The sequence below is a fragment of the Ascaphus truei genome, chromosome 11 (genome assembly GCF_040206685.1).
Source record: "Ascaphus truei isolate aAscTru1 chromosome 11, aAscTru1.hap1, whole genome shotgun sequence".
In the NCBI taxonomy this organism is placed as follows: Eukaryota; Metazoa; Chordata; class Amphibia; order Anura; family Ascaphidae; genus Ascaphus; species Ascaphus truei.
In genome coordinates, this window is record NC_134493.1 from 21,632,559 (window position 1) to 21,776,737 (window position 144,179).

A 144,179-nucleotide genomic window follows, 5' to 3' on the forward strand; every position below is an offset into this window, starting at 1 on the left:
TTCTGGTATTGTCGGCCGCCTGTCTATCTCTAATAAAGCCAACCTGGTCCGGGTGGATCAGCCTAGGCAGGATAAAACTTAAACAATTGGCCAGTAATTTAGAGTAAATTATAACATCCGAATTTATCAACGATATCGGCCTGTAACTTTGGCAATTTGTGGGATCTTTGTCCTTCTTATGAATCAAGGAGATTGACGCCTGGAGCATCTGGGCCGGGAAAGGCTCTCTCGCCAGGACCCCGTTAAATAACCTGAGCATGTGTGGGGCTAGTATTCCAATTAATTTTTTATAATATAAAATAGAAAACCCGTCTGGGCCCGGGGCCTTGGAAGACTTCAAGCTTTTGACTACTGCTGTCAGTTCTTCCCACGTGAAATCACTCTGTATCGCCTCTCGCTCCAACCTGCCCAACTGCGTCAGAGTAGCCTCTGCGAGGAATTCCTGCAGTCTGCGCCTTGTATTTACATTGTGGACCACTTTCTCCTCATTATACAACTGTGCATAGTATTGTTTAAACGCTTCCACTATAACTTTAGGGTTAGAGGATGTCTCCCCTGATTTTGTTCGAATTGTTTGTATATTGTAATTTGGCTGCCTATTATGGAGTCGGTTGGCTAACATTGTGTCCGGCTTGTTGGCTTTCTCATAAAATTTTCTATGTGTCCAACTCAAGTCTTTCTCGTCCCTGGAGGTGAGGAGGAGGTTAAGCTCAGTCCTTACATCCTTAAACTCCTTTAGGGTATCTCCTCTGCCCGATCGGCTATGTAGTGCACAGAGCTCATGTAACCTCTTATATAGCTGTGTCAATTTGGCATCCCTCAGTTTTTTATTTCTTGCTGCTATGCTACTGCACCGACACACTTTATTCGAGCAAATACCCGGTATGTACCTGGCAGATACCTGGAATGCGCCACTCCTAACCTCTGACAAGCCCCGTTGCATTTGCCTTCCCAGCCTGGGTTCATGCCTGGCTGATGGGCGGCTGATCTGTTAAATGATAATGATTAGGATTTAATAGGCTGCAATGCTTCGCGTGTCTACCAGATGGCATAAATTCATGAATTGTAATGCAGTTTATATATATATACTGTGCAGTATTGCAGCCAGCGGGAATAAAATGCTTCAATCCCTGCTTGGAAAATAACTCAATGTACTCGGGCAGAAAACAGTCACAAACCTCAATACACCCGGGTATACCCGAATTCGTGGGACTAGCCAAGCTCGAATAAAGTGTGTCGCCAGTGTAATTAGCACTCCCCTCATTGTGGCTTTGTGAGCCTCCCACAGGGTTGTGTGGGAATCCACACTGCCTAGATTAGTCTGGAAAAACTGCCTGATCTCCTTTTTCTCTAATTCTGGTATCTTAATCAGTGACTCATTTAGTTTCCAGTTTGCTCCCGGGCTAATAGGCCTAATCTGTGTGCATCTCAGCTCTATTGATGCATGGTCTGACCACGTAATGTCGTGTATTTTGGAATCGGATATCTGTGGGACCATTCCACTAGACACAAAAAAGTGGTCAATCCTGCTGTAACTGTCATGAGGGTGTGAGTAGAACGTATAACTCCGCTCCCCGGGGTGCTGTTCCCTCCATATATCTACCAGGCTCCCCTGCTTGAGGCCCTCCAGCAGTGACCCATTCCCTTTGTGTCTTGGCTTTTGCTGCTGCGGTGATCTAACTATCCTGGGGTCTATTGTTTTGTTGAAATCCCCTGCTAGGATTATATTTCCCACGGCACATCTTTGCAATACCTGGAAAAACTCCTCAAAGAACTTCGGATCGTTCTCACAGGGTGCGTATATGCAAGCTAGGGTTACTATGCATTGTTGTAGGAGTCCTACTAAGATAAGATATCTCCCTTTGCTGTCCCTTTTTGTTTTCTCTAGTTGGAAGGGGGATTTATTATTGAATACTATGGCTACTCCTTTCTTTTTTTCTTTAGCGGAGGCCAGAAAAAACTGCCTATAACTTTTATCTAAGAACCTAGGGCTGCTGTGAGTACTGAAGTGGGTCTCCTGGAGAAAGATCACGTCCGCCCCTCTGCGTCTGAATTCAGAGAAGGCTACCTTACGCTTCTTTGGGCTATTGAACCATTTAACATTCTGGGAGATAAGTGTTACTGCCACTTTTGTATGTAGTGTGGGTAGCTTTGTCGAATGTGGTGCAGGTGCTTACCTGGGGGGAGCATCCCTCGCGGGTGGCGTCGTCCATGATGGCGTCTTGTACTGGGGATTGTCTCCTCTCTTCGGGGGTCTGGAACATGGACAGAGAAAGACATGAGGGAAAGGCAAGGGAAACAACATACAAATAAACACACAAACAGTACCCTGGTGGTCCCAGAGGGCCCCAGGGTAAATGGCTGGAAATAAATCCTTTCCTCTGGACCCTCCTCCCTTCCTGTCCAGCACCATAGTCCCTAATGCGGACCATGGGATTCCGGGACTTTAACAGGGGCGCGGGCTGGGCCCAACTCCCTGTCGTGGAAGCACATGCCTGCAGGCAGGGTTGGTGACAGACTCCTGACCACCTGCCGGCTACTGCTAAACATCCTCGCGCAGCCACCTCCTCCCCCAACTGGGTCTAACATCAGGCGACCCTTAAATCCCTTAACCTACATGTCTCGGTGTGTTTATTAGTATTCGAACCGAACTGCCGCGTTCTGGCCTGTTTGTAATGCCTAACTGGGGATGCATGGAGCCGAACCCCCCCTGCACCCATGGACCTCCTTCTATTCTGCTTGTGACCCCCCTGCTTCCTCCACTAGCCTGCCCTCTCCCTTGCTTGCATCTGCCCTTGCCGCTGGTTTCCCTCTTCCTGCCTTGTGTGCTAGGCCTCCATCTCCTTCAACCCTCCTCCCCCTTGCCTCCTGGATATCTCTCCCTCCTGTCGCGCCCTTCCCCCACTGCTCTGGGGCTGCACCGGTGTGACGGCCTTCTCTGCCCGGCTCTCCTTCACACGCGCTGTCTAGCCGTCTTCCCTCAGTGTCTGCTGGGCGTCTGTACCCCTCCCCGGCAGTGGAGCTCGTGTGCCTCCGCCGGGGGGAGCTGGGACCCGACTCGTGATGCACTTCCGGTGGGATAGTCTCTCCGCCGGATATCCGGAACTCCGCGGTGCCGCCGGAACCCGTCAGGTGACGCGGCAGTGGGTTGGCAGATGGGGGCTAGACGAGGGCAGAGACGGTCGCAGCCGGGGGCGGGCGCACTCCTCTTACCAGTCTGTCCCACCAAAACAGCCGCCGCCATGATACTTGCCGCGCTTTCTCCCCTTCTTTGCCAGGTAAGACTAGTAACACCATTTTGGGGGGTTTTCTTCGCCATTGCAGGGTTTGGTGCAGGTGGGCATATTCACTCCCTCTGGTCACCTTGGGCACCTTCTGAGGTCGAGGTGGGCCGTAGAACAACTTTCATCAATGGGGGTACGAGTAGCAACTTAACATGGAACTTATGCAACTTTAACTGTGATTTTCGGCGTCTTGTATGATGTTACTAAGCGTCTGTGTCCGCTCTGTCTTTGCGCCGCTCTGCTGTTTTGGGCACTTTTTCCCATTCAGCCGGGCGGGGGGGATGCGCCTCCGGGGTCCCCAGGCCTGCGGTTGCAGCTGTTATGCCCAGCTTTTTGAGGAAAGCGGCCCCCTCTGAATGGTGTTTAATGGTGTGGGAGCGGCCATTTCTTATCACCACCAGGGCGAAAGGGAAAGCCCAGCGATAGCGGACGTCTGCGTCTCGTAGGGCTCTTGTGATGGGGAACAGCGCCCTCTGCCTCGCCAGGGTAAGAGGGGAGAGATCCTGGAAAATCGCCATTGTGATTCCCTCATAGGTTACCGCCGGCGTAGCCCGTGTAATCTTACAGATCTCCTCCTTTGTTCTGTAATGGTGCAGGCGGAGGATCACGTCCCGGGGAGGGTTGTTGGGCATTGGGTGCGAACGCAGGGTGCGATGGCAGCGATCCATTGTTAGCTCAGCCTCCGTTTTGCCTGGCAATATGCTGCTCATCCACCTATTGAGCAGGGCGTGGGGATCTAGGATCTCCTCGGGTATCCCCCGTATGCACAGGTTATTGCGCCTGTCGCAATTCTCGCTGTCCTCTTGCCTGTCCTCGAGCTCCGCTACTCTGCGCTCCAGGTCCCCCATCTGTGTATTTGTTTCCCGATGGCACCGGGAGCTTTCCTCCATTTTTTCTTCAAGCTCGTTCGTGCGGGTGCCAATCTGTAGTATATCGTTGCGGAGACTCTCCACTTCCCCCCTGAAGAACGACTTTAAATCTGTTAGCAACCGAGCAATTTCTTTCTTTATTATCCCCATCTGTTCTGTCCCCTCCATCTCTGGTGCCGAGTCTGAGTCTATGCCTGCAGGGTTCTCCTCTGGCCTTGCTTTGCTTCCCCCTGTGAAGTATGATCACACGTCTGTTTTTCGTTTATTTTTCTGCCTTCTTGTGGCCATAATTCCTCAAAAGTGGTGACTGATCAGCAGCGGTTCACACCCGTGGTGCTATGCTTGGATCTAGGGTAACTGCGCTGAGAATGTCTTTTATTAGCTGATTTGTACCGGTGGGTATTGGAGCTGCTGCACTACACTCCCATCCACATACCCGCCGCGCATGCGCCTCTCGAACACAGTGAAATTTGATGTTTTTTTGAGAACTTTTTTTTCCGAATGTATTAGTGGAAATTTGATTGAGCCATTTTCTGTGAATTTACTTGGACACTGTAACGGATCGGGGGACTCGCGCTTCTCTGCGTGTCCCCGTCACCTCAGGTCCCACTGCGGCTAGCTGCCCCGGTTCCCCACTATCTCTCCTCCTCCTCTCCCAGCCAGTCCTCCGCGGCACAGTCCGCCCGCCCAGGCACACGCTCGGGGCACGCGCGCGGCTGCCTCACTGGACACGCATGCTCCCGATCGCTTGTGACGTATCGAGGGACACGTGCCCCTCGGTGTGCCTCCGTCACCCCAGCCCTTACTGTACCTGGCTCCACCGCTCCTCTTCCCTTCTGCCTCTCATGTCGAGCCCTTCTTCCGCGAAGCACGCCACACGCCCAGGCACACGGTCGGTGCGCGCGCATAACAACCTTACACAAGGCGTGCGCACCCGATCTAGTTATCAGCCTTCCTCATGCACTGGCTCCTCCCCACATCGGTTGCAGGCAATTGCCCTGGATTACCTCCCTGTCTCCTCCCCTGCTCTCACTGACCTATCCCTGCAAATACCCAGACAAACCTCTGCTCCACCCCTCACTCCTATTGGCCCTCCTTCCTTTATAACCCCACTCTGTCCTCTCAGTCCTTGCTCTGCATAGCTTTCCTGTAGCTCCTGTGTGTGCAGTGTCTATGCCTTGCTCCCTTGTCTGTTTCAGCTCTGGTTCCTGTCCCTGCCCCTGTTTGGATTCCTTTGGTGTGAACTTGGACTTTGCTTTGGACTTGACAACGCTGCCTTCTCCTGCCCCTGAACCCTGGCTTTCGGACATCACTACACTGCTCTCTCCTGCCCCTGAACTCTGGCTCTTGCACATTAACCCCCCGACCTCTGGCACCCCGGACTCAGCAAGTATAACGTTAACTCTTACTCACTAGGCCCGACAACGCAATTTACGACACTCCGGCCATGCCCTAACTGCTGTGGGTGCGTGTTAAACCCTTACCCACCTCAGTAGTGGGCACTGGCCAGGTCTGCAGGCATACAGGTGTTACAGACACATTTTGCAAAATTCTGCTTAATTTTTTTTTCACACTAAATGCTGTATATTCCAAACCAACACATTAATAGTTCAACCATCTCCATTTAAAAATACAGTTTTCTGTTTGAAGAAAACCGAATACGTAACGCATTATCTTTAGCCATAAGGTCACCATTTTTAAAACCCTTCACTAAGTACTGCACTGTATCATCATGTCATACTGTATGTGAATAGGATATAGGGCTATATCACCTTCTGCTTCTACTGATGTGGCTTAGGCATTGTTTATTTTATATTACCTATAATGTTTATGCAAACATGCTTGCACGTGTCATGGACTGAAAAGAAATGTATTGGTTGAAAAAAAGTAATTACAATGGGAGAGCATAGCGTTATTTTAATAATTTAAACCACAATGTCAAACTTCATACTCTGAAGAAAACAGAACATGTGTCCAGTACAGATGCAGCGGCCAATTTCCGACCATTTCTCAAATTGGTTCTTGAGATCTCCCCAAAATCCTCTCCAAATGTGCCATGGCAGATTAATGGACCACCAGATTAACGCAGCAGGGACCCCTACCGGGGTTTGCCTGTCTGTTAGAGATGCACAGTAAGAGATAGGCTGAATCAGTCACTATAACTGCACGCCTCTAACAAGCGATCGCAGGGGTCTCCGGAGCTGAACCGCATTGATTTCAGGTCCGGGGACCTCCTAGTTCCCGAGATACAGGCCCCGTTATGGGGTGCCGGTATCAGCATGTTAAAATCATGTGGGTCACGTGACCGTGGGATGTAAACAAAGCAGAGGGATAACGGCACCCCATAACAGGGCCTGTATCTCGTGAAGGGGGGGGGTCCCCAAAGCTGAGCTCAGAATACCCCCTGCTCCTGCACACTAGAATCAAACACCCCCCACCCCTAAAGAAAAATCATTACCCTAGCGGATAGCTGCTAAGGTAATGAAGCAGCTTACATTTTATTTTTATTCATAGTGTGCCTCCTGAGCTGGACAAAGTTGATTTCAGCCTCGGGGACACCCTACTTCCTGGGATACAGGCCCCGGTATGGGGTGCCGGTATTCCTCTGCTTTGTTTAGATCCCACATGGAATTTAACATGGCGGGGATACCGGCACCCCATAATGGGGCCTGTAACTCAGGAAGTAGGGGATCCCCGAGGCTGAAATAAACTTTGTTCAGCTCAGGAGACCCCCTGCACACGCACATTATAAATAAAAATAAAATGTACTGTAAGCAGCTTCATTACCTTAACGGCTAGCTGTTAAGGCAATGAAAGGGTTAAGGCACAATAGCAGGTTTATTGGGGGCAGAGGGGGCAAGTGAAGGGGGTATTTGGCCCTTCACTCACCCCCTCTGCCCAAATAAACATAACAATATGTACTACTTACCAATACACAACCCACAAACACTTTGTGCCCACACAAAAAAAACAATTCTGCACAGGATATATACCACAGGCCGGCAGGGTCCTCGGTTGGTGTCTGGGGGCCCTTCAGGGTCTGGGGGTCCTCGGGTGGTTCCCGCGGGTGTCCAGGGACCTCCAGGTTGTCCCCATGGGTGTCCATGGGCCCTCAGGTGGTCCCCATGGGTGTCTGGGGGTCCTTTGTTGGTTCCCTCTGGTATCTGGGGGCCTCCAGGTGGTCCCCAAAGTTGTACAGGGGGTCCTCGGGTGGTCCCCACGAGTGTCCGGGGGTCAGAGTCCCAGCTTACCTGTGGTATTAATCCTGCAGGAAAACAGAGACATATCTGGATAATAGTAATTTTGCCCATTACTGTATGTATTGCCCATACAGTAGTATGTATTGGAGGGGGGGTGTATTTATTTCAATGTATGGCATTATTTTTTTATGCACAGGATTAATACCTCAGGGCAGCGAGGAAACACGGACACCCACGGTGACCAACCGAGTACCCCTATGGGGCCCCCAGTCACCTGTGGGGACCACCTGGAGGCCCCAAGACACCCGCGTTAACCACCTGAGGACTACCAGACACCCGGGGGACAACCCGAGCACGCCCATGGGGCCCCAAGATACCCACAGGGACTACCCAAGGATCCCCAGATAACTGTGGGGACCACCTGAGGGCCCCCGGACACCCATGGGGACCAAATAGAGGCACCCAGAGACCTACAGAAACAACCTGAGGATCCCCAGACACAAGCGGGGACCACCCAAGGAGCCCATTTGTCCCCCGGACTCCCACAGTGACCACTTAGAGGCCCACAGACACCCATGGGAACAACCTGAGGACCCACGGACACCCACAGGAACAACCCGAGGATCCCCTGGACACCCATAGGGACCACCTGGAGGCCCTTGGAGGACTGCGGTGACCACCCGAGGACCCCCTCCAGCCTCTGGTATCAATCCTGTGCAGAAAAAATAATGTTTTTACAGTATGTGAGGGCACAGAGGGTGGGTAGTACATATTGTAATGTTTATTGGGACAGAGGGGGTTAGTGAAGGGCCAAGTACCCCCTTCATTCACCTCTCTGCCCCCAATAAACCTGCAATTGTGCCTTAACCAATTTATTTCCTTAACGGCTAGCCGCTAAGCTAATGAAGCTGCTTACATTTTATTTTTATTTATATTGTGCATGAGCAGGGTGTCTCCTGAGCTGAACAAAGTTTATTTCAGCCACGGGGACCCCCTACTTCCCGAGTTACAGGCCCCGTTATGGGGTGCCGGTATCCCCACCATGTTAAATTCCATGTGAGATCTTAACAAAGCAGAGGGATACCGGCACCCCATACCGGGCCCTGTATCTCGGGAAGTAGGAGGGTCACTGAGACTGAAATCAACTTTGTTCAGCTTAGGAGACCCCCTGGTTCAGCAGACTATGAATAAAAATAAAATGTAAGCAGATTCATAACCTTTGCAGATTTTTTCTTTTTAGTGGGGTGTGTGGGGGGGGGAGTGTTTGATACTAGTTTGCAGGAGCAGGGTGTCTTCTGAGCTGAACAACATTGATTTCAGCTTCGGGGACCCCCTACTTCCCGAGATAAAGGCCGCATTATGGGGTGCCGGTATCCCCTCTGCTTTCATTAGATCCCATGGTCACGTGACCCACAGGATTTTAACATGCTGATACTGGCACCCCATAACGGGGCCTTTGTCTCAGGAAGTAGGGGGTCCCCGAACCTGAAATCAATGTGGTTCAGCTCCAGAGACCCCCTGATACTGTACATTACTTTAATGTTAAAATGAAATAAAACCCCTGTGATAGCCTGTTAGAGATGTGCAGGTAGAGTGACTGATTCAGCCTATCTCTTACTGCGCATCTCTTACAGACAAATAGACCCTGTAAGATTCACACAGCTGTGTAAATCCAATGGGCCATTAAGTATGCAGCGGACCTTCTCGGACCACCACGCACTATAGTGCGTGATTCAACCCAGTAAATGGTCGGATAACGGCCGCAGCATCTGTATATCACAATAAAAACTCGTAGCTCGATATTGAAAGGTTGCTACGGTATATCTGTTGTTTCTTAAGATCATTATTGGGTCTGTATTTTTGCTAAATTGTACAACACTTGAAGAAGAAACCTTTGAGGCTTTTCCAAAAGCTCTGTAAACTATAATTTCATCTTTTAGGAACTCCATTGGTCTGCTAAAAGGAGTGAAAGGAACCATAAACAACAGCAAAACTGTAAAGTTGTAGAAAGAGATACATTGATAAAAGGTTAAAAAGAACACATACTGTATTTACAAATTTGGAATCAGAATGGTTTTTTTTGATGACCACCATAAGTCCAGACAATCGCTGATTTTTTCCATTTCAAAATGTATTTGCAATATCTTATGTCAACACATTTTCCCTAGCAGAAACCACACTTAATCCCAGATCCACAGAGGTCTGTTATTGATTCAACAAGGCATTGACCTAAGTTAACGCCTCCCTAAGTGCTACATGTATCTTCAAACTGATCCACTAATGCAGTGTTAGGCCGGGGCCATACAGGGTTCAGCAGAGCGGAGGCACGCTGACGCTGAGGCTCGCCTGCTGAAGTCAGCGCGATTCCATGGACTTGCAGGCGAGCCAGCGTGCGCGAAGGGAGCTGGAGGGAGGTGGTTGGAGGCGGGGCAGTGACGTCGCTGGGCCAATCGCCTGTGACACACTGACGTCAACGTCACGGCGCCGTGACGTTGACGCTGCTTCAGGCTGATTGGATGTTTTCAGCCGACAGCGCGCTGAAAAACAGCTTGGCTGTCGGCTGAAAATTCCAAAGCCTCAGCACGCCTGCGGACGCTCGCATGAGCCCCCTCTCAAGGCATCCTCATTGAGGATGCCGGGGCTCAGCGCGGAGCGTCCGCACGGCTCAGCGCTGCTTGTCCTTCTATGGACGCAGCCTTACAGTAAGTGCTGTTATCAGCTTATTCCGGTGTTGTGTAAACTATAATGGCCGTAAGTGCCAATGATGTGCACTGGTGTCTCTCCATGTTTTTTATAAAGGTCTGTTTGGTGTGGTATATAAGTAACTTGGCAAAAAAAAGATATAAAATATTATTTATTTTAAAACAAATTTAGATTTTTTTTTAGCATTTTATAAAGGTAAATGCCATGCTGTCGCTCGTGTAGTGGAAGGGTTAAGAAGAGAGATGAGTGGAAGTATGGGTTTAAAAGTAGACTGTGAGAAAAGAGGTTAAGTGATCAGGGTGAGAAGGGTCTTAAGAGGTGAGGGGTTAAGGGGTGAGGTGAGATTTGGGAATGGGTTAAGGAGAGAAGTGGATGAAGGAAGAAAGGAGCATAGCTATCCGCATCCAAAGTGCATGGAATGAGAAATAGGGCAACTCCAAGTACAATAAAAACAAATTGTTTATTAATTAATCAGCTTACAATGGGGTAGGACAACGCACCAACGCGTTTCGTCCAAAAGAACTTTCTCAAGGTGTGGGGGAACATACAATGGCCTAATATTTAACAGAAAATATTTCGCGCCAAAAAACGATCCGCGATGACGTCATCACTATGCGTCCCGAGATCGGGTCGCGTCATCACTGAGCATAACAACAATGAGTCGCACCAGTGATGTGTGAGTCAAAAAGGGCCGTATGATTGGGTGCCAATACATTGAATGAGAACTTTAATCAGACAACATAAACAAACAAGAAAATAAAGAATTAGAAGCTAAAAACTAACCGAAAAAGGTATATACTGTCAATATAGATCCTATGGAACTAGAAATATGATTAGAAGAACAAATACTAATACATATACCACATAAAAAACAAAACATAAACACCCATGACAAGAAAATAATAGGAAATAATACTATATCTCTTAATTAGAAAAGGTGCATGTTAATGCTGGTATACAATGTATAAACATACTTCTATCTAATTCCACAAAAGTAAAGATAAACCCTCTATCCTACATATATAAGGTAGCCATATAAATGTCTAAACACTAAAGAAAAAATCTAAACTGAACTAAGCAAATCATAATTCGCTATACAGTAATTAAACAAATACATGTCTATCCCTACTGAAACTCCACAAATTTTTTTAGCATAAAAATAATAATAATAAAAAGAAACAAAAAGAGAGAAATGAACCAAAACTTCTTCATAATCTGAATCATGTATCATAAATAAAACAAAATATTAATCATTAATAATAAAATCCAAATTAGTATGGAACAAATTCCTTCTTATTGTATACACAAAGAGCCTATGAAGTTTGATAAAAGCGGATATATTTAATAGTAAAACCAAAAAAATTAATTAAATTAATAATATATGTATCTATACATCAATTAATGTACCAAATGCACAGATACATATCAACCCATTATCAATTGAAAAAAATCACAAAAAATGGGTGAGGTCCCAATCAACATTCATCCCGTGAGGCACCCTGGTCCTCAAGGTGAAGATCCAGAATGCCTCAAGTCGATCCAATTGAAGGGTCCTATTCCCACCCCTAGGGAGTGGTGCAATAATCTCAATACCCTGGAATGAAAAATTATTAGGACTCCCTTTTAAACAATTAGAAAAATGTTTCGAGACCGGATGATTGAGATCTCCATTTGATATGAGTCTAAAATGCTCCATCATTCTTATCTTTAAACATCTGGTGGTTCAACCAACGTATTGACATCCACAACCACATGTAACCAGGTAAATAACAAATGATGAATTACAGTTAAAAAATGTCAATACTCTCTGTGTCTATTTGGTATAGTTTTAAAAATCAATTTATCAAAATAAAAACTAATGAGATAGGACAGCAAAGCCACATAACCAACTATTTAAAGCAACCCATTAACACTGCACCTAAAAAAACATTTGGTTTTGTATTGTCTCCGTTTGCAAACCCGTGATGAGTCTAATTATGACACTCTAGGTAGTAGAAAGGTTAAAATTCTATCCTCACACTTTATTTCACAATAAGGCTACACAGGTTTGAAAGAAACTATTTAAATCAATTTCTGTAAAACTGTGATCAAGTTAATGTTTTGAAAAATTGTAAAGGTTGGTTAAGGTGCTGTTCCTTAAATGCCACACTTAACTTTATTTATAGTTGCCTATTTTTATGTTTTTCTCCACATGTTCTACTTTATTAACTGTATTGTATTTGTTAAGTGCCTATCCAAACTTTCTTCAAACCTTGTTGGTTTACAAAATGCCTGTACTCGACCCATCTGGTCTTGACTTCATAATATATCTCTCTACTTGAGAACAGCTGCAGCAGCTGTTTCCTGACGATATATTTTGGAAAGTCCGCATCAACAAGACAAACTTGAAGAATTAAAGAATGCGAATATAAAATAAAACAGGGTTGAATATTTTCAAGGAAACTTTTTTCTTCTGTGTCTCTCAAACTGTTTTCCTCCAGATTGCACTAAAATAAGCTCCTCTCTAACATAGATTCCCCTTGTCCTTCAAGTGCTCTGCATTACACTCATTATTTATTACCTCCAACTACACAGTCTACAAAATGTTCTCTATCATATGCTACCTGTATGCCTTAGTAAGAAGGGCCAGACATTTCAGATCTAGTTTATAATGAAAATAAAATAAATCTTTAAGCCCTTCAGATAAATGTTTTATAGTGGAGAATCTAATCTGGACACTACAAATGTGCATATGTTTTTAAATTCGCTTTTCAAATGTAGAGTTTTTGCAGGGGTTCTTTATTTTTATTTTTTTACAAAAGTACACACTTGCTCAAAATGCAGTATAAAGGGTCATGTGATAACAGGGTCACAGGTCCCCTGTTATGTGAATTTCTAAGTTCTCCCCCTCACAATCTGAGCTGCACAGAGAGAGCCGCCTCTCCCTGCACAGCTCTTACAGGCGATCTCCCTACACAGGGCCCCTGTTATGTGAATTTCTACAAAAGTGCTTTGCAAAATGTTATAAAAAAAAACAAAATGTTAGAGATTATTTTCCACATTGCTACTGACCACTCTTTTCCAGCAGTGAGATCAAGAAGCCATGCCGCTTAGCCGGACAAAAAACAACCTTTTGTATAGAATGGAACCTAATCTAAATGACTTTTCTAAATAAAACAACCGTGCTAATATCAAAAATATATAACTGCCTTGTTTTCTTGGAAATTAATTACATTAATAGCATTTGCAAAGGGCTTCTGAATAAGGAAGCCAATCAAGGGCTAGATCTACAGAAGTGCATTACTGTACATTTTTAGTGTTACATTATCGCCATTTTATGTACCACTATCTGTAACGCATATCCCCAAATGTACTCACATTTACCTTTAAAGTACTGGATCAATACATTTTAACGGACGTTTGGCTTAATCCTATGAAAATCATTTGGTAATGTTTACCTAACAATGGAGATCCTGAGTCCTCCATTCAGGTTAGCTCCTGATAAAAATGCTAAGATATTTAAAACATTCCTAAATCTGGCATTGTCATCATCCATATTATTATGGTGTTATTTCTACAACTAGCCTACACTGGAAAAGGGCAGGTCGTAAGTGGTACCCACATGAATGCGCTGTGTGTAGTTCTTAACCCTTTTCGTACATGTGCAATACTAACATACATATCTTGGATCTTTTAATGGCTGAAATACATCAACAGATGAATCTGAGGTTTTTTTCCCCATGGAATAAACTATACTATGCATTTTAACAAGTAAAGGGAATGTAGGATACAGTATGTATATTAAACACGAGCGGACAATAATTACCTATTCAGGTAGTATCGATGACCTTGCTGCTATCTCGAATGGTTTGGCATGACCCCATCGAACGGTTTGTCATTTGTGTTATCACGGTATTCAGAAATAATCTGAAAACATCTCAAACCGTGAGGTAGGAAAATGCCAATCCCGCTCAGCATACAGTGGCAGCAAAGTGATTTCAGCTTTTCTAAGTCCTCCCCATGCAATCATCTCGCAATCTGAGCTGCACAGGGAGAGCCGCCTCTCCCTGCACAGGTCTCACAGGTGGTCGCACAGTTTTTATTTAAATTTTAATACTAGTGTACGTGAGCAGGGGTTCTCCAGAGCTGAACCGCATTCATTTCATGTCCGGGGACCCCTTGCTTCTCGAGATGCAGGCCCTGGTATGGGGTATCGGTATCTTATGAATTTAAATGTCCGGGTCACATGACGGGGGAGATTTAAGCATTGCATGGGGATACGGGCACCCCATAATGGGGCCTTTAACTTGGGTAGCAGGGGGTCCCCGGACCTGAAATTAATGTGGTTCAGCTCTGGAGACCCCCCTGCTCCCACACACTATTTTAAAAAAAAACTGGCTTAATTTCCTTAGCGGCTAGCCATTAAACTAGTGGTTAAACATGAGTACCCGATTTGTTGGGGGTAAAGGGGGTGGATGAAGGGGGTATTTGCCACAGGGTGGGTGGTTAGGCCTGCTGGGAATGTTGTGGGTGGAATTAATCCCATCACTAGCGATGGGCCTGCTATGGTAATGAAGGGGTTAACCACTCCCACTACCCATACAAGAAGCCTAACCACCCACCCTTGGGTCAACCACCCTCTTCACCCAATCCCTCTACACTACCGACACACTTAATCCGAGAAGGGCTAGTTCCGCAAGCCGGGGGATGCCCCGGCTTGCAAGCCCCACTCCCTCGGCGTGCCGCGCGTCACCGATGCGCGGTCACGCGTCATCGGGTGCCAGCGCCCCCTGCACGCGCGTCCAGGGCTCCCCGAGGGAGCCCTGGTGTCCCACGATGTGGGGGACGGCGGCAGGGGGTTCCGGGGGACCCGGCGGACCCAGCAGTGGGAGGGAGAGCGCCCCGATCGGAGGGCGCTCTTCCGCTGCTTCGGCGCGCGCCCGGCACCCTCCGGCGCGCGCCAGGTTACTGCTGCGGCCGAGAACGGGCAAATGCTCGAATAAACTCGGCCGCAGCAGTATAACCAAGAAACATTAAAAAAACAAAAAAACAAGCCTACTACCCACCTCCTCTACCCCCAACAACCCCCCATCCCCCTTCAACACATACAGTACAGTAATGGGCAAAATTACTATTATCCAGATATGGATAATAGCTAATTTGCCCATTCCAAATAAAACATTATCCAGCCTGCATAAAGTAAATCAAACTTTTACTTACCCCTGCCAGGACGAAGGCCATCCCCATCACCACCCTCCACGTCCATGTCCTCCGTGGGCAGCAACAGTACATTAAAATACAAACTAATAGCCCCTAACCCCTTAGTCACCATAGTGGTTAGTAACCGCTATTGTAATTAGGAGTTAACCCCCCTCCCCTGCTACCCACCCGGGAGGCCTTACCACCCTCCCTGGGGCAACTATGAGAATGAGGGCCTGAGTCAGAGTTTTAGTAGTCGAGTAACAGAGGAAAGTGTGTATCTTTGTGATATTGCGGAGGAAAAAGCGACACATTTTAGAAACATTTGAATGTGAGAGGAGAATGTGAGAAAGGAATCGATTGTGACCGCTAGGCAGCGTGCTTGGGCTACTGGGTGAATGATCGTATTTCCAACAGTACTGTGGAAGGAGGTAGTAGGGTCAGGTTTGGGAGGAAGTATAAGGAGCTCTGTTTTTGCCATGTTAAGTTTCAGTCGGCGGAGGGCCATCCAGGATGATATTCCAGAGAGACATTCAGAAACTTTGGTCTGTATAGCAGGTGTAAGGTCAGGGGTTGAAAGGTAAATTTGTGTGTCATCAGCATAGAGGTGATATTTAAACCCAAAAGCTGTGATTAGGTCACCTAGAGAGAGTGTGTAAAGAGAAAAGAGAAGGGGTCCCAGGACAGAGCACTGGGGTACCCCCAAAGAGAGATCAATAGAGGAGGAGGTGTTAGCAAAAGAGACACTAAAAGTATGACGGGAGAGGTAAGAGGAGATCCAGGATAGAGCTAATAAAGATATTGCGGTGTGGGGGGAGGGCACAGTGACAGAAAACAATATGGAGTAGCCAGGAGAAATCAAAAACGCCTACCAAGTCTTTGCTCAATATGTTTACAAGCTAACTTTAAACAATTGATTTTTAAAATAGTTAGTTGTATCTCATTTGAGTAAAAGAGGTATAAATCATCCAGATGTAATGCTTTAAAAATATCACTGGCATTGGATCACTTTGGTCTTTGGAGGGAAATCTAGTGGAGACTGTCAAGATAGGGGAGATTTGACAAAATGTTATAGGATTGCAAAATACCAAGTAAAACGAGAAAGTTAGAAAAGAACAAAAGAGCAGTGCACAGTCAAAAAAGGGAGTCTGGGGCCATGTACAAGAAAAAAATCTTTATTGGGAAGACATGCTGAAGGAGGCAAAAGCAATCCTGCGCGTTTCAAATAAAATAAAGTACATTTTGTATGAAACACGTGGGAGGGCTTTTGCCTCCTTCAGCATGTCTTCCCAATAATATGTATAGGTTTCTGTAGGAGCTCAAATGCTTGGTCCCTTTATATAAGTTCATATATGCAGTGGTGACCATATAGGGGAAATATAAATGACTGAAGTGCAGTTCTCAAATTCCAATTTCACATGTATTGACACAATAATCCTGGTGATGTCTAGTGAGGGTGTCGTCACTTCTCCTCTCTTTAGGGTGGCCCATAAAAAATGGGAGTACTCTCTGTTGTTCCCCTGCAGGTCCTCAGGCGTGCAACCGCGTCTGAAGTCCAAGAGTATCCAAAATGTAGTATGTGGTGCACAGCAACAAAGAGCAGGTCATGTGGCAATAAAAATATGATTTAATCAAGCTGCATTACAAAACGGTAGAGAGTACAATACTCCTACGTGTTTCGTGCTGTAAGGCACTTTATCAAGGAGTTACCTGATACTAAGGACATACAAAAGTCTTCCCAATAAAGGATTTTTTTCAAGTACATGGACCCAGACTCCCCTTGTTGTACTGTGTGCTGCTCTTTTGTTCTTTACTACTTGGATATTGTTCTAAGCAGCTGTCATGCCCCCATACAGCCACAGGAAGTGGGAGAGTGACAAGGTCATTTATGTGAGTACAATTTTGCTATTCGATGAAGTAAGAGACTCCTAATGAAGCTGTCACGCTGTGCAGCCTGCAGACCGGACCAGTCCCCTCTACTGAGGTGGGATGTAGAGTATAAACACTGACAGCAGAGGGGGCGTGTCTGGGATGTGGCGTAGTAGCGTGGCCAGGCCTGGATGTAGATAAAGAATGGTCAAGTACTTGCCGAGTCCGAGGATATAGAAAGTTCAGTAGTCAAAATCCGTAGTAGAGTCCGAGGGTCTTAGAGGTTAGAGTAGTCAGTAGGAAAGCCGAGTTCAGGAGCCAGAGGGGGTATTCAGATGAGCCAGGTCAATAGCTGTAGGGAATAAACACAAGAGAGCACGACACAAGTTCCAGACAACACAGGTAGCAAGGAGCTATGCAGAGCAAGGAAGTGAAGGCAAAGCTGGATATTTAAAGCGACAGTGACCAATCCGGTCGAGGGGCATGGTGGAGGCATGTCGAGGAGATGCTCGTGAGTGGCTGAGAGACCAGGAAGTAGTTGAGCACAGCTGAGAGTCTGTAACACCAGTGCCAGAATCCAAGATGGCGACGACAGAGTTCAAGGTAAGCACTGGGCTGCGGCATGGGTAGCGACGGGGGGCAGGGGCAGCAGCCGCTGCAGTACTGGTTGTGGGTAAGGAGGGGTCACGCCGCAAGGGACGTGGCCCCCCATTCCTTACAGTACCCCCCTTCAGGATCGATTTCAGGATGATCCATCCAAGGCTTCTGTGGAAACTTCTTGTGGAAGCGATTGAGTAGAGCTGGAGCATGAATGTCTACCCTTGATATCCAGGAACGCACTTGTGGACCATAGCCCTTCCAATGTACAAGGAACTGTACTTTTCCCCTGGATATATGGGAATCCACAATGGACTGTACCTTGAATTCAGAGTGTCCTTGGACCATAACAGGATTGGGTCTACGGGCTTTTGCAGGGAAGTGATTGCTCTGAACGAAAGGCTTGAGCAGGGATACATGGAACGCATTGGGAATGTTCATGGATGAAGGCAACTGTAAGCGTAACGTGGCAGGATTGATTTGTTCCTCAATCAAGAAAGGCCCCAAAAACCTAGGCGCCAACTTCGGGGTAGGATTCTTCAGTCTTATATTCTTTGCTGAAAGCCAGACACGGTCCCCTAGCTTGTAATTGGGAGCCTGATGACGACGATGATCTGCTTGAGAATTGAACCTCTGAGCTGCCCTGAGTGCGGATTGGATCTTGATCCAAGAGTTCTGTAGCGTGGTTACCCATTCATCGGCTGCTGTCACTCCTGAGGGAGTGTTGGAGATTGGAAGCCGACTTTGGATGAAAGCCGTAATTCACGAAAAATGGAGATTCTTACATAGATTCATTACGGAGAGAATTGGAAGCAAATTCAGCCCATGGTAACAGATCAACCCAATTATCTTGAATATCAGAAATAAAGCATCGTAGATACTGTTCAAGGCTTTGATTAAGTCTCTCAGTTTGCCCATTAGTTTGGGGATGATAGCCTGAAGAGAAGGATAAGGCCATACCAAGCCTCTTAGAGAAAGCACGCCAAAACCTTGATATGAATTGCGATCCTCGGTCAGAAACTATGGACGTAGGGATCCCGTGGATACGAAACACTTCTTTGGTAAAAATATCTGCCAGGTTGGAGAGGAGGGAAGACCCTTGAGGGGAACAAAATGGGCCTGTTTAGAAAATCGGTCTACTATGACCAAAATGGTAGTCATACCTCTGGAGATCAGAAGATCCACAATAAAATCCATTGAAATATGTGACCATGGACGATCAGTTCCTGGGAGAGGCATGAGTAACCCGGAAGGCTTTTGATGAAGAGTCTTGTTCTGTGCAGAAACTGGACAAGCGCGTGTAAATTCGTGAATGAGTTTTGTCATATTAGGCCACCAAAAGTTGCGCTTAATGAGATCCAAAGTTCTCTTGAAGCCGGGATGGCCCCATTCCAAGATCTTCTGACGAAACTTGGGGGCGGCATAAAGAGTTCCTTCCGGTACCTTTAGACCACTCGGAATCTGTGACTGGGCTTCTACGATCTTTTTAAGAATTTCAAAAGAGTTGGCGGAGACTATGCATTTCGAAGGTACAATTGTTTCTGTGATTTCTTCGGATTTTTCCTCAGGAGAAAATTGTCTGGACAAGGCATCAGATTTTATGTTCTTCGTGCAGGGGATGTACGATAGAGTATAATTAAATCTTGAAAAAAAGTCATGCCCAGCGGGCTTGACGAGATCCTAGACGACGTGCACTTTTGATATAGAGAAGATTCTTATGATCTGTCAAAATAGCAATTGGTTAGCGGGAGCCTTCCAGGAGGTGTCACCACTCCTGTAAAGCCATCTTGATGGCCAGGAGTTCTCTATTGCCGACATCATAGTTCTTTTCAGCAGGGGAGAACTTTTTCGAAAAAAATCCACATGGGTGCAATTTATCTTGAGGGGAGAGTCTCTGGGAGAGAATGGCACCCGCACCACAATCAGAAGCGTCCACTTCTAACGTAAACGGAAGATTGGTAACAGGATGACGAAGGATGGGTGCCGAAACAAAAGCTTGCTACAAGGTTTCAAAGGCGGAGACGGCCTCCGGAGGCCACACAGATTGGTCGACTCCCTTCTTAGTAAGCGCAGTAAAAACAAAACAAATAAAGTGCGCAAAATTACTATTTCTATTGTTTATACCCTTCACCACCTTTGTGTTAAATATAAAGAATAATACAACCTCTAAATCGATTGGTGATCTGCTGCTATGTGATTAGGGTTATAAACCCCTAGACAACTGAAACACAAAAAAAGACAACAGCGCAAACGCCCATAGTGAAGTTTGTAAAAATATATGAATATATATTGTTAGGGTATTATATCTGCGTACATCAGATAAGTGAGTTTACAGCATTTCATGTGCAATACATGAGTTACCAATCGTCGCACTGCCACCACCAGACCTCAGGAGTTCTCCTTCCCAGCCTCCAAGTCAAGCCGCCACGATCGTGATGTGGAGCCTCCGCTGTGGTGCTGTGTCCTGATCGATATCCTTGCCTGATCACTGCCGTCACTTTCGCTCGGTCCTCAGGTCTGCCGCCGTCTGCAACTGCTTCCCGCACCTCAGATCACTGAGTTGGTAAGTCACGTGTCCCGCGGGGTTTTGCGACCGGCCGTAAAGGGAGATGCGTGACGTAAAGCGTGATGGTATCTTTACTGCAGCATACCGAATACAGATTTTTACATGAAATAAGTCCAATGAGGATATACCACGCAGATTGTGGAAATACAGTTCTAGGACTATTAAAATTCTTTATCCAACGCGTTTCGAAGCGTGAGCTTCTTCTTCAGGGATAAATTTGAACTAGATTAAGAGCATATTTATACCCTTGAACCACCGCTGATTGGTCAAATTCAGAGGTTTCTAAACCAATCTGATTAGCACTATACAGCATCCTGTAGAAGCACACTAAGAAGTAATGATTCCATCATACCCACACATGTGGGATGCTGTATAGTGCTAATCAGATTGGTTTAGAAACCTCTGAATTTGACCAATCAGCGGTGGTTCAAGGGTATAAATATGCTCTTAATCTAGTTCAAATTTATCCCTGAAGAAGAAGCTCACGCTTCGAAACGCGTTGGATAAAGAATTTTAATAGTCCTAGAACTGTATTTCCACAATCTGCGTGGTATATCCTCATTGGACTTATTTCATGTAAAAAGCTGTATTCGGTATGCTGCAGTAAAGATACCATCACGCTTTACGTCACGCGTCTCCCTTTACGGCCGGTCGCAAAACCCCGCGGGACACGTGACTTACCAACTCAGTGATCTGAGGTGCGGGAAGCAGTTGCAGACGGCGGCACACCTGAGGACCGAGCGAAAGTGACGGCAGTGATCAGGCAAGGATATCGATCAGGACACAGCACCACAGTGCAGGCTCCACATCACGATCGTGGCGGCTTGACTTGGAGGCTGGGAAGGAGAACTCCTGAGGTCTGGTGGTGGCAGTGCGACGATTGGTAACTCATGTATTGCACATGAAATGCTGTAAACTCACTTATCTGATGTACGCAGATATAATACCCTAACCATATATATTCATATATTTTTACAAACTTCACTATGGGCGTTTGCGCTGTTGTCATTTTTTGTGTTTTAGTAAGCGCAGTGATGGGAGCCACAGTGGTAGAAAAATTTCGGATGAATTTCCTAAAGTAATTGGAAAAGCCCAAAAAAACTTTGAATGGCCTTAAAAGAATTGGGCAGGGGCCAATCCAAAACAGCCTTAAGTTTTTCTGGGTCCATCGAAAAATCCTTTATCCGAAATGATATAGCCTAAGAAGGCGGTAGAAGATTGAGGAAAAAGACATTTCTCGAGCTTTGCGTGGAGATTATTTACACGGAGACGAGAGAGGACGAGTCTAGTATGCTGGACATGATCTTGAAGATTCCCCAAAAAAATTAGAATATCGTCAAGGTAAATAATTACGAAGGAATTGAGGACATCGCGGAAGACATCATTCATAAAATCCTGAAAGACTGCAGGAGCATTGCATAAACCAAATGGCATCACGAGATACTCGTAGTGTCCGCTTCTTGTATTGAAGGCGGTTTTCCATACATTGCCTTCTCGAATACGTATGAGGTTGTAGGCTCCTCAGAGGTCTAGCTTGGAAAAAATCTAGGCCCCTTGAAGCCTATCAAACAGTTCCGAAATCAGAGCCAGGGGATACCGGTTTTTGACAGTAATGAGATTGAGGCCCCGGTAGTCAATGCATGGTCTCAGGGATCCATCCTTTATCTTCACAAAAAAGAAACCGGCACCAGCAGGAGACGAAGAGTTGCAAATTAATCCCTTCTCAAGATTCTCTTTGATGTAGGTTGCCATGGCTTCAGTCTCTGGGAGAGACAAGGGGTAGGACTTAAACTTTGGCAGGACGGCACCAGGGACCAGATCAATGGAACAATCATAGGGTCTATGAGGAGGCAGGACCTCTTACTGACACTTACTGAAAACATCGATGAAATCAGCATATACTTCGGGAAGAGTGGAGTTGCTATCAGAAGGCATTTCCATTCCCGCGATAACTGTGGCAGGAGCTTTGACCGTCGAGGATGAGGCGTCTAACTCTGGCTCCCATTTAATCGATTTGCAGTCCCTCCAAACTATGCGTGGGTTGTGATGCTGTAACCACGGTAACCCTAGGATAACTGAAACATCAGGAGAGTGTATTACGTCAAAGGAAATAATCTCGGTGTGAGAACCGGCAGATAAAGTGAGAGGAAGGGTCTCTAGCGTGATAAAAGCAGGTTGCAAAGGACGTCCATCAATAGCCTCGAGTCCAATTGGTGCTTTCTTGGAGATAAGAGAAATCTTGTTACAGGTGGCAAACTCTTGGTCCACAAAATTACCACCGGAGCCTGAATCGAGAAAAGCAGCCGTAGTTACACGAAAATTTGGGCCTTCAAGCGAAACTGGGAGCATAATCCTCTTAGGGAGTTCTTCTATAGATGGGGAGCGAGAAGAAATTGATCCGAGGGTAAGTCCCTCTTGCGTGGCTGGTCCCGTTTGTTCCCTGGGCCTCAAAAGACAAAAACGTACCACATGATCTGGTGATCCACAATAATAGCATAGGCCCTCATTCTGGCGGCGAACCCTCTCGGCCGTCCTGTCAGGAGTATGGATCCGCTGACTGCCAATCTGCATGGGTTCTATAGCATCAGGAAGAGGGCGAAAAGTCGGAGGAGGCCTAGGATAAGGAGAGTCAGTAGGCACAAACCTGGGACATTGGCGTTCGTGACGTCTCTCCTGGTAGTGCAGATCCACGTGTATGCACAGTGCGATCAAATCCTCCAATGCTTGGAGTCGGGGCTGGACTGCAAGTTCATCCTTTACAGATTTGGACAAACCTTGGCAAAATACAGCAATAAGTGCTTCTTCGTTCCAACTAGTCTCTGCTACAACGGTCCGGAATTCCAGTGCATATTTGGCTATGGACCTACGACCCTGAGACAAATGAACTAAAGAAGAGGCAGCAGTATCTTTGCGAACAGGAATATCAAATACCTGCTGGAATTCTTGGCGGAAAAGCTTGTAATTCCACGTGGTCTCTGGACGCAGCTCCCAGATGGGAGAAGCCCAGGCCAAAGCATATCCTGTTAAGAGAGAGTAAACATAAGCTACCTTGGTGCGTCCGTTAGGAAAGAGGCTTGGAGATATTTCAAATTTTAATTTCACACTGGTTCAAAAACCCTCGACAATCCATATGCTTTAGGCGTAGGGATTTTTAAAGGTGCGGCTGATGCTGGTGGCGGAGTGGGCTGTAGTGAGAGAGTGGATAGTTGTTGAATCAAATTGGTAATCTGCGTTCCAAAAGAGAGGATGCATTGTTTAAGGGACGTAATAAGCTCTCCCACCTCAGCCAGGTCTGCATTTGGGCTCTGCATAATGTCACGCTGTGCTGCCCGCAGACCAGTCCAGTCCCCTTTACTGAGGTGGGATGTAGAGTATACACACCGACAGCAGAGGGGGCATGTTCGGGATGTGGCATAGTAGCGTGGCCAGGCCTGGATGTAGATAAAGAATGGTCAAGTACTTGCCGAGTCCGAGGATATAGAAAGTTCAGTAGTCAAAATCCTAGAAAGCCGAGTTCAGGAGCCAGAGGGGGTATTCAGATGAGCTGGGTCAATAGCGGTAGGGAATAAACACAAGAGAGCACGACACAGGTTCCAGACAACACAGGTAGCAAGGAGCTATGCAGAGCAAGGAAGTGAAGGCAAAGCAGAATATTTAAAGCGACAGTGACCAATCCGGTCGAGGGGCATGGCGGAGGCATGTCGAGGAGCTGCTCGTGAGTGGCTGAGAGACCAGGAAGTAGTGGAGCACAGCTGAGAGTCTGTAACACCAGTGCCAGAATCCAAGATGGCGATGACAGAGTTCAAGGTAAGCACTGGACTGCGGCATGGGTAGCGACGGGGGGCAGGGGCAGCAGCTGCTGCAGTACTGGTAGTGGGTAAGGAGTGGTCACGCCGCAAGGGACGTGGCCCTCGATTCCTTACAGAAGCGTAAGGGTGGTGTGCAATTACTATCCTCCCCAACTTTCAAGGAACATTTGTTATATCATTTATTTCTATCTTCAACTATATTTACAAGCATATCTCACTTATTATCACCCCCTTTCTGCTGTAATCCTTCTTATATTACCAATTGCTCATCAACATTGGTCCAATACTTAAGCATCCTTACCCACTGTGCACCCTACCAATCCAATAGAACAAGAGAGTTAAATAAACAGGTTTATTCTGGCCGGAGAAAACACAGAACAACACAGTTTAGATAACATGGCAATAACTCCCCAGAGAAAGGGGTTATGGGAGATTGTTAGCCCGCTGGGTGCAGGGCACTGCCATAGCGAGAAAACCCTGGATGCAGCCTCGATCTGTCCATCCCAAACTAAACCATTACAAGGGATCACAGCCTCTCAGTCCATATTTCACTTTCCAGTTGGTCCCTAGTCACCAATACCAACCATGAACAACTGTGAAGCACTGATCGGCTTAAGCTTCTATAGTTTCCCAGCCTCCACTAAGAAACATTGAGAACCGGGTCCAGATAAATCAGCAGAAACCATTCCTCTGCTGAGCCAATCAGGAGTTGGGGGCTCATCAGGATTGACCAATCAAGGCCATAAGTGGTGCCAGTACCTAAGGACAGCCACTTGGGGAGGAGCTTGGAGGAGTGGAAATTGGAAATGGCCAATGGGAGCTTAGCCAATGGGCTACTACCGAGTGGTGGTTCCCAATTTATCTCCATACCTCCTACAGGACTATATACCTGGCTGTCGGGAAGAGAACAATGCTACACGTTGAAGTGTGGATTCTCCCAGCATGTGGGCTTGCCTTTCCCCAGCTCAGTATTGTCAATAGACACTGCACCTGTATCCACACAAAGGCTTGCCCTCTGACTCACTGTATTCTAGTCACTTGACCATTGCTATGGGTCCCAGCATATAATGAGTTACAGAGAAATGTACAGAAGCTACACAATAACATATTAAATGGAATTTCACAGATAGCTAGCATAACTTAATTTAAGACTAGAGCTAGCAGACATTGTGCAGCCCTCAGAAAGGGCCTATAAGCTGGGTCGCCATATTGACTGCTATGGGCAACAAGCTCTCTTAACCTTTAATATACCAAACCACACTGCCCCTACTGCCACATAAATCAATTAGAGAGAAAAAGTGACAGTGGGGAGGATACAGTAGCTCAAATAATCTAGGTCATAAATCAGGTACATTCAAAGAAGTATATAAATACATTTCTTTAGTATTTAATGGGTACCATGAATAGAAAAGGTGCATTCCAGTTTTTCTATGTGTATATCCAATTAATTGTTCACATTGTTCATTGTCATTTGTTTAGTGATCTTGATTTTTGGTCATAGGATATACATTAAATCAGAATTCAGTAACCATCTGTCACGTTACTCAGACATGCACTAAGGAAATTGAACACTTAGAGAAAATAAAACATGTCATAAATAACATTCCCTGATGGGCTTTCAGGTTTCCGGTAAATATAAGTAATTGCTTTAGCTTTCTTTGGTTATATACACCCTTTAACCTTTCACTTGTACACATAGAACCAAAAAACCATAAGGGCTTTAATAACTAAATAGCGCTTCTCCATTTGACAGCTACTGGTAATAATAATAATAGCATGTTCTTGTATAGCACTGCTAGGTTTACGTAGCGCTTTACAGCGACACTTTGCAGGCAAAGGTTCCTACCCTGTAGAGCTTGCAATCTATGTTTTATTTTGGTGCCTGAGGCACAGGGAGATAAAGTGACTTGCCCAAGGTCGCAAGGAGCCAACACCAGGAATTGAACCAGGTTCCACTGCTCCAAATTCAGTGCCAGTCAGTGTCTTTACACACTGAGCCGCTCCTTCTCTGGTACTGGTACTGGTACTGGTACTGGTACTGGTACTGGTACTGGTACTTTTACTGGTACTGGTACTGCTTGGTAAATATGATCCCTTATGAGCCATTCATGTGAATGGACTGTAATGTATCTTATAGTACTGTAGTGTGTATTATGCAGTTATGCTGTTTAGTAAATATGGCTCTGTATTTCCCATTTACTTGAAAGGGCCATAGGTGTCTTCCACCTGTGAAGTCTCTTGTGACATAGCACTGCTTAGTGAATGTGGGTCTTATATGCTGCGAAAGCTGCAGTCTATTGCACAATAATATCTTACGTCTCTCAATTTCAAAAGAGGTAAAATAATGCACGTTTACTACACCTCTGACATCCACCATCGGTGCTCCAAAGAAAAGTATTTAAAGCACCTTTCCTGGCTGCTCATTTCTTTTGAAATGTTGTAATCGTGTTATTTGTAGCTCCCTTGTTCCCAGGATACTTACGGTGTAGTTACCAGCGTTATCTCCCATTTGGGGAATTCACACAGCTGTTATGTTACTCTGTTCTTCAATAAGTGACCGCACTTTTTAACTTAGGTTAATACATCACGGGGACATTGTATTACTTTAATATATCCTCTAATTTGCAGCTCTTTGGAAGTCCTTTCTCATTGTTTTTAATTGTATATGTTTTAAAAGTGACTTTATACAGTACATTATACAGTACATCTCTAAGGGCTATTTCACCCCCTTGGAGTATTTAGGAGTGCGCCTCATCTAAAGGATTGCCTTTTCTCTCTCATCATATTCTAGTAGAGATAAAATAAAACATGTTTTCTCATACGCACTACTAAAAAAGGTCACCCACAGCTGTGACGGTGGTGCTGTCTGTCAGCACTGTGAGAGTCATTCTCATTGAAATCCGAGGATCAGACGGTCCAGTGACAACACAAAAAGAGAAAACACCTGACCCTTATATTAAATAATATGCAGTGTAGAAAATGTATATAGATATAGTGGTGCCTAAAGAAAACATGAAATGTATACACAATTTGATCTCGGTCCAGTGACAACCACAGCAGGCAGCAATCACCACTCACATCCCTTCAGGGAAATGCTATTCTTGCCCATATGCGTGAGTCTAATGTTGCTTTGCATTTTAACATGATGTGTATGGGTGTATGTACTGTATGAGTATGTTTCTTATATATTGTATGTGTAAGTTTACATTCTTATGAGCCATCAATACTTCCATTGATGGATTCAAGATAAATGCATCTATATTTCTAGATAAAGATAAACAGAGGGGTTTCAGAGGAGAGAGCCAGTGAAGCAGTCCAGCACTGTGACAAAATGTAACCTCCACTTTGGTTCCGATTCTGCACCAGAAGATAAAACTGGTGGGGCAAGACATAAAGTCTGAATTTTACATTTTCTCAGTGTATGGGCCAAGGATAAACCAGCTATTCCAGTTTAACATCCTTGCATATTCATAATGAAACATTACAGTTTTCCCAGCATGGCAGAAAAGAATACTAAATATTTCTGGAGAAGGAACTGTACAGTATGACTTGAGCTTATGAAAGGGGAGATTCTAAATATTACAAAATAGTTGCCTTTCCCTGTTCCACTTACAGTATATGCATTTTTCTGAGTTAGTATATCTCTTTGTTTTCTCTATATGCTAAAGAACAGTACACTTCACTCTTCACACTTTTAGACAGGGTCTCCTACACCATTAACACTATGAATTTGTGTCTGGCCATTCATGTAGCATAAGATAAATGGTTTTGACACAAGCAATTTCACAGTGAATAAGAGCAGACTGAGCCTTATTTTACACTCTACACCGTATCTTCTTTTACAATCCATTTGCTTTTGCAAGGTAGTTGTTTTGCTTCTTCTTCTTTTATTTAACTCATACAGTAGCTGTACCATATAGATGAAATTAAACTATTTTGGGGCCTATGCAGTAAGCGTTCATAAAAAAAATCGCAGGCCCATTTAAATCGCCGTTTTTTTGAGCGTTGCTATAATGGTAATCAGAAAGCGGCGATTACCTATGATAGTAAAATTCCCAAAACGGGCGAGTTGCCACCAGCCATAGGATCGCCTCTCTTATAAAGGCCTTACTACAGATTGGAGAATTATTTCCCACGATCTGATTGGCTAAAATGCCATGTGACGCGGCCATCTTGGATTTAGTGACGTCATGTTAAAGGGAAAGGAAGCACAGCCATTCTGATTGGCTGGCTTCACTTCCTTTACATGACGTCACTTCCCCCCCCCCCCCCCAAAAAAAAGGCACATGATTCTCACAGGCAATCAGAGCTGTGAGAATCATTTCCAATCAAATGTGACATCACGGGGAACACCTGTAGGCAACGGAGCTTAGCAGGGACCACCCGCTAGGCCACATGACACCCATGGGCACGCCCCGGAGTGCAGTGTGGGGCCTACGGACACTCGTCGGGACCACCTGGGGACCACCTGGGGACCCCCACTGACCTGTGGTATTAATTATATGTGTAAAAAAATAAATCATGGTTTTATGGAAGAGCACAGGGGGTGGGTTGTGTATAAGATACTTTAATGTTTATTGGGGGCCTAGGAGGTGGGTAGTAGGGCTGTTGTGTGTGTTAGTGTTTATTGTGGGTAGCGGGGGTTGGTGAAGGGGGTAGTATCCCCAAGGATGGGTGTTTAGGCCTTGCGGGTGGGAAGCGGGAGTTGTTAACTCCTTCATTACCTTAGCGGTATTATCCGCTATGGTATTAAAGGGGTTAACTCCATTTGCAACCCCCCCCCGCAAGGTCTAAACACCCACCAAGTTCCAAATACCACCTTCATCCACCCCCCGCTACCCACAATAAGCATGGCATGGGTGTTTAACTCCTTTATTGCCTTAGCAGTCAGCTGATAAGGTAATGAAGTTGCCTGTAAATGCATTTTCCATGCATCTGATTCATGCCGGGGTCTCTGGTGCTGATATTAATGGGTATAAACTCCGAAGAGCCCGGCATCAATCCAATGCAGGAAAAATGCATTTTAATTTCTAAGTCCCGTCTCGCAACTTATCGCCTCTTCTCCCCACCCTCCCGCCAACTTTTTCTGCCATTGGGATTTGGGGAGAAAATCGTTATTCTAGAGCCGTGATAGGCGGCGTTAACCTACTCGCAGCTACTAGAATTGCACACGTTTATGAACATTCAGAAAAGCGGAAATGTGGCTTATCAGCGCTCACTCGGCAATGTATTTTTGAACAAATTTTTGGGGGCGATTCAGTCCCTTATCACCCACTTATCGAGGCTTATGAATAGCAGTAGGCATTTTGGGTGATAAGTGCTCGATAAGTGGTTTATGAACGCTTACTGCATAGCCCCTTAGTCTCTGCAGTTACCATTTCCCTAATTTACATTAGCTTGGGGTAAGAACTTCTTCAGCTTTTTTTAAGGTGGTTCTTATTTTATGCCTTAATAATTATTTTTTTGCTTCTTATGATCTGAACCTCTACTTTTGTCCTTGTGTGTAAGAAAACTATACTGGTGAAATGTCAGACTATTTATTAATATTTAGAGGTACTTTAGCTCAAGGGGTTCAAAGATTTACTATAAAGCCAAAACGTATTTTAAATAGATACATAAGAAAAGATACTAAAGCTACTTCACAACATATAGTATTGTAAACAAAACATATGGATGATCCCTGGTATTAGTACTGTTCTCCCGTGACAGGCTATTTTCTGAGGGCAGCGGTGAGATCGCCGGCTCAGAACCGATATTCTTCAAGGATATCTGTTCTGAGTTAGGTCTCCATTTGAAGACCACAGAAGTCAGAGTTACAACTTTACAGCACACTCTTACCAGTCCCTGTATCTTAGTCAATGTACAGATAAGACTACAAGGATGTTGGCCAAGTATCGGCCCTGGACCAAGGAACGGATCATACTCTGGAGTGAGGAATGCGGAGTACCTACCAGGAACCGCGACAAGAAGCAGCTGATCTCCAACCTGGTAACGTATGAGGCGCAGTGCTAAGGGGTTAGAGCTGAAGCACTGGCGGCCAGCCCTGAGATAGTTCCGGGCTCCTCCGGATTACAGGAATCGCCTGCCAACTCCGGTGAGGAGTCGGGGGAAGAATCGACGGGGCCGCCTGCAGCAGAGGTGGGCATGCTAGCAGCCATCAAGCGTGCACTGGAAGTCCTGGGCAGCAGGGCCACTGCTGCCGAGTGAATTGCTATGCTCCAGCTCCTGAATGCTCATGCACCCATCCGATTGAGGTCCCGATTGTCCTCTGGAAGTCGGAGGTACCCCGACTCAAAAATGACAGCTTAAACGCATTTTGCGAGGACATGGTGGACATCGATGAATATCTGCAGTCCTTTGAGAACTATTGCAAAATGCACGACCTACCTGAAGAGGACTGGGTCAAATACCTGGCCCCTCAGCAGTGCGTGCAAATCAGCTGTGGCACACCGTGAGATGGACCAGACGGATGCGAAGGACTACACGGTTGTGAAGGAGATTCTCCTGCACGGTATGCTATTACACCAGAGATCTCTGCTATTACACCAGAGACCCCAGAGTATGCTATTATCCAGTTCAGAGCCCTGAACAAAGGGTCCCAGGACACACATTCAAATTCATGTCCCGGCTAGAGCACCAGTTAAATGGTGGATTGCTGGATATGAGGTTACAACCTTTAAGGCCCTCCATGACCTGATGGTCAAAGAACAGTTCATGCTAAAATGCTTACCTGAGGTGCGAGAGTGGGTCACCGACTGCTAACCGGCTAGCGCGAGGCAAGTGGCTACCCTGGCAGATGATTTTGTAGCCGCACGTCCTCAGCTCCAGAGGATAAAATCTCGGAAATACAACAAAACACAATATACAGAAAAATACACACTTACTGGGTTCTGGGGTATGAGATCTAGTCTTTCCTAGGTGCAGGACGCCCACTTGCAAGGGATTACCCTGATCGGAACCTTGTTCCGGACATCCTGGAAAAATGTTGCAAAAGTGTCTGTGACCTTTCCCTGTAGCATTTTGTATATTACTCTTTTTATGTTGCATTTCTTCCCACCAATCATGGGCTGGATACGTAGACTGCACCTGGCCCTGAATGTTTCAATTATGTGGGTTTATTATATAAAAAGGTGGTGAGGAGACCCTAGCTAGCGAAAAGAGTTGCAGAAGTTGTTGCTGTAACTGATAGAAGCTGAAGTGTCCACTCATGTGCTTGTGTCAGGCCTGCAATCCTGTTTCACATGACATTGCAGGGGAGAGAGAACAGGGGAATTCTCTGCCAGGAGGTCCCTGCGCCTAGGACTTTAGGTTACCCCAGTTTTTCCCAGGTTGTGAGTACGTGTGTTTTCTGTTTATGTCAGCTGTGGATACCTTTTTTCTAAATTAATTTTATAAACTCTTGTGTTTCTGTCTGGCAAGTTGATCCCTGGTATTAGTACTGGTCTCCCGTGAAAGTCCCCTCTTAGACACCACGTTTCTGGATCTAATTCTAAGTAACTTTGAGGTATTCCTAAAAGCTCAAAGAATGTCATTGTGTTCTTTGTGGAAAAATCTTCGATGTTCATTCCAATTGATGCTCTACTGTTCAGCTGAGTGCGCTTTTGTGCTTCTTCCAGTCAATCCTTCTCTTTCAAGTTCTTCAACATTGCACGTTTTGACTCCATCGACACCTCCTCATCGAAAAAGGCCAATCCAACAAGTTCTTCACTTAGATACCATAAATGTCCTTCAATTTTGTTGTTGTCAATTTTATGGATTGTCTAGTTTATGGTTTGATAGGCATGAAGTAATTTTAGTGGAATGTCCTGTATTCCTCAAGGGATCCGCACACTTGCTTGACAGACCATGCAAAGAAAAAAAACACAAACAAACAAAGATCATAGCGCAACACTGTAGGGTGAGCAGTATTGAACTAATATACACAGACAATTAAGAATCCTAGCGACAATTAAAACAACAATTTATTAAAAAGAACTATGCCAAAACTGAGGACCGCAGGTCATCTGGAACACAAAAATTGGAGCCCTACTTACAGACAGCAAGGTTTAAACTCGCATGGTAGGAACAAGTCCTAGATAGAGATGATCTCCCTGCCGGGTGTGATCTCTGCTCCACTGCGGCTCGAACTCCAGTCAGTCCCTTATGATGGTAACCGGAACATCTCCGGCCGTGGAGGCTGGTGTGCGGGGTCCACAGCTCTGCACCGCGTGTAGACACACGCCTCACTTCCTCCTCCGGAACAACGGGAAGTCTCTGCGCGCCCGCGCGCGATAGTACCCGTAGTCTTAAAGGGACAGCTGGCAGGCAGAATGAAAAGCAGGGCTCCAATGCCAAACGACCATATAAGTCCAAAGTCAATCAAACAGTGGCAGTGCCACTAGCCCTACGCGTTTAATAGATGTCACTCTACTTCCTCAGGGGCTGAAAACAATGATACTTAGTGACACATTAATATACCCTAGCCAATTAAAATTAATTGATCGTTTATAATTAAAACAGCCTGTATGTCATTAGTACCAAATCACTACATGGACTCTTAGACATACAAAACATCAAACATATAAAAAAAACACATAAAAACAGCAGTACTAACATATGTCTAAATATATACACCCTAATGTCATATGCATATTAAATATATATAAATATAAACGATCAATTAATTTTAATTGGCTAGGGTATATTAATGTGTCACTAAGTATCATTGTTTTCAGCCCCTGAGGAAGTAGAGTGACATCTACGAAATGCGTAGGGCTAGTGGCACTGCCACTGTTTGATTGACTTTGGACTTATATGGTCGTTTGGCATTGGAGCCCTGCTTTTCATTCTGCCTGCCAGCTGTCCCTTTAAGACTACGGGTACTATCGCGCGCGGGCGCGCAGAGACTTCCCGTTGTTCCGGAGGAGGAAGTGAGGCGTGTGTCTACACGCGGTGCAGAGCTGTGGACCCCGCACACCAGCCTCCACGGCCGGAGATGTTCCGGTTACCATCATAAGGGACTGACTGGAGTTCGAGCCGCAGTGGAGCAGAGATCACACCCGGCAGGGAGATCATCTCTATCTAGGACTTGTTCCTACCATGCGAGTTTAAACCTTGCTGTCTGTAAGTAGGGCTCCAATTTCTGTGTTCCAGATGACCTGCGGTCCTCAGTTTTGGCATAGTTCTTTTTAATAAATAGTTGTTTTAATTGTCGCTAGGATTCTTAATTGTCTGTGTATATTAGTTCAATACTGCTCACCCTACAGTGTTGCGCTATGATCTTTGTTTGTTTGTGTTTTTTTTCTTTGCATGGTCTGTCAAGCAAGTGTGCGGATCCCTTGAGGAATACAGGACATTCGAATAGACAATTTGGCGCCAGGTTTTTTTCTTTATTTTGTGTTATTCTGTTAGTACTGACAGTATCACCGGGCAGCCATCCTTTATTAGAAGTTTTTTATTAATATCACACTGTGTTTTACACTTTAGCGCTGGTTCACATTTATTTTCCCCATATGAAGTAATTTTAGGTTATTATTTGGAGAAAAGACAAGAAGTATTGCAGTAAAACATGCCTTCAAGTTGACAAAAACAGTGAAAAATGCATATAATTACAAAGTCCTTTTTCTTCTTGTGAAGGATATAATATGTCTACTGAAGGAACCACTCGACCTCCATTTTGTATCCCCTCTGTTGTGTTTCTTATGTACTAAACACTGTTTTCTATTTTTTGGGTGACTGGGAAATTCCATTTGTGCGGGTTTCTACTGACCCTCGCCCACGTCTTGGGGGAGCTAGCGATTTCCCGTGGATCGGCCGACTTCGGAGGAGGCGAAACCTGGGAGAGTGGAGAGGACACGTCATTTCTGTGAAACTTGAATCAGCCAAAAATAACACCACCCCAGCCGCACCTTTTGTATACTAACCCTGTACTAATTGAATAAGTTTTAGCACATAATGGATATGTCTGTAAATGATTGTCTAAGTGCTAGCCTTTGTTGTTATAAAAGAGAATAATACAGAGACTCATGACGGCAGTCCTGACTACTAGTCTGAGGAAACTGATATGTGACTCTGTGTCATTATTGGGATCCGGGGTGCACACCCAAACTATACTAATTCGGAGCCCACATCTGAGCAGTAGAAACCCTCGGTTGAGAAGGGAACCTCATCAGTTGGCGTAGTCGGCAGGATCCTTGTGAAGTGACATCGGAGCAATCATGAACCCGTCTCTATCCAAGGAAGGCGTCCCCTGTCCGGACTGATCCCGGGGTCTGATCAACCTCTAAGGATAAGGTAAGATATATTCAGAATATATTTTTGCCGAACTCCTGTCAGTCTGTTCAGGTTGACGACACTTGGTTGATGGGCTAGGTATTGTTAAACTATACAAGACCATAGAGCCCGATGGTTCCCGCCAAGGATTTATATAGTTTTGTAAGGTCTTGTGCCTGCCAGATGTGTGGTTTATGTTCATCTGTCACAGGGGTTACGAAATAATCATGTATTCAGTAATATAAGTATAAGGGGGAAGAGTGTGTAAGGATATCTATTGTTAGATAATAGTAGGATCGTCCATACAGGTGACGGTCCGGGGAGTGTCTGCGCGCCTCTCAGTCTAGGTCAATATATCGCTGAAACTCACAGAGTCCCGGTACCGCCGGTAGTTGGCGCAATATATACAAGGTTGTTTTTCTAAAGACAATGTTCTCGCGGTTTTTCTCTAAGGATGTCCCATCTGGGGCACAGGATTCCGTTACTCTTGTGACAGAAAGGGAGGGTAAAAAGTATACAAAGAAATGTAAAATGTTGTTTAAATTGTTAGACTTACCACCTACGGGAAGATTACAACCGAAAATGTTGAAAGATAAAATTCAAGCATGTAAAGGAAAGTTGAAAGACAAGGGTTTGTGGGGATCTGAAAGTAAGAACACGACTTGAAGGTAATTGGACAGGCCAGTGTGCTCTTACAAAGATTTTAATGCCAATGCACATTATCCCTATAGACACAGAACAACCCGAGGTCTCAGTGTTAGAAATCAAAGTTAGCAAGCGCGAAGCTCCCGCAGGAAGCTTAGATCCACATGTATATATTGATGCGATTGGGGTCCCAAGGGGGGTCCCAGACGAGTTTAAAGCAAGAGACCAAGTAAAAGCAGGATTTGAATCGTTTTTTATGCCAATAGTTACAGTAAATAAAAATGTAGACTGGATTAACTATGTTTACTATAATCAACAGAGATTTGTGAACTATACCCGGGATGCTTTGCAAGGTATAGCCGACCAGTTAGGACCCACTTCCACAATGACGTTCCAAAATAGAATGGCTTTAGATATGTTATTGGCAGAAAAAGGAGGAGTTTGCCATATGGTTGGAGATGCATGTTGTACATATATCCCTGGGAACACAGGACCAGATGGTAAGGTCACCAACGACATTAATAAATTAAAAAAATTATCTGAAGAACTTAAGAGAAATTCCGGTATAACGGACCCATGGGATCAATATTTCTCCTGGCTCTCAGGATGGAGACAGTGGTTGACCCAAATCGCAGTGGTTCTAGTGGTTATTTTGCTTGTTCTTGCCATAGTAATATTTTGTATTATTCCCTGTTGCAAAGGTTTGTGCAAAATTGCAGGATCAGAATTGGTACCTACTATGATTCTCCTTAACGATAATAAGACTGTTCTAGAAAATATGCCATTGAAAAAACAAGAGAATATTAGGCCAGTCCATTACAGTACTCTGGAATAACAGGGGTGACCAACTAGTATCCGAGACCCTAGTGTGTTTGTCGAAAGGGTAGGGACTCCTTTTGTCTGTTCTGTAGGTCTTCGAGTTTAGCGAGCAAGTAGTTGTCGGGGATGAGAAAAGCTCATGAACAGCCGACCAACACACTCAGGTAGAGTGTTTAAGTTTAGTAACTAGTTATAGGGAAAGTATATCCTTTGTTTCAATAGATTTTTATAATAAGGTATTCTATGTTTGTCTCGTGGTTTCTAGGGGGGATTGTGAAGGATATAATATGTCTACTGAAGGAACCACTCGACCTCCATTTTGTATCCCCTCTGTTGTGTTTCTTATGTACTAAACACTGTTTTCTATTTTTTGGGTGACTGGGAAATTCCATTTGTGCGGGTTTCTACTGACCCTCGCCCACGTCTTGGGGGAGCTAGCGATTTCTCGTGGATCGGCCGACTTCGGAGGAGGCGAAACCTGGGAGAGTGGAGAGGACACGTCATTTCTGTGAAACTTGAATCAGCCAACAATAACACCACCCCAGCCGCACCTTTTGTATACTAACCCTGTACTAATTGAATAAGTTTTAGCACATAATGGATATGTCTGTAAATGATTGTCTAAGTGCTAGCCTTTGTTGTTATAAAAGAGAATAATACAGAGACTCACGACGGCAGTCCTGACTACTAGTCTGAGGAAACTGATATGTGACTCTGTGTCATTATTGGGATCCGGGGTGCGCACCCAGACTATACTAATTCGGAGCCCACATCTGAGCAGTAGAAACCCTCGGTTGAGAAGGGAACCTCATCATTCTCATTTGGAAAGCTTGAACTGGCTTCTAAACATCCATGTCTTGAAACCAATCAAGGCTTTGCTCATCCACCTTGCATGGTGAAATGCCACAGGTGTCTTATATCGCACTAAATATTGACAGTTCAAGGAATTCTCGATAATCATCACTGGTTTGTTGCAATTTAAGATGACTAAATGCAAAGGCCAAAATAACATTATTTTCAGGATTCACAGCAACCACAACTCTTTCACAGCTGGTTTCATTTTCAAATTGCATTTGATCGATAATGGCCCATGACTGCTTGAAACATTTGAAAATTGCTACTTCTGGACCAGATGTTGTCAGTCCCATGCATAAGTTAAAAACACCTTCCAACACAGTTTCCAGCACATGGTGATGACACACTAAATACAAGAGATCTTTATCAAGCTTCTGTTCCAAGAGAACACATACTTCATCACTGTGCCTACTGTAGTATTGATCGCATGGCTTTACATTGTCACAAATCCCCCATTATCCTAACAAATTTGCCACAGCAGGGGCCTGGCACTCTGCAGAACCAGATTCCAATTTAGGTAAACCAAGCAGCTGATCAACGCCAACACCAGACACAATTATAGGCAGACGATCCACGTTTTCACTTCTTGTAAGACCTGGAAGAAGCTTTCCATACCAATGGACCACCAAAGGTATGGAGACTTGGAATTATTTCTTTAAATTTGTTGCAAAGTGTGCTCAAATCTGTTGTCATTGCCTTCAAATCGATGATCTGTTTATTTTCAACTATGTTATGTCTTGTGCAAGGATTTTTGCTGTAGCTATTCCTATAGGTAACATTCCTGTCACTAATCTTTGTTCTGTCAAGTACTGCTGCCTAATCTGGTGTCACAATATACCACCGTGCCCTTTTCTTACTGCTACTTGTTGATGCAACAGGTTCATAATTTCTGGTATCTTCAGCATCAGTATCTTCATTTTTATCACTTGAAGTTTCTCCAATATGTTAGCAGCTGAATCCCGAGCTGCAGATTTAACTTGCTCTGCATAACGCTGACGGTGACGGTATTCTTCTGCTTTCCTTTTACATTCTTCACGTTGGTTTTCCTTTTTGGAAAGAACATTGTCAGCCAGACCTAAGCAAACACTGCGTCTTTTAATTAGAACATTTTCGTACAAAATCAATCCTACCCCTAAATGTTGATTGATTTCACTAAAATTTGGTCAAAAGTCATTAAACATAGAATAGAACATATTTCAAAGACGGACATTTTCAACTTTCAAATTTAAGGACCACTCGTCAATGATGTTGCGACTATGATATCGTTCCTCAGCTTTCAAAGGGTAATCGCACCTGATAGCACTCCACAGGTGTGCTAGGAACAATACACTTGCCATTCCTCATAAAGGCAAACTGTGTGTATATATAAATAATAAACCAGATGCGTACTTCTTCTAAGAGCGCTTCAATTTTGTGTGTGTGTGTGTGTGTATGTGTGTATGTGTATATATATATATATATATATATATATATATATATATATATATATATATATATCAAATTAAAACACAAAAATAGTAGCGCTAGCTTGGTGTGTTGGTGTAAGTTATATGGGATAGGAATATAATAGAAGTGAATGAAATGTTAATACATGTGAATTCTATATAAAAGTTGATGATAATAAATATATATAGATAATATATTATGTAGAAAGTGAAATGTGTTCAATCAAACCAGCCCCAATGAATATTATGATGAAATGTCCAGTTCCAAAAGACAGTCCGTTATGGAGTAGGCTGTGGCTTCTTAAGTGATCTAGTCTGATCACATGGATACCTACAAAACAAAGAAGAAAAGAAGCGCTGCATCACCTAGAGAAAGGTCCCACTGGGGGGACCAAAACGTCATTTTTTTGTGCCTCTTTTTCAGTACAAAGAACTTGTGATCAACTTACTTGTGTGCTGTCCCTTGATGTCGTGCTTCAACCGGTATTGTATGGTCTATATATACAGAATATATATACTATAATTCTAAGTTGGATTCCGTTTACCGTTTGTTTGTATGTCCGAAGCCTAAATATCTCACAAACTTCACCTCACAAACTTCACCTCACAAACTTGGACTGGACATTCTGCGGTGGATTTGTAGGTCAATGCAACTATTTTGAGGTTCCAATATCACTCACCTCCCAAATTATGGACATTCTATGTTTCCCTTGGCTAATGTTAGAGCAGAAGCAGGGGGTGGGGGCATGGCTACTAAGGGAGGGGGTGTGTCCTTGCCTGGATCCGGGCTGTGTGTGTGTGATGTGAGATGTGCGAAGGGGAGATGTGCCAGTGGGGGGGGGGGGGTGGGGGTGGTGGGCATGTGCCGGCAGCGGGGGGAGATGTATCAATGGGGGGGGGGGCAGGGAGATGTTCCAGCAGCGGGGGGTGGAGGGGGGCGGGGAGATGTATTCAATATTACATTCCCAGGGCGATGCCGGGCACAAAAGCTAGTGTATATATATATATATATATATATTTATATATATATATATATATATACACACACACATTAAAATCCACAACATATGGAAAGACTACCTGGAAAGTTGGAATTACATCCGAAATCTTGAATGAAGCAAGGGACGAAGTAGAGAAAATACTTGCAAAACACTTATCAAAGGGGAAGAAAGGGAGAAGGGTGCTCCACCGTTAAATGACTTCATCCAATAATCAATCAATCTTCAAGGGCCCCAAATAGACTAAAACGGAGTGGGTATATGTAAAATGGCCTTTGAGTCACTCATAGGATCATAAGTAATAAAGCATCCTTGTATAAACGATCAAATTACTGTAGAGTACTCAACTACAGCCGCGGACCCTTTTATTCTCCAACATCTCCAAATTTTTCCGGGATTTTTTTCCGAATGCCACGCGCTTCACCGCTCTTCACCACGTTCATGCCGCATTCTGACCGCATTTATACCGCATTCATGTTGCATTCACACCCGCGGTTGATGCGTGGTTGATGTGTTTATTGATAATGGTTCAGATTTTATTGGTTACAATTCTTTGCGTATCCGCCAGATGGCAGATGTTTATAAATTGTAATGCGCATGCGCTTAAGTAATGTGTCGACTTGCAGGTGTTTAAAAAAATACCACAGTGGTCCATTGTAAATTGGCCTTGGGACTGGAGGAAGAAGTTACAATAATGTATCAATTTAGGCTTTTCATATTAAAAAAAAGACAAGCACAGTTTCTGGTCTGGTTATTGTCCTGGGAGTCCCGCCATGAGTGCACAACTGCAGTCCGTGTTCCAAAAACCCGACAGAACGTACGCTTATTTAATATGGGCCGCGATTAATGCAACAGATGATAAGATGGCAACAGTTGTTCAAATTTATAAGTATTTTATCGAAAACTATGACTTTTACAAATTTTCGCCAGATGCTCATGTGTGGAAGCGTGCAATAAGGAAAAAGTTATGTAGCGATCCATGTTTTTTTCGTATTGATCCCAATTTTATTGGAGGGTATTGGTGTGTATCACCGGGTTTTTCCCGTATCTATGATCATGGAGACGGCAAAAGGCGAAAGGTCGAAAGGCGAAAGGCGAAAGGTTGGGAGGGGTGGAAGGGTGAGTCATGCACAGTAATCATCAGCTAGCTCCCTTCCCATAGAGGATTACAGAGAAGTGACTCTAAACCAACAATAGGAAAATTAGGCACACAGGCGCAGAGAGGTGATGCTCGGCTAGGGACGGATTAAAAACACAATGGCAAGCTTTAGAAACGGAATGGCTCTGGAGAGGTGTCTGTGGATAAGAGGTTCAAATCCTTGAGCGAGCCTTGTGTGTGTGCGTGGGGGAGGGGGGTACAGGGTACAGCAGCATGAAGGATTTGCTGTACTGCAGTTCAAAGCTATTGCATATTTTCAAAAGGCAGGTCATCATAATAATTTGATCCCTACACCCCCAAATACAGTACATAAAAAGCACACAAATCAACCATGTGCAGTCAAACGCACAGTGTCGCAGTCAAAAGCTACAGCACAGATTGAATATCATAATATCAAGATGGGTTAGGCAGGCTTGTGGAAAAAAAAATGAGGAGAAAAAAAAATATATATTTTTTTGGTCACTCACTCTTGAACTTCGCAAGAAAGCAGTGGTGAACTTACAGACGCATGCGCAGTAATCATCAGCTATGTACTGTAGCTCCCATCCCAAAGAGGATTACACGCAGGTGCATAGAGGTGATGCTCGGCTAGGGACGGATTAAAAACACAATGGCAAGCTTTAGAAACGGAATGGCTCTGGAGAGGTGTCTGTGGATAAGAGGTTCACATCCTTGAGCAAGCCTTGTGTGTGCGTGGGGGAGGGGGGTACAGCTGCATGAAGGATTAGCTGTACTGCAGTTCAAAGAAATGGCATATTTTCAAAATGCAGGTCATCATAATAATTTGATCCCTACACCCCCAAATACAGTACATAAAAAGCACACAAATCAACCATGTGCAGTCAAACACGCAGTGTCGCAGTCAAAAGCTACAGCACAGATTGAATATCGTAATATCAAGATGGTTTAGGCAGGCTTGTGGAGAAAATAAAAATAAAAAATGAGGAGAAAATAAAAATAAAAAATGAGAAAAAATAAATATATATATTTTTTTTGGTCACTCACTGTTGAACTTCTCAAGCAAGCAGTGGTGAATTTACAGATGCATGCGCAGTAATCATCAGCTATCAAGCAGGAATGTGATTGAAACCAGAAAGACACACATTCAAAGTTATGGTGTGGGAGAGGTGTACTGCACTGTAGAGAAGATAAGAAGTTGAAATACTGCAGTGCAGTAAAACATCCTGTGTGTGTGCAGTGGCGAGCGAGGGGAGAGCGCTGTATATATGCCGAAATGTGATACTGTTACCGTACTGTACACGCCTATGTGTTTCAAGAATTTTGAAATGAGACATACAGCACTGCAAAAGCATGTATATATATGCAAATTTACAATTACTGCGAGCGCACACGCAGACTGTGTACTGACGTATGGTTGAACTGCTGAAGTATTAGACTTCGAAGATAAAGCTCGCGAACACCCCCCTGAGTTTTTAGACGGTATTGCAGTATTGCAGACAGTGCTAATAAAATACTAATATTACTAGCGCTAAAATACCGCAATACTCTCCGGACAAAAAAAAAACAAAATGCATCTGTCTGCGGTTATCAGAGTTGCGCCGCTACGGCCGCACTAGACTAAAGGCGGCCGCCACTGTATAAAGGTCATAAAGAATAAATATAAGCTTCTTACCCACTCCTAGGGTCTCTGGTGGTCCACTGTGGCGTGCCAGCCATGGAAATTGAAATCCAGAACACGAGAAAAACAAGAAGCAAATAGTGCACTGCCACGGAGTCAGGTGGGGAAAAAAAGTTAATCCCATTTATTTCAGTACATCACCGAAACTCCTTGATAAAGGACCTACCCGTACAAAATGCATAGGAGGCCGTTTGTTCCCCTCCTGGATTGATGATTTTATCGGTGATGTACTGAAATAAATGGGATTAACTTTTTTTCACCACCTGACTCCCTGGCAGTGCGCTATTTGCTTCTTGTTTTTCTTGTGTTCCAAAACACTTATCAATGCGGATTGAAGAAGAGAAAGATCCTATTACAATGGAGCAATTTTATAGTTATACTCATTCACAAGAAATGAGACATCAATAACTACAGATCTACCAATCTCTCTACTTTCAATCACTTATAAGATTGTTATAAAGATACTCGCTAATCAAATGCAAATGACCCTGTTCTTTGCCCAGCTAAGAGAACAAGCTCGATTTTACAGTGACTACAACACAATGGACAACATCCAAGTTGTACAAGAAGGGATTCCCAAAGTAATGCATATGATCTACAGTACCACTCAGCTGTAAGCCTTTGATTCTGTCTACACATCAGCTATTTTAAATGCATTAAGTGGACAAAGTGGTAAAGAAGCTTACATTAATAATATAAGAAACATTTACAGTACGAGAATGCAACATCATCCATTAGATTACATGATGACACAAGCAAAATAAAAATAAGAAAGGATGCTCAACTGGATTCAAAGAGATATCAAAAGACAAAAAAAATGACAAAGTATGATGGGAAGATGAAATATTTTTTTTGAAACAACATGGAGAAGAGAGGGTTGCAAAACTGTACCCCCAACAACGGGGCCTATAACATGGAAAGCAGGGGGTTCCTTGACCTGAAATAAATGCGATTCAGCTCCAGAGACCCCCTGATTCAATACTGTATTATTAAAATAAAATAAAATCTGCATGATCGCCTATTAGAGGCGTGCAGGTAGAGTCACTGATTCAGTTTCACTTTTGCTGCACGTCTCTTATAGATAGGTTCAACCTGGTAGGATTCACACAGCGTGAGTCGCATTCAGATGCAGGGACCACCACTGTGTTATTCCCAATGGGCCATTAAGTCACCTTACTGAGACCACAAGCACACCCAAGCACAGATGAAAAAAAACACGGTATGACAGCAGATTTAGGGGTGGCAGTGCGACCAACCCAAGTGCTTCTTCTGTTGGATCTTGCGAACATGAATGGGAATAATTGATTGGTTTAATGTACATTGCATTTTGATTTTTCAGACACAATATCTGTAGCTCGCGATCGCTCACTTGTGTTTCTGGCCAGTATTGCAAACAATGCTAAAATTCCATGTTCAGCCTTCTGTCACATTGTGTGCAAAATGCGCCTATACTTTTCATGCATGTGCTACGGACTATGGCTCCTCAAAGACTACGTACTGCACCGACACACTTTATTCGAGCAAATACCCAGTATGTACCTGGCAGATACCTGGAATGCGCCGCTCCTCACCTCTGACAAGCCCCGTTGCGTTTGCCTTCCCAGCCTGGGTTCATGCCTGGCTGACGGGCGGCTGATCTGTTAAATGATAATGATTAGGATTTAATAGGCTGCAATGCTTCGCGTGTCTACCAGATGGCATAAATTCATGAATTGTAATGCAGTATATATATATATACTGTGCAGTATTGCAGCCAGCGGGAATAAAATGCTTCAATCCCTGCCTGGAAAATAACCCAATGCACTCGGGCAGAAAACAGTCACAAACCTCAATACACCCGGGTATACCCGAATTCGTGGGACTAGCCGAGCTCGAATAAAGTGTGTCGCCAGTGTATAGCAACACCGACCATAGCACAACATCGGTACATGACAGATGAGGTTCAATACAGATAAATGTAAGGTTATGAATATGGCAAACAACAATAAACAGTCAACTTAAAAATAAAATGGGGATACATTAGGAAAATCATTGCTGGAGAAATATTTAGGAGTGCTTGTAGACATCAGGGTTAGCATTGTGCCCAAAGTCATGCTCAAAATACAATAAAATTCAGTATACCTTACAATACAATCAAACGATGTCATGAAAATCATTAAATCCATTGATTTTCACTGTGTTATCTATGCCCTCAACAGGGGCACATATATCCACATTGAAAATCAATGGGCATTTTACTACCCCCATCACCCACCCCCTGTACTTCCAAGAACAACCCTCCCCTTACCACCACACACAGTAATGGGCAATAGCCCTGTTAGCGAGATCTGGATAATAGAATTTTTGCCCATTCAAAAGAAATCAATGCCTACTTATAGTAAACAAAAGTAGTACTTACCCTGCCAGGATGAAGGCCATCCTCATCATCCTCCTCAATGGCACCAACATCCAATAAAGGGCTGATTCTGAGCCAATAAAACACTATCTTCTATCCAGTAACCCTTAAATTACCTAAACGTGTATTCAGCTACCAGAGCAAGGGGATAGATTCCTCTTCATAGGTAACAAATTTGGGTTGCTGACAGAAGATAAAGCTAGGTGGCAGAGGTGCAAGTTTGGGGTATCAGGAAGTGGTCAAGGTAGGCTGCAGAAGTGCAAGGTCGGGTAAACAAGTAGAGGTCACCAACAGGTAATCCACAAGCAAGAGTTCAGGAGACATGGACATGACTAGAACTGCAAAGAATAAGAACCTTGCTCAGCAACTTCCAGCAGGAAGTGCAGCATTAAAAAGGTTGCTGTCAGGAACCAAGATGGCCACAACCAGCTGTGAGTGCAAGTTGATAAAGGAACCAGGACCAGAGCAAAAAAACAGACATGGATAAAACAGAATCTTTACAGAGCCCCCACCCTCTTCAGGATCGACCTCCGGGCGATCTACGTGAGCATTAAGGGGATACTCGGGTGAGATCCCTGTACCAGAAAGAGGGCATGGACATCCCTAGATTTGATCCAGGAATTTTCTTCAGGACTGAAACAGGGACTTATCACTGTTTGAGAGAAACTGCCTCTAAATCCAGCAGCGAGCTGGTTAATTGCACACAGGCAATCAGCCAGACTCCACCTGGCTGATTAGGACTGAGAAAGCCTGATGTGGGAAACAGGAGAGAGATTACCTTAGCTCACATTTGGACTGACAGAAGGAGAGCAGAGAAGCCTACACACAGGCACTGTCTTGTACACAAAGGCTGTGCTGAGATCAAGACATCCAGACACCCAGAGACGTATATTTCATGGACACAGAGGACCCAGAAACCTGCAAGTGACTGACATGGAGGGCTACCTGCTTAAGGTACCTCCTGAGACTTTGGGGTGATAGGCTGGTAATAGGAATATCCCTCCAGTCCTGCAGATAGGGTCTGAGGAAGTAAGTTAGCCCTTACAATGGGATAGGGGTTTGTTATTTTGTTGTTTTTGTATGTTTTGCCCTGATAAAGGAACAGCCTCAATAAAGCCAAGATATAATTGCACCCAAATCAGTCTCCATTTTATGTAGTTTGTTTGTGAAATGGTGCTCAGAAAGTGCTGGGACCGTGTATAATGGAAGGGAGCATTGACTGGGTATGTATAAGTAAAAAAGTAGCAGTACTAAGCCTTAAGAGGGCATAAGGTACCCTGAAGGTTGGGGTGGGTTGTCCAAAGACACCCCCCCCTTCCTCATTAGGTTAGCCCCGGGTAATGTACTCACGTTATTCAGTTTCTTCCCAGAGTCTCCCTTCCAAAGCGTGCAGCTGAAGTGGGATAAATATTCCAAAAGCCGGGGTGTGCAGCGCACAGCAAAGATAGAAAGAGCAGGTCTTGCAAAAATAACAGTCCTTTATTGATAGGTCATATGGGTGTGGGACAGCAGCAAACCTTCAACGCGTTTCGTTCAAGGAACTTTATCAAGAAGTGCTGTGTATGGTAAAATCAACAGTTTAAATGCAGCTGACTGCCTTGATTTCGCGCCAAACAGTGACGTCACTACGCGTCATCAACCAATGAAAATTGTGTACTCCGCACATGTGCCCCTGCTCTTTCTATCTTTGCTGTGCGCTGCACACCCTGGCTTTTGGAATCCATTTTATGTACCTTAGCACACATCTCTTACAAGGACCATATCCCCTCCAATGGACCTTACACTGGAGCCTGCCCGGTGACTTTCTGGAATCAAGTATCTTCTGTACCACAAATGCTTCCTTGTTTTTTTCCAGGAGAGATCTATGAGTAGTGGGAATAGGAGAAGAGAAATGGTTCTGAAGAAAAGTTTTGAGGAGGAAAGCATGAAAAACTGCAGGTATTTTTAAATTAGTAGGACGTTCTAGTTTGAACGCTACAGAATTAACCTGTTTTAGGATCTTGTAGGGTCAAATGAACTTGATTTCAAGTTTGGTGGAAGGGCGTTTGAGTGGATTTTTTTTGTAGAAAGCAGACCTGATCCCCTACTTGCAATTGAAGAGACTGGCATCTACACCTATACGTCTGGGTCTTCTGCTGAAGGGCAGCCTTGGATAGATTAGCGTGGATAGTTTTCCAGAGCTCTTGAAGCTCTCGGAACCTGAGATCAACTGCAGCAACTCCCAAAGGGGAGACGGAAAAGGGAAAGACCGAAGGGTGATTCCCATAGGCACAAGAATAAGGGGATTAATGTGTGGAGTCATGCTTCATTGAGTTGCGTGAAAACTCACCGCCAGGAATCAGTTCTACCCAGTCAACCTGTAGTTCCGATATGAAACACAGCAGAAATTGTTCAAAGGATTGATTGGTCCTTTCTGTGAGTCCCTAGGACTGAGGATGGTGTCACGTACGACCCCCTGCTAGCACGTGACTTGCATACGGGACAAGGGTTAATACCGATGCTCGCAAAGCGCACTCACTCTTCACCTCCGCAAAGGTCCGTCAAATTGACAGTATCCCCTCTCAAGCAATCCCAATATACCACCGCCTAGAATAGCACACAAGTGAGCATGTGACTTTAGATATGCAACCAGGGTTAATACACAAGGCTACTATAGCAACCCCCCTTTCTCCTCAGCAAGGAACCAGCGAGTTAGTATTAATCCCTACTCAATTGCACGTCATAGTCATCCACTTTAAAATAATGTAGTTACGTGTGCCCGAGCTTAGTAAATTATTCTCTCCAGTGTGCACCAGTTAAATCAGAGCCCAAAGCATTACCTATTAAAAGTTTTAATATATATAAATACAGTGCATAGATTAGAGAAAGGAGATACAAAATAAACATACAGTTGCAATATAAGGCAGAACAGTTTCTTAAAATAAAAGGAATAAAACAGAAAATCCTATACAGTACATTACCAAAGGACATAGGTTCTTCCCAAAGAGGTCATTGATAAACGGCAATGCCATATCCTCAGTCTGGTCTCCATAAAACTCTGAAGCTAACTGCCTACAAAATCTTGTAGCCAACTGCCTTTCAAAATCCTGTAGCCAACTGCCAACTGCCTTTCTCAAGGCACCAGCAGGAGCCCACCCCTTCTACAGAATACTTTGAAGCTACCCTCACCCGACCAGGTCTGTAGGCCTTTGTTAAAATAGTTAACACCTTGAGTGGGCCATCCAGGATGCAAAGCAGACCAAAGAAACATCCTGGCCGGTTTCAAACCCCGCATTTTTATCTTTTGTTTAAAAAAAAAAGAAGAAATGTGTATGTTATTAACCCCTCAAGCACCAACGGGGATTAAATGACCAATCACCACACGGATACTGGGTGGTGGGACAATCACAAGACAAGGGCTCATCTGTGTTGGCCAATCGGGGCAGGGGTCATGATGGAGAACTGATGCAAGGAGAGTGGAAATTAAGAACCAGCCAATGGGAACAGTACCTACCTCCTCCTAGTCCAAGTTCTGTCTCGCTATCTCTTGATAGCTATGTCTGGACAGACAACGGTCTTGCTTATCGGACGAACGGCTCCCAGAGTGGAGAACTGCCCATCCCTACCCTACATTGTCCACAACTTCCTCGTGTTACCATCTGCCCTTGGGTCCCTTGGCGTGCAGGCTGAGTAAGTGTGTTAACTGTCTTGCATGCCCAGGGAGCCCATAACACAGAGTAAGACATCAACAACAAAATGTTTTTTTCAATTTATGAAAGACAAATGTTGAAACAATTATAATAAATTCCTACTTTTTATGTTTTTGGAAAATATGAATGCAAGTGTGCAATGGTTCCCAAATTGTGGAACTGTTCAGAAACTTGTACTAAGTCATTAATGAAAAAAAGTTGAGCAGCACAGAGTTTCTTCACAAGTCAAAGTATTAATGCTTCTAGACCAAATGTTCAATTTTTCGCGTGCTCAAACCATGTGCAGGTCTTGTTTTTTAAAAGTGTAAACATAAGTATAATTTAAAATGGGCTGAAGAAGTCAATTGTGACATGAGCACTGAAGCCAGGTGAATTTTGGTTCCAATCTGTGTGCCTGTTCTTCTTTTTACTACTACCTGCAAAAATTAGGCACAAATGTGATGCTGTTCACTTTGTTTTGATTTAACCCCACTTTGGGGGTTATGTTCACTGCACCACAATAGAGAAAGAGATCAATGGTGAGGATTAATGTATTGCATACGGTAGATGGTTCACGGAACATACTTGTCTATGCCATACTTCACACGTGTTTCTATACAAGATACAATGTAAGAATGTAATTTAAATGTCCCTTAAAATGTCTAGTTTGAAACATGGCATGGCTTTGTGCGTTATGACCTTGTAATGTACATACTTTTAAGGCATTGATCACGCCCATAGACCGCTTGCGTGCATGCGCCAGCAGGAGGGGGTGCACGTTGTGCGAGGAATCAGTTGAAACTGATTTCTCAGAGCAACGGGCAGGTCACATGAGCGGTTCGCCCAATGAGGGCGAACCAGCTCCTTGACATCACTGACACGCTCCTAGACATGCCCCCAATGGCGTGTCTAGCTGTCCAAAAATTTGACCCACTTCACGCAGGTGACATCACGGACGCCTGGTAGGGAGTCAGGTGTATTCTAAATGCCCCTTTTCAACCACACAAATGTGAGTGTGACGCGCATATGCTTATGCTCGGATTTTACCTTTTTTTCTTACCAGCGCGTCAATCAGAATTTTTATTTCCACTGTTTACTCCACCAAATCTCTGATAGCTCTCCAGATCTCCACTATCTTGGGGCTTGACCACCAAATATGTACCTGATCTCCCAACTCCCCACATTTCCTCCAGCATCTTTCTGAGCTTCCTGGGTATATTTTACTCAACTTTTCGAAGGTGAAATATAAGCCGTACAGAAGTTTAAATATATTTTCTTTTATTTGTTTCTTTTTGTTCCCTCCTTCTGCCTCTTTTTCCTCTCTTTCTCTTTTCCCTAGATGTCTCTCCTCTGTGTTTGTGTCTATCAGAGGGTCGTACCTGTTCTTTGCAACAAACGAGGTAAAGGGAGTTTTCAATATCAGTAAAAAAGTACTAACGAAAAATCAGCTCGGTGTTATAGCTAGAGGCCTGAATTTCGCGCCCACCACTAAAGCAAGCGGTTTCACCACATTCTTAGACGCCAATAAATTTCTTAGACAACTAACCATGAAAAGATTTTTTCTCAATAAAGATGCCCAGAGTAGAGAAGTAGTAGGGGCATGCCAAAATACATCTTCAACAGAAAATCCAGAGACTAACTTCGTACATTCAGATTTGAGAGAGAAATCCAACTTTAACCCAAGTAACAGCAAGGGACACTATTTAGAGGTTTTCCATCAACTTATTTCAAAAGACCTAGAGGAATTAACAGAGCAAAAGAAACACCCTAGGGACAACCTCAGTAAGGAGGAAAAAGAAGCGCTTAAAATGCTAACAGAGGATAGATCCATCACTATCAAGCCAGCCGATAAGGGTGGGGGAGTGGTAGTGATGGACACCGATTATTATTTACACGAAGCAGGACGAATTTTGGGGGATGAGAAAACATATCAAAAATTAAACAGAGACCCAACCCCAAACCACAAACGGGAACTAGACGAAATACTAAACCGGGGGAAAACAATAGGGATATTGACCAAGAAAGAATGGGGGTATATTCATAGAGATAAACCTATCTTACCCATTTTTTATTTTTTACCAAAGATACACAAATGTCTAGAGGCACCCCCAGGTAGACCGATTATATCGGGTATCGGCTCCCTTACACAGAATCTATCCGAATACCTAGATATCTTCCTGCAGAAGTATGCTATCAAGGGGAGATCATACCTTAAAGATACAATGCAAGTCCTGAACATTTTGGGGGAGATAGAATGGCAGAATGGCTTTATGTTGGCCACGTGTGACGTTAAATCTTTATACACGTGCATCAACCACTCAGATGGCATCAGGGCGATTGAAAATATTATCTCAAAAGACACCGCTATCAGGGATGAACAACGAACCTTTATACTGGATAGCATTAATTTTATCTTGAAACACAATGTATTCTGGTTCAATGACGATATATTCCTCCAGCTGTGTGGCACCGCGATGGGGACCAAGTTTGCACCCAGTTTTGTGAATATTTTCATGGCGGACTGGGAAGATAAGACTATTTGGTCCACCCACCCCTTCAGTGCAAACTTGGTCTCATGGCATCGCTACATAGATGACGTCTTGTTCATATGGAAAGGGAGTGAAGAAGACCTGAAAAAGTTCATTATATATATTAACGACAATACAGTGAATTTGGAATTCACTTCAAAATACAGCTTTAATACCATCAACTTTTTGGACCTCACCATCTATGTGGAAAACAGCGAAATTAAGACTAAAACATACTTTAAAAAAACAGATGCAAACAACTTCCTAATAACATCAAGTTGCCATCACCCAAGATGGCTTAGCAACATCCCCAATGGCCAATTTAGGAGGATTAAGAGGAATTGCTCTGATTTAGAGGTTTTCAAAGAACAGGCAAACACACTACAAAATAGCTTTCTGCAAAGGGGCTATGAACAACAGTTGTTAAATAAAGCAGTTGACCAAATTAGTCTGATCCCAAGGGAGACTCTGCTAAAACCAACTATCAAAAAAACTGATACCACCTTCTCTACAGCATTCATTACGACCTACAGCTCGGATGCTGCTAAAGTCAAAAGGATAGTACAGAAACACTGGCATGTTGTCCAAATGGACCCAATTCTAAAGGGACACAACCCGCCAAACCCTAAAGTGATTTTCAGAAAGGCCCCTTGCATTAAAGCATAATTAGCGCCAAGCACCTTCCGGAAAGAAGTAAAAGAAAACAGTCAAAACTGGTTACCCCCACCGATTGCATTAGTTGTAAGGCCTGTAAACATGTAATGAAAGGCGACAAGGCAGCTTTTAACTCACACATAACAAAAGAAGAATTTAAAATTAAACAAGCAATTAGTTGCAGAACAGATTATGTTGTTTACCTGCTTGCCTGCCCATGTGGTCTCCAATATGTAGGACGCACCTCCAGGCCTCTGAGGGTGCGCATCTTGGAGCACATGGGCAATATCCGTAAGCAGGTGTTAACACACAGCGTCTCCAGACACTTCAGTTTACAACATGAGGGAAACCCAGAAGGCCTAACATTCAAGGGAATAGAAAGGGTAGACACCCACTGGAGAGGCGGAGACAGACTAAGGAAACTCTGCCAAAGAGAAACATACTGGATTTATAAACTTAAAACATTGACCCCAAAAGGTCTGAATATAGATATAGACCTGGGTCGTTTATTTAAGTTCCAGTATTTTCCGTCTCTCCCCATCCATCATTAGCTGGATTAAGTTTCCTTCATCCACTTTCCCCAGATCTTTTCCATAGTTCTCTCCCCCCCATTCTTTCCCCCCCCCCCTCTCCACTGCCCCCCCATTTGTACCACACATGTGAATTCACTATTGTCATTTCTGGTCTTCTTTACAGATATCACTCATCTATGACACCAAACCAATATATTTTATTTTTAATTTTAAATATATAAGTTGAAACTGTATGGTGAAACTGTATGATTTAAGTATATGCACTATCACAATGTGAAATGACATGACACAATATATGCTTCAACCTACATGTAGTAGTCCAAATAACCATAACAGTTATTTTAACATTATACTGGGTATTGTAGTTTATAGCACGACTGCATTATATATTTTAGTTTACAGCACGACTACATTATATATAAGTACAATAAACTACTTTTTTAAATTACGAATTGTGCATTGGCCACGCTTTTAATATATTTGTTTAAAATTGTATACTATATCAAAAAATAAAATAAGGTTACTACATTTGTATAAAATATCTATACTATATCAACCCTCAACAATATGAGTAACAAATCAGTTTATGACCATATCTTATGATATAATTTGTTTGTAAAATTACATATAGCATCAAGAACTGCACCATTGAGTACAGTACAACATCTTATGTTTCAGGTTACTGTTTAGCACGAATTCAGTAAAATACTAAAGTGTATATATAAATATATTTAGACTCACAAAAGTTATCATTTTAAGGCATTTGTTAAAAGCGTTTACACTCTATTGTACTAAGAGGCTACAATATTAATAGGTATTATCTACTTCTACTATATGTGAAAACACATTTTCACCATTCCTTCATGAACGTATATTAAATATTAATTTGCAAATAAGCACACACTTATTCACTCAACCTCCCCTAACACTTTATAATAAAAATAACAAGGAAAAAAAGACACAAAAGTACACTGTCATATATCCACGTTTATTAATCACATTGTATAAAAATATCTGTTTATTTAATCATTCACTAAAATCACCATATAAACATCACATGCACATTTATCACCTATAGAATTTCATCCAAGTCACATAAGCCTTAATCAACATTTAATAAGCTTACAGGCACTTTCACCGATTACACACATTTATTCGTCACATCACACACCATCCCTCACTTTATATGGATCACGTCACTAGGAATGTATTAACTATATATTTTTTTAAATCATGTGTTCATTTATATGCATAGTATGAATGTCCGAATTTTAATCAGTATGTGTTCATTTATTTATTTAATTATCTATCCACTGCGCCACACTGAAGCAGAAAACGGAGTGCGTCACACAGCACTCATCAGCTTCAATTGATTAACAGAAGACATTGCTTAAAGTAGAATGGGGATTGGCTGTCATCCGCATATATACTAGCCACGAACCTTAACCCCAAACTACGGAGCCTGAGGAAGACCAGAAAGGGTCGAAACGCGTTGCTCTCACCATTAAGCAATTTTGAGCCAGCACAGCCACCGTCAAGGAGTGGATCAGAGAGGAGGCAGCACTATATCCGGACGCGGAGCAAGTTAGCTGAGCTCCATGAGACCCACGAGCGATTTCCTACTGACGGGCGGTTTCTTCTTTTTATGCATTTTTTTCAATTGTTTTTATACATGTTTTGTTTTTAGAGTTTTTGAGAATAAAATTTATTGTAGCCCATTAGAATCGTGACATTGTTCCTTTTCATATCCACACCAAGGAGGGACCATCTATATACTGTACACTTGCCCACTTGGAACTTAACCTTAACAGCACTGCAAAGGATTTAAAGACACCATGATGTACATTCACTCACACAAGGCCGTGTGAGTACTATTTTTAGTTCTATAGATCCCTATGTATCAGAACACCATTACCCCTACAAGACAGCAGGTGTAAATACACCTACAGGAAAAAAGATACCTTCCCCTAGGATTGCACTCACACTTGCCCGTGTGAGTGCTTGCAGCACTTGCTGCTTTTATATATCTGCTTGGGTTTACTAGTGGGTCACCACAGTATCATGTTGATATTTTCCTACTAACATTTGTTTTCAAATTTGTTCACACCGAGGGGGATTTCCTAACTGGGAGCTGAATACCATAGAAGAAATCCAGGAAGAAGATCAGGAACCTGAATAAAAGAAAGAAAATATTCAAGTCTAAAGATACCTTGTTGTGTATTTACTCACACAAGGCCGTGTGAGTATTATTTGACTTACATCTATTATTACACACCAGACCCTAATTACACCTACAGATCACCACTTGTGAAGATCAGTTCGAATATAAAGATACCTTCCCCAAGGATTATACCCACACTTGCCCGTGTGAGTGCTGGCAGTATTTACTGCCTTTATATATATATACATTTGTTTAGAGTTAAAAGTTTTGGAGTATTTAAATATTGTATCCTTCTCTAAACAACTATCTTTCAATCTATTCACTCCGAGGGAGACATCCTCACTGCAAGCCGAAGACTTTTGAAGAAATCCAGGAAGAAAAACAAGCCCTGAAAGGAAGAAGGAAATCAACCAAGGGAACACACAGAAAAGTAAACCTTGCTGTGAGAGCATTTACACAAGGCCGTGTAAGTGATTCTATATATCTTTTTAAACACACCTACAAATATCTAATAAGATACTATATATACCCCAAAGTCTTCAACCTGTGCTCCCCCTCTTTTTCTCTATAACACAATTTAAAGAGGCTAGTTTAAAAAATGGGAAAATACGGAAATTATACACATAATACTAAAAACCTTATTTTATGCAAGCAACCTTTCTTTGGGTATGCAGTTGCTATTTAAAGGAAATAGCATCTATCTCAATCATCATATATTTTCAGAATCATCACAACATTTTATTACTGAGAATAGAAGGGGGTTGGTATCTGTGGAAGCGAATGCATGTTCATCACCCCTGCACGCATTATATACATCATTCACTCAGAATATCCGAACAGACAATGTCTGCGATGGTCAAAATGGCTGACTTATGATCCTTTCCCTGTGGCTGACACACGCCCCAGGGTGACCCCCTCCTTTCGGTGGAGGTACAACACACTTCTGGATCAAAGTTTTTGCTGCACATGACACATACATAGAGAGTGATGAGTACTGCCAAAACACATACAAGAGCATTCACAAGCCACGCTTCCAGGAACCCAATCCTCCTATCAAGGCTCAATTGTACATACACCTTAAATTTCTAACTTAAACACACTCTAACAATAAAAATATTGAGTTTTTGAACAAATGAAATATTCTGATAAAACCAGGCCTCTGCCTGGTATCTTATTTTCCTCGTTGGTTAACGGTTAGAGTTTTGACTCGGCAAGATGTTAACTTGATGCGGCTGTGCTTTAGGTGACTTTGGTCTTTGGTGGAGCTGGAATGAGCTTCATGTGCTTTGGGTCCAGGAATAGAACTCTGCCACTTTAATTGCTGTATTGGTGGTTAGTATAGGCCTTTTCATCTGGGATGAAGAGCATGCTTGCATAGGACATATTTGACTATTAACCCCGTCTCGAGTAGGTGCACTTTCAACTTTGCCTAGAGAGACTCAAAAAATGTATTAGTTGCATACAATACTTATTGTTTTATTACCAATAACATGGTCCTTAATTCGTTCCTTTGGACTGCTGATAGTCATACGTCATCCCATAAGTGTCTCATAGGGAGATCATTTATACCTAGGAATATCTTGTATCAATGTGTTTACTCCTGTCTTAGCATCCGCATATAGACAGAGGTATCCCCTATTAATGTTCCTCAAATTAAATCTAAGTAGCCAATGTGAACCTGACTTTGATACCCCAGCCATTGCCAAACTAATTGCTTCCATAGTTAATTCTATCCTGTCTGCAGGTCATATCCCTAAGACCTGGGAAACTGCCAGAGTTTGTCCCAATCTTCAAAAGTGGGGACAAAAAACCATGTCTCAAACTACAGGCCAATCTCTCTTCTCCCAATACTATCCACAGTCATGGAAAAAATATTCACTCCCAATTAAGCCACTATTTTACCAATACAAATTTCCCTAGCCAATCCCAATCTGGCTTTTACCCAAACACTTCACTGTAACTTTTCTGCTAAAAAATTTAAATGCTTTGTATATAATGTATACCCTGTTTACTTATGTAACTGCTTTTGCAACTATGTATCCCCTGTATTTAACCCTATGCACGAGACACTCCCACAAATGAGAAGTGACTCCCAATTCACCACTTCCTGGCAAACCCATTCTAGATTACACGCCATTTTGCTTATGGACACCTTTGGAAAAAATACATGGTTAAAAGTTATAACATTCATCAACTATTAAGTTAATAGACAAATGTTTTTGTGTAAGACTTCACACTAATTTCTTGCTTTATATAATCTCTTTGCACAGTGCTGAGCACACGGTCAGCTTTATATTTTTAAAACACTCTGCATATTCATCTGACTAAAGAAAAAAAAATATTTTCAAAGCTTGTTCCCGGGCAAAAAGCCATCTTGTTTCTGGGCGTTTCGCCAATTGACCCTGAACAGATAAGATAACGACACACCAGCTTTTTCATAAACAAAACAATAATTATTGGATTGGAACTTTTGCTTAAAGTTTAGATACATGGAGCTTTATCCAGAGCCCTAAGAACTACATGTTTTATGGCCTCTCAAAAATTAAATAACGGGACTTTTATACAGAGGAGGTTATATCTCCCACACACTCATGCTATCTCCCTCCACTTGTTCCTTTTTAATGCCTTCTGTTTGAACTCTCATACTTTCACAGACTTCCTTCACTACAAATTTATGCTATCCTGTTTCAATTCTGCACTTTCTCAAGCTAAACAAACCTACTTCTCTCCAATAATCAATACTCACAAATCTAACCCACACTAACTCTTCCTTCATCTCATCTCAGGACTGTGCTGACTATTTTAAGAAAAAGGTGAAATCCATATATCAGAACATTCCCTCTTTTTCCTCCTATCCTCCTTCGCTTCCTGCTTTCCTTGACTCTTTTTCCACTGTATCAGAAGAGAGTGTCACCATCACTGTTGATCTCCTTTCTCCCTCTATTCTGATACCTTTCCATTCTCCTTCAAACATGCAACAGTTATACCATGACTCAAAAATAGCAAGCGTGACCCTACCTGTCTTTCTAACTACTGAACTTGTCTTGTATTCTCTTGTTTGCTCCATTTTTCTCAACACCCATTCTCTACTTAACCCTCTACAATCTGACTTTTACACTGCTCCCTCCACAGAGACAATTCTCACTAAAATAACTGATGACCTATATGCTGCCAAAGACATTACACTCTGCTCATATTACTCAACCTCTTTGAAGCATTTGCCTCTGTGGCCTACACTTTTCTCTTTTCTCTGTACACACTCTCTCTAGGTGACCTAATAACATCTCTTGGGTTTAAATATCACCTCTATGCTGACAACACACACATTTACTTTTCAACCCCTGACCTTACACCAACTGTACGAACCTAAGTTTCTGAATGTCTTTCTGTTATCTCATCCTGGAAGGCCCTCCTTCGCCTTAAATTTAACATGGCAAAAACAGAGTTGCTTATTCTTACTCCCAAACCTGACCCTATTATCTCCTTCCACATTACTCTTGAAGTACAGTCTTTCATCCAGTAGCCCAAGCATGCTGCTTAGGGGTCACTCTCAACTCCTCTCTTATATTCTCCTCTCTCATTCAAAATATTTCTATAACTGTCGCTTTTTCCTCTACAATATAACAAAGATACACCTGTTTCTCTGTTGCACAACTGTAAAAACTCTGATTCAGGCCCTCATTCTCTCCCATCTTGATTACTGTAATCCCCTGCTATCCCGCCTTCCTGCATCTCACCTGTCTTCCCTACAATCTAGTATACATAACTTGTGATCTACCGCTCACCTTACTATGTAATATATATTAAATCTTAGTATATATAGGGTTAACCTGCCGGTGCAAAGAGGATAGTGTGAACAAACAGAAACATACAAAAGGAGGCACAGAATCCTCCTCAGAGATCCTCATTGGCTGCACACAAGGCTAGGAGTAAATTACAAGGTATAAATACCAGGAAAACAATACAGACCGGCGCCTTAAAGTCCAAATGGGAGAGTTATGAGTTCAAATTGATGATTTGGAATGTCCAAAGAATGATGCTTTGGTCCAGTTGACAACAGGTTCCTCAGCAGCAGAATGGATATATCATGCAGGGGAGACAAGAGGACAAGATCATAGTGTAACACTGTGTGATTAAACCAAAGAACACATGAACATAGACAGACTGAAACACATAACACTGAACAATACTAAACAATAAGCTGACTAATGATATAGAAGATTTAATAAACACATTAAAATACAGCTGGCTGGTGACGAGCAGGTCTAGGATCCGGTGTGTAAAAAACGGAATCCTACTTACAGCAAGTCTCTAAGATAGGCGCAGGTGAGGGTAGAGTGTGCGTCCGACAGATGATGTTGGTGGACGCATGCCACGTGTAGATGCCTTCAGGAGCTTCCTATGATCTCGGCCGATAATGGTGATGCTTCCTTCTGCCTCACGTGGTGTCCTCCGATGGCGCCCGGAAGTGCGTCACAGCGGGTGGGACGATTCACCAGGTATCACTGCCGATACCAAATCCTTCAGCCTACGACTCCAGAAACTGCTTGGAAGGTCTGCTCCTCTCAAAGTACAGCTGTGCAATGATTCTCAATAGCCCAACGCGTTTCGTGAAGAAGTGCGTTGCGCTGAAGAAGTGCGCATGCGCACGAAACACGTTGGGCTATTGAGAATCATTGCACAGCTGTACTGTGAGAGGAGCAGACCTTCCAAGCAGTTTCTGGAGTCGCAGGCTGAAGGATTTGGAATCGGCAGTGATACCTGGTGAATTGTCCCACCCGCTGTGACGCACTTCCGGGCGCCGTCGGAGGACACCATGTGAGGCAGAAGGAAGCGTCAGCATTATCGGCCGAGATCATAGGAAGCTCCTGAAGGCATCTACACGTGGCATGCGTCCACCAAAATCATCTGTCGGACGCACACACTACCCTCACCTGCGCCTATCCTAGAGACTTGCTGTAAGTAGGATTTCGGTTTTTACACACCGAATCCTAGACCTGCTCGTCACCAGCCAGCTGCATTTTAATGTGTTTATTAAATCTTCTACATCATTAGTCAGCTTATTGTTTAGTATTGTTCAGTGTTATGTGTGTCAGTCTGTCTATGTTCATGTGTTCTTTGGTTTAATCACACAGTGTTACACTATGATCTTGTCCTCTTGTCTCCCCTGCATGATATATCCATTCTGCTGCTGATGAACCTGTTGTCAACTGGACCAAAGCATCATTCATTGGACATTCCAAATCATCAATTTGAACTCATAACTCTCCCATTTGGACTTTAAGGCGCCGGTCTGTATTGTTTTCCTTGTCTATCACTAACTGTGTTTGGGTTAGTTTTCCTGGCAGCCTTGCCATATTGTTGTATATTTATCACATGTTGTAATATTTGCACTGCATTGTATAATTTCATTATTTAGCGCTAATCACACCATCCTTTTTCTAGTTAAGGTATAAATACCAGATATATCAATGTGGTTCAATTAGCCATTCGGCACAGGTAAGCAATCGCTTCCAACATTGTGAGAGGACAATTGCCACTAAAAGCCATAGGGCAAAAATAATAAAGCATTTATTAATATATAACTTGACACACAACATAAAGCGCATGCTCTAAACTAACTTTAAAAACAATTAAAATGTAAATGTAGCGGGTGACGGTCACATGTGTAGCGATCAGGAGCAGTTACCATCTAGATCATGAGTAGGTACATTCAGCACACAAATGGTTAATAGAGAGCCAAGTAAATGACTACTGCTGAGTTAATCTCTACTCACGATGGTACCTATAGTGTGCAGGCTATGGTTTAGGGTTAATACCACAGTATCAAAACGTGGGCTTCCAGATGCAGCCAGACACTCAATTGTCCCTATAGCTCTGTTTGGAGACTCCCACAAAGCCTGCCACACACTGCTACTCCACAGGCTATCAGAGAAAGTTAAGCTGCACAAACCTGATCACTCACACAGCAGGGCATCTACACATGTTTCTAATCTCGATGCATCCGTGCATAATACATATGTATAAGGTAACCCGCAGTTCTGATACACCGCAGGGCACCAACACGTAAATTCTGATCCAGATCAGTATGTAGTAAATGTGTAATACATAGCCCGCAACTTCCAAATGCAAGGACTGATCTCACCCGATTACTGCCTCCTCCACGACGTCAACGCGATGATGTCATGCCAACGTACGTTTCGCGCATAAGGGGACCAGCGCTTTCTCAAGGTGGGAGGTGTTAATGCAGAGCAGCACTGTCCTTTTATATGTGCTACTGCCGAATGGTTAGAGATGTCTGTACCTCCCTCTTAAAGCTGTAGACAGCTAATCTAAACCTCATGGATGTAGAGATAGTCTACTTATTAAATGGTTAGAGTGAAATGAGGAGTTAGTGTGTTAATTCCTGTTGGCCTGCCTGCTTGTCAGTGAATCAATCTACTAATGATGTAGCAAGGTATGTGTAGTACATATGCAGGGTACTCGACAAGACCCATTGATTTCATAAAGCCAGAAATACATGTACTGCATGTCTTTAGAGCTAATCAAGATGTAATTATACAGTAAGGGTCCACATATACAGTCACTCTGCATTTTATTATTTGCAAAACCCTATTCCTGTGTGTATTGAGTCTTTAATTCTAGGAGACCAATGTATGTTAATTATTGCTATATTGTTGGTGATCTGAAGGGGTTAGCTGAGGGGGTTAACTGTAATCAAACATGAACTATATGATAAGGTCTAATTAATAAGTGTGTGTGTGGACTGCGACCATATATGTATATCAGCAGCATTAGACTGTGTGACCTTATCACATCAGAGACAACAGTCTAGTCGTGCACAGAATTTACTGGACTCTTACCAAAAATTCTGTTTAAAAGGGCCTATCCCAATTCTTCAGTCACAATTTAGGTCTATTAAATTCCCAGAGGGGGTGAAGCATCATATATAAAAAAAATTACATATATACTCACAACCTCTGTGAACTTCCCACTTCTAGACGCCAAAACTGAAGGAAAATCCGTTATTTCCTCCCCTGGCTTCAGAACCGAGAAGAACCTTTCCTCTGCCAGGTAAACTGAAGCCTTGTGACTGGATACTACACCATCTGCACCATTTTGCAGCAGACTTCCCCGGAGAAGCTTTCACGCCCTGCAACTGTTATCTATGGTCTTTGGTGAACTTCAGGCCTGGAAGACGAACGAAATGAAACGTAACGCACACCAGGTTTCAAATCCTTTGTCTCAATTTATTACTCATAGGGTAATGACTTTTATACAGAAAAAAAAGATATTGGTTAGAGGCGTAACATAAGCGTATCCTAGGTGTAACATAGGCGTATCCTAGGTGTGTCTTGGGCGTAGCTTTGATTGGAGGCATGATTTAGGGGCAGGACATATTAGTGGCGTGACTTTTGAGACGTGTCTTTTACAATATAAGCAATATCTGACTACATAGCTTATTCATTGTCTTTTATCAAAAGAGACCTTGAGTCTTAGCAACTATATTACACTATTTTGCTTCTTGCAGAGAACCTTTCTATCATATTCTACTAAAACACCAGGAAATTGACATCACAAAAGTATCTAGTAATATCCTGACCAGAAAGAAAGGAAATGCAATTTAGCAGAGACTGAGTGCGTTAGGAATTATATTTCAGCTAAAGGCTGACTAAAGAATCTTAACTAGTTATGACCAGACAAAATGGAAGCTTAACATGAGTGTAGATTCTGGCCTGACATACTGGTCCTAACAATTCCCTCCTTTTTGTTCTCTAAAAGAACAAATACCCTTACTAGGTACGCTTCTCTATGACTATGACCTTATGGAGACCAATAGATTCATAGACTCTGTTCATGGCCACATATGAATTATTAGTTGCATACATGGCGTGAGATGAAACTGAAGGTTTCCTTGAGACAAATGAAAGCATTGCACATTTAGCACAGTGAAAAATAACAAAAATTGCTGCGATTATACTAATCACTACAATAAAACCATAGAGAATTTTCATACCTAATTCTCCGATTCCAACTAGTTAGTCCTGACATCCAATTTAAGCTAAGGCCTGAGGATTCTTTACGCATCCTTGCCTGAATTTCCTGTAACTTATCCATATCTTTATAAATAGCGCCAGACTCATCCTCAATATAGGCACAGCACTTCTGTCCTACAAGTTTACAAACACCTCCTTGTGAGGCTAGCAGATAATCAAGAGCCATTCTATTCTGTAATAATACTGTTCGGATCTGCTCTTGTTCATTAGTCAGACGGATAATAGCATCACTTGTCTGATTAAGAGCATCACTAATATTTACCATAACATCACTTAATTTAGAATAGAGATCCAGAACACCTAAACTAGGTAAAAAAACCCTAGCTGCAATGCGGGTTGGACTAATGGTCCTGGTCAGATCTTTTCGATTTCTCAGCTTCCCTTGGGGTAACGTGTCAGATACATAGAAAGTAGGAAGAATGTAACCCAGATAACAAAGGGCAGTGTGATTGCAGGGTACAATCTTAGTGGCCCACATGCCACACAACCAATATATATATATATATATATATATATATATATATATATATATATATGTATATATATATATATATATATATATATATATATATATATATATCATTAAATATTTCTATAGATTAGAAAATGGCTTACATCTCAATATGTCACATAATCTAAGGGTCAGCTATTTGTGAGAATTGGTGGGGGCTAATTTCTGCTAAGAGCGACTGCACAAATATTCTTCTTGCACACATCTTTCATACTGCATTTACTCAGAATGGCAAAACGGACCAAGATGGTTGCTATGGTCAAAATGGCTGACTTGTGATCCTTTCCTTGTGGTTGACTCACGTCCCTTTGTGACCTCCCACCTTCCTCATATCCAGTCTTCTCAGTCCCCCCATATCCTTAAGAGACAGTCTATTTAAAGAACAGAACTGTTAACCGTTTCATAGTCCTGATGGACCAAGATGTCCAAGTTGTGAATAACTTCATTCCTTTCTTTTCTGGCCATTATATCAGCCCAGTTGATTTCTTCTTTGGTCTCTTCATCTGGGGGACTGGCGACATCATCACCGCAGAGAGGCATAGCGTCGGTGGGGGTTGCAACGCACTTCTGGATCAGAGTTTTGCTGTATTTAATACATAGAGAGCAATGAGTAGGACAAACACACACATACAAAAACATTCGTTAGCTTCGCTCAAAGCAAATCAATCCAACCACAAAGTCCCCATGGTCCCTAAATCCTGGATAAATACACAACATTGGGCGTTAACTAGGGCGCATACATGCCCCTCCTTTTGAGGCTAAAATATAGTCTAGAGCTATTTTATTCTGCGGAGCCATTAATTTAAACTAAACCTATTCTTGGTTAAGTGAGTAAATGTCTGTGATTGTATGATTTAGGATATCCCTGTAAACCTGTCATACAGTAACCCAACTCCTACATTTGGGAATAAATTCCCTGAAACTTATTCTTCCCATAGACTACTTTTTAGCACTTGTGTATTGGGTGCATCTCTTCTGTTTCTAACTCTACGTGTGAGCAATTAACATAACCGTGTGTTTGACTGATAAAACATTCTCCCACCGGGATATCATTCTTCAGGGAGATTCTATTAACCTATACATCCAAACAAAATAAACAAAGTTAAACAAATAATACCTTATACTATTTTGTCATCCTTATGGGACGCCACTTACACAAACATAATGGAGCATACATTGTAACTGAAAAATAATAAAAACCTGTAAAAATAAAAAGGTCAAAGTTCGTGTGTTGAGGCCTGGACATTTTTGTCTATAACCTTTTTCCCTTGATGATTAGTGGTCGGAGAGTATTGTGTCCATCAAAACACTTATTTGCAGGTGCTATGTCTTTGTCTTTATTAGCTGTTTGTGCCTAGGCTGGCACTATTTTGACGTGCGTGATGTGTATCCATGATGATAAGAAATTTTTACTGTAATGCTGGTGATGAGTAGTATTTAAATGGCCTTTTCATCTGGGATGAAGAGCGTGCTTGCGTAGAAAATGCTTGACCATTAACCCGTCTTGCGTAGGTGCACTTTCAGCTTTAACCTGTGCCTAGAAAGACTCAAATATATATATTAGTTGCATGCAATACTTATTAATTGTTTTATTTCCAATAACATGGTCCTTAATTCGTTACTTTGAACTACTGATGGTCATAACTCATCCCATAAGTGTCTCATAGGGAGAGAATTTATACTTAGAAATAAATTCTTGGATTAATATGGTTACCACTATTATTAGCATCCGCAATATTAAAGAGAGATATTCCCTATTAACGCTCCTCAAATTTTAAACTAAGCAACCAATATGGACTTGACTTTGCTACAATCCAAGTTCCTAAAACTTGGTACCTCAGCCTTTGCCAAACCAATTGCTTCCATAATCAATTCTATCCTGTCTGCAGGCCATATCCCTAAGACATGGAAAACTGCTAGAGTTGTCCCAATCTTCAAAAATGGGGACAAAAATACTGTCTCAAACTACAAATCAATCTCTCTTCTCCCAATACACATTTACTCTCATTCATACCTACTGCTGCGACACACTTTATTCGAGCAAATACCCAGTATGTACCTGGCAGATACCTGGAATGCGCCGCTCCTCACCTCTGACAAGCTCCGTTGCATTTGCCTTCCCAGCCTGGGTTCATGCCTGGCTGATGGGCGGCTGATCTGTTAAATGATAATGATTAGGATTTAATAGGCTGCAATGCTTCGCGTGTCTACCAGATGGCATAAATTCATGAATTGTAATGCAGTATATATATATATATATATATATATATATATATATATATATATATATATATATATATATACTGTGCAGTATTGCAGCCAGCGGGAAAAAAATGCTTCAATCCCTGCCTGGAAAATAACTCAATGCACTCGGGCAGAAAACAGTCACAAACCTCAATACACCCGAGTATACCCGAATTCGTGGGACTAGCCGAGCTCGAATAAAGTGTGTCGCCAGTGTACAGTAACTGCCATCTGCCATTTTCTCTGATGCAAATGGTGTCAACCTTTTAGTCATTTAATACTAACTAACCTTAAAACTCGCCCCACAAGTCAAGCATCCCAACAGCCTGCACTCATGGCTATTGTCCCACACCCACAGTCACTCCTGGCTTTCACCTCAAGCACTCCACTGTAACTATTCTGCTAAAAATGTGAAATGCCTTGTATATAATATATATACCCTGTTCACTTATGCAATTATATATCCCCTGTCCTTTAACTCTATTTCCAGGACATACCCAAAAACAAATAAATGGTTACAAAATAATAAATTTGGCACATATCATATATCCCTCAACATAGGGACGGCTTGCTACCTGCTTTGCTGTGACATCTGCAAAGGTATTATTATTATTATTATTTACCAGGGGCATGTCAGCTCTTGGAGTTAACATTGCTATAATAAATTCAATAACCTATTTATGTATCTCCCCTATATTATCTATATATGTGAACAAAAATACAAAAATACAAAAAAATTATGAAAACAGGTTGCTTTGATATATAGCAAAATTAAACTGGTAAATAGATTTGTATGTGTAGTGACTATAAAAATATTTACTGCTTGTGTTAAAAGAAAAAGCCTGCAGTAGGTCTTTTAACAACTGTGGCATTTACAATATAAGAAAAAATCCTGAAATCCTGAACAAAAGATTTCCTTTTAAAATAGACAAATAATTTTGAACTCTTTGCAAAGTACTGAGCACACGGCTAGCATTAACTATAAAAGACACTCTGACTTTACAGTAAAAAGAAAAAAATAATAATAATTTTCAAAGCGCCTTTTTTTTTTCTGGGAAAACAGCCAGAAACCTCAAAGTACAGATAACGGACAATGGGTTTCACTGTCTAATTCATGTTAACTGCTGGATTAATCCTCACGCAGGGGATTGTAACATTAGTTTAACTGTCCTAAAACTGCATTTTGTATGGTCTTTCAAAAATTAAATATCGGGAATATTTTAAATTACTTATAAACACCAAGTCTATGCCTACAAGAGCATGCAACATTCTTTCACTCATTCCTCTGAATGCCTTCTGAAAGAAATCTCATATTCCTGCAAACTTCCATCAATACAATTGCTATCCCGTTTTAACTATGCCCTCTTTTAAGCTAATCAAAATATCTTCAAACATGCAACAGTTATACCATGACTAAAAAAACAGCAAGCTTGACCCTACCTGTCTTGTATGGCTTCTACACTGCTTATTTAACGGAGACAATTCTCGCTAAAATAACTGACCTCCATGCTGCTAAAGGCAGATATCACCACACTCCGCTCACACCACAGACACCCTCTTTTTGAAGCGCTATGTAAATTAATGGCGTTATATACATATATAATACAATATATTAATTCAAACAGTGCTTGTGAGCTCTTACAAGCATTTTAAACAAAACATCTTAATCCTGTAGAAATAAAATTGAAATGTGTTATCTTACTGCTTTACGGAAAATAAGACAGTTCTACATTACCTTGTTCTCATAAACTGCTTAAGCACAGAGCTAGTTAATTTTAATGTGAATGCTTCGCATTCTTTAAACTGTAAGGGAGAGGCTGTGACCCTCCTTTTATTAAGATAGAAAAGAAATGTGTCCGGTTTAAAAAGTATCCGCCTGGCCAGAACGAATAAACCTTTTAAATTATAACCAGGGACCGAGCTGAATATACTCCCCTTTTGTTGTGAGGTATTTCTCTCTATTTTCGGTGTACACCTTTTTAAAACCTTTTAAAATTTAGATTTCATCATGAGCAACTAATATTCATATTTTTTGTACAGATGTTAATCAGCATGACCACATAGTATCTTTCACACAAGAAATCATTCAGGAAAAAATTCATCATGGTTACAAACAAACTCTTTTACTTAAAGGTAGCGGTGTTTTTTTGTTTTTTTACAGAGCCTTTCACTCTGAGCCCCCATGGGCAAAGCAGCACTTCCCTGCTTCTGACTGATAGTGGCACACTCTCTGCCAATGACCAAAACCACCACAATTAAAACAGACACCATTATTCTGAGCTATTATTCCTGATTGATTTCTGAGACCAGCATAAATCATTAGTAGCTTATAGAAAAACAGCTTAATTATGACAAATTATTGCAACATTTATACTTACACAATATACAATGGTCGTTCAGCTAGATCAGAGACAACAGTCCAGTCGTGCACAGAATTTACTGGACTCTTACCAAAAATTCTGTTTAAAAGGGCCTATCCCAATTCTTCAGTCACAATTTAGGTCTATTAAATTCCCAGAGGGGGTGAAGCATCATATATAAAAGTTTTTACATATATACTCACAACCTCTGTGAACTTCCCACTTCTAGACGCCAAAACTGAAGGAAAATCCGTTATTTCCTCCCCTGGCTTCAGAACCGAGAGGAACCTTTCCTCTGCCAGGTAAACTGAAGCCTTGTGACTGGATACTACACCATCTGCACCATTTTGCAGCAGACTTCCCCGGAGAAGCTTTCACGCCCTGCAACTGTTATCTCCGGTCTTTGGTGAACTTCAGGCCTGGAAGACGAACGAAATGAAACGTAACGCACGCCAGGTTTCAAATCCTTTGTCTCAATTTATTACTCATAGGGTAATGACTTTTATACAGAAAAAAAAAGATATTGGTTAGAGGCGTAACATAGGCGTATCCTAGGTGTAACATAGGCGTATCCTAGGTGTGTCTTGGGTGTAGCTTTGATTAGAGGCGTGATTTAGGGGCAGGACATATTAGTGGCATAACTTTTGAGACGTGTCTTTTACAATATAAGCAATGTCTGACTACATAGCTTATTCATTTTCTGTTATCAAAAGAGACCATGAGTCTTAGCAACTATATTACACTATTTTGCTTCTTGCAGAGAACCATTCTATTATATTCTATTAAAACACAAGGAAATTGACATCACAAAAGTATCTAGTAATATCCTGACCAGAAAGAAAGGAAATGCAATTTAGCAGAGACTGAGTGCGTTAGGAATTATATTTCAGCAAAAGGCTGACTACAGAATCTTAACTAGTTACACTGGCGACACACTTTATTCGAGCTCGGCTAGTCCCACGAATTCGGGTATACTCGGGTGTATTGAGGTTTGTGACTGTTTTCTGCCCGAGTGCATTGAGGTATTTTCCAGGCAGGGATTGAAGCATTTTATTCCCGCTGGCTGCAATACCGCACAGTATAAATATATATACTGCATTACAATTCATGAATTTATGCCATCTGGTAGACACGCGAAGCATTGCAGCCTATTAAATCCTAATCATTATCATTTAACAGATCAGCCGCCCGTCAGCCAGGCATGAACCCAGGCTGGGAAGGCAAACGCAACGGGGCTTGTCAGAGGTGAGGAGCGGCGCATTCCAGGTATCTGCCAGGTACATACTGGGTATTTGCTCGAATAAAGTGTGTCGGTGCAGTATGACCAGACAAAATGGAAGCTTAACATGAGTGTAAATTCTGGCCTGACATACTTGTCCTAACAATGGGTCTTGTCGAGTACCCTGCATATGTACTACACATACCTTGCTACATCATTAGTAGATTGATTCACTGACAAGCAGGCAGGCCAACAGGAATTAACACACTAACTCCTCATTTCACTCTAACCATTTAATAAGTAGACTATCTCTACATCCATGAGGTTCAGATTTGCTGTCTACAGCTTTAAGAGGGAGGTACAGACATCTCTAACCATTCGGCAGTAGCACATATAAAAGGACAGTGCTGCTCTGCATTAACACCTCCCACCTTGAGAAAGCGCTGGTCCCCTTACGCGCAAAATGTACGTCGGCATGACATCATCGCGTTGACGTCGTGGAAGAGGCAGTAATCGGGTGAGATCAGTCCTTGCATTGGGAAGTTGCGGGCTATGTATTACACATTTACTACATACTGATCTGGATCAGAATTTACGTGTTGGTGCCCTGCGGTGTATCAGAACTGCAGGTTACCTTATACATATGTATTATGCACGGATGCATCGAGATTAGAAACATGTGTAGATGCCCTGCTGTGTGAGTGATCAGGTTTGTGCAGCTTAACTTTCTCTGATAGCCTGTGGAGTAGCAGTGTGTGGCAGGCTTTGTGGGAGTCTCCAAACAGAGCTATAGGGACAATTGAGTGTCTGGCTGCATCTGGAAGCCCACGTTTTGATACTGTGGTATTAACCCTACACCATAGCCTGCACACTATAGGTACCATCGTGAGTAGAGATTAACTCAGCAGTAGTCATTTGCTTGGCTCTCTATTAACCATTTGTGTGCTGAATGTACCTACTCATGATCTAGATGGTAACTGCTCCTGATCGCTACACATGTGACTGTCACCCGCTACATTTACATTTGAATTGTTTTTAAAGTTAGTTTAGAGCATGCGCTTTATGTTGTGTGTCAAGTTATATATTAATAAATGCTTTATTATTTTTGCCCTATGGCTTTTAGTGGCAATTGTCCTCTCACAATGTTGGGAGCGATTGCTTACCTGTACCGAATGGCTAATTGAACCACATTTATATATCTGGTATTTATACCTTGTAATTTACTCCTAGCCTTGTGTGCAGCCAATGAGGATCTCTGAGGAGGATTCTGTGCCTCCTTTTGTATGTTTCCCTACAATCTATCCTAAACGCTGCTGCCAGAATCACTATACTCTTTAAACCCTGATTCTGCGTCTCCCCTCCTGAGATTCCTCTCCTGGCTTCTAATCAAATCCTACTGTCTCTCCCTACCTACTGTACCAATTAGATTGTAAGCTCCTCAGTGCAGGGACTTCTCTTCCTTAATGTTACTTTTATGTCTGTATCACTTATTTCATATCCTCTTACCTTTACTATTTGATACCTATATGATTACGACGTGCACCACTCCTGTGAAGCGCTATGCATATTAATGGCGTTATATACATAAAGACATAAAATACAATATATCCTTCAAACAATGCTTGTGAGCTTTTACCCACATATTTAAACACAAAATATTCCCAAACGTATCCTAATCCTATAGAAATAAAATTGAAAGGTGTTTTTACTGGTTACACACAATACAGAACACCACAATACAAAAACTTCTCTCATACACAGCCAAACAACATCACAAAAAATAACGAACAAATAAAAGAAAAACATTTTTCACCTATTTACAAAACAATTTCATCCTGCAACTAAATTATTAAAAGTTCCCTTCTCATTCTTCTCATAAATAACCTGAATTTAAAACTACTTTGATGCTCTGGAGCTTTTGAGTTAACTTTCTTATCTTTGCACATTCCTCTAGCTGGAGAAAAAGGTGGGGGCACGATCTGTGCTGCTCCGATTCTGATTCTCTTTCTTGCAGACATTTGACTTCATTGTGAGCAAATAATATTCATGTTTTTGTAAGTACTTGCAAGTTCTTGGATGGGGATTTGTGTACACAGGTGATACTTAGCATGGTTTATCTTTCACACATGAAATCATTCAGAAAAAATTCATTAGGGTATCAAATCCATCTGTCAACTCTCCATTAAGGGCGCAACAATTTTACTTGCCGGCACCGAAATTTGAGTTTATACCAGAAAATGATTTATAACCATTTATTGTTTGTGGGAAATGGAAGGAAAAGCTGATACGTGCACACCTGATTTTCTGCCGCTTCCGTCAGCTGGTCACGCCATGCTTGACTTTAGCCACAAAACCTCATAAAATCCAAAGATTTATAATGCCACAGACACACAGGGATTACTGAAAGTTAGAAGGTTCAACTATGAGCCCTTGCGTTCGCATTCTTACAAATAAGAAAACCGGAGCGGCTGCCCATAGGTTCACTCTTCTTACCATAGTAATTTATAGCAAACAAACTTTTTTCATTGGGGTGGCATGTTTTTCACTGGGACTTGCATGTGTTTTTTCTCACTTGAACTTGTATGTATACTTTCATTAGCCAACAAAACATATTTATATTGTCTCTTCTTGTTCTCTGTATCCATTCTTTATTATTTTTGTCTGCAGACAAACAACCTCTAACGGCAAATTTTGAGAACTTTGGTTTCCCATTATTCTCCTGCTACAGTAATCACATTTAATTGACCTGTACAATACTCCTGATACAATAATCAGCGCAAGCTGATTGCGTACAATTCTTTTGGCATGTTATTGTTCTGAATAGTGTAAATATGCAAATAAGGACCTATCACAAGATTGTTCCCCAATCATATTTTTTCACCATAACTATACCCACGAAAACACTTGAAGTACTTCATCGGGTCCAACCCAGTCCTGATAAACCTTATACTTTTATAACATGGATACAGATAAGACCTTCTAAACAGATATCCATAAATAGACTCACTTGGTATGTAAATGACAAGACAGAGCAAATGTACAATCAGGGACCCTTCCTGCTAAGACAACAAAAAATATTTATCACAACCCAGGACGGTCTGAAAACAATCCCTTAAGCATACAAACACTCACCTTCATCACCAAAACACCAACATTTTTAACGGGACTGTAGACGGACGTTCACAGAGGTACACAATTGGAGTCTTTATAAGGTGAAATTATAACGAGGCTTTATTGTGCCTTTTCCTTAACATCAGGAAACCATCCAAACAAGGGGGAAACAAAGCTTCTATTCACTTGGGAGTGGTTCTAGTGAAATACTATGCAATTCACAACTCCCTTAATTAAGCATGTCTCCCAGCCCCTAACACATAGCATGAAATGAACAGATATAAAAAGTCTTGTAATAAAAGTCGTATCTGTTCCTTGTAATTTGGAGGGGAAATCTTCTCTGTCCCTGGTTGCTACCGTTTCTTCCGGGTTTGTCATCATTCAGGTTTAGAAGTTTCCCCTGTGTCTTGGAAGCAGCTCTGCTGTGTCTTCTGGCAGAGCTCAAGACATGGTCAGCTCCAGAGATCTGTGTTCTCTTGGTCAGTCTCTCCTGGGAGACTCAATAACCTCTGCTCTGTCTCCAAAATTCAGCTCACACGTGAGCTAAGGAGTCACTTCCTGTCTCAAAGGCAGGATTTTACTAAGCCATCTAAATCAGCCAGGTGGTGTTAGTTAATTGCTCGTCTTATTGTAGGCAGACTTTATAGCAGGAGTTGCAGAGCGTTTAAAAACAGCCCTTTGAGTTTTCTGCTCTTGAAGCTGTCTCTCTGCCCTTTTCCCACTCAATGGGGTTGCTAGTTCAGCCTCTTTGAGATTAAGTTGAAATTCCACACCCACTTCCAGAGAATGTCCCATCTTTTCAGCTTAATCAGCTAACGATTCTTCTGGTTTTGATTCAGCACTTGTACCTTCTTTTGTTGCCTGTTGGGTGGCTGAAGGTTTTGTTAGTGCTTGTTTAGGTGGTTCAAATTTTGCAACCTTGTCTTTCAGATGAGCGGTATTCCCAGCTCTCACTGTACCCTTGTCTTCATGGGTTTTTGAGGCTGTGGGATACTGACGCTTAGTCAGGGTCAATACTTGTCCTTGTAGGACTGTAATCTCATCCGCGAGAGATCCCTGTTTTTTGAGTGCGTCTTGCAAGTCTCTTCTCAGGGAATTTATCTGCACGTTTTGCTTTCTCTGAGCTTGCTTCCACATTTTTATTGCATTGTGAAGCACTATGAATTTCTTTTGCTCCGGCCACAGTTACTTGTTTCAGTTTCTGGACCTTCTTGTGCTCCCTTTTGTGCCGGGCCACCTGGGTTCTAAGCTTGGCCTCTAGCGATGCTTTGGTGACGCTCAGGGTAGCCTTCAGTTTCTCATGCTGCTTTGTGGGGACATACTGGGTCATCAGACGTTCCTGCAGCACTTGAATTTCTTTAACAGCCTGCAGATTGTCTTCCAGCAGAGTTCGCTGCTTCTCCTCTGCCTTCTCAAGGTGCGTACACAGACCTTGCAGTTGGTTTTGCAGTCGGTGTTCTGCTTCAAACTTCTCACCTTCCAAAAGTCTATTTATTTCTTTAAGCTCGTGCAGCTTTTCATTTTTTCCCTTGACGTCGTTTGTCAAAGTAAAATTTTCTTCTTTGAGTTTTAAGTTTTTTCTTTGTAATCTTAAATGTTCTCCTTTTTCAGTCTCTGTACTATTCAGGGCCTCTTTGCAGTCCTCCTTCCATTTACGCACATCTGCTTTGAGAATGACAGTCTCCTGGAGAGAGACATCCTTCTCTAGGTTGAGGGTCTGAAGCTCCTTCTGGGAGACTTGGAGATTTCTATTAAGATTGACAATCGTTTCTTTAGAAATGTTCAGCTCCTCAGTGAGACTGTGTTGTTCTTTTCTGGAAACTTCCAGGTCTGTGCAGCAGCTGTTGGTCTCATGATGTGAGGCATTCAGTGCTCTGCGGAGTGTCTGAACCTCTTTCTGAGATACGTTCACCTCTATCCGGACACTGTTGACCTCCTGTTGTGAGGCATTCAGCTCTATGCGAAGAGTGTCAACCTCTTGCTGGAAGACTGTCATCTGCTTCAGTGCCTCCTCATACTTCCGCTTTAGCGTAGCCACCATTTAATCAGATTGGCTCTGCTTTTCATCCATGGCGGAAACAGTAGCATTTGCAGTATCTAGCTCAGTCTTGAGATCGTCCAATTCTGTCCTGGCTAAAAAGTACATTGCGAGCACATATTCCTGTAGCTTCACGTTATTTTTCTGTAGCTCTGTGTAACCATCTTCCGTTTGTTTCAATTGTTCACGGAGCATATCACAGTCATGCCTGGCATTTTTCAGGGCATCTTCAGGGCTGGTCAAGGGATCATCACTCACTGGTTCCGGCTCCACTTCCCTGGGATGGTTGGTTGAGGGTTCCTCACTGTTGGCACCGGACAGATACTTCTTTGGGGTACATGACTTCTGCCTTGGACCCTCTGGATATTCGGTTAACCGCGGGACGAATTCTCCATTTTCTCTAGGCTGCAGGGCAACTTGGTCCCCCTTTTCCTCCACAGGATCTGCGGACGTGCCTGTTCCTTCCACGGTAAGTGAAGAACCGCTTTTCTTTTTCCGCTTTTTTGTTTTTGGATGACTCCGTCCCATCCGGAATACTGGGGTCTCCTTCTTTATTTGATACTTTAGCAGCTTCATTATATACGCCAGGCTTTTCTTGCAGTTGCTTTAGCTGACAGAAATATTGGGTGATCTGCTGCTCCCGCTCTTTCTCTTGTCGACCATATTCGTCATCATAGAGGGCGGTCTTTTCTGTTCGTGCCGAGTTCAGGCACCCCCACCATTCTTGGGGTGTTTTGTGGGTGTGACTCGGTTCGGGTTCCCCGTAAGAGATGTCTTCCTCTTTATTGGACTGGAAGGGCCACTCTTCCGTGGGGTAGGGTTCATTATAGGAACGCTGCATCTTGTCCTCCATTTTTAGGCTATCAGGTGTAATTTTCTTCCTGAAATCAGGAGGTGCTATTGCAGCTGTTGCCACTGTATTTGCTAGAACCCCCAATTGTGGTAGTCCTACAGGTGGGCATATTTTGCTTGTAGAGGTCGTAGCTCTCACAGGCATCTCTGTAGACTTTTCTTTCTTGGGTAATTTTTTACAATATCAGCAGTACTGTGCATGCATTTTCTCTAGATGTGCAGTTGCTAGGTAAAAACATCTATTTGCTTTACACCATTTACTTGCTAGGAATAATCTCTCATTAGGTATGCTGAATGTGTAGTTGCTAGGTAAAAACTTCTGTTTGCTTTACACGATTTACTTGCTAGGTAAAATCCTTCGGATCAGCAACAGAATTTGGTTTTCTGCTTGAGTTTAGTAATTTTCAGTCTCATCCTTGGGTATTATGGCATTCACACTTCACACTTTGGGTGTCTTGTTTTGCTCCCAAGATATATAGGCAGACTTTATTTACTTGCAGAAAAAAAAACATTCTTTGTAGTGGAATATTTCTTTCACTCCCGGCAGGGTGAATCAACACTCAGCTCTGCTGTGTCTTCTGGCAGAGCTCAAGACATGGTCAGCTCCAGAGATCTGTGTTCTCTTGGTCAGTCTCTCCTGGGAGACTCAAGACTAAAGAACCTCTGCTCTGTCTCCAAAGTTCAGCTCACACGTGAGCTAAGGAGTCACTTCCTGTCTCAAAGGCAGGCTTTTTCAAAGCCATCTAAATCAGGCAGGTGGTGTTAGTTAATTGCCTACCAGCAGTTAACCACTACACTGCTGGATTAGAGGCACATTTGTGAACAGGGATAAGTCCCCTGTTACAGGGACTCTCACCTTAGTCCCAATAAAACTTAACAACTATAACACTTTAAAATGGATACAGGAACAGACAAATAAACTTATTTGAAACTGCTAGGTAACCCGTCAACTCAGATTGAGACACACTCCAAAACACATCTCTCTACACATCACTCAAAACAACTTTTTAAACTCAGGCTTTCCTTAAAAGGTGCCTTTTACCTTGATTCTTATGAGCGCTCAGGTTTGAGTGACCGATGAGTGTTTTTTTCAGGTGCTCAGCTTCTGGTATATTTGGGTTCCTATTCGGAGCGCCATCTGTGAAAAGTGTGAATAAAAGAGTCACAATCTGAGGATCATTTGCAGAATAACAAATACGTTTATTTCAGTGTACGTGTGCACACATTAAGGGAGTTTCAAAATAAAACTCGCCCGAATGAAATACTGACATACAGGCCCTATTTATACCCAAAATACTAAGCCCACGGCCCCTATATGAGGTTGCGTCACTACGTAAGCATATAAGATAAACAAAATATGAATATGGACACATTGATTTAATAGCATAACTATGAGATTCATATTAAAAATGGAATGACTCAGCTAATATTCCTTATACAGGCCGCTGACCTTTCCTCTATATACAAGATTTCTGAGGAAGGGTGTCCATAACCATGGGAACCTCCCTTGGAATGCGAGACGTGCTTATTATCTATCTTTTATTTTCATAACATTGGAGCTTTCCTCCCATCTTCAAGGTCTTGTGGCTTAGCTGAAAGGCTTATTATCACTTAAAACTTTAGGAGCAGAAAAAAGAAAAAAAGTCTTTTAAACCTAACTTTTCATACCAACACTCATGCAGACAAATAGACAAGATGGATGACAAAATCAAGCACCTAAGATGGATGCTGACTTAAAATGGCTGCTTAGATCCCAGTGCTGTTATGTCAGACCTGCCCCCCTCCTTGCATCATATTTTCATTTTGACATTATGGTTCCACAGAAGTGGCTGGAAGAGCAATTGGGCTGGCTAACTAGGCCTCCAAGTCCACCCATTTGTGGAGGAGAGGTTCAGCATGCCAATAGGATATTTTTTAAAGATGTGCTGCTACTGTAGGTAGTATTTCTAGTATCACCAGTCCTGCGCCCGCTTTTGGCACTAAAAGTACCGACTTCACCACCGTTGTTGTATATGTTGCCAGATAAATAAAAAAGTTATTTTGAAGGTCTTTGAGGACTGTTTGTGGGACTATTACTGGTAAAGTTTGAAAGAAGTATAGTAGACGTGTAAGAATTTTCATCTTCAATGAAGCTATACTGTACGTTCAAGCCAGGATAACTGAAATGTGTTCCGAAACATGAGATCTTTTAAAATTTGTTTTACACCTTCCACTTCCCCTCAGGCTGCACAGCGCACAATCGCACATCAAAGACTGCTACTCATCCTGTGGGGGAGGGTCCTGCCTCTGGATTGCGCCCACGCATCAGTGGCGCACGGCGTGTGCACGTGACATATGTGTAGCGCGTCCAAGCTCCGCATCAACAAAGGGAATAAGGTACTTAGACAGCACCTGTCTCCTGAACCTCTGCCTATCCCTGCTTCTGCTGTGGCCACGCCTCCATTCCGCCTTTCTTCCTATTGGCTATGCACTTACTTATATGCTCATCTGTGCCACTGGCACTTTGGCTCAGCATAAACTCTTGTTACATTGTTGTTCCCCTCATCTCTGCCTCTACTGTCTTGCCTTGCTGAACATTGTTTGTGTACTAACCCAGCTTGTTTCTTGGACTCCATACCTCCGTACTCCTGACCCCGGCTATTTCTGACCACCCGCATTTCTCCAACCCTGACCTCGGCATTCGAACAACGACAACTCTACACTCTCCAACCCTGACTATGGCTAATAGTACCTCCAATGATCCAGACTTCTCTTACCCTGACCCCGGCAAGTATAATGATGACTCGTACCTCTCCAACCCCGACCCAGCTACCTCAACCAACCTACACTCCAGATGCGCCCTCGTGGCTGTAGGTGGCGTTTATACCCATTCCCACCTCAGCTCTGGGGTCCTGCCTTGTTTGTGGTTAGCACAGTGTGACAGTATGCTCAGCTCCACAAACATGGACCCCACTGAGGTGGGACGTGTCTTGGCTGCGCACATTAGCACGTTCATAAAATTAGAAAAATTCCTAGAACAGAGTGACCGACGGATGGAGCTATTTCAGCAGAGTCTTTTGGCTGTTACGGCCCAGGAACAAAATCCTACCCCATCCAACCCCACCGTTCTCCACCTACTCCGTTGGTTAACGCCATGTATTCTGAACCTCGACTCCCGGCTCCTAACCGTTATGCGGGAGATCCCCATGGATGCTGAGGGTACTTGAACCAGTGTTTCATACAATTTGAAATTATGCCTTCTCACTTTCCTTCCCAAAGATCCAAAGTGGCATGCATCATCTCGTTACTCACAGATGACGCTTTGGTGTGGGCTTCCCCCATCTGGGAACAGAGGTTGGACCTGACACAGGATATCAGACAATTTGCAAGAGAATTCCGAAGGGTCTTTGACACACCTGGTCGCAAGGTAACCGCTGCCTCTTCCTTGTTTCGTATCTCCCAAGGTAATCGCACGGTCGCCAGATACGCCTTAGAATTTCGGACCATTGCTGCTGAGACAGGATGGAATAACGAGGCGTTGCCGTAGGCTTTCTGGCAGGGTCTTTCGGAATCACTAAAGGACGAGCTCGTTGTTCAGGAACGTCCAACGGATCTGGTGGAACTCATCACTGTCTGCATCCGGGTAGATCAACGCTTCAAGAAAGGAGAGCCGAATGTTCTTGCCACCGACAACTACCCTCATGGTTGCCTCCTTCTATTTCACGATGCCAGAACATTCCTCTACTGATGATCCGGAACCCATGCAACTGGGTGGTAATAAGTTGTCCTCGTCCGAGAAGCAACGTCGACACACCACCGAACTCTGTCTCTACTGTGGCAATCCCAGACACCAAGTGATCCTTTGTCCACACAAGTCGGGAAAAGCCAACTCCCAATGAGGTACAGGGGAATCTCATTGGGAACACTCCAGGGGTAGCATGTGCTCCTAGCCAAAAGACTGCTTTGCGTCTTTTGCTCTGTATTAATCCTCTCCTGGGAATTGATACCTAAAGACTCGATGGTGTGGACTTTCGTTCCAGAAGCAATACATTTTTGCCCAACCTGGTAAGTGTGTATTTGTGATAATTCTGTAATTCAAGCTGTGTGTGTTCTTTATGTAAATAAATACAATTTATTTCATGTCATGCTTTATTCAATTAAAGGCTCCAGATGGTAAAGTGTTAATAAGCTTGGTCTACTGTGACATATAGTAAATCCTAGCTATTAACTTAATCTATGCATAGCTTGTTAGCATGAAACAATAATACAGTACAATGAAACAATCTTGGAAAAGTCTGGGCACAACGCCTATACTCTTATCCTGGCCTTGAACAGACTTGATCTTATTCCTAAAATGTACTACTGTACTGTATAAACTTTACACTTGTTCTAACTTTCCTACAAATCAATTATTTCCCTTATTTTATTATATTACGTAATCTTTCTCAGTACAGTTTTAATAGAGTCTGGGGAAACAAAATAGATTCTAACAGACAATATGTGTTCAGAATCACTTGTATTGCATTTACAGCATACAGTATGTACAGTATATACATACGTGTGTCCCTGAGGAAGGTCACATTCTGTTGACCGAAACGTTGGATGCAGTGCCATGTATTTCTCTTGAATACAGTTTTTTTGTACTTTCCTGGCTGTGTGCTGTCTCTGACCAACATCTGGTAAATATCTCTGTTTATATATATATATATATATATATATATATATATATATATATATATATATATATATATTAAAAATATACTTTTTTTTTCATTATTTATTTTTTAAACAATCCTATTGAAATCAATAGTATTTTTCTTTGATACATCAGATAGTTTGTTTTACCCCAGAATTTTTAACATTTTTGCCTGAATCCCTCTTACATCTGGAAATAGATGGTCTTGAAATGTATTCTTCCACTGGGTTTTGGAGAATCTTGATTTGTTTTGGATTTGCAAAAAATTATATTTTCTTTATTAATACTAGAATTTTGGTAAAAAAAAATTAACATTAACCTTTTTACAAAAAAGGTGTGTGTGGTTTTTTTTAACATTTGACTATTATATTGAAAAAAAAAGCCACAAAAAGCCCAGATACACAAATTAAAACAAGTAAACAACAAATATAAAGATAAGCCTTTCTTAGATTTTGTCTTGAATTTTGACTCTGAATTTGTTCCGAAGTTTGATTTGAATTTCGACTCAAACATCAAATTATTGAACTACTCGATCCAGAATTTTATCTAACATTAAGTCTGTAAAGTTCGGCTTTTGAATACACGAACGTTTCCATTCTTAGCAAATACAATACATTTTATTTGGTTAGCATTCTGTTTAAATAAGATCCTTTAATTTAATCTACATTGACATTTAATCACAGTTAAACAGCTCCTTTCTTTACTATATATCAAAATGAATGTGTCTTAAAAATGAAACAATAATAACAAAACATGTCAGTTTGTAATGACTCTTTGGTAACTGGTGCCTTTTCTAAATTATCTGAAGAACCTCAAAGAGAATGCAAGGTTAATATCTACAGTACACTGTGTGTGCTCTCAATTCCAATATCAAAGGACTCAGACACTGAGGGATTGTTTAGGGCAAACATATTGTAATTTTCAAGTTATTATCCTCTCAGTGAATGTGATAGAAGTATGCAATTACAGAAGAGTATAAACCAGCACAAGTTATTGATGTGATTAGTTCATATACAGCATCATCACATAGCTTATAATTATGCATGAAGAGAAGCATTGATTTAGCAAGATAGAATTATTAATGACAAGTTGACTTGATGAAAATGACCATGACAGCTCACTGACACAAATTATAACGGAATAGCTGTATTCGCAATACATTATTACTTCAAAACGGAGCAACTGTCATTTGTTTTTGAAAACTCCATGCTTTAAAAATACATTTAGTATGCTGTCTAACGGTTTCATTTTTGTGGACGCAGTTTGATTTCTCACTTATTCAGTGTATAATGGCAGTGTGTTGTACAGTATAACGTGGACTAAAGAAATAGATATGGCTATTCATGCTATAGATATACTCCTGATTTCTATTGCTCTATAGAAATCCCAGGAAATATAGTTTTCTGAACAGTATGGTAAAAGTAATTAAGAACAACTGTTTTCGGTGACTTGAATAGGACAGTATTAAAAGTAGTATTGCTGGGGGAAAAGATTTGAGACAAATTCTGTTCTGTATTTTATATATTTTGCTTGTGCTGTAGTGTTAGTAGTAAAGTAATTAGCTCCAATATAAAACAGATTAATGCTACTCATGCTACAGTTAGAAAGTTACAAAACTTTTGCAGGAGTTTGCAAACCAAGTCAATTTGCCCTTTTTTTTACCTGCAAAACATTTTGTGAACTAGTCGGAGTTCACAAGCAACTCGCTAGTCATTGTGCATTCCTATGGCACTTCGTATGCTAATTTGCAAAATTATAAAATTGCTAAATTTGTTTACTGCAGAGACGGCAAACAGAGCACTTATATCATGTTTTGTTTCCTGTCTGTATGTATGTATGTATGTAGGTCTTTATTTAAATAGCGCCATTAATATACATTTCGCTTTACAACAGTAATACACGTGACAATCATATAAATAACAAATAATATAAATAACACATAAAGGGGAGAAGTGCTTCAGACATAAAAGTAACATTTAGGAAAATGAGTCCCTGCTCCGAAGAGTTTACAATCTAATTTGTTGGTAGGAAGAATGTGCAGAGACAGTAGGAGATCGTTCTGGTAAGCGCGTCTGCATGGGGCAAAGGTTAATGTATGAGGTGTTAATTATCAACCATGGTGCTACTCATATGGTTCCTTAAGCAGGTGTTTTGAGGTGGGCCTTAAATGTTGATAGGTAGGGTGCTAGTCGGATATTGAGGGGAAGGGCATTCCAGAGGTGTGGGGCAGTCAGTGAGAAAGGTTTAAGGCGGGAGAGGGCTTTAGATACAAAGAGGGTAGAGAGAAGATATCCTTCAGCAGAACGCAAGAGTCGGGATGGTGTATAGCGAGAAATTAGTGCTGAGATGTAAGGAGGAGCAGAAGAGTTCATATATAATCTGTCTGGAGATATTGTGCTGTAAGCTTGCATAATTACAAAATATAAGACTTATTTTCCAACATTATTGGCATTTTAGGGCTCAAACTAAACATACTGTATACAAAAGCACATCATTTAAAAAAAATCAAGATAATTTGGTGTTGTATTATCCACATTTTCTGACAACTATATACAGTGGCGTCCGCCTTTAGTCTAAATCGTCTAGATCCGCAATTTTCAGATTATCCCGGTTATGTGCGGTTTTGTGTCATTTTCGGCCGGAGTGAACTGCGTTATTTTCGTGCTCGTGATATTAGCATTTTATTCTCGCTGTCTGCAATACTGCAATGCTGTGTAAAAACTCAGGGGGGCGTTTGTGAGCTGTTGTCTTGGAAGTCTAATACCTTCGCAGTTCAAACTACGTCAGTACACAGTCTGTCTGCGCGCGCACAGTAATTGTAAATTTGCATATTTAAAGTATACATGCATTTGCAGTGCTGTTCTGCAGTACAGTACAGTATGTCTCATTTGAAAATTGTTGAAATGCATAGGCGTGTACTGTACTGTAACAGTGTCACATTTTGGCATATACAGTGCTCTCCCCTCGCTCGGGATAATTAACTGCACTGCAGGGTATTTCAACTTCTTATCTTCTGTGCAATGCAGTACATCTCTCCCACACCATTCCTTTGAACGTGTGTCTGGTTTCAATCACATTCCTGCTTGACAGCAGGAATTTACTGCGCATGCGCCTGTAACTTCGCCCACTACTGCTTGCTTGAGTGAGTGAAAACATTTTTTTTTATTGTAATTTTTTTTTCTCCACAAGCCTGCAAAAACCATCTCACTGTATTACGATATTCAATCTGTGCTGTACAGTAGCTTTTGTCTGCGACCCTGTGCGTTTGACTGCACATGGTTATTTGTGTGCTTTTTACGTACTGTATTTGGGGGTGTATTATTATGATGAACTGCCTTTTGAAATTAAAGTATGTCTTTAGCTTTGAACTTCATGCGGCTGTCTTTAATTTTTGGAATCTTGCCATTGTGTTTTGAATCCGTCCATAGCTGAGCTTCAAAGCCTCACTGAGCCTGCGTGTAATCCTTGTTCAGATGGGAGATATTTAGCTGCTTAGCTGCTTACTGCGCATGAGTCACCCAACTACCCCCTCTCCACAGTCATTCGACAGACACCAGTCATTCATTTTCTGAAGTTAATCATTGTGTTTTTAATCCGTCCCTAGCCGAGCGTCAATCGCCTCACTGCACCTACGTGTACTCTAAGCATCTTTGAGATGGGAGCTAGCTGCTTACTGCGCATGAGTCACCCAGTACTCTCCAACCCCCCCTCTCCACAGAGTCGTTAATTTTCTGAATCTTGCCATTGTGTTCTTAATCCGTCAATAGCCGAGCTTCAAAGCCTCACTGCGCCTGCGTGTGATCCTTTTTCAGATGGGAGCTATTTAGCTGCTTAGCTGCCTAGCTGCTTACTGCGCATGAGTCACCCAACCCCCCTCTCCACATAGTCGTTAATTTTCTGAATCTTGCCATTGTGTTCTTAATCCGTCCATAGCCGAGCTACAGTACAAAGCCTCACTGCGCCTGCGTGTAATTCTCTTTGAAACGGAAAATCCCTTCTCGAATTTGATTTGCACAGAGCATCACCTTGATATTATAATAATAATAATAGCATGTTTTTGTATAGCGCTGTTAGTTACAGTATACGTAGCGCTTTCCAGAGACATTTTGCAGGCACAGGTCCCTCCCTGTCCCGTGGAACTCACAATCTACTGTATGTTTTTGGTGCCTGAGGCACAGGGAGATAAAGTGACTTGCTTTTTATGTACTGTATTTGATGGTTGTATTTGGGGGTTTAATGATCAAATTATTATGATGAACTGCCTTTTGAAATTACTGTACTCTACTCTACAGTATGTAATTTCTTTGAACTGCAGCACAACTAATCCTTCATCCCTTCCCCACGCACACACAAATTCTTTTCGACAGACACCTCCACATAGTCATTCATTTTCTGAAGTTAGTCATTGTGTTTTTAATCCGTGTACTCTAAGCCTCTTTGAGATGGGAGCTAGCTGATTACTGCACATGACTCACCCAACCTTCCCCCCCAACACTTTGAGGCTTTGTTTATGGTAACGCTTTTGAAAATTCCTTCTCGAATTTGAAATGTAAATCTGATTTGCACAGCATTGTGAGAATTGAGAGTAAAAAAAACAATTAACAGATTCATGTTGTTTTGTCATTCATTCTTTTACTGTAGGGGTGGGGGTGTGTGGTTTTTGTCAAAGATTATGATTACCAGGAATGTGAATAAATATTTATTTTATTTCATCAGGAACAAAAAAATACAAATATACAAATAATCATGAATAATACATAATACAGTCTTTATTAAGTTTTCTGGCAGATTGAAATTGGATAAACATTTAGAAAACATTTGTAAAACATGGAGAAACATGAATTACACTGGCGACACACTTTATTCGAGCTCGGCTAGTCCCACGAATTCGGGTATACTCGGGTGTATTGAGGTTTGTGACTGTTTTCTGCCCGAGTGCATTGCGTTATTTTCCAGGCAGGGATTGAAGCATTTTATTCCCGCTGGCTGCAATACTGCACTGCATTACAATTCATGAATTTATGCCATCTGGTAGACACGCGAAGCATTGCAGCCTATTAAATCCTAATCATTATCATTTAACAGATCAGCCGCCCGTCAGCCAGGCATGAACCATGGCTGGGAAGGCAAACGCAACGGGGCTTGTCTGAGGTGAGGAGCGGCGCATTCCAGGTATCTGCCAGGTACATACTGGGTATTTGCTCGAATAAAGTGTGTCGCAGCAGTATGCACATTTATAAGAATATTATGTAATAATATATATACACTGTAATGTATAATATATGTATACTGTATATATATATATATATATACAGTATACTGTACATAGTAATATTATTTTTTCCATCGTTATCTTGTTCCTCATTCCGTGTACAGTACAGTACTTCATTGAGAGAGGAGAGGTTTTGTGTACATCAATACTGCTGTTTATATACTGTAAATGTGACTGTAAAAACAGATTAGACTGGACACAACACCCCACCTCCCCCCAGGCCACCCTTTTTTCCTGAAACAACAAGAAAACAAAAAATTAGTGCAGTTACTGTATGTGCATACTGTATTATGGCATTGTGTGATATGTAGTACTACTTTAGATGGCTGGTGCTGCTTTCTCTGAAAAGAAAAAAAATGACCAGTTTGTAGGTAGTTACTGTAGTACTGTCAAACTAGACTACTGTATACTGGAACTACTGTATACTCTGACTACTGTTAAATACTATGTACTGTAACCTGATGGCTGGTGCTGCTCTCTCTGTAAAGAAAAAACTGTAACTACTGTATACTCTGACTATTGGGAAAGAAAAAATCTGTGCCATACTTACCTGTATCATACTGTACTTACAATACAACTGTACAGTACTACTTTCCTGATGCTTACCCATTACGTGCGATCACAATGGGCAACACAGTCGCAATATGGTCTATATATTTATTGCAGCGTTCCACGGTGAGTACATCATTCCAAAAACTCATTATGCCTTTCAACAACTCATCCTTTTTGGAGGGTTTCGCCACTTTCCGGATATGGTCCATCAGCTGATGCCAGACCATTTCGATCGGATTGAAGTCTGGCTATCTGTCATTGGAAAAAAAGGACAATTAGTTTAAGAGATACAGTACACAGTAAAAACAGTGGGGAAAAAAATGAGACACGGTCTATTGCACTTACTCCGCTGGCGTCTTTACCCAGTTGATACCGCGCTCAAGGATATGCGCTGTTGACGTGGTGTGCTTTGGATCGTTGTCCTGGTAGAAGCGGTAACCATTGGGGATCTCGCGTGTGATATATTGCACTATCTCAGGGACAATGGTGTCTTAGAAGAAAGCTTTATTAATTATTCCTACAGTATTGCAAGAAAAAAAAAGTGCTCAAAAATCTGCACAATTGTACAGTACAGAACATACAGTAAGGTTACACTAGTAAAGTACAGTGCATAAGGCTACATTATATTTGATATATTTTACCTTCAAAGATGACAATGCATCCTGGTCCACGCCTAGAGATGGCACCCCACACATGCAGCTTCAAGGGGTGTTTTGGCCACGGCTTCAAAGATATGCTGCCTTTTTTGTGGAATGCAAAGCTTGCAAATCTCTCCAGCGACACAGTAGACTCATCAGTAAAGATGCAATCCTGGAAAGTCTCCCCACTGTCGATCCATGCCTGGGCCTGGACCACTCTTTTGATTTTGTTTGCGTCCCGTATCATGGGGTATGCTCTGTAATGTGACAACGTGATTGGTGAAGAAACTGGCGCTAATTCGGTGCTAGTGATCACTTATAATACAGTGAATATATATTACACACATATAGTGATCTAAATGAAAATTGTGACTAAAAATAGTGCAGTATTAAAAATATAAAATAGGTTGTAACCCCCTGCTCAAACCCTCTGGAAGGGACTGTCTTGGCTGGTCCCAGATGATCAAACGATATTTTCTCAACACAGGGGGAGCATATAGGAGAAAACACAACAGAAAAGAAACACACTAAGTGCAGACAATATTGTTCAGGTGTGGAATATTGTGATGCTTGGCCTCTATGTGCTGCCTACTCACAGGATGTCAGTAGGATAAGTGCAGTGGCGTGATATGTAGAGTCTGGTGGGTCCCTCTGGACATACACAGGAAGCAACTGGGACTGGGATGTCAGTAGCAGGTGTACATGGAAAGATAAAGACAGACCTCCATGGTGCAGATCAATGGTAAACAGATAAACTTTATGGATTGATAAAAAATGTGCACTAACAATATTTAAAATCAATATAAGCGTTTTGTCACTATATAAGTGATAGGAAGGTAAGGGTGGTTGCCACAGCTCACCGCACCGCCGATATCCCGGACAGTTCTTATCCGCAGGCTCCCTGTGCTCCTCTCTACACCATGACAGTGTGGGGATCTCCTGCTGCGGTCTCTCCGGCGCGTCGCATCACTTCCGGTGGGCACGATCAGCTCCGTCGCGTCACTTCCGGTTCGGCGGTTGATTGACAGTTCGCGGGCACCAATCCTCTCACCTCCTGGGTGGGTCCACTCTACGCGTTTCGCCAATGAAATGGCTGGCTTCGTCAGGAGTATGGACCCCCCCCCTTCTAGTGTTACCTTATATACCTTGTTTAATTATTGGTATTATTAACCATTGCAGTGCTGGTATGAGGTCTATGAGCATGGTTGGATGTGTTCACATTTTCATTGTAAAAAACAGGGTTAAGGTTGGGGGATATGAAATACAAGTCCAACCCAATATATTACTAAATTAATTAATTAGGCTATTTGGAGTGGGGGGAAAAGATAAGAGGTATACAAAAAATGCAAAAAATGTGTAGACTAAAAAATAAATAAATAAATATACTTGGTCAAAAATGTAAAACTAATTTTAAAAACATAAAAGTGTTTTAATAAAGTTCAGTGATGTAGATAGATCTAAGTCCATCTGCTTGATAATGAGGATGTGAATACATCCCAAGGCAATGCTCCAGCATACTAAATGAACAATATAGCTGTAACTCTTATTAGAGGAACAGTGCAGTAGCAGCATAGAGGTTATTATAATCCTACTGGTTGGGTTACAATAGTTCTGCTTATTGCACAAGTTTATATAATATTTCCAAAAAGACTCTGATCCTTTCTGAACAGGACCTAATATACAGACTCTTCTTAAATGGCACTAAGATTAAAAATGTTATATATATATAAAAAAAACGTGTAAACAGCATATAAACATACAAACGACGCATATGGAAACGGAGTTTTCTTGTTCACCTACGGAGGGAGGGGATGAATGGAAAGTAAAGAAAGCCATGTTAGAATACATATAACAATACAAAATTGTGACAATACATATAGGGTTCATATCAAATTATGACAATATATATAGGGTTCATGTAAAAATGATATAAAAAACATATAAAAACATTAAAATTTGTGCAAGGATTTTATTTCAGAAAGGGGGCCACGTCTATTTCCATGTTTAGTCCTCTGGGATGGAGGGATCTCAATTTGTGGATCCAAAAGGACTCCCTTTTGATAAACTCTAAGTTCCTATCTCCTCCACGCCAGTGTTGGTTGACCAATTCTTTGGGCATGTACGTTAGTCCTCTGGGGTCCCCCTGATGTTTTTCTAAGAAATGGTTCGGAACACTATGAGTGACTAGTTGCTTCTTAATGCTGCTAAGGTGTTCTAGTATCCTGGTTCTTACTGGTCTTTCTGTTTTACCCACGTACTGCAACTTGCACGGGCACTCAAGGACATAGATTACGTGATCTGTCCTGCATGTCAAACATGATTCTACTGTATCTGAAAGACTTCTTTCGTCACATTTGAACAGAACTCAGTTTTTTTGTCTGTTTTGAATTCACATGCCCTGTATTTGTTGCAGCCGAAAAAACCTTTTCCCGTTTGGAGCCAGCTATCAGGATTCGTGTCACTCTTTTTCAGTGCACTAGGTGCCAATCTATTTTTGAGGTTATTTGCCCTTCTGAAGATGACATTCGGCTTCTCAGGAATGGCATCACCCAGAATAGGGTCATTTCTGAGAATGTCCCAGTGTTTGTGAATAATGTTCCTTATAGCCTTAGCTTCCCCACTATAATTTGTGAGGAAAGCAAAGTCAAATTTTTCATTTCTCCCTTTCTTCTTATCCTTTGTTTTAAGTAAATCCTCACGTTTGATACCCTCCACTCTCCTTATATCATTGTCCAGCTTCTCTTCCCTATATTCCTTCTCTATAAATCTTTTTTTGAGATACTCTGCCTGTTCACGATACATGGTGTTATCACTACAGTTCCTTTTTAGCCTGGTAAACTGTCCAGGAGGTACACCATCCACCCACCTGGGCAGGTGACAGCTTGATCTTAATATATAGTTGTTTTTGTCAGTTTCTTTAAAGTAGGTTTTTGTTTTAATTCTGTTCTCTTCAATAAAGATTACAAGGTCTAAAAAGTTAACACTTGATTGGCTGGAACTGCTAGTGAATTTCAGATTGTTCTCATTTACATCTAGAGATGCTAAAAACCTCTCAAGAGATTCCTGACCCCCCCTCCATATCAGGAACACATCATCAATGAAACGGCGCCAGAGGACAAGATTCTCCCCCAGAATGCCACCAGGCCAGATCTTATCATCCTCCCAAACGGCCATAAATAGGTTAGCATAACTGGGGGCGAACCTTGTCCCCATCGCCGTTCCACACCTTTGGAGATAATATTCTTCTCCGTACCAAAAGAAATTATGATTTAAAATAAATCTAAAGCTGTCTATAATAAAACCAATCTGAGTCTCAGTTAGGTCCTTGTCCCTAGATAGTACCTGTTTAATCGCTCTACACCCTTTTTCATGTTCTATTACTGTGTAGAGCGATGTGACATCACAGGTAGACATAATAAAATGTTCTTCCCATCTTACTTTACTTAAAGTATTGATCACGTCTGTTGTGTCCTTCAAGTATGCCCTCTGCTGCACTACATATTTTTGAAGGAATGTATCTATGTACAGTGACAGATTCGCCATCAGTGAGTGTAGAGGGAGAAATTGGGTGGCCCGGTATTAAAGGGGTTGCACCCCATTTGGCCACCCCTGACTGCACCAGGGAGACAAGGGGTTAACAGGACTGAGGTCCAGAAATGTGATTTAACCCTTGTTATGACCTGTAAATGTATTCTCCCCTGTTCCATTGTAATGTCTGTGTTAATCAGTGTCTGCATCACACACACCCTAGAATCCATCCGGGAGCACAAGGGTTAATAGTTCTTTAATGATTATGGCTCTTTGTGTAGTTTTCCTGCCTTTTCAGGCACCATTTTGCAAGTCCCCATTGGCCGCCATTAGGGCTCAATGCATTCCAATGGCAGAATGTGCTGTTTTGGTCCTGTTTCCTGTAAAGACCAGCAGGTGGCGTCCGAGAGGGAGAGCGGCGGTTTCCCATTGAAAGTCAATGGGCCCCTTGACTTCAATGGAGATGCCTCGAGGTAACCTTTTCAAGAAGAAGTTGGCTGCCATCCAGACCGCAAACCACAAAGCGGATACAATGTCTAAAAAGAGTTACGATCACTTGAGTCAAGGTCAAAGTTAATTGATGTGGGAATAAACAGTTCTAGGGCACCTAGAAATAAAATTCTTTTTGCCCCTAGTTCCTAGGCTACCCCCCACTCGACCACAACCGGGTCCCCGAATCCTGGACCCCCGATAAGGGTCGAACCAGATAGAGCGGGTCACGCCATAGGCTTTGCCGGCGGCGGCAGAAACGGCTCAGAAAAATGAATAAGTGTGAAATGCTGAATTTTAGGAATCCATATCTCCGGTTCCGGAGGGACCAGAGGATCAAGGTTTGGGGTATCTGTAGTCACTGCTCCGGCATCACTGCAGAACCATCCTTGACCCTCTTGGACCAACCCGACGGAGTATGGACCCCCTTGAAAGTTCGGGGCTTTTACCATTGATTCCAATGGGAGAAAATCCGTATGGTGAAAAAATGACTAAGTGTAAAATGTTGACATGTGTAAGTCCATATCTCCGGTTCTGGAATACCCAGAGGGATGGGATTTGGGTGACATGTAGCCAAGGTTCCGGCTTTAATGCATGCCCATTTCCAGCCCCCTCAGACCAACCAGACGGAGTATGGACGACTGTAAAGATTTGTGGATTTTCTCATAGACTTCAATGGCGGCGGTTCCCCATTGAAAGTCTATGGTAGGGAACCCCATTGACTACAACGGCAGAGTTGCTCCATTGAAACCCATGGCGGCGGAGCCCGTTGTTTTCAATGGGGATTTAGTGAAAAGCTGAGATTTCTTTTTCAGTGGAGATTTTTGTATTAAAATGATTTAATGTGCATTTGTGTAATTCCGGCTCCATAGGTCGTAGCAAGTCGCTTTTTGGATCATATGGTGTCCCAGTTCTGTCAATGAGAACTGGGAAGTTTGGACCTGCTAGACCCAACGGAACCGGATATTTTAATACGTTTATGTTTTATGCTTTATATTTTATTTTAAGGTATGGATAAGTTCCAGAGGAAATTCTTTTGGCCATAAGGTAGCAGATGGCCCTAGGAGACGCCCAAATGTCTAGGACTTAAGTATTGTTCAAAGGATCTTGTCACCCTCCCTGTTTACCTAAGGGCGGAGGAGGCTCAAGCCAGAGCAGTCTTTAAGTGTCCCACTTCACACCTTTCAACAAAGGTTTTCCTGCCAGAACTCCAAATGGATAGACTGGCTGGCATTCCTGATGCAAATGTGGGGCTTCAGAAATGAGACCCCAGAGTTCTACTGCGCATGTGCCAACTAGCAGGGGGGCATGGGTCAGAATGCTTTCCCACGTTAGTGAGTGGCTGGAGGTAATTGAAAACCAATCCCCTGTGCTTAAGGTTAAGAATAGAGGGACAAAGGATATATAAACTGCTGTTCCCTATATTCCTGTGTCTTCGTTTGCTGAATGATTTCCTGATTGCTGAGAGAAACGCTATGCACTGTCTTCCTGCCAGAGGTCTTTCATGTCTTTGGTGTCTTGATGACTATGAAGAGTGCTGTATGAACTGCCAGTCCAGATATGACTGCTTCATCATTTCCATTTTAAGTAAGTGTCTATATTTTGCCTGTTATTTGTACATTATTGTGTGTTCACCTTTATCAAGGAATAAATTATATTTGTTATATCTAAGTCTCGTCCCAGTTCAAACCCAGGTATATATATATTTATATATAGTTTTGGTGTAAATTACAACCTGTCACAAGCTACCGTGACAAGCTTGTAATTAACTGGTGGCAGCTGGCGGGACTGAACTGGACCTGGATTACAGTATTCTGCGGGGTACTGTGATCCAGTAGGAACTTGATGGTAATTGCAAGTTCCTGGGACTAAAGATATTGAACACACAGTGTACCACATATAACACAAGATATGGCACCTCCTCACTGTTCCCCTACTTGTGAGAAGCATTGCCTCCAGAACCAAAGTGCCGGCCATCCGTCTGACTGGAGCCGGGCACTGAGACCGGAGGAGTGCATCAAGTCGGCGCGGGGACCAGCAGCCAGCAAGGCTGAGAGAGAGACAGCAATCGGTGAGCATGAAACCCGGCAGGCTGAGCAAAGATCCACAGCTGCAGCTGCTGTAACCATCAGACATGTGGAGGGAGCGGGTGGTCTTGCACCAGGAGAGGTATTGGCCGTTGCGGCGGCCAGTCCATTTTACCCAGAATTGCTGGCCCTGATGTTTGCGCAGGGAGAGATGTCCCCAGCAGAGCGGCTTGAGCAGCTGAAGCTGGCAATGATCCGACCCGCTTATCCCCTCCCAGAGCCCGGCGCTCAAGCATCTCCGCTCTGGACTCCGTTGCCCCTTTCTGGGGTTAGTCCACTGGCGGCGGAGAAGCTCTGGAATGAGCCCGGCGCTCAGGCAACTCCGCTCTGGACTCCGTTGCCCCTTGCTGGGGTTAGTCCACCGGTGGCGGAGAAGCACCGGCAGTTGCTGCGGTACTGCCAACAAATGGGCCACAATAATGCCCAGTGCCCTGACCGTGCGCGGTCAGGCGAAGAAGCCCCTCAGGGCCAACGCTCACGAGCTGCGGAAAAGATGACCCAGTTAGCGGCATCCTCTGATGGCTCCCGCCCAGCCGGGGCGACAACCCTCCTCGGGACGTCTCCTGGAGAACCTGGACGGGCTGCATCAGCAACAGCGGCGGAGAGCAGCGGCCATCCACCTGATCCCGGCAGAGAACCAGCGGCGGCGGCACAGAAGAAGCCGCCACTCCGGCATCCTGCCGGCGGCAGTTTTATTTGGGGGGAGGGACAGGGTTTGCGGGAGGGGGTTATTTTACCAAGTTTGCATGGAGCTGTGTTCCTCCACAAAGACCTGGGACCCTTGTCCTGCACCGTTTTACCTGTACCCAACCCAGGCGCTGTTGCGGCAGCGGCCCGGTGCTGCCCAGCCCAGATGGGGCCGGCGGCGGCCGCTCCAGTCCCCCTGCAATTGGGACAAACGAAGGCGGCGGTCTCTGCGGGGACCAGCAAGGTAAGCCAGACCAAGTCGCAAACTGACCCTGACTTATTTTTCCCTATGACTGTACCCTGTTGTTTCACTATAGGGGTGACCGGGGGGTGGCAGGAGATAGGGGTACCATGGGAGGGGAAGGAAGGGCAGCTTGTAGGGCAGCTAGACATCCCCATTACCCTGGTGGAGCAGCAAGGGGACTCTCAGTTAAGAGCCCCACTGTTGCAGCCTTGCTATGGGCTGGAGGTGTCCGGGGTTGTGGCAAAGTTAGACCACCCCCAGATTACCTGCCAGCCAAGAGCTAAGGTGGGTGCATCTGCACCAGCAACCCTGAGCTCATCCCCGGAAATGGTGAGACAGTGTCAGGGAGATGGCCTCACTCAGGTGTCCCTAGGATCCAGGTTAGGATTAGCTAGGGAGAAGCGGAGTGAGGAGAGGCTGCAGGTAGGTAGCCAGCATCCATTCTCAAAGGAGGGGAAGGAAGGGCAGCTTGTAGGGCCGCCAGGCTTCCCCATTACCTGGGCGTAGCAGCAAGGGGACTCTCAGTTAAGAGCCCCACTGTTGCAGCCTTGCTATGGGCTGGAGGTACCAGTGGTTGTGGCACAGTTAGACCACCCCCAGATTACCTGCCAGCCAGGAGCAAAGGTGGGTGCATCTGCACCACCAACCCTGAGCTCACCTCCGGTAATGGGGGCACAGCTTCAGGGAGAGGGGCTAGCCCCGTTAGCAATCAGCTCTAGGGTAGGATTGCCTGGGAGAGGGCTGGGTGGGCCAGTGGGAACCGAGGAGGGAAGGCAGCAAGTGAGCCAGCCAGTTTTCCCCGTTACCCTGGCAAAGCCTCAGGGGGTGTCTCAGATCAGCAACCCCCTGTTGCAGCCTGGCTATGGGCTGGGGGTATCATTGGCAGTGGCCAGTTTTTGCCACCCCAGGGATACCTGCCAGCCAAGCGCTAAGGCAGTTGCATCTGGAGAGGTGCCCCTGAGCTCATCCCTGGTAAGGGGAAGACAGTATCAGGGAGATGGCCTCACTCAGATGTCCCTAGGACCCAGGTTAGGGTTAGCTAAGGCGAAGCGGAGTGAGGGGAGGCTACAGGTAGGTAGCCAGCAGCAGATCTCAGTGAGAGAAGGAGGGCTAGTGGTAGCCAGGGAGTTAAAGCAGCAGGTATTGCAGCTAGAGTTTCCCGTTACCCTGGCAGAGCCCCAGAGGGTTTCTCAGATCAGCAACCCCCTGTTGCAGCCTAGCTATGGGCTGGGGGTATCATGGCCAGTGGCCAGTTTTTGCCACCCCAGGGATATCTGCCAGCCAAGCGCTAAGGCGGTTGTATCTGGAGAGATGCCCCTGAGCTCATCCCTGGTAAGGAGGAGACAAGGTCAGGGAGGTAGGAGCACTCAGGTAGTTCCAGGGTCTGGGGTAGGATTGCCCAGGGAGGAGAGGAGTGCAGGTGGGCTGCAGGGAGGTAAGATGCAGGCTGAGGTGCTGGGCCTAGGGGAGGCTAGGCAGGGAGGCACCGTGGAGCAGGGGGAGATAGGAGGTCGTTGGGGTGTTAGGCAGCTGGCAGAAGCTAGGGATGGGCTAGGTAGGCAGAAGGTCCCTTGTTCTGACTGGCCAGGAGTGACCCCTCTGACAGAACCCCCTGGGTTCCCAAAGGAGAGGCTGTGGGTAGATAGGCAGCCAGAGAGGAGAGTCAGGAGGATAGCAGAGCAGCTACAGGGTGGCACAGAGCCAGGGCAGGTAGGGTCCCTACAGAATAGTGACATAGCCCTTTCCCAGACTTGGTTGACAGGAAAGCGATGGTCTGTGCTGGATAGCTGGTCTCCTGCAGATGCAGAGACATGCCAGTCTCTGGGCAGTGTGCAGCCTGGACTGCACCGGGGCCCCTTCACCATGGACTTGGTTCCCAAGGCAGTGGGTGGGGGGCAGAGGGAGGCAAAGGAGAATGCCCGGCGGCCACGGTGGAGCCCTGCTCCCCAAGATCTGGACTTTACAATCCACTGTGGCCAGGACCATGTACTGGACAATGCCGGAGGACAATGTTGCCAGGCCAATCCCTCAGGACTTATTGAGTGCGTCAAGGGCGCCAGTGGTACCCTAGGGCCTGGGGGAGGCGACTGGGGCACCAGGCTCCATTGAGCAGGGGAGGTGTAGAGGGAGAAAGGGGGTGGCCCGGTATTAAAGGGGTTGCACCCCATTTGGCCACCCCTGACCGCACCAGGGAGACAAGGGGTTAACTGGACTGAGGTCCAGAAATGTCATTTAACCCTTGTTATGACCTGTAAATGTATTCTCCCCTGTTCCATTGTAATGTCTGTGTTAATCAGTGTCTGCATCACACACACCCTAGAATCCATCCGGGAGCACAAGGGTTAATAGTTCTTTAATGATTATGGCTCTTTGTGTAGTTTTCCCGCCTTTTCAGGCACCATTTTGCAAGTCCCCATTGGCCGCCATTAGAGCTCAATGCATTCCAATGGCAGAATGTGCTGTTTTGGTCCTGTTTCCTGTAAAGACCAGCAGGTGGCGTCCGAGAGGGAGAGCGGCGGTTTCCCATTGAAAGTCAATGGGCCCATTGACTTCAATGGAGATGCCTCGAGGTAACCTTTTCAAGAAGAAGTTGGCTGCCGTCCAGACCGCAAACCACAAAGCGGATACAATGTCTAAAAAGAGTTACGATCACTTGAGTCAAGGTCAAAGTTAATTGATGTGGGAATAAACAGTTCTAGGGCACCTAGAAATAAAATTCTTTTTGCCCCTAGTTCCTAGGCTTCCCCCCACTCAACCACAACCGGGTCCCCGAATCCTGGACCCCCGATAAGGGTCGAACCAGATAGAGCGGGTCGCGCCATAGGCTTTGCCGGCGGTGGCAGAAACGGCTCAGAAAAATGACTAAGGGCCTCATGCAGTAAGCCCCGATACAAAATTTTCGGCACGAATTGCGAAAAGGCTTTTTTTGGATGATTTGCCCTCGCAGTATTCAGTAAGGGCCGAATCCTTCCGATCCCTGCCGAAGCACTGCGAAAGCAAAGCTGCCGATGAGCTGTGGCGATATAGCCTGGCTCCCGATAAGGCTCCCGATAAGCCTTTGGTGCCGGTAGATGTTTGCAGCTGAGAGAGACAAGCCGCTCTCTCAGCGCAAACATCGGCACCAAAAAAAGTATTTAAAAACAACTTTTACTCATAGTGTACATGTGCAGGGGGTCTTCGGAGCTGAACCGCGTTGGTTTGAGGTCCGGGGACCCCCTGCCCCCCGAGATACAGGCCCCTTTATGAGGTGCCGGTATCCCTCGGCGTTTAAAGGTCCCGATCACTTGACCGCGACCTGTAAACAAACCAGAGGGATACCGGCACCCCATAAAGGGGCCTGTATCTCGGGGGGCAGGGGGTCCCCGGACCTCAAACCAACGAGGTTCTGCTCCGGAGACCCTCTGCACATGTACAGTATAAATAAAACACACACACATCAATAAAGACTCGTTCCTTACCTTGGCGGCTATGTGCAACGGTAATGAAGCAGCATGAATGTCTTTTTAATTATACTGTACAGTGAGCAGGGGGTCCCCTGAGCTGAACCGCATTGCTTTGTGGAGCAGGGACCCCCTGCTTCCCGAGTTACAGGCCCCGGTATGTGTCATCGGGTGGCAGCGTCGCCGCCATGTTTATAGCGTCCCCGCAATAAACATGGCGTCCACACTGTAACCGATGGCCCAAACCGGGGCCTGTAACTCGGGAGGCAGGTGGTCTCTGAGCCACAAATAAATGCGCTTCAGCTCAGGGGCCCTCCTGCTTCTGCACAATATTATTAAAATACATTAATGCTGCTTCATTACCATAGCGGATAGCCGCTAAGGCAATGAAGGGGTTAACGCATAGTAGCATGTTTATTGGGGACAAATGCCCCCAATAAACATAGCAGCAATACACAACATACAGTATAGTAATGGGCAGAATGACTATTATCCACAAATGGATAATAGTGCAGTTGTCCATTTAAAATACATACACAACAATAAAGACTTTAAATACATATAGCACTCACCCATGTCCCACTGCCACGATGAAGGCCATCCTCATCTTCATCCTGCCCATGCCCCATCCGCTTCTGCAAAACAAACACAAGAATTACAACATCCAAATTAATGTCCCCTAACCCCTTCATCACTATAGCGGTTATTAACCGCTACAGTTATTAAGGGGTTAAGCCACCATCACCCACATACCCTCCCCCACAAAGCCCCCCAACCACCCTCACCCAATACCCACAGGGGAGTCCTACCAAACACACCTGGGCCTAATACCCCCTCACCCAGCACATACAGTACAATAATGAGCCAAATAAATATTATCCACATAGGTATAATACATTATTTGGCCATTATTAAACACATTCAATACCGTTAAAATGTAAAGAAAATTGTACTAACCTCATCAATAAGAAGTCTCCGTCGCCAGCATCATCCTTGGGGTCCGTTGCCAACATTATAAATAGCCACAACATTTGAATATCATTAACATAACACTGAACCCCTTAATCACCTTATCGGGTACTAACCTGAAAGGTAATTAAGGGGTGAAGCCATCCTGCAATGCCTACAACAGTTATGCATAACATCCTCAGTGAAATAAATACCCATTGCCTAACCAAATTCCATTTAATCATTCAATCTGTAGGCTCACATGCCTCATAAAACATTGCATTTACAGTGTATACATGTAGCATAACATGTAAACTGCATGTACACGCTGCAAATCAATGTTAACAATACAATAATCCCACTCAAATCGCCATACATCACAAGAAGTATATTATTTAATCCAATAAACTCACCATCAATGAATTAACACACATCAATTACATCCCTAAACAATTAAAATACCATCCATACCAATTACACAATGAACTAAAGCTATCCTAACTGAGAACCACTTCAAAACATAGAAAAAAGTACACCAACAATTACAATATACTAAAGCAAGGCTTTCCATAACCTAGTGTATGGCTTAGAAGCCCAAAACTTACATCTCTCTAATAATAAAATACATTTAGCACACATCAATGCATAGCCACAATGATTAACAATACAGAATAAGAAGCTTTAACAACACTATCATTTCTTACCCTGTATATATATCTGTACACATACATACAGACATACATACAGTGGGAAGAAATGATATGCATTATAAAAAATGAAAACATGAAAAAGCAACAAAAAAAACAGTTACATTAAGAACATTTCTTTATTTAACTTACCATTACTTGCCCCCACCGACTCCCGTTGATCAGCTTACGCACGAACCAATCCACGACACCATACACGACACAATCCAGGAACAAATCCACGAACCAAACCAGGAACCAATCCAAGAACAAGTGCAGGAACCAATCCAGGAACCAAGCCACGAAGAAATCCACGAAACAATCGACGACACGATCCAGGAACAGGAACCCATAAAAGAAAAAAACATAACAAATTAAACATTAAAATAATAAAACATGACAATCAAGGGTTGTACTAGTTTTATTCTTAGTGAATCTGTATTAAAATACCTTGTTCCGGGGTCTTCTTGACGTCCGGTGCCACGCCCTGGTCTTCAATCTTCAGGAGGAGGTCCTTCCTCCTCGGCGTCTGGCTTCAAAATGAGACGACATAGGCTTTTATAGGCCTATGACGTCACATTTGTCGTCATATGGTTCCCACGGCCCTGATTGGGCCGTGAAAACCATGTGTTTTGGCCGATGTGAAAAAATTTGATGACGTCACTTAAAGGCAATGCCAGCACAGCCAATCAGAATGGCTTTGATGCTATTGCCTTTAAGAAAACGTCATGAAATGACACATGGCCGGACTCACATGGTACTTTAACCAATCAGAGTAGGGATGGAGTTCCCACGCTCTGATTGGCTGGCTTACCATGTGAGTCCGGCCATGTGTCATTTCATGACATTTTCTTAAAGGCAATTGCAGCAAAGCCATTCTGATTGGCTGTGCTGGCATTGCCTTTAAGTGACGTCATCAAATTTTTTCACATCGGCCAAAACACATGGTTTTCACGGCCCAATCAGGGCCGTGGGAACCATATGACGACAAATGTGACGTCATATTCCTATAAAAGCCTATGTCGTCTCATTTTGAAGCCAGACGCCGAGGAGGAAGGACCTCCTCCTGAAGATTGAAGACCAGGGCGTGGCACCGGACGTCAAGAAGACCCCGGAACAAGGTATTTTAATACAGATTCACTAAGAATAAAACTAGTACAACCCTTGATTGTCATGTTGTATTATTTTAATGTTTAATTTGTAATGTTTTTTTCTTTCATGGTTTCCTGTTCCTGGATTGTGTCGTGGATGGTGTCGTGGATGGTGTCATGGATTGGTTCGTGAGTAAGCTGATCAACGGGAGTCGGTGGGGGCAAGTAATGGTAAGTTTAAGAAAGAAATGTATTGAATGTAACTGTGTTTTTTGTTGCTTTTTCATGTGTTCATTTTTTAAAATGCATATCATTTGTTGCCACTGTATGTATGTATGTATGTATGGAGGTTATTTGGACTGGGGCGCTCCCTCAATTTTGTGGCTTAAAAAGTTGTTATAACGCCTTACTCTATTGAAAAATGATAAAATATAAAATATGGTTTTGGTGTTTGTGGTGCAAAAGGGTGTGTGGAAAAAAATATACTGGCCCTTTTAGTTGATTTTGTGGTTGCTGCTTGACCTTGGAGAAGGGAATCCCGTGTCCTTCTCAGCGTGGCAGTAGTGGTGTGAAGATGGTCAGCGCGAACCTCGTGGACCTCACGAATATAGTGGATCCGGATGCAGTATTAGGACAAGAATAAAAGAATAAAACACGATATTAGTGTATCATGTCCACATTGGGGGATTGGGGGGAAGGGGAGTGGGAAGGGGGAGTGGGGAGGTGGGGTAGGAGTGGACGGTGGTGGGATGGATGGTGAGTTCCCACTAACTAATCACAGAATACATAGACTATATGGATCCAGTGACTCACACGGGCTTGTGTGGTGTCTCTCCCTCAACGCTGACTGGAGTGGGTAAATACAGACTCATATACTGGAGTCTCAGATATACATTAAACTCACACGGCCTGATGTGAGTCCTTGCCCTCAGAGGGTAATATCCTGTATGGATGGTGTCCTGTTGTTTCAGCAGAGTTGTCCCCCGATGGGTGTGGTGTGTGAGTGTCTCCTCTCACCGTGTCCCAAATTGCCAAAAAGAAATGTGCAAACCAAAAGTCAAAATGAATTGAAAGGTCTTTAATGGGTTAACAGAGAATACATGTGCATACACTATGCATACATGTTGTGGTGCTAAAAAAGTATAAAACAATGCGATAACACAATGAACTAAACAGTATGTGATGTACTGAAGCAAACACAAAAAGGCTCTCACACTAAACAAATATACAAAATCACTTGCCCAGCATCATCCGCTCAGAGCACTCCTGCACGATCTCCTCCTCCGTTTTTTGCTCCAACTGGCACGTCCGGCAGCGGAACCGGAAAGGGGGATCTGAACCGGATGTCCTGCAGTGTGCTGGGTCCCTCTGTCAGTGAGCTCCGGCAGGGAACTACGCGTTTCGCAATAAGCTTCGTCAGGTTCAGATCCCCCTTTCCGGTTCCGCTGCCGGAGTGCTCTGAGCGGATGATGCTGGGCAAGTGATTTTGTATATTTGTTTAGTGTGAGAGCCTTTTTTGTGTTTGCTTCAGTATATCACATACTGTTTAGTTCATTGTGTTATCGCATTGTTTTATACTTTTTTAGCACCACAACATATATGCATAGTGTATGCACATGTATTCTCTGTTAACCCATTAAAGACCTTTCAATTCATTTTGACTTTTGGTTTGCACATTTCTTTTTGGCAATTTGGGACACGGGGAGAGGAGACACTCACACACCACACCCATCGGGGGACAACTCTGCTGAAACAACAGGACACCATCCATACAGGATATTACCCTCTGAGGGCAAGGACTCACATCAGGCCGTGTGAGTTTAATGTATATCTGAGACTCCAGTATATGAGTCTGTATTTACCCACTCCAGTCAGCGTTGAGGGAGAGACACCACACAAGCCCGTGTGAGTCACTGGATCCATATATTCTATGTATTCTGTGATTAGTTAGTGGGAACCCACCATCCATCCCACCACCGTCCACTCCTACCCCACCTCCCCACTCCCCCTTCCCACTCCCCTTCCCCCCAATCCCCCAATGTGGACATGATACACTAATATCGTGTTTTATTCTTTTATTCTTGTCCTAATACTGCATCCGGATCCACTATATTCGTGAGGTCTACGAGGTTCGCGCTGACCATCTTCACACCACTATGTATGTATGTATGTCTACATATATATATACAGGGTAATAAATGATACTGTTGTTAAAGCTTGATATTCTGTATTGTTAATCATTGTGGCTATGCATTGATGTGTGGTAAATGTATTTTATTATTAGAGAGATGTAAGTTTTGGGCTTCTAGGCCGTACAGTAGGTTATGGAAAGCCTTGCTTTAGTATATTGCAATTGTTGGTGTACTTTTTTCTATGTTTTGAAGTGGTTCTCTGTTAGGATAGCTTTAGTTCATTGTGTAATTGGTATGGATGGTATTTTAATTGTTTAGGGATGTAATTGATGTGTGTTAATTCATTGATGGTGAGTTTATTGGATTAAATAATATACTTCTTGTGATGTATGGCGATTTGAGTGGGATTATTGTATTGTTAACATTGATTTGCAGCGTGTACATGCAGTTTACATGTTATGCTACATGTATACACTGTAAATGCAATGTTTTATGAGGCATGTGAGCCTACAGATTGAATGATTAAATGGAATTTTGTTAGGCAATGGGTATTTATTTCACTGAGGATGTTATGCATAACTGTTGTAGGCATTGCAGGATGGCTTCACCCCTTAATTACCTTTCAGGTTAGTACCCGATAAGGTGATTAAGGGGTTCAGTGTTATGTTAATGATATTCAAATGTTGTGGCTATTTATAATGTTGGCAACGGACCCCAAGGATGATGCTGGCGACGGAGACTTCTTATTGATGAGGTTAGTACAATTTTCTTTAATTTTTTACGGTATTGAATGTGTTTAATAATGGCCAAATAATGTATTATACCTATGTGGATAATATTTATTTGGCTCATTATTGTACTGTATGTGCTGGGGGAGGGGGTATAGGCCCCAAGGGTATTTGGTAGTACTCCCCTGTGGATAGTGGGTGAGGGTGGTTGGGCCTCAGGGTTGGGGGGGTTAGTGGGAGAGGGTATGTGGGTGATGGTGGGTTAACCCCTTAATGACTGTAGCGGTTAATAACCGTTATGGTGATTAAGGGGTTAGGGGACATTACATAGAATGTTTTAATTATTGTGTCTATTTTGCAGAAGCGGATGGGGCATGGGCAGGATGAAGATGAGGATGGCCTTCATCGTGGCAGCCGCACATGGGTGAGTGCTACATGTATTTAATGTCTTTATTGGTGTGTATGTATTGTAAATGGACAACTGCACTATTATCCTTTTGTGGATAATAGTCATTGTACCCATTACTATACAGTATGTTAGGGGGGTATAGGTGTTGTTGGGTTTATATATATATATATATATATATATATATATATATATATATATTTCTTTAATTATTTATTTATGTAGTTATTGTGGGGCTGGGGTGTGTAATTATTTTAATATTGTGGTTAGTGGGGGTGGGTGAAAGGGGTATTAGCCCCAATGGTGGTAGTTTAGGGCTTGCGGGTGGGTAGCGGGAGGCCTTAACCCCTTCAGGACCGTAGCGGTATTAACTGCTACGGTCGTGAAGGGGTTAAGTGCCCCCGCAACCCCCCCGCAAGTCCTAAACTCACACCCAGGGCCAAATACCCCCCTCACCCATCCCCGCTACCCACAATAACGCTGCCACGGTGGGTTAACCCCTTCATTGCCTTAGCGGTTAGCCGCTAAGATAAAGAAGTGGCTTTTAAATGCCTTTTTCCTGCCTCGGATGCATGCCGGGGGGCTCCGGTGTGGGTATCAGCTCCGGAGATCCCCGGCATCAATCACAGGCAGGAAAAAGGGCTGATTTTTTCTAAGTGTCGCCCTTGCCGATGCTTCTCCTTCAGCAAGTTGCCAACTTTAGTTGGCGGGCTGGATTGGCCATAAAATCTCCAATCTGGCCTGCCGATCAGCACCGAAAAGCTGATCGGGGCTTACTGAATTCAGGCGGGAAAAAAAAGTCCCGATAAGTGGCTTTTCGGCAGAAATGTTGCCGATAATTCCCACTTATCGGGGCTTACTGAATCAGGAGGGCAAAAAACGGCTATAAAATGCCGAAAAAGCCTTATCGGGGCTTACTGCATGAGGCCCTAATTGTGAAATGCTGAATTTTAGGAATCCATATCTCCGGTTCCGGAGGGACCAGAGGATCAAGGTTTGGGGTATCTGTAGTCACTGCTCCGGCATCACTGCAGAACCATCCTTGACCCTCTTGGACCAACCTGACAGAGTATGGACCCCCTTGAAAGTTCGGGGCTTTTACCATTGATTCCAATGGGAGAAAAACCGCATGGTGAAAAAATTACTAAGTGTAAAATGTTGAAATGTGTAAGTCCATATCTCCGGTTCTGGAATGCCCAGAGGGATCGGATTTGGGTGACATGTAGCCAAGGTTCCGGCTTTAATGCATGCCCATTTCCAGCCCCCTCAGACCAACCAGACGGAGTATGGACGACTGTAAAGATTTGTGGATTTTCTCATAGACTTCAATGGCGGCGGTTCCCCATTGAAAGTCTATGGTAGGGAACCCCATTGACTACAATGGCGGAGTTGCTCCATTGAAACCCATGGCGTTGTTTTCAATGGGGATTTAGTGAAAAGCTGAGATTTCTTTTTCAGTGGAGATTTTTGTATTAAAATGATTTAATGTGCATTTGTGTAACTCCGGCTCCATAGGTCGTAGCAAGTCGCTTTTTGGATCATATGGTGTCCCAGTTCTGTCAATGAGAACTGGGAAGTTTGGACCTGCTAGACCCAACGGAACCGGATATTTTAATACGTTTATGTTTTATGCTTTATATTTTATTTTAAGGTATGGATAAGTTCCAGAGGAAATTCTTTTGGCCATAAGGTAGCAGATGGCCCTAGGAGACGCCCAAATGTCTAGGACTTAAGTATTGTTCAAAGGATCTTGTCACCCTCCCTGTTTACCTAAGGGCGGAGGAGGCTCAAGCCAGAGCAGTCTTTAAGTGTCCCACTTCACACCTTTCAACAAAGGTTTTCCTGCCAGAACTCCAAATGGATAGACTGGCTGGCATTCCTGATGCAAATGTGGGGCTTCAGAAATGAGACCCCAGAGTTCTACTGCGCATGTGCCAACTAGCAGGGGGGCATGGGTCAGAATGCTTTCCCACGTTAGTGAGTGGCTGGAGGTAATTGAAAACCAATCCCCTGTGCTTAAGGTTAAGAATAGAGGGACAAAGGATATATAAACTGCTGTACCCTATATTCCTGTGTCTTCGTTTGCTGAATGATTTCCTGATTGCTGAGAGAAACGCTATGCACTGTCTTGCTGCCAGAGGTCTTTCATGTCTTTGGTGTCAGGATGACTATGAAGAGTGCTGTATGAACTGCCAGTCCAGATATGACTGCTTCATCATTTCCATTTTAAGTAAGTGTCTATATTTTGCCTGTTATTTGTACATTATTGTGTGTTCACCTTTATCAAGGAATAAATTATATTTGTTATATCTAAGTCTCGTCCCAGTTCAAACCCAGGTATATATATATTTATATATAGTTTTGGTGTAAATTACAACCTGTCACAAGCTACCGTGACAGTGAGTCAATCCCCGAGACTATAGGTCTGCTTGGGGATTGACTACACTTTTGTGGACCTTAGGTAGATGGTAGAAAATTGGTAATCTAGATCTGTCACTGTACATAAACTGGTATTCGTTATCATTTAACACATTTAGTTCCCTCCCCTCATCTAAGAAGTTTTTCAACTCCTCCGTAAATTTCCTCATTGGATTGGTTTTTAATTTGACATATGTATTCGTGTCTCCCAAAAGTCTGAGGCACTCCCTGTCATATGCCTCTCTGTCTAGTAGCACTATTCCCCCTCCTTTGAGTAGAAAAAAGGGTGAAATGTCCTCGGGCGCGTCACTCTGCTTGCGGCTCCACGGCGTGTATTTATATGCAAGGCAAAGGAGAGAGAGAAGGGCCACAGTGAAAAAAGACAGCTCAAAATTGTGCACACTTTTTCATCAGGGTAGAGAGAAGGGGAAGGGGGGGTTGGGAGGGGTGAGAGATGAAGACAAGGGATGGCTGATATTAAATCAAACTTGTTGACTGGGGACACACTCACATTAAAAACTCTCAAAACTTGATTCGATGTATCCTCCTCTTTTTGTAGTTGGTGTCTTCAACAGATGTCTTCTCTTCTATGTGCAGGTAGATGGATTGAGGCCGAGGAAATGCCTCCTAAAATCTTCCTTAGTAAAAAATATAAAAGGGAAAAAATAGTGCAATACAGTTTATTTACGAATAAAAACTAGAGATTTAAAACTTACAAGCGACCGATCAATTCGAGCATAGGAAGGAGATGCCGCCAGGCTCCACAACTTGTCCCTTTCTGGGCAGTGGTGTCCCGTCTCGGCTGGTTCCCGCTTGGCAGATGTATACTGTCTGTGGCTTGGGTTGCAGGTGGCCGCAGTGCGGATGTCCAGAGCCCGTGCACAGGCTATGTCCTCCCCCTCCGGCCGCCTATCTTCCCCGTGCAGACAATTCCAGGCTTCCCTGCTCCGCTGTGCATGCGCATGCGCAGACGGCGAGACGCTGAGCCAGGGAAATCAGAACTCCTCACTATGGTGGCTTGTAGAGACCAAAAAACGTCAGACGCGTTTCGCCAATGCTTCCTCAGTGACATCAGCAAGTTCCGGGTAGCAGTAGTCTTTTATACCTTGTGGAGTCTTCGCTCTTAACCTTTACAGTGCTGGTTTTGCTCTGATTGTATATCAGTCCATTTTCAGCCGGTTACATACTAGTACATCAGTTAATATACAATTAAATTATAGTGTTGCACATAATAGTATTTTAAAAACAGGTGGCATATTTAGAAAAACCTTTATTAATCATATGTCTCCTGTGAGTGTTCAAAAGGAAGTCTAAAAATAAGGATCAGTTGAGCAGTTAAAATAGAAGGTAGTTAAACCTAATATATTGATTAAAATAGTCTTGTTTATATTTCTTAATTCAATTGGAGGTCTTCAATGAGGGATTTATTAAGAACATAATTTATTAAGAATGTGAGTGGATAGCTAATAAAATATTTACAATCATGGATTTCTGAAGATGCCGTCTGCTTCACAACAAATTATAACACGACATATGCAATAAATACTTTAAAATGACTATTATTATTTTCACATGCTAAATGACTAATGAAACATGCGTATTGAGCCAGAGTTTGTTTGAAAGGATCTTTTAACATTAAGGGAGAAATGCGGTAATTTCCATATCCAAATTTAACCCCTTAGGTGCCAGGGATTGGAGTGTGAAAATCCAGAAGGATTCTCTTCTATTGATTTTCTTGATGTAATCTCCTCCCCTCCAGTCTGGCTTAACAATTTCAATCCCAAAGAATTTTAGACAAGATGGGTTTTTGTTATGTTTAATTTTGTAGTGGTTTGAAACACTATGCGTCTCTAAACCATTGCATATATTTCTAATATGTTCTCTCAATCTTGTTTTGAGTTTCCTTATTGTTCTACCCACATACTGTAGGTTGCAACCACATTGTAGCACATAGATCACCCCTTTACTGTCACAGGTGATATGTGATTTAATAGTATATATTAAATTGGACACGATACTATTAAAGGAAGTTACCCTAGTGTTAGTTATTGTATTATTCCGACAGGCCTTGCAGTTTAGGCATTTTTTGAAGCCCTTTGTTAGTTGATCTAACCAAAAAAATTTGAGCTGTCTTTTTTCACTGTGGCCCTTCTCTCTCTCCTTTGCCTTGCATATAAATACACGCCGTGGAGCCGCAAGCAGAGTGACGCGCCCGAGGACATTTCACCCTTTTTTCTACTCAAATCCACACAGAGGTTGGTGAATAACCTCTGAAAGACTCAGGCAGCGAAATCACTCTGTGGAAAGGACTAGAACCACATATTGAACAGTAGGAAAAATTCTCTTTTTTTTGGCGCAAACTTTCCCCCTTTTTTCCCTCATTCCCCCTCCTTTGTCTGCAGGTTTTATGACCAGGTTCTCGTTTTCATTTAGGTCTTTAAGGGCTGTTTTTTCCTCTTTCGTAAGATTATTTCACAGTTTTCCTTGCTTTGAAGCTAAATCTTCGAAATCTTTGTTGATCATTTAAAAAAAGACCTCTAAGTGGTCACCTGTAGCATAGTGGGGATAGAAGGTGGATCTCGGTTTCAAATTCGTATGAATAATACGTCTTTCTTCTAAAAAAAAAAGACGTATTATTCATACGAATTTGACACCGAGATCCACCTTCTATCCCCACTATGCTAAATTGACTCACTGACGGCGAATCTGTCACTGTACATAGATACATTCCTTCAAAAAATATGTAGTGCAGCAGAGGGCATACTTGAAGGACACAACAGACGTGATCAATACTTTAAGTAAAGTAAGATGGGAAGAACATTTTATTATGTCTACCTGTGATGTCACATCGCTCTACACAGTAATAGAACATGAAAAAGGGTGTAGAGCGATTAAACAGGTACTATCTAGGGACAAGGACCTAACTGAGACTCAGATTGGTTTTATTATAGACAGCTTTAGATTTATTTTAAATCATAATTTCTTTTGGTACGGAGAAGAGTATTATCTCCAAAGGTGTGGAACGGCGATGGGGACAAGGTTCGCCCCCAGTTATGCTAACCTATTTATGGCCGTCTGGGAGGATGATAAGATCTGGCCTGGTGGCATTCTGGGGGAGAATCTTGTCCTCTGGCGCCGTTTCATTGATGATGTGTTCCTGATATGGAGGGGGGGTCAGGAATCTCTTGAGAGGTTTTTAGCATCTCTAGATGTAAATGAGAACAATCTGAAATTCACTAGCAGTTCCAGCCAATCAAGTGTTAACTTTTTAGACCTTGTAATCTTTATTGAAGAGAACAGAATTAAAACAAAAACCTACTTTAAAGAAACTGACAAAAACAACTATATATTAAGATCAAGCTGTCACCTGCCCAGGTGGGTGGATGGTGTACCTCCTGGACAGTTTACCAGGCTAAAAAGGAACTGTAGTGATAACACCATGTATCGTGAACAGGCAGAGTATCTCAAAAAAAGATTTATAGAGAAGGAATATAGGGAAGAGAAGCTGGACAATGATATAAGGAGAGTGGAGGGTATCAAACGTGAGGATTTACTTAAAACAAAGGATAAGAAGAAAGGGAGAAATGAAAAATTTGACTTTGCTTTCCTCACAAATTATAGTGGGGAAGCTAAGGCTATAATGAACATTATTCACAAACACTGGGACATTCTCAGAAATGACCCTATTCTGGGTGATGCCATTCCTGAGAAGCCGAATGTCATCTTCAGAAGGGCAAATAACCTCAAAAATAGATTGGCACCTAGTGCACTGAAAAAGAGTGACACGAATCCTGATAGCTGGCTCCAAACGGGAAAAGGTTTTTTCGGCTGCAACAAATACAGGGCATGTGAATTCAAAACAGACAAAAAAACTGAGTTCTGTTCAAATGTGACGAAAGAAGTCTTTCAGATAGAATCATGTTTGACATGCAGGACAGATCACGTAATCTATGTCCTTGAGTGCCCGTGCAAGTTGCAGTACGTGGGTAAAACAGAAAGACCAGTAAGAACCAGGATACTAGAACACCTTAGCAGCATTAAGAGGCAACTAGTCACTCATAGTGTTCCGAACCATTTCTTAGAAAAACATCAGGGGGACCCCAGAGGACTAACGTACATGCCCAAAGAATTGGTCAAACAACACTGGCGTGGAGGAGATAGGAACTTAGAGTTTATCAAAAGGGAGTCCTTTTGGATCCACAAATTGAGATCCCTCCATCCCAGAGGACTAAACATGGAAATAGACGTGGCCCCCTTTCTGAAATAAAATCCTTGCACAAATTTTAATGTTTTTATATGTTTTTTATATCATTTTTACATGAACCCTATATATATTGTCATAATTTGATATGAACCCTATATGTATTGTCACAATTTTGTATTGTTATATGTATTCTAACATGGCTTTCTTTACTTTCCATTCATCCCCTCCCTCCGTAGGTGAACAAGAAAACTCCGTTTCCATATGCGTCGTTTGTATGTTTATATGCTGTTTACACGTTTTTTTATATATATATATATAACATTTTTAATCTTAGTGTCATTTAAGAAGAGTCTGTATATTAGGTCCTTTTCAGAAAGGATCAGAGTCTTTTTGGAAATATTATATAAACTTGTGCAATAAGCAGAACTATTGTAACCCAACCAGTAGGATTATAATAACCTCTATGCTGCTACTGCACTGTCCCTCTAATAAGAGTTACAGCTATATTGTTCATTTAGTATGCTGGAGCATTGCCTTGGGATGTATTCACATCCTCATTATCAAGCAGATGGACTTAGATCTATCTACATCACTGAACTTTATTAAAACACTTTTATGTATTTAAAATTTACATTTTTGACCAAGTATATTTATTTATTTATTTTTTAGTCTACACATTTTTTGCATTTTTTGTATACCTCTTATCTTTTCCCCCCACTCCAAATAGCCTAATTAATTAATTTAGTAATATATTGGGTTGGACTTGTATTTCATATCCCCCAACCTTAACCCTGTTTTTTACAATAAAAATGTGAACACATCCAACCATGCTCATAGACCTCATACCAGCACTGCAGGGGTTAATAATACCAATAATTAAACAAGGTATATAAGGTAACACTAGAAGGGGGGGGGTCCATACTCCTGACGAAGCCAGCCATTTCATTGGCGAAACGCGTAGAGTGGACCCGCCCAGGAGGTGAGAGGATTGGTGCCCGCGAACTGTCAATCAACCGTCGAACCGGAAGTGACGCGACGGAGCTGATCGTGCCCACCGGAAGTGACGCGACGCGCCGGAGAGACCGCAGCAGGAGATCCCCACACTGTCATGGTGTAGAGAGGAGCACAGGGAGCCTGCGGATAAGAACTGTCCGGGATATCGGCGGTGCGGTGAGCTGTGGCAACCACCCTTACCTTCCTATCACTTATATAGTGACAAACCGCTTATATTGATTTTAAATATTGTGAGTGCACATTTTTTATTATTCCATGAAGTTTATCTGTTTACCATTGATCTGCACCATGGAGGTCTGTCTTTATCTTTCCATGTACACCTGCTACTGACATCCCAGTCCCAGTTGCTTCCTATGTATGTCCAGAGGGACCCACCAGACTCTACATATCACGCCACTCCACTTATCCTACTGACATCCTGTGTGTACGCTCTGTAATGACAAGGAATAAATAATTTTAGTGGTACAGTACAGTTTCCTAAACAACACTTTTACCTCCTGTACTGTCCAGTACTAACCTCACACGTCCATATTTCCATCCAATGCTGCGTCTCATCTTCTTTATGCTGCTCTTGGATACAGTGAGATTGTGTTTTTCCTGCAGAGTGTTTTTGACCCTTAATGCACTCTTCTCATCATTCTCCTCACTTATTTTGTGCACCAGAAGAGTTGTCTCCCTACAATGTAAAGAAAATATATTGTTTTATTAATATGTAGCAATATAACATTTCTATAAATATAAATATAGAAAATATATATTCTGTTATAATATAAATATACAAAATATATACTGTATACTGTACTGATATAAATATACAAAATATATATACTGTTGTAATATAAATATAAATATACAAAATATATACTGTATACTGTACTAATATAAATATAAATATACAAAATATATATACTGTTGTAATATAAATATAAATTTACAAAATATATATACTGTACTGATATAAATATAAATGTACAAAATATATATACTGTTGTAATATAAATCAACAGAAATAACAAAAATATTAGATTTAAATTAAAATTAATTTTATTTTTAAGTTGTATAAATATACTTACGCGTTAGTTACCCTTGGTGCACTTTTGCGTTCTCTGTTTTTTCCGTGTGCATGATAGCTCATGGTGGTTGATTGCACAATGATGCCAGAAGTAGCTAACCAGCGTTGGATAGCAGCAATTCGGTGTCCGCTCGTGTACATGTCCTTAATTCGCATGCTGAGCTCATTGGAAATCTTTTTAACAGGCATTGCTGCGAGTAGAAAGAAATAGAAACACAAGAATGTATATTCGCTGTTTAGTCGTTGTGTATTCAATGTGCAGTGAATCCACAAAATGGATGGTGTATTTATACAGTAATTACTCACATTAGAGTACGCCCACTTTCAATACCTGTATCTGGTTGCCATGCATAAAAGGTTACACACTTTGCATAGCCCACCACTTGATGATCTTTAGCTGAACTTGCCCTTGTCCAGATACTGCATTGTGCCACCTGCTTCCATGGAGCAACGCCGATTCTACGGACGCAGGAACCCACTTGCCTCTGCCGTGCCTGTCAAGCAGAAAAAGCGAAAGGCGGTTGCCGTTTCCACGCCAAGGCAAAAGCGACAGGCTAAGGCCAATAAAGAAAAACACCTTCTGCTGACCCCAAAGGCTAAGGGTTTTCATAGACGTCAGCCTTATTATGTCAAGAAGATATACGGTGATGTACTCTCGACGCAAAACGATTGGCAGCCAACCCATCGAACCCGCAGACCACTTCCTCACATACGCTTCGATGACTCTGCCGCCGCTGTCCCGGAAATCTTCAGCCCGTCTTCTCCACCCCTCGTCATTGACGCTGCCGCCGCCCTCACGGAAACCCACAGGCCATCTTCTCCAGTTCTATCCAACGACGCTGTCTCCGAAATCCACGGGTCACTTTCTCTTTTGCTCTTAGACGACTCTGCTTCTCGCCCGGAAATCCAAAGGTCACTTTCTCCATCCCTCTTCGACGACGCTGCCGCTTCTCCTCTACCGGATATCCACAGGTCACCTCCTCCACTCTTCTTCGACGTCGCTGCCGCTTCTCTCAATGGAACCCCAATCTCATCCTCCGTTGCACCCATCCACTCAGATGTTCACACACCATGCACAAGAAGCAGCTCGTTAGACTGGATGCTGAATGGGATAAGTGTGGATCTCCCCGGGAACTCTATTGTGCTAGCAAAGATAGATCTGCTTCTGGAGACAATGCTAAATGAGGAGCAACGGATGCTACGAATGGATCAACAGATGATACATATGGATCAACGGATGCTAGATATGGATCAATGGATGCAACATATGGATCAACGGATGGATCGACTGATGGAGAAGATAGAGGCTGACATAGCGGGCATACATTATTTGTTAATGCCCCTGTTTCCCCGATGCTGGAGCAGGGGGGTGACATGGATGTGATGAATGGGACCTTCGACCCCCTTCCATCACCAAGCGCACCCCCTCCACCAGAAGATGTAGTGTACATGTATGCCGTTGAGGAGGACATGACAACCCCGTCAAGACCACGCCAGGAGACAACACGGCGTCCAAGACTAGAGGAAAGCTTCCTCCCAGACAACCTACCATCGCCCATTGCCTCAAGCACACCGGCTCCCAAAAGACCTACATTCGCTCGCATCGATACGGTGCCAGACATCACCCTGTGCGATCTGCCACCGACGCTCAGGGAGAAGTATAGGGTGAAGAGTGCTGGTGCACCCCACAAGTATGCCTTGTTACTTTTTAAGCACTGAAGGAAATCCGTTATTTCCTGCCCTTGCTTCAGAACCGAGAGGAACCTTTCCTCTGCCAGGTAAACTGAAGCCTTGTGACTGGATACACTATCTGCACCGTTTGCAGCAGACTCCCCCAGAGAAGCTTCCACGCCCTGCAACTGTTATCTTCGATCTTTGATGAACTATCAGGCCTGGTAGACGAATGAAATGAAACGTAACGCACGCCAGGTTTCATATCCTTCATCTCAATTTATTACTCATAGGGTAATGACTTTTATACAGAAAAAAAAAGATATTGGTTAGAGGCGTAACATAGGCGTAACATAGGCGTATCATAGGAGTGTCTTGGGCGTAGCTTTGATTAGAGGCGTGATCTAGGGGCAGGACATATTAGTGGCGTGACTTTTGGGACGTGTCTTTTCCCAATAGAAGCAATGTCTGACTACATAGCTTATTCATTGTCTGTTATCAAAAGAGACCTTGAATCTTTAGCAACTATATTACACTATTTTGCTTCTTGCAGAGAACCATTCTATTATATTCTAACTAAAACATCAGGAAATTGACAACACAAAAGTATCGTAGTAATATCCTGACCAGGAAGAAAGGAAATGCAATTTGGCAGAAACTGAGTGCATTTAGGAATTATATTTCAGCAAAAGGCTGACTACAGAATCTTAACTAGTTATGGCCAGACTAAATGGAAGCTTAACATGAGTGCAGATTCTGGCCTGACCTACTGGTCCTAACAAGCACCATGTTCCCTACTCGTTGTACTGCGACTGGGCTTTCAAAGTGAACTACGAAGGAAATCGCATAAATAAGGCGCTTCCTGCCAATTTATGAAAGAACATTCTGGATGAAATGCGGCGCTTTTATCCAATTACAGATCCTGTAATGAAAGGCGTTCGAGACTGCATTAATGGCGTTTTGCGCCATGCAAGGAATTGGCCACGGACGGACAATGTGGAGGACTTTCTGTAAGACCATACTGTTGTGCTGAACTGTATTGTACTCTACATGATTTGACCTGCTGTACTTAAATAAAGGAGATGTTGTTGTGTGTTTTTTTACTTGTATTTTTACAGAAAGGTTTTAACTTGCTGTCCACACACATAGGACCTGCACAATTCCAGTACCTGAGGGCCGCAAACAGGCACGTTTTTCATGGTTGGCCTGAAAACCTGCCCTGTTTGCTGCCTTCGAGGACTGTAGTGGTGCAGGTCTGACTGACAGTTTTGCACATCATCCCACTGTACTGTATATGTTTCTTTAATAAAGGAGATGTTTCGTTTGTATACTATATTTTATGAATAAAGTTTTTTTTGTAATCACAGGTACTGTAAGACCATACTGTTGTGCTGAACTGTATTGTACTCTACATGTTTTGACCTGCTGTACTTAAATAAAGGAGATGTTGTTGTGTGTTATTTTACTTGTATTTATACAGAAATGTTTTAACTTGCTGTCCACACACACAGGACATGCACAATTCAAGTCCCTGGGGGCCGCAAACAGGCACGGTTTTCAAAGGTTACCCTGAAAACCCGCCCTGTTTGCTGCCCTCAAGGACTGTACTGGTGCAGGCTGTTTTGCACACCATCCCACTGTACAGTATATGTTTTGACTTGTCGTTCTTTAATAAAGGAGATGTTGCGTTTTGCTTATTTGATGAATAAAGAATTTGTTTTTAAAACATGTGACTGTAAACCATACTGACTGACATAAATGTTTTCACAAATGTAGCAGTAAACTATACACCTGTTGATGTTTTGAATTGCTGTGAACTTAAAATGTTTCTACATTGTACAGTATTTGAAAATAAATGTTTTTGTACTTACTCCACCATTAAAAGAACATGTTTTACATTGTTTCATTTGCTCCTTTGCTACTGTAACAAAATACAGTGTTTCTAGAATGTCGAGGCGTACTGCACTGTATACTGTAGGCATGCTCAGTATAAGAGTATTAAAAAAAAAATAGAAGACACAAACTGTACTGTACTGTATGTACTGGCACTGTATACTGTAGAAGACACATAATGTATGTGATACATGTAGAATAAATGCATAGTTTTTATTTTTTCGGGTTTATTACACAGTATACTGTACTGTATATAAAAAAGTATTGTACAGTATACTGTACGGCTGGAAAATATCAGCATACTGTTTCAGGTACAGAATTCTATCCTAATCAATAACAACGGCCACTAAACTGTAGACTCCGGTACGTGGATTTTTAAATCCGATTCAGCAATGTGCAGGCATTGTTACACAAAGCGATATTATCCATCGAAATCCCTCCATTAGCCGTTTTCTTTTCTGCCGAAAAACAAAAAGAAAAGTTTTACTGTAATGGTCAGCCCCCTAAAGAAGTTCCCAGCCAGTCCCACCAATAATTTTCTCGGGGGGGCGTCTCCTGTTCACATGCGCATGCGCCTACCGTCGATGTAATGACACGCATACTGTATGCGTTTCAAGAAGGTTCCAATGCGCATGCGCCTAGCGTTCCACCAATTGTTTAGTATCTGCAGTACAGTACTGTAGAAGCCGCTCAGCCAATGATATTGCTTACAGGAGAATCGCTTGACTTTTGAATCGCACCGATATTGATACTGTATTGTCAAAATAAAAAAAACACAGAAAATAATACGGCAACAATACCCACCATATAATTTCCCATTCAGCTGGCGCCGGCGCCGGCGCCGGTCCACTGCCAGTCCAGCGTTCTTGATAATCCACGTCGATAGTTTGCAGCGGGACTAGTCCACCTGTAGTCAGCTGATGAGGCTGGAAATTGCTTAGGTGCATGCAAGCTAGATCGAAACTGCACTCGAAATCCGGCTCAGGCTCAGGGTTGTCACTGACGGCGGGACCATCATTGGAAGCCGGTGTTGGTGCATTGCTTGGCAGCGACTGTCGTTTCTTAGTTGGTTTTAACACCACCCTTCGCCTTTTGCCGTCATCAGGATCATAGATACAGGAAAAAGCCGGTGATACACACCAATACCCTCCAACAAATTGTGGCTTATTACGATAAAAAAAGGGATCGCTATACAGTATAAAATTTTCCTTATTGCACGCTTCCACTTATGAGGAGTTGGCGAAAATTTGTAAAAGTCATAGTTTTCGACAAAATACTGATAAATTTGAACAACTGTTGCCATCTTATCCTCTGTTTCGTAATCGCGGCCCATATCAAATACGCGTAACTTCTGTCGGGTTTTTGGAAAACGGGCTGCACTTGAACACTCATGGCGGGCGGGTCTCTGGAGAATACTGTAACCGAAACTGGTCTTTGTCTTTCTTTAATATGAAAAGCCTAAATTGATACATTTTTGCAACCTATTCCTTCATTCTCAAGACCAAGTTACAATAGCACACTGTGGTATCTTTTTTAAACGAAACACCTGCAAGTCGACACATTACTGAAGCGCATGCGCATTACAATTCATGAATATCTGCCATGTGGCGGACATGCAAAGAATTGCAACCTATTAAATCCGAACCATTCTCAATAAACGCATCAACCGCGCGTCAGCCGTGCATGACCCGTGGCTGGGAACGCATGCGCCAGGTGAAGTGCGTCGCATTCCAGGAAAAAGCCAGGGAAAAACCGGCGATGTGTTAGAATAAAAGCTGCCGCAGCAGTATATATGCTGTAGGAGCATGAGTTTTATAAAACTTCCTGTTTTTTTTTACTTTATTTTTGCAGATTCCTGATGATGAAGAACTATAAAACTATGACCTTTGCAGAGTGGAGTTAAATGTCCTCTGTGAGTAGGGAGCTTTCAAAAAAGATTAGACAAACTATCACAACTTCAACTTGACAGAACAAGAAAAGAAAAGTTAATGTTTTAGGTATTATTGGAAGTAGGGAGATCAAAAAGAGGTGGACCGATGCAATAATAAAAACTAAATTGAAGGTTCCATAAAACTTCAAAGTAAATACAGTAAACATTTGGTGCTTTCTATAGAAACTAAAACTCCTCATAAAAAGTGAATGTAACACATTTGACGTTTGGAGGTCATTACTGTACTACTTGGCACAAATGATGCATCTGGCATTAGCAATCCATCAACACGAGATCAATACAATATTCAAATAAATATTTAATGCACATTCAGATCATCACTATTACTATACATAATGGCAAGATGTTAAATACAAGATTGTGCATAATGAAAGTGGAACGATTGTATTATGGAGGGTCTAGAAGTGTATTAAATATGTTATGTTTTTACAGTATATATAATTACCGTTATCCATGTAGTTTAATTACACACATCGTATCCATGTTATTATTATGATAACTATTAGAGATATTTATCCTGGAGAAAAATGTTACAGGAAAAATCGTCAGAGACGGACCCAATTCATGTGAGAGATAGGGGCCTATTCACAAAGCGGTGTTAAAATCAGTGCATTGTCGCCCGACTTGATTTATTGCGCACGAGGGCAAAAATGGTATTCACTAAGAATGAACGCCATTTTTTTAAAGAGCGAAAAAAAAGCACTATCGGCCGACCCTTTTTTTTTTTTTTTTTTATCAGTTCTGTCGCGCTATAACTCCTAGCGATGGGCAACTGAAAAAAAATTCAGCCTAAAAGAGCTGCATGGAGAAGCTGCGTCTCTATGCACAGCTCTTGCAGGCGATCGTACAGTTAAAATATTGATTTTAATAATAGTGTGTGGGAGCAGGGGGTCTCCTGAACTGAACCACATTGATTTCAGTCTCGGGGACCCACTACTTCCTGAGATACAGGCTCCAGTATGGGGTGTGAGTATCCCCTGTGCTTTTAAATCTCCAGTGTTACGTGATCCATAATTGGGCCTGTATCCCAGGAAGTAGGGGGTCTCTGAGGATGAAATCAATGCGGTTCACTTCAGAAGACCCCCTGCTCCTGCACACTAGTATTAAAAAGTCATTACCGTAGCGGCTATCCGCTATGGTAATGAAGCTGCTTTAATATAATTTATATTAATACTGTGTGTGAGCAAGGGGTCTCCTGAACTGAACCGCATTGATTTCAGCCTCAGGGACCCCCTGCTTCCTGAGTTACAGGCCCTGGTATGTGGTGCTGCTATCTCCTCCAGAATTAAAATCCCACGGTCATGTGACAGAGAATTTAAAACGGCGGAGATACCGGCACCCCATACCCCATACCAGGACCTGTAACTCGGGAAGCAGGGGGTCCCTGAGGCCGAAATCAAAGTGGTTCAGCTCTTTGGACCCCCTGCTCCTATACACTAAAAGCAAAAATTAAATGAAAGCAGCTTCATTACCATACACTATTATTATAAATTACATTAAAGCAGCTTCATTACCTTAGTGGCTAGCTAATGAGGGGGTTATGGCACAATAGCAGGTTTATTGGGAGCAGAGGGGGTGAGTTGGCCCAACGTGGTTGGTTAGGCCAATCGGGAAGGTTATGGGAGGAGTTAACCCCTTCATTAACATAGCGGTAGTCTTAAAAATTAAGGAAAAACTAATAGACCAGAAACCCATTACATATGAGATTTAATTCCCACACAAATACTAAATAAACACTACTGGATACAATAATAAAAAGCACCAAAATAAAAGAAGAGAAATATGTATATACCGTATGCAAAAAAAAGTATCTACTAGCGTTAAATCAAATACAAAATGATAAGAATTTGTAAGAGATAAATGATTAATTTCAAAGACAGATTCAAATATATGTATATATAAAACAGAAATAGCCGTGTTAGCCCAGTTGCGATAGTGCAGAATAAATTAGTTCTTCAGTATTAGGTGATACCTTTTTTATTTGGACTAAAATAAAAAAGGTATCACCTAATACTGAAGAATTAATTTATTCTGCACTATGTATATGTGTATATATATATATATATATATATATATATATATATATATATAAAAGGGAAAGCGCACAGCCCATAGCGTGATACTGTATAACTTTTAATATAAAAATAGAAAGGTAAAGACTCACTCACAAAATTAGTAATAGTACAGGCTTGTAGTGATATACATATATATTCCAACAATAACCCTATACAGGTAAACCCCGTTATAACGCGGTCCTCGGGGTCCACCCTGAGACCACCGCGTTAATAACGGGGTCGCGCTAATTTTAAAAAAAAATGGCCGCCGCGCACCTGTTCGGGAGGGAGTGAGGAGGGAAGGAAGAGGTGTCCGGAAGCCCTACATGCGGGCCACATGCCTCCTCCCTCCCTCTCCCTCCCAGCCCCCTCCCTCTCCCTCCCAGCCCCCTCCCTCTCCCTCCCAGCCCCCTCCCAGCCCCCACCCTCTCCCTCCCAGCCCCTTCCCTCTCCCTCCCAGGGCAAAGGGCCATGCCCGTTAATTTAATACAGTACAGTATATGTTAAAAAAAAAAAACTGCACCGGCACTGGTCTCCCTATCGACAGTGCCGGTCTGCCGGAAGTCATCAGCTCCGGCGCGAGAGGGAGGCCCGGGGAACAGGTGATCAGCCACCTGGACCCCCGCAGCACCAACCCCCCCATCCCCAGCACCATCATCCCCCCTCGCAGCACCGGGCCCCCTCACACCGCCGCAGCGCAGGGTCGTCCTGCCACTCCGCCGCAGCACAATGACGTCCAACCCCCCGCCCCGGGCATTACCGCCAACCTACCCCCACCTACCTGACCCCCCGTGCTGCACCGGGCCATCCCACCAGCCCCCGCAGCATCGGGGCCCCCGCAGCCATCACCCCCCTCCACCACAGCACCACCCCCACCGGCACGCAGCGCCCCCCCCCCTGCAGCCACAGGCCTCACCTATCATCCCCAAGGTAAGGCTGATTTATGTATATGTGTATTGGGAGGGTGTGTGTGTGTGTGTGTGTGTGTGTGTGCGTGCGTGCGTGCGTGCGTGTGTGTGTGTGTGTGTGTGTGTGTGTGTGTGAGCAATGAGCAGTGTGTGTGCAGTGTGCAGTTTGTGCAGTGTGAGCAATGAGCAGTGTGTCAGTTTGTGCAGTGTGAGCAATGAGCAGTGCGTGTGCAGTGTGAGCAATGAGCAGTGTGTCAGTGTGTGCAGTGTGAGCAATGAGCAGTGTGTGTGCAGTGTGAGCAATGAGCAGTGTGTGTGCAGTGTGCAGTGTGTGTCAGTGTGAGTAGTGTGTGTGCAGTGTGCAGTGTGTTCAGTGTGAGCAATGAGCAGTGTGTGTGCAGTGTGCAGTGTGTGCAGTGTGAGCAATGAGCAGTGTGTGTGCAGTGTGTTCAGTGTGAGCAATGAGCAGTGTGTGTGCAGTGTGAGCAATGAGCAGTGTGTGTGCAGTGTGCAGTGTGTGTCAGTGTGAGCAGTGTGTGTGCAGTGTGCAGTGTGAGTAATGAGCAGTGTGTGCAGTGTGTGCAGTGTGTGTCAGTGTGAGCAGTGTGTGTGCAGTGTGTCAGTGTGTGCAGTGTGAGCAATGAGCAGTGTGTGTGCAATGTGAGCAATGAGCAGTGTGTCAGTGTGTGCAGTGTGTGCAGTAAGAGTGTGGGCAGTGTGTGCAGTGTGCAAAAAAAAACCGGGAGCCACGGGAAAACCGTGTTATAACCGAATCGCGGTATAACGAGGCGCGTTATAACGGGGTTTACCTGTATTAACCATATATTAATAACCATATATTAAGTAAGAACCAATAACCATATATTATATATACTGTATAATAAACATATTATTCTGTAAGCACACTGAAGAAACTTCCTATAGTGTGTATGTGAGGTTGATAGATGTTGACTTAACAAAATATGATAGCACTGCTATGCAACATTGGACAATTATGTGTATAATGTAACAACAACTCTTTAGTAGAATATAGGGATTAAACGCACTGTGGATAGGAGATAGTTCAATCAGCACTCTGCATTATGCGGTTTATATGCATGTATATACTGTATGTACACACACACACACATATATATATATATATATATATATATATATATATATATATATATATATATATATATATATATATATATATATATATATATATATGTGTGTGTGTGTGCTTTTTAACTCTACCACTGAGAATCTGACAAAAGTGCTGACACTAAAGTTCAATTCTATTGACCCCTCCTGATTGAGGATGTTGAAACAATGGGATGTGAAAACAGAGGGCATGACTTAAGGCTAACTACCTACTACAAATACAAGTTAACACATGAAAGATTTGGTACTGATAAGATTAAATAAGGGTTGGACAAAGAAAGGAAAGAACATATTAAAGCTTTGGTACTGATCAAAAGAAAGGAAAGATAAAATAAACACAAAGCAAAGAAGGGTGGGTAGCCAACACAAAGTAACACATGAAAGCCTTGGTAAGGGAAAGTAGTAAAGAAAAAAATCCAGAAATTCAAATTTAGTTTTGGTCCTTAATTAGGGGAGTGGTTAATTTGGATAGAGTGGTCAGTCTGTATAGCATATATATAAGATATGTTTTTGTCCGTAACTTGGTGAGAGAGAGAAGTGGTAACAGCTACCCATCATGCTGTTAGCCCTTTGCCTTGACTACATGAACAAAGTTCTGAATTTAGGAGAGAAGTAACTCTCTTGCCATTCTACTTATATCTCTGCGTTTGAAGTACAGAAATAAAGGTCTACAATGCTGCAAATCTGCTTTGGATGTTTATCGCTGAGCCTTTGCTCATACGCATTGGTGAATCTTTACTACACCCTTTACTAAACCCCTAGTGGATGAGTGGGCGAGTCAGCAATCAAAGAAGCAACTTATTAGTTCTGTCCTAGGCTTGCTAGGGATCAGTAAGTTTTGGCAGGCAGTTAAACTCATTTAATTCTTCATGCAAAATAGAGCCCCTCTTGAATTTCTGATAAACTTTATTCACAAGCACAAACAGAAATAAATAGAACATTTAGGAGATGCATAGATTAGGAGAAGGTGAAAAAACAATACTATGACAGGCAGAGCAGTTGGATAAGACTACTTAGCTATGGCAGCAAGCTTTAAAAAAGGAGGAATAAAGACTGGCCAAGCAGGAAACAGCTCGACTTTACCAAGTGCTAAGAAGCGAGGAACATACCAAAAACCCAGGGGTCTGGGAAGAGAAGTTGTTGAGGCAACAGGCGGAATGACAGTTATACTGCACCGACACACTTTATCCGAGCAAATACCCGGTATGTACCTGGCAGATACCTGGAATGCGCCGCTCCTCACCTCTGACAAGCCCCGTTGCATTTGCCTTCCCAGCCTGGGTTCATGCCTGGCTGATGGGCGGCTGATCTGTTAAATGATAATGATTAGGATTTAATAGGCTGCAATACTTCGCGTGTCTACCAGATGGCATCAATTCATGAATTGTAATGCAGTATATATATATATATATACTGTGCAGTATTGCAGCCAGCTGGAATAAAATGCTTCAATCCCGGCTTGGAAAATAACTCAATGCACTCGGGCAGAAAACAGTCACAAACCTCAATACACCCGGGTATACCCGAATTCGTGGGACTAGCCGAGCTCGAATAAAGTGTGTCGCCAGTGTAGTACACTTTACATACTTAAAGAAGGCAGAAATTAGGGTAAAGGTAGCAGAAAAACAGCAGTAGAAAAAACAGTGCTGAAGCCAGAACATTATTAATTATTAATTAGCATGTATGCATTATCGACAACACACTCCTTCACAATAACATTCATCCACACTCTGTAAAAAAAATGTGGCTGCTGTCAGCTGAGGTGTGCCACACCCTCACATGGGCACAGATAAACACATTGGCAATCAATGAGCAACATTGAAAATAAAATACAATACAAGTGCTTATTACACTTGCTGGGATGAAGGCTTTCATCCTCCTCATCAAACTACGGCACCAACAACTCTTGCACACAAAGTGCAGAAGTCCACGATCCTCAGTTGCTTGATGAGGAGTCACAGGTGAGTAGATCTTTTTATCTTCTTTCTTTTCTTCTGATCTTCATCCTTTTCTTATTTCTTCTCTTGAACAGGTCCAGGAGGAGATTTTGCCACTCTGTCATCTTCCTGTCAAATGAGACGTGACAGGCCTTATACAGCATAAGGCATTTAACGTCATATTTGACTGACAAATGGTACATCCACCAATCAGATTGGTGGATGTACCATGTTACCTGACATCAGGATTGGCAGAGAATTACTTCTCTACCACACTTGACGGAATCACTTGGTATATCCACCAATCCGATTGTTTTACTCTGATTACATTACTCACAATAATAATCTATCACAATTTATATATTACATTTATTAAATGTTTTAAAAAAAATCTTAAACTAGATTCGTTTTGATATACACCAGTAAGTTTATCTTATATTCATATTTTTATAATCCACGTACATGCATTACTTTAGGGGAGCACCAGTATTGTTTTGGTTTACATGTAATTTGATTAGGACTCATGTAGATTGGTCACTTTAGTGGAGGAGTTATTGACTAATCACTTTCGCACCATTTCACATGTGTTTAAAGTCACAACTGATTATAAATACTACTGTGTAACTGCTTTGCACTTCGTACTGTATATTGACAAAGTTTCTTCTGCACCGAAAAAAAATCAGTATATCGATGGGGTTGCCAAGCACTTTTTTTTAAAGCAAAGTAAAAAAAAAAAAACATGCCAGTTTCTCACCATCATTTATTTCCATTTCACAGCTTGATTGCCATTGTAAAGTAAACAGTTTACCGTTTATTGCCAGTTAAAATGGTTATGGAATGGTTATATAAAGAAATATTAGAGCTGATTAATCCTGTCACCGTGAATTGTAGTGTCTCCAGAGAATGTGTAAATGAAATTGTAATTCTATAAAAAATGATAGCGTTGATTCCATGCTACTGGGCTAATAGTCCCATTTACTTCAACAAGGCTTTCCCTGCGATAACGCTGGATTGGAATAGAATAAAGCTCTATGTAAGCAATGTTTAAGAGCTCATATTATTATGATGTACACTACTGTACCTGACCTATGAGAAAGACCCTCCACTTTCGAGTGGTCTTTTCCTTTTCATATGTAAATCTCTAAATAAAAGGAAATATGCCAGCAACTCCAGTGCAACTAATTCATACATCAGAAATGTGTGATTACGTCAAATTAACTTCAACAGCAAACTGTAGGCAGGCAAGAATGTGGGAAAAGAACTACCTTGAATGATCAAGTAAAAGGTTATCACTGAGTGTGCTTTAATAAATAATGCATGAGCCGGGTGTGCAGTACAGTTTCCTGTGAAGAATCAATAATACATTTTCATGCACACTATGTTAATCTTTGAAACAACTTCAGCAAAAGTTAATGCTATGCTGGTACTGAAAATCAATAAAAAAAAGTTCTTCCTTAAAAATAAAAAAACTTTTCTATGTGCCCAGCAGAAGGAAACGATCTACTAACAGATTAGCAAAACTTTCTAAATTTAACTCTGTCCCATTTAGTTCTTAATGTTTTCAGACTCCTTAAAATGAGGAGAGCAGGTTTATTACCTTTTTTTTACTGTCCAAGAATGTCTACTATTCTGGGCACAATAAAAATGTGATGACAAATATAGTTAGAAGACATATAACTGGGGAGGAGACAAAGGGGAAAGAGGGAGAAGGACTAACAGTAGCGCACCCAGGTTGATTAAATCCAGTCAGTGGATGCCATTTGACCTTAACTGATTTTAGATATGAAGGGCTATGTTATAAGGAACACAGGGCACAACGGATTTATAATATCCAAACTCATTTATTGAGCCAACACAACGTTTCGACCGTAATGGTCTTTATCAAGTGACATAGTGTCACTTGAAAAAGACTTGCGGTCGAAACGTTGTGTTGGCTCAATAAATGAGTTTGGATATTATAAATCCGTTGTGCCCTGTGTTCCTTCTATCATCTACCCAAGACTGATTACAGGCTTTCGTACAAGCACTGGAGTACCGGTAACTGTATAATTTTTTGTTCATATGTTATAAGACAACTTCCAGGCTAGAAGAGACCCTAAAGCCCACTCACTTAAATGGGCCAAAAACAAGAGGATACTTACTAAGTCATTGTGGAAGGTGTCTTATGGAATAGCACTACTTAATACTGATGAAACTGTCAGTTTTTGCCCAGATTCTGAGGAATTCCATGAATATGTTGGAAAAAATTCTCAGCATAGTCCATAGAAACTATAAAGGCTCATCTGATTAACACAGTGATGGTCCCTGTGTGAATCCTACCGGGTTGTGAGTCCCATTCAAATGCAGGGACCCTCGCTGTGTTAATATGCTGGGCTATTACAGCATCTATGGACTATGCTGGGGAGTGTTTGCGAGATGCTTGTGGATTTTCCTCAGACGCTGGGCCATAACCGAATTTCATCTGTAAATGTGGCCCTTCATTTCTTAGAGGATTTCTTCAGAGCATCCAGATCCAGAATTAATTTTTTGCCGGAGATATAGTTATTTTATTAAAAAGATTTTGAAGTTCACCCCAGTTGCACTGATTATTGTTATCTTAAAGAACTTTAGAAGTAGCATTGGAAAAATTCCAGTGCAATCTGTAATGTTTCCATGGTGAAGCAACACTTATGCACCTATAAAATATGCAGTGAATCCACTTCCCAATACTGGATAAAAGATTAGCTTCATTCAATATCTTCATCAGCACAAGCAAGCATATTAATAGCATATGGAAAAAGGGCTTAAGTTGTAAACCAATAATTCTTACTAGCAAACTACAGAGAAAACATAAACAATTTGGAAAAACTATAGAGCACACGGTACGACTTCAAGAACAGAAAGATACATTAAACACAAAACTACTACGGCTAGGTGCACGGAAACAGAGGACCTCGCCTCAAGGTCCAAACAACTAGATAAATAAAGATAGATAAAGATGTTCCCAGCAGACCCTATTTCCATATAGAATATATTGTAAATCATTCCATATTAAGAATAGCATTGAAGTACATGATGTAATACAAACGTATCTCCAGTATGGGCAACATCCCACATGAATCTGGGTAAATATGTCTATCATATGTCTTCACAGCCCCTCGGGAGAGTGGACTTTGTTAGTGAAAAATGCAAAGAACCCCACACACGAAAACGTAGATAAAGGTGGGTTTAAACAATGCATTTACTAAGGGGCTAATAGCTATAGAACCTAAGTGTAGGTACACTAACTAGAAACAAGAAGTGAAAAATCAAGATAGGTTTATACACTATGTATGGCAATCCATTTATTGAGGTCTTCTGGTGTTTCTTGTGAGTGCTGAGAACATTTTTATCTATCCAAATATTTGAGCACCAACACTTAATAACATCAATCTCCTCACAGGCACTTTATAGGCAATAACAAACTATAATACCAGACGTATCAGTATCCCATGTATCCCGCTACCATATGCATAATCTGTCAGCACATTATTACCAGGGTTCCTGGTTTTATTATATCATTCAGAACTATGGCTGATGACTAAAAAACAAGCAGTCTTCTGCTGCACTTGTAGGAAACCAGAAATGTAATAAGAAGCAATTAAACTCTGAAGAGTGTGACAGCTAACAGAGGATCAGTGAAGCATAATCTAAAGCAGTATAATGAAGTTGGTTGTGGCAATGCAAGTCCAGAGGGATTGTTCTCTTTAAAGGTACCAAAGTATTTCTTTCGAAATAAGGCTTATTGTATTTACAAATACATTTAAATAATACAGAAAGGTGCACATGTTCTGGTAATGCATGAAAATGAAATAAAGAATAACAATACCTAGTACAGTATAAATGATTGCCAAACGATGTGCAAATAACTCACCATCGATTTTGAATCAGTCAAATGTTACCATTTTGTGATCGGTAATTTATCATAAATTTGATACAAAATTACAAAAAACATCCTACACCTAACACTACTACTAACTCTAGCTTCATTTCATAAAATAATTATATGTTGAACAGATTGTCATGTAAAAGTGCCCATTTTTACATATACAGTCATGTGAAAAAGAAAGTACACCCTCTTTGAATTCCATGGTTTTACATACCAGGACAAAATAACAATCAACTGTTCCTTAGCAGGTCTTAAAATTAGGTGAATACAACCTCAGATGAACAACAACACATGACATATTACAGCCTGTCATGATTTATTTAACAAAAATAAAGCCAAAATGGAGAAGCCATGTGTGAAAAACTAAGTACACCTTATGATTCAATAGCTTGTAGAACAACCTTTAGCAGTAATAACTTGAAGTAATCGTTTTCTGTATGATTTTATCAGTCTCTCACATCATTGTGGAGGAATTTTGGCCCACTCTTCTTTACAACGTTGCTTCAGTTCATTGAGGTTTGTGGGCATTTGTTTATGCACAGCTCTAGTAAGGTCCAGCCACAGCATTTCAATCGGGTTGAGGTCTCGACTTTGACTGGGCCATTGCAACACCTTGATTCTTTTCTTTTTCAGCCATTCTGTTGTAGATTTGCTGGTGTGCCTGGCATCATTGTCCTGTTGCATGACTCAATTTTGGACAAGCTTTAGCTGTCGGACAGATGGCCTCACATTTGACTCTAGAATACTTTGGTATACAGAAGAGTTCATGGTCGACTCAATGACTGCAAGGTTCCCAGGTCCTGTGGCTGCAAAACAAGCCCAAATCGTCACCCCTCCACCACCGTGCTTGACAGCTGGTATGAGGTGTTTGTGCTGATATGCTGTGTTTGGTTTTCGCCAAACGTGGCACTGTGCATTATGGACAAACATCTCCACTTTGGTCTCGTCTGTCCAGAGGACATTATTCCAGAAGTCTTGTGGTTTGTTCAGATGCAACTATGCAAACCTAAGCCATGTTGCCATGTTCTTTTTAGAGAGAAGAGGCTTTCTCCTGGCAACCCTTCCAAACAAACCATACTTGTTCAGACTTTTTCTAATTGTACTGTCATGAACTTTAACATTTAACATGCTAACTGAGGCATGTAGAGTCTGAGATGTAACTCTTGGGTTTTTTTTGCAATTTCTCTGAGCATTGCACGGTCTGACCTTGGGTTGAATTTGCTGGGACGTCCACTCCTGGGAAGATTGGCAACTGTCTTGAATGTTTTCCACTTTTGAATAATCTTTCTCACTGTAGAATGATGGACTTTAAATTGTTTGGAAATGGCCTTACAACCCTTCCCAGACTGATGGGCAACAACAATTGCTTCTCTAAGATCATTGCTGATGTCTTTCCTCCTTGGCATTGTGTTAACACATACCTGAATGCTCCAGACCAGCAAACTGCTAAAACTTTTGCTTTTAAGAGGTGGTCAAACTTGCTGATGATCAATTAATCAAGGGCATTTGATTAACAGCACCTGTCTGCTGCTTAGCATCTTAATTCCTCTGGAAGCAGTATGGGTGTACTTAGTTTTTCACACATAGCTTCTCCATGTTGGCTTTATTTTTGTTAAATAAATCATGACACGGTGTAATATGTCATGTGTTGTTGTTCATCTGAGGTTGTATTTACCTTACTTTAAGACCTGCTAAGGACAGATGATTGTTATTATGTCCCGATATGTAAAACCATAGAATTCAAAGAGGGTGTACATTCTTTTTCACACAACTGTATGTATGTATATCTTTATGCAGCTCCATCCATGTACATAGCGTTTCCCAGCAGTGATACACATGGCAATAATATAACAGATAATGGGAAATAACGCTTCAGACATAAAAGTAACAATAGGAAAAGGAGTCCCTATCTCAAAGAGCTTACACTCTAAGGGGCCTATGCAGTAAACTGCGAGAATGGCCATTCGCCAGACTTAGAACTCACCATGTTTTTGGTGGATTCCCCTCACAGTATGCAGGAAGGTACGCATATCTGTGAGAGGAATCCAGCAGAGAGATGGCGAGCCCTGGCGAGAAGGGCTCCGCTGGCGAGATCTGTCAGCAAAGAGCGAGATCCGCCTCTCTCTGCACAAATCTCGCCGGCAATTAAAAAATGTTTACATAACAATTGGATTAATATTGTAGATGTGCAGGGGGTCTCCGGAGATGAACTGCGTTGGTTTTATGTCCGGGGACCCCCTTCTTCACGAGATACAGGCCCCGTTATGAGGTGCCGGTATCTCCTATGCATGGAGATAGCCCGATCACGTGACGCGGGACATTACCATTCATAGGAGATACCGGCACCCCATAAGGGGGCCTATATCTCGGGAAGCAGGGGGTCCCCGGACATAAAACCAACACGGTTCATGTACGGAAATTCTCTGCACATGTACACTATGAAAACAAATACTGGAATGCTGCTTCATTACCTTAGCAGCTATCCGTTCAGGCAATGAAGGGGTTAAGTCACAGTAGAATGTTTATTGGGGACAATTGCCCCCAATAAACATTGCAATACACAACACAATCAGCCTCTGTGCCCGCACCAACCCCTAAACCCCCCTTCTATACATAACCCATAGTTATTTTTTTAGGCACAGGAATGGTACTATAGGCTGGCGGTGGCCCTCGGGTGTTCAAGCAGGGGTCCCCGCTTGCCTGCAGTATCAAGTCTGTGCCCCCAAAAAATAATTAAAAAACACATAAATACTTTAACATAAATACACCCCCCCCTTCCCACCCCTGTGAGGCATAACCACGATCACACTAACACACAGGGAGGCCTACCCTCCGTCCCTTGGGGACAATACCCCCTACCTCCAATACCCACATTCAAAACAATACACACACCCGCAATAAACATAACAATTATTAATAAACTATACATAACCCACCTAAACCATATAGCAAATATATTGTGGTGTTACTTAACCCCTTAATAATAATAACGGTTAATAAGCGCTAACGTTATTAATGGGTTAAGCCACCCTGCACCCATTCATTTGTAGAGTGGCTTCATCATTCTCTTTATATATATATATTATACTGTATATATATATTTATAGAGCCAATTAAACCATGTACTAATTTTAAAATTAAATCCACATTTTACCCTAAATTTGCGCAGGGACATCTGGTGAACTCATTTGTAGAGATTGTAACCAGAGAATTAGAGGAGTCCAGTAGGGTGTCTTCCCTAGAACTTACAGAGACAGTAGGAGGTTGTAATGTTTTGATGTCATCATTTGCTTAAATTAATTTTGCAATATTGTTGTTATAAACACAATGTTGACATCAGAACCATTTGGAAGAATATGTCTAAAACATGTGGTTCATTTTTGTCACTTAATGCTTACAGCAATTCACATGTCATGCCTTTTTGTTATGTTCAAAGAATTGAAATATCCCTCTGTAAAATAGTTGGAACCATTAAAGGATTTCCCTTCCATGAATATATCTAATCATCTTTTAAACAAGTTATTATCACCATTTAAAGTTCAGGTGGCCTATTCTAGTAGCTCCGCAGTGTGACAAACCGCTTCTAAAGTGCCCTTTAGAAGCAGATTGGCATGCTTTGCTATTCTGTAAACCCTTCTCGCATCCATGTTTAAAAGGCTTTTTTTAGACGTGGCTTCACTGCGGCTCTGCTAATTCAATAGTTTCTCAAAAAAGACTCCAACTCGCATTTTTTGTCAAACACTGCAATTTTCTTAGCTTGAAGAAGTACGCGCATGCGTACAAAACGCGTCGGGAAGTTTCAAGTTTTTAGAGTGTTCCAGTGTGGTGAAGTCTGCAGTTCCAAAGGAGAAACTCTGCAGTCTCCAACTAGTGTTTTGAACCGAGGTACGGCGATATTGCGGCTGCTGATGAGGACTGGAGGACTGGAGTCCTGTGAGCCGGTGGAGAATACACAACGGGGGTGACGTCACGTCCGCCCAGAGGCCTCGTCATCTGAGTCATATGCCTGGCTTCCTAGTCACGTGTGGACGCCAGCACAAGTGCTCCGGTCGCCATCTTGAGAGCCCAGCTGCATACAGCAGATCTGCCTGTACCTTTCCAGCATTTTGTGAGTAGGGTTGCAATTTTACCCCTCCGGATGCGGTTTATGCACATTTCCACATCAATAAATATGCTTTTTATTAATATTTAGGCCGTGCTAGTGTTATATGTTTGTATGTCTTGTTTGTTGTTTTTTGTCAATATCTGTGATCACCCCCCCCCCCCCTGTGTTGATTTACTGCACTATTATTTCTCTTTCTCTTTTTTCACATATGCACTGCTGAGGTGAGAATCATCACCATTCATCATCCCAAGGACTGTATTTGGACTGTCACAACAGGACTGGTATTTACCCTCTTTGGCGCCGGTTAACCCCTTTGTTTCATCAATTTTCTTAGCTCCGTTATGTAATCTTCTTCTAAAAATCTGCATTCTTTTCACTGTACCTCAAGGACGGCACGATTGGTATTGCAAGCTACATCCAGAGCCTAAAATATGGGTTTGACTGAGAGAGCAAAATGAATACTATAAGTCAGACTAGGGAAGGAGTTAGCACCATCTCAGGTCATTCCGCTCCTAAAGCACGTACATTCCGGCGGCTTGGCTGTTAAACGTGCATATTTTCACTTTTTATAGACGTATTGTAGGTTAGAATATGCGATTTACAAGAGTATAGTGTTTTTTCTCACATTTTATTCCACTACTTCTGAACATGCTTTGTGATTTGGCACTGACAGCTTTGGAGCTATGGAAATAGGCCCCTAAGTACCCTACACAGTATTTACATTACAAACATTGACTGTAATTACATATACAATTCATATGAATGCAAATACAATACAGCACCTAGAACATACAATATGTACTGCAGAATTAAAGAATGCATTAAATTCTAAATCTTTGACCACAATTTACTTTTGATCTCCACCTCTGTCTTGTACCTCTTGGCCTTGCTTTCATGCCCCCAGATTCATCATGGTAGATTACTGTTAATGCACCAAAACAGATGCTAACTTCCATTGTCTTGAATGGGAGATAACACCCATCCAGGTGCATTAACCCATAACAGAGCTTTATGAATAGTCCCTATGGATATGACCTTGGCTAATCGGTTGTATTTGCTCCTCCTTGGTATTCTTGTATTTCCTATTGGGTGATGACCTGAGTTACTCACATTTGACTGAATCTTTCTAATATTACATGGAATGTCTGGCCATTGGCTTTTACACAATGTCTGCCTTTCCTGTTGCTATCTATTCCCAGAATTAGCCTTAACCCAAGGGGGTGAATTTGTCTCTCACCATGCTGCAATAAAGAAAAGTTTTTTTACTCCACACCTGGCTCCCTGGCTGTGCGCCACTCGTTTTTTTCTACTGGATGTCTCTGGATTCTGGATCCTTTCTGGCTTGCACGCCGGCAGAAAAAACCTGGAGATGACGTGAGTGGGGTTTATTGGCTTAGACTATTATAGTTGGGTTTGACTGCAAAAATGTCAACATTATACCTACATGTCTTTATTCTGCCTACCCACTCCCATTGGTATCTCCAGGGGTTATTAATATTTATGCCTTTGGATGGAGTTGCTGCGGGTTTGAGCACCCCAATTCCTTCACCTGTCTAACATTTTTTAGTTACAGTATATTGGGATACTGTACTGTATATTGTGTTATCTGCCGGAAGAATGTCACACACTATATCTGTAGGTCTGAGGTGCACCTATGTCCTCCTTATTATCTTTCATTGCCAATTGAGCTGTTTTATGAGTATAAAATTTGCACCTTTGATTTCTCTTACATCCTTTACTCTTAGTTATCTGAGTTTGGTATTATGTTTTAACAAGTAATGATCCACTTCTAACACAATAAGTAACTATCAGTACAACATATTTAAGGTTTTTTTTTTTTTTAAGATAGACGATAAATTCTTAAATGATAAATGTAGATACAGTGTATGTAGATATTTCCTGAAGGTCTGCTGGAAGAAAAATACAATTTCAGTATCAAACGTTTTTTTAGAGCTTATAATGTGTCTATCTGGTGATATTCTTTACTTTTCTCACCAACTCATCCTTGGTTTTTTTGTCACGTGGCACATATTGCCATTAGGAGAACATCTGTATAATGGGTACAAGATAAATATGCTCACTTGCATATACTTATTTATACCATGGGAAATGAAAATAGTATTGCTTTCGTAAACAAAATGCCATAGAATTTTTTTTATGTTATACTCGTACCAGATGGTTCACAATTTGTGGTTGCAAAAAATAATAAATAATATACGAACTGTAAGTTTTAAGGCTGACAAATATTTTCATTGACAAGAAGCTTCTGCAGAAAGAGTGAAAAACTTTAATGCATCCAAGAACATTTTAAAGCAGCATCGGGAGTTCATTGAATAGGAATATGCTGTATTTCAAGAATAAAACCAGGAGAGACCCGATAATTACAGCTTGTTATCACAGTGAGTAAGATTCACTAGTTCTGATTTTATGAAAGTGTGTGCTGTCACTCAGCCTCATTATGTATATCTGTCTTTATTAATCTATGTACTCAGTGCTTTACATAGATAGCAAATAAGATATAAAACAGGGGATACTGTATAACACAAAACCTGGATACGTGCCTCAAATCTAGAGGTAAAGTACTAAATTGTACCTCTGTGAATTCCTTATGTGACGAAGTCCACTCTGGTCCTCCGGTTCCTCTACTTTCCCCCTCGTACCACCGGCACAGGGAGGTTTATGTCGAGCAAGCAGGTCGCCGGAGACCCGCGACAAACATGGAAGGGGTAGGATGTGAGTGTGTAGGTGCCTATGGCATCTGCACTAGGCCAGAGACCCCTGAAAGGCCCCAGCAGGGCCGCCAACAGAAATCGTGGGGCCCGGGGCAAACATTTTAAGCAGGGCCCACCCCCCCGTGTCGGCCCCTCCGTGTCGGCGGTATTGCCCGCCCCTCCCATTTCACACCTCACGAGCTCCCTCTCTTTCCCCCCCTCTTCCCATGTATTTATCTCCCTTCCATCTCACCCTCCCACCTCGCATGTATTTATCTCCACTGCTTCTCACTCTTACCCCCTCTTTTTGTCACTCACCCCCTCTTCTCTGCCTCCGTCAATTACCCCATGTTCACTCATTCCGTACCCTCCCACACACAATCTCCCCCACAAGATATAAAACTTCCCGCCCCAAAATATATACAACCACCCCCCAAATGCATACAAAAACCCCACCTACCCAATACATATATATACATATATATATATATATATACATATATATACACACACACACACACACACACACACACACACACACACACACACACACACACACACACACACACACACACACACACACACACACACACACACACACACACACACACACACACACACACACACACACACACACACACATATATATATACACACACATACGCACATACATATATACACACATACGCACACGCACACACACACATCTATATACACACACACACACACATGTATATATATATATATATATATATATATATATATATATATATATATATATATATATATATATATATAAATATATATAAATATATATATATATGTATATATATATATATATATATATATATATATATATATATATATATATATATATATATATATATATAGAGTTGCATGATGAAGCCACTGTACAAATGAATGGGTGAAGGGTGGGTATCGGGCCACGGTGGCTTAACCCCTTAATTACCTTTGCGGTTATTATCCGATGAGGTGATTAAGGGGTTAATTCATGGCAGCTAGACAAGGGTGAGTGCAATATGTATTTAATGTATTTTTTGTTCTTTATGTATTTTAAATGGGCAAATGCACTATTATCCATTTGTGGATAATAGTAATTTTGCACATTACTATACTGTATGTGTTAGGGGTGGGTGGGTTATGTGTTTTTAAATTAATTTGTGGGGGCACAGAATTGGTACTGCAGGCCCGCGGGTAACACCTGAGGGCCCCGGACAGCCCATAGTATCATTGCTGTGCTGTGCATATATGTACTGTATGTTAGGGGGGTATAGGGGTTGTTGGTGTAATATATATATATATACAGTGTTCGACAATTCATTAAAACTACGGCGGTGGCGGGTGGATTTAGGATGCTGGCGAGTAGTTGCTGCGGCTCTATGAATTCCCCTGCTCGCGCCAATTTTTTTTTTTTTTTAAATAAATAAATAATCCCCCTCCCTGATTGGGCTAACGCGGGGAAGAGGGCCGGCAGGCAGCACTGGGTTAGCCCCTTCCCTCTGATCTCCTCCCCCTCCTGATCTCCTCCCCCCACCTGCCCTGGGGTGTCCGCCACCTGGGATGCAGGAGATTGGGGGGGGGGGGTTGTGTTGCGTGGCTGTGCACGTGGGTGGGGTGCTGCCTCGCCCCCATGTGCTGCCTCGCTCCCATGTGCTGCCCCGCTCCTGTGCTTGCCATGCTCCTGTGCTTGCCATGCTCCCATGCTGGCCCTGCTCCCGTGCTGGCCCCGCTCCCGTGCTGGCCCCGCTCCCGTGCACTGCCCCCTCCTGTGATGGCTCCCTCCCATGCTGGCCCCCTCCCGTGCTGGCCCACTCCTGTGCTGGCCCCCTCCAGTGCTGGCCCCCTCCCGTGCTGCCCCGCTCCCGTTCTGGACCCCTCCCATGCTGGCCCGCTCCCGTGCTGGCCCCCTCATGTGCTGCCCCTCTCCCGTGTGCTGCCCCACTCCTGTGTGCTGCCCCCTCCCATGCTGGCCCCCTCCTGTGCTTGGCCCCCTCCTGTGCTTGGCCCCCTCCCATTCTTGGCCCCCTCCCGTGCTTGGCCCCCTCCCGTGCTGCCCCTCTCCCGTGTGCTGCCCCTCTCCCATGTGCTGCCCCCTCCCGTGCTGGCCCCCTCCTGTGTTTTGCCCCCTCCCGTGCTTGGCCCCCTCCCATGCTTGGCCCCCTCCCGTGCTTGGCCCCCTCCCGTGCTGGCCCCCTCCAGTGCTTTGCCCGCTCCCATGCTTTGCCCCCTCCTGTGCTTGGCTCCCTCCCGTACTGGCCCCCTCCCGTGCTGCCCCGCTCCCATGCTTGGACCCCACCCGTGTTGGCCCCCTCCCGTGCTGGCCCACTCCCGTGCTTGGCCCCCTCCCGTGCTTGGCCCCCTCCCGTGCTTGGCCCCCTCCCGTGCTTGCATGGGGTGGGGAGGCTGAAGAGTCGAGTCTTGTTCTTCCCCCTACTCCACTGGGTGTGGAGGAGGCTTCCCCCGTCAGGAGAAAGATGGCCGACACTGCTCCGTGAGGGAGGGTGAGGTGCCTGTGTGAGCTGACACCGGCTCAGGGTAACCCCGAGGAGAGGCATCAGCCCAAGAGATCTGCTCTGGAGATACGGGTGAGTGATGTCATCAGACCACCAACATTTAAAGCACCACTCACACTCAGGGGGGGGAGTGAGAGTGTGTGTGTGTGTGTATGTGTGTGGTGTGTGTGTGTGTGTGTGTGTGTGTGTGTGTGTGTGTGTGTGTGTGTGTGTGTGTGTGTGTGTGTGTGTGTGTGTGTGGCCCCCTCCTGTGTTTTGCCCCCTCCCGTGCTTGGCCCCCTCCCGTGCTTTGCCCCCTCCCGTGCTTGGCCCCCTCCCGTGCTGGCCCCCTCCAGTGCTTTGCCCGCTCCCATGCTTTGCCCCCTCCTGTGCTTGGCTCCCTCCCGTACTGGCCCCCTCCCGTGCTGCCCCGCTCCCATGCTTGGACCCCACCCGTGCTGGCCCCCTCCCGTGCTGGCCCACTCCCGTGCTTGGCCCCTCCCGTGCTTGGCCCCCTCCCGTGCTTGGCCCCCTCCCGTGCTTGGCCCCCTCCCGTGCTTGGCCCCCTCCCGTGCTTGCATGGGGTGGGGAGGCTGAAGATTCGAGTCTTGTTCTTCCCCCTACTCCACTGTGTGGAGATACGGGTGAGTGATGTCATCAGACCACCAACATTTAAAGCACCACTCACACTCAGGGGGGGGAGTGAGAGTGTGTGTGTGTGTGTGTGTGTGTATGTGTGTGGTGTGTGTGTGTGTGTGTGTGTGTGTGTGTGTGTGTGTGTGTGTGTGTGTGTGTGTGTGTGTGTGTGTGTGTGTGTGTGTGTGTGTGTGTGTGTGTGTGTGTGTGTGTGTGTGTGTGTGTGTGTGTGTGTGTGTGTGTAGGGGGGGAGAGAGACCACAAGTAATCAGTCACCAACCCACCCTGTTAGTCAGTCAGTCACCTACCCATCCAGTCAGTCAGTCACCTACCCACCCACCCAGTCAGTCAGTCACCTACCCACCCAGTCACCTACCCACCCAGTCAGTCAGTCACCTACCCACCCAGTCAGTCACTACCCACCCAGTCAGTCAGTTACCTACCCTCCCAGTCAATCACCCACCCAGTCAGTCAGTCACCCACCCAGTCAGTCAGTCACCCAGTCACACACCCAGTCAGTCAGTCACCCACCCAGTCAGTCAGTCACCCACCCAGTCAGTCAGTCACCCACCCAGTCAGTCAGTCACCCACCCAGTCAGTCAGTCACCCACCCAGTCAGTCAGTCACCCACCCAGTCAGTCAGTCAGTCAGTCACCCACCCAGTCAGTCACCCACCCAGTCAGTCAGTCAGTCAGTCAGTCACCCACCCAGTCAGTCACCCAGTCAGTCACCCAGTCAGTCAGTCACCCAGTCAGTCAGTCACCCAGTCAGTCACCCAGTCAGTCACCCAGTCAGTCACCCAGTCAGTAACCCAGTCAGTCAGTCAGTCAGTCACCCACCCAGTGAGTCAGTCAGTCACCCAGTCAGTCACTCAGTCAGTCACCCACCCAGTCAGTCAGTCAGTCAGTCACCCACCCAGTCAGTCAGTCAGTCACCCACCCAGTCAGTCAGTCAGTCAGTCACCCAGTCAGTCAGTCAGTCACCCACCCAGTCAGTAAGTCAGTCAGTCAGTCACCCAGTCAGTGAGTCAGTCAGTCAGTCACCCACCCACCCAGTCAGTCACCCACCCAGTCAGTCACCCACCCACCCAGTCAGTAACCCACCCAGTCAGTCACCCACCCAGTCAGTCAGTCACCCAGTCAGTCAGTCATTCATCCAGTCAGTCAGTCAGTCAGTCACCCAGTCAGTCAGTCAGTCAGTCACCCAGTCAGTCACCCAGTCAGTCACCCAGTCAGTCAGTAACCCAGTCAGTCACCCAGTCAGTCACCCAGTCAGTAACCCAGTCAGTCAGTCAGTCAGTCACCCACCCAGTGAGTCAGTCAGTCACCCAGTCAGTCACTCAGTCAGTCACCCACCCAGTCAGTCAGTCAGTCAGTCACCCACCCAGTCAGTCAGTCACCCACCCAGTCAGTCAGTCAGTCACCCAGTCAGTCAGTCAGTCACCCACCCAGTCAGTAAGTCAGTCAGTCACCCAGTCAGTCAGTCAGTCAGTCAACCACCCACCCACCCAGTCAGTCACCCACCCAGTCAGTCACCCACCCACCCAGTCAGTAACCCACCCAGTCAGTCACCCACCCAGTCAGTCAGTCACCCAGTCAGTCAGTCACCCACCCACCCAGTCAGTCACCCACCCAGTCAGTCAGTCAGTCACCCAGTCAGTCAGTCAACCCCCCACCCAGTCACCTACCCAGTCAGTCACCCACCCTCTCTCTCTCTCTCTCTGTGTATCACCCACCCTCTGTGTGTGTGTGTGTCACCCACCCTCTCTCCCCTCTGTGTCTCTCCCCTCTGTCTCTCCCCTCTGTGTCTCTCCCCTCTGTCTCTCCCCTCTGTGTCTCCCCCTCTGTGTCCCCCCACTTTCTTTCTCTCCCCACACTCTCTCTCTCCCCCACACTCTCTCTCTCCCACACTCTCTCTCTCTCCGACACTCTCTCTCTCTCCGACACTCTCTCTCTCCCACACTCTCCCTCTCTCTCCCACACTCTCCCTGTCTCCCACTCTCTCTCTCCCACACTCTCTCCCTCCCACACTCTCTCTCTCCCTCCCACACTCTCTCTCCCTCTCTCTCTCTCTCTCTCCCACTCTCTCTCTCTCTCCCACGCTCTCTCTCTCTCTATCTCTCTCTCCCCCACTCTCTCACTCTCTCTCTCCCACACTCTCTCACACTCTGGATCTGGATATCTTATTTACCTTATATATCTTAACTGCCCTATACTACACCAAAATAACCTATACTGCTTTCTTCCAGATCTGACTCAAGCTTCACATGGAAGACATCAGAATCCCCCCTAACCCAGAAGACAGGTAGGGAACACCTCCCCTCCAATGTATAACATTGCGGGAATGAGGGTACCTGGACATTGAGGGACTGCGGATCAGGTAAGATCCCAGGCGGGATTGCTGCTTTAGATATTGTGAAGCAGGGACATCCAGACACTGGTTAAGGGGTTCAGGAAACTCGTCATTCACACCTGGCTTTTATTTCTAGATCCAACATTTACACACACACACACACGTAACACGGACTAATTGTAGTATAATGTAATAAAATAAATACATTTATGTCAAAAACGAATGTTCTGACTAGGAATTTATTAAATGTATTTTATTTATATATATTATTTTAAAGCGGGGTTGGGGGCGGGACTAGGGGCGGGGTTGGGGGCGGGACTAGGGATGGAGTTGGAGGCGGGACTTGTTGGCGAGTAGATTTTTTGGTTGGGCGAGTAGATTTTTGGGTGATTTGTCGAACACTGTATATATATATATAAAAAGAACAATATATATATATATATATATATATATATATATATATGGAGAAGAGTGACCTAAGCGCAAGTGGAAAAAGGAAGAGAGAAAACACAAAGGGGGATCATAGGGCAGTATATCTATAATTATATAAATATAAGAATGGTAAGATATGCGCTTACACTGATCAAATAAGTAAGAGCCTGTAATCCTCTCTGGGACTCACAAACGTAGCTTTTAAGGACTTGTTTGAATACTGCTTGGTCTTCCAGAGATCTTCTTTGCAGGCAATCAGCTGCTGCTCATCCAGGAGATCTTCTTCCCAGGCACTCACGTCTCACTATGGATGAATCTCACAGGAGGGGGGGGGGGGAGGGGGGGAGGAAATAATGGAAGGGAGCAAAATATGTGTAAAACCTTTTAATCTAAAAAAGACTAGTTAAAATATAGGTAATCAACTCACATTTGGTGAGAAAATAACAAGCAGTAGAGAGTGTTTTAGCGAGTCTCTCACACTCGTTCAGAATCGCCGGTTTACCAGTCCTCTCCGCAGTCTCTTCCGTACCACGTGATCGGCCGTGGCGTGTGACGCTGCGTGTGACGCGGCCCGGCTCTCGCGATGTTATCAGTCTGTTAGTACGGGAATTCGATTCCGGAACTCCTCGTGAATGTCTCACAGGGGCTTCTCGGCGTGTCTCTCACACTGCTGCTAACACAAGCTGGCCAGCTGCTTGTATATTTTAACTAGTCTTTTTTAGATTAAAAGGTTTTACACATATTTTGCTCCCTTCCATTATTTCCTCCCCACCCTCCCTCCCCCCCCTCCCCCCCTCCCCCCCTCCCCCCCCCTCCTGTGAGATTCATCCATAGTGAGACATGAGTGCCTGGGAAGAAGAACTCCTGGATGAGCAGCAGCTGATTGCCTGCAAAGAAGATCTCTGGAAGACCAAGCAGTATTCAAACAAGTCTTTAAAAGCTACGTTCGTGAGTCCCAGAGAGGATTACAGGCTCTTACTTATTTGATCAGTGTAAGCGCATATCTTACCATTCTTATATTTATATAATTATAGATATACTGCCCTATGATCCCCCTTTGTGTTTTCTCTCTTCCTTTTTCCACTTGCGCTTAGGTCACTCTTCTCCAGATCTCCAAGGCTGCGATTGTGGAGCCGCAGACCTAAACTAGCTGCAGTGTATAGGGTTAGAGGTGAACCAGGGTATGTACCCCCTTCATATTATTGGCTCTACATAGTGGTGTGAATATCATCTTCCACAGGAACAAACTGTATAGATTTGCGCTGTGTGTCTCTTTTGTGTATATATATATATATATATATATATATATATATATATATATATATATATATATATATATATATATACACCTTACTGGGAATGTGACGTCATGTAATGGGACAGAAGCCAGTCAATCAGAATGGATGTGCTTCATTTCCCTTTAACATGACATCACAAAATCCAGCATGGCTTCCGTCACATGGTACTTCAGCCAATCAGATTGGTGATATAATTCTCAAAATCTGATTGTCTAGAGTACCATGTGACAGAAGCCATGTTGCATTTTGTGATGTCATGTTAAAGGGAAATGAAGCACAACCATTCTGTTTGGCTGGCTTCAGTCCCTTTACATGATGTCACATTAAAATAATAAAATAAAAAGGCACATGGTTTTCACAGCCTATCAGATGGCATATGAACCATTTGCTGTCAAATGTTACGTCACAGGTGTAACGATCGTGCTCGCCACAAACTGGGAACGGACCACGGGGATGAGGTGGGGAAGTGAATACACCAACCTTAGGACACAGAGTAAGGCCCTTAGTGCGGATTCCGTGGTCAGACGTAGCCGGGTCAGGATTGGAGAAGGCAGGGTAATCCATAGACAAGCCGGGTCAGGGCTGGAGAAGGCAGGGTTAACGATATCCAAGCTGGGGTTCGGCAACAGGAAGATAGGTGCGTAGTGCTTCAGCGTAGAAGCTGCGCATAGGAATGGCCTCTTGGTGAAGAACGAGAGCGGCCCATAATGAAGGCCTCTGCAAGGGAGAAATGCAGACAGGCCTCAGGAACAGTGATGCAGGCCTCTGCATGAGGAATATGCAGACAGGCAACAGGAACAACAATGCAGGCCTCTGCAAGAGGAATATGCAGACGGGCAATAGGAACAACGATGCAGAGATGGCTTGTTTATTGTTTTTTTGACAGATTTGTAAGTGTTTTTATTTAATGATGTATTTTGTTGGCTACTGGTTTTAATTTTTGTGTTGCCTAGTGGTTGTATTAATTAATTGTTGTGTTGGTTACTGCTTTTATGTATTACACGTATTGTTTGTCTTGTGGTATGATTTATGTAATTGATTGGCTAGTGGTTTTAATTATTTTATTGAATGACTAATGGTTTTATTTCTTTAATTGATTGGCTAGTGGTTTAATTTAAGTAATTGCTTGGTTGGCTAGTGCTTTACACAAAAAAATTCTGGGGGTTTAGGTGCTTGTTTTATATGTTTTAATTTTTGTGTATTTTGGACATTCATGCTTTTGTATTAGGGTGACCTTTGACTGCTAAAGTAGCTTATCATGCCCATATTGTATGGGTATGATGTACTACTATTACAATCAATGGGTACAGGTTGGGGTATAGTGGGTCCGGGGTGGGTGGTTAGGCTTCCCAGGGGGGCAGTGGGGGAGGGTGGGTACTAAATGTAATTACTAAAGCGGTTATTAAACACTAAGGTGATTAAGGGGTTAGGGGTCGGAGGCGCATGCACGAGGCGGTGGTGCATGGAAGCTTGAAGTCTGAGCTTTTCCCCGCCGTCGCAATTATTTGATTATATACTGACATTTTAACCACAACTCTCAGCAATAAAAGACAGCCTCAGCTACACTGGCGACACATTTTATTCTCACATTTCCCGCACGGCAGGATTTCTATATTGCCCTTCACCCAGCCATAGATAGGTCTAGTACCCCTAAAAAGAATATCAATAAAGTACAGCTCTCCCTGACAGCAGGCCTTCGTAAAAAAAACAATTATCAGATATCTGGAGAGAAATACACCCACTAGAGAGGGACTACACATTTTACTTCCACCCCCACAACTCATGCAGTAGAATCGACTACTTCTCTAGTAGACTGGTCCCGTTGGTCGCCCGAGCGGAAATCCATGATATTTCATGGTCTGACCATTCATCTATAGAGCTACGGTGAAACCAAATTAAACATGACAGGCTCGGAGCAAACTGGAAATTAAACGAATCCATTTTGAAAATCCCTGACATTTGCGAACACATTGGTAAAGAACTTAACCAATTCTTTGAAATGAACACGGGCTCTGTGGAATCTAAGTTAACTCTCTGGGAGGCTCACAAGGCGAACCTCAGAGGCACGTTGATAAGTGTCGTTGCTAGACGGAAAAGGGAGAGAGATGCTAAAATTATCACTCTCAGACTAAATTAAGCTCCCTACTTGAGAGACACACAAAAAAAACAGATTTGCAGGTCCTCAAGGAAATGAAAGACATTAGAATTGAATTAAATATGCTTCTGACATCCAGGGCAGACAATTCGCTTTGTTGGTCTAAGAGGAAATTCTATGAGAGGTCTAACAGGCCAGATATGATGCTGGCCTGACTTCTACACAACAGACAGGCCAATTATAATATTCAAGCGATTAGATTGGAGTCGGGCGCCACTTCGGCCAATCCTAAAATTATAGTAGACTAATTTGGCAAATTTTACGAAGCTCTATATAACGGAGAGAAAGTGGCACATACCACCAAAACGAGTAGAACCCTGGGAGATTTCCTAGCAAACTCGAACCTAGCAAAACTTACTGAGGCTGACAGAGAGAGTCTGGGTGCTGAATTTCCGATAGAAGAGATAGCCACGGTTATAAAAAAACTAAAACCGTCTAAGGCCCCTGGCCCTGACGGCTTCTCGGGATATACTATAAAAAATTCTGCAAAATACTGGCCCCTAGGCTGCTCCACATGTTTAACGCAATCTTAGCGGGAGCCCCGATCCCTAGAAAGATGCTTCGAGCATCTATATCACTAATTCATAAATCAGGTAAAGATCCTCTGGACTGAAAAAGTTATAGGCCAATCTCCCTGATTAATACGGATATCAAAATCTACGCCAAACTTCTGGCCAATAGATTAAGTCAGATCCTGCCAAGACTGATACATCAAGATCAAGTCGGATTTATTAAAGGTAGGCAAGCAGCGGATAACACCCGACGAATCATTGATCTGATAGAATTGGCAAACAGAGGAAAATCACAAAACATGTTGTTAAGTCTGGATGCAGAAAAAGCGTTCGACAGGATCGACTGACCATATTTAAAAGAGACGCTCGGAGCATTCGGATTCGGGGATAGGGTGAGTGAAGCGATCATGGCACTTTGCTCAGGCCCTACTGCTAGGGTCATACACCAGGGCTTTCCATCCATCCAATTCCAAATTAAAAGCGGCACGAGACAGGAGTGCCCATTATCCCCCCTCCTGTTTGCCCTCTGTATGCAACCCCTAGCAGCGCAGATTTGTGGCTGTCCAGACATAGTAGGAATAGACATTTGCTCGCAATCCCACAAAGCAGCTCTATATGCTGACAATATTTTGTTATTACTGTCACGATCCCTCACCTCTCTGCCAAACCTCTTCAACTTGCTAGACAAATTTACTAAAATATCTGTATTTAAAATCAACCAATCTAAATCGGAAGCTCTTAACATCAGCCTCCCCACAGAGGTTGAAAAACTACTTAAGCTAAATTTTGATTTTAATTGGAAGCAAAACCAGATTAAATACTTGGGAATCCATATCACCAGAGATGTCAGAGATATCTATAAAGCAAACTACCCTCCTTTGATTTGGTCACTAAAAGCTGACATCTTACATCCCAAAGAATCTCATGGATAGGCAGGATACAGAGTATCAAAATTAATCTTCTCCCACCCCAATCCTGTACCTATTCCAAACGCTACCGGTGCCACTGAGACTGAAAGAATTACTCTCGCTTCAGTCTGATATCTCCAAATTTATCTGGGGAGGCAAAAAAACGAGAGTCAACAAACTAATTATGAAACGACCCACTGCTGCAGGGGGCTTAGTGGTACCTTGCCTGTTGTCCTACTACAAAGCGGCACAATTAAGCCAAATTATCCAATGGCACTCCAGCCCTACATTGAAACGATGGGTGGAACTAGAGGGGGCGGTTTGCGCTCCAATAGAGCTGAAGTCCCTAATTTGGCTCCCCAAAATAGCACGAGTAGCGGCTGACACTCCGCTTTCCTCTATGACCAACTCACTGTCAATATGGAATACGTCTAAGCACAAGTACTCACTAACCACTCAAAACTCTCTGATGTCCCCCCTATGTGGGAACTCCAACTTTGCTCCTGGTCTGCGATGTAGCAGTACCTCGATTTGGGAAAAGGCGAGTTATTTACGCCTCAGA